The 144,179-nt window shown below is 39.9% G+C and overlaps 2 protein-coding genes across 2 annotated transcripts in view; both read left to right on the forward strand.

Annotated features, from left to right (window-relative positions):
• Positions 1–21,467: 21,467 nt before the first annotated feature.
• On the forward strand, positions 21,468–84,453 carry SLC27A6 (solute carrier family 27 member 6). Its single transcript, XM_036279624.1, has 10 exons — positions 21,468–22,131; positions 26,460–26,663; positions 37,981–38,139; positions 39,691–39,815; positions 58,719–58,913; positions 73,112–73,202; positions 75,817–76,015; positions 77,288–77,385; positions 79,017–79,147; positions 84,263–84,453. Exons 1-10 carry the CDS (start codon positions 21,600–21,602, stop codon positions 84,437–84,439), a joined length of 1,911 nt encoding a protein of 636 aa, XP_036135517.1. The 5' UTR covers positions 21,468–21,599; the 3' UTR covers positions 84,440–84,453.
• Positions 84,454–126,145: 41,692 nt separating this feature from the next.
• The window catches only part of ISOC1 (isochorismatase domain containing 1), an 18,412-nt gene continuing 378 nt past the window's right edge, over positions 126,146–144,179 (forward strand). Inside the window, exons 1-5 of the mRNA XM_036279441.1 lie at positions 126,146–126,465; positions 136,143–136,262; positions 136,381–136,584; positions 138,190–138,306; positions 143,433–144,179. The exon at positions 143,433–144,179 is cut by the window's right edge and continues 378 nt beyond it. Of these exons, the coding sequence (XP_036135334.1) occupies positions 126,157–126,465; positions 136,143–136,262; positions 136,381–136,584; positions 138,190–138,306; positions 143,433–143,579 (897 nt within the window). The 5' untranslated portion in view covers positions 126,146–126,156 and the 3' untranslated portion in view covers positions 143,580–144,179. The remainder of the gene's footprint in view (positions 126,466–136,142; positions 136,263–136,380; positions 136,585–138,189; positions 138,307–143,432) is intronic.

Raw genomic sequence — 144,179 nt, forward strand, 5'->3', positions numbered from 1 at the left:
AAAACAAAAAAACAACTTGAAACTAACAAACACAGGAAAACTCACAACATTTCAAGTCCTCTCAAAAATGTCACTGTACTGGACATTTGGTTTAGTTTAGCTGTTTAGCTGTTGAAGTTCCTTGCTATGTTTGGAAAATTCTCCACCACATACTTGGGGAGGCAGGACTCATCTCCTACTACAAAACCTCCACTGTCTAAACACCCTCTTTCTCCATCCCATTGAATTGAGGGGGTGAGTACAACTTTCCAGGCCCTGGCCTGGGATAAGAATTCATCTGACAGCATGAATTACTGTTGGCCGTAATCACCATGGTGCAACAGTGTACACTGTTCTGGGCCAAGTGGACTGGGATGCCAGGTGCTGCACCCAGTAGCAATGTCTGCATCCACATGGTGTTAGTAGTGTGGTTTAGTCACAGTCATTGCACCCAGCCTCCTTTTATTTTTTTAATTAATTTACTTTTGTTACAGATATTTCTCTTTTTTCCCCATTGACACCCTCCTCCTCACCCCCCGCCCCAGCATTGTTGTCTGTGTCCATTGGTGATGCTTATATGCATATAATTTATTTGGTTTATCTCCCCCCCACCCCCACCCGCCTTCTCTGAGGCTTGTCAGTCTGATCCCTACTTCTGTCTCTGGGTCTATTTTGTTCATTATGTGCCACAAATAAGTGAGATCATGTGATATTTGCCTTTCTCTGATAGGCTTATTTTGCTTACCTCCAGGTCCCTCCATGTCATCTCAAAGGACAAAAGCTCTTTCTTTCTTACAGCTGCATAGTACTCCATTGAGTATATATACCACAGCTTTTTTTTTCTTTATTGATATTTAGAGAGAGAGGAAGGGAGAGGAAGAGAGAGATAGAAGCATCGATGAGAGAGAACATTGATTGGACGCCTCCTGCATGCCCCCCACTGGAGATTGGGCCTACAACCTGGGCATGTACCCTGACCAGAAATCAAACCAGTGACATCCTGGTGCATGGGTCAATGCTCAACCACTGAGCCACACCGACTGGGCTGTACCACAGCTTTTTTATCCACTCATCTACTGATGGAAACATGGCACACAGCCTTCTTGTATTCTTGCTTTGCCTGTGTCTGATGATCTAGCCTTTCTGGTAATCCCCCTTTTGTTTCAATCTGCACAGTGTAAGCTACTTTCTGTTGTTTGCAGTCAGTTGCAATCAATTTCCCTGTGGTTTAATTAAACATTAGGATTTTATGTCTGCTTTATGCACAAGAAGACTATCTAGGCCGTTTCTTGCAAAAATGCATTAGAATTCCAGTGAAGAGAAGGATGGGGGCCTCGGAGAGGTGAAAGTGTGATTGGAAGGTGGAGAATGTGGCTTGCTTGTGAGACAGTATGTAGAAGGCGAACCCATCTTGGAGTTTTTCCACTTCCCTTTGTCAACTAGCTTCCTCATTATTTTTCTCTTGCAGTCTAAAACTCTGGGGTGGGGGTGGGGGTACCAAAAACAAGATTCTGTGTGGGGAAAAGGAAAGCAGTCATCAGCAATGAAAAGGAAGGAAGCCCTAGTTGCAGCATTGGGCAATAAAATGCAAGCCATTATGGTCACTCCACGAGGTAGCCTTTGTCAACAAAAGAATATTCAGCCTAAGAAAAAGTGACTATGCACCATGACTTGTTTTTCATTAGGAAGTTTTATGTTCAGACCATCCTTTGTGATCACTTTTGTTCCCTGAGTTTACAGGACCTGCCCTGCAGGCCTCTCTGAGCTTGTCAAGTTTAATATGTGGTCCCTTTTTATTTATTTATTTATTTATTTATTTATTTAATTTATTTATTTAAAAACATGTTTTTTCTTTATTGATTTTAGAGAGAGAGGAAGGGAGAAGGAGAGAGAGCTAGAAATATTAATGTGAGAGAATATTGATTGGCCACCTCTTGCATGCCCCCCCCTGGGGATTTGGCCCACAACCTGGGCATGTGCCCTGACCAGGAATTGAACCGGTGACCTCTTGGTGTGTGGGTTGATGCTCAACCACTGAGCCATACTGGCTGGGCTATGGCCCCTTTTTAAATCATACCTTTCACATGCAATGCAAGAGGCCAATCCTGGAGGATATATGTGAATGGAGAACCATATGTGAAGCTAAAATTTATCTACTACTTGTGAGCGGTCATTCAAATATATATACATATTTGTTAATAGACTCTGAGATCTACTTTATTTTTTCCCCAGTCAAAAAAAAAGCTAGATGGCCAGTATAAATTCTCCAGGTTGATTCATTCAGATGGCACCTCAATTTCAGGACAGTTTCTAGTCAACAGGATTGGAACAAGGCATACCTAAGAACAAAGAGGCAGGAGCTAACAGTCATTAAACTCCATCATTGCTTTCCCCTTTGAAACATTGTGTTTTGATATTTCAACCATTCTCATTGCACAAGAGACTTCAGACTAAATGTTTTGTGTACAAATGTAGTACAGATTTTTTAAAACTTTTTAATTCATACCCAAAATGTCACCAGCTTACCAAATCTGCACTGGATTAATACACATGTGTAAATATGATGAATATTTATACCTGTTTTTAAGCTAAGTGAACACAATGTGTGGAGTGACAGGAAAGAGGAATTTTTAAGTGAGCATAATTTTGGAATGATGCATATATTATTTATCTTGATTGTGGTGATGTGATGATTTCATAGGTATATACATATGCCAAAACATTAAATTGTGTATTTTAAATATGTTCAATTATTATGGTATATATTATATTAATCCTCAATAAAATTGTTTAAAAACAAGATATTCATAAGAAACTCATTTAGTCACATTAAGAACACTTAAATTAGATGAATAATATCTTACTAGATACTAGAGAGTGAAAGAAGATACATACATGCAGACATACATGTATACATGAGCTAATTCTGAGTTATTTACCTTGTTGTTGAGGGGGAACAAACTTTCCTCTACTGTCAAGGTTCTTCTGGCTGATCTAATAATCAAATAGACATGAGAGAGATCAGCAAGATAAAATAACCAAATTTAACACATACATATGTATGGAAGCCCCACACATATGAGAGAGTCACAGATCCCACGTGCTGGAGAAGTTCAGAGATAGAAAGGGAATATGGGTAAATGAGACACCTGGAGCCAAAGATGAGGTGAGGTGTCTTGGGGACTTCAAAGGGTCATTGCAGGGTGATAAGAAGAGCAGACCTTTAGTAAATAGAAGTTTTCCCTGCCCTATAGAGAGGTCGAAAGAAGTTAACTCTGGCCCTGGCCAGTTTGGCTCAGTGGTTAGAGTGTCGGCCTGTGGTCTGGAGAGACCAGGGTTCAGTTCCCCCTAAGGGCATGTCTCTCGGTTGCAGTTTGTCCCTGGCCCTGGTTGGGTCGTGTGGGCAGCGACCACTCCATGTGTCCCTTTAACGTCAATGTTTCTTTCTCTTTCTCTCCCTTCCACTCTATCTGAGCAAAATATCAAAAAATGACCTCGAGTGAGGATTAAAACAAACAAACAAACAAACAAAAAAAGAAGTTAACGCTGATAATCTCTTATGGAATCTTATGGAATCTCTAATTCTAATTCTTCTAGGTAGTTCAGGGAGGTGGGATGGGGCAGAATTTTTCTTGATCTTGTGGCTAAAGTTGTCTTTAGCTCAAAACAATTTGTATACCAGAGGCATATCTTGGGGTGACTCGTTCTGGACCCCTGAATTGTGAAGGAAAAACAAACGTAAAGAACCCATATACTACTATGAATGCCTCAGTAGTAAATGTTTCTGTATATGCATGTTGTTGAGTTTCTCTTTTCCATCCAGTGAACAAACATGCTTATTTTCCCCCCAAAACTAAGCCTGTCCAGAAGCCAAACAGTTCATGAGAGCACATTAGAACAGAAGCTGAAGCAGACGAGCTCTGAAACAAGTGGTGTGGTAAATAGGTGGGTTGGCCTTAGCCTGGTGCTTTAAATAAATCATAATTCTTAGCAATAAAATATAAAGAATTAATGTATGTATTCTAATCCTTTTATTCTATTTTCTACACTCTGTTGAACCCATCTCAAATGCACTTTCGAATGAGTGAGAGGTTTGAAGGGGAAAAAAATCCTTATTATGATGTTAGTCCCTTTCTCTTCCTAGCTCCATGATGAATCTCCAGTAATCTTCAGGTTTACTCCACCTTTCTCCTAATGCAGTGTGAGGAAATATACCAAGCATTATGCTGAGAAAGAAGAGTGTTGCACTCTTTGGAAAGTTCCCATTTTACTAAATGAGGTCCCTGCCTCCTCCTACATGTTCCCACTCCACCACCTACACCTGACCTGGTTCTGACCTTCCTATCTTATATGCAGAGGTGGAATGGAAGGACCCTCAACCCATGTGCAAAAGAAATGTCACTGCTGGGGTTGAAACTTTATAGATTGAAACTTAAACACCTTGCAGCTCAGTTCCACCCTACTTCTTCAGTTGAGTCTGCCCTTTCCCCGCCTCCAGTAGCAGCAATGCCAAATTGACTGTTTTACACATTTTCCAATATTTGTATGATGGCCTCTGGAAGGTACAAGGGCAAGCCTAAGGCGTTGGTACCAATAGAGTAAGATGAAAAAACACAAACAAGGAGGGAAAAAAAAGACAGTGCAGTGAATGGAAACTACACAGACCGTCTCCTAGGACCAAACTAGAATTACAACTAAAATAAAGACAAATCATTGGGAAAAAAAACAACTGAAAAGCAGCTGGAGAGAACCCTTATAACCAGGGACAGAAAGAGGACAACAAATCGAGCCTGGTAGGAACTGCGGAGGTGTGAGAGGGTGGACTGGGAGGCCACAGACAGTAGCTGAGGGCTGTTTTAGCTGTAAGCAGTTCCCTCTGAGAAGTTGGGGGTTAAAACTCCAAGCTGGCTCCATAGCAGAGTGGCGAGACAGGGAAAGGCGCCTGAATAACACCTGGCTGAGATCACCAGAGCTGAGGCTTTGTCCAGCAAAGAGAGGCCCAGGGGAAAAAAAGCGGTTTCCTAAGGGGTTAGAGCACTAAATCAGCTACAGCCACTCACCTTGGGCTGCCGCAGAGGGAGGGTGGACTAGACTGAAACTGTGTAAAGAGAGTCCATGACTCCTGGTTCAAGAGAGCTGAAAAGGAGGACACTGGGAGTTTTATGCTGAATCACTCCCTCATAGGACAGTAGCCATATTACTCAAAGAGCCCTTTCCCAGAGCCCCAGGGAGAAGAAACTGCCCCTCCCTCAAAAATCTAACACCACCTGGCCAGGCCAGAGAAATGCAAATTGAGGTTAATTAACAGCTAGACACAGCCAGAAAGCAATTGCCCCACCCAATAGAAATCCTTTTACCCTGTACACCTGAGGGATTTTTCAATCAGCTCAGGGCTACAGCCTGAGGCTCATCAAGTAACTGAGACTAATAGCCTGCAGGCAAAATCTAGAGGATAACTGAACCTTTGCTTGCCCTGCATATCTACCCAGAAAAGTAAGACTTGACATTGGTGTTTAACATGGATCTTCCCACACTCATCCAAACCCAGTAGAGGGAGCCACAATCAGCAGAACATCAACACCCACAGGGAAAATTTGGCAGGCTCCAAAACCCACTGAGACAAAAAAACAAATTCCCAAAGGAAAGAACAAGAGAATTCTACAGAAGAAGAGATAAATAAAATGGAATCGAGCAAGTATCAGAAGCAGAGTTCAGAGAAATGATTATAAGGAAGCTCAACAGCATGAGTAAAGATATACAAACATTGAAAATCAACCAACTGCAAATGAAAAACCACCAAGTGGAAATGAAGAATGACATGTCAGAAATAAAGAACACATTGGAAGGAAAAGCCAGCAGAGTAGAGAAAGCCAAGGATTGGATCAATGAATTAGAAGACAGGGCAGAGGAAATCACCCAATCAGAGAGCCAAAAAGAAAAACAAAAACAAAAACAGGAAAACAGCTTAAGAGATCTATGGGACAATATGAAATGTAACAACATTCTCATCATAGGAGTTCCAGAAGAAGAAGAAAATGAGCAAGCGTTAGAGAATATATTTGAAGAAATAGTGACAGAAAACTTCCCTAACTTGGTGAAAGAAAAAGGCATTCAGGTTCAAGAAGCACAGAGAGACCAAAATACGAAGAACCCAAAGAGGCCCACATCAAGACACATCGTAATTAAAATGCCAAAAATTAAAGATGAAGAATCCTAAAGAGAGCATGACAAGAGGTAAGCAACAGGTTACATACAAAAGAACACCCATAAGGCTATCATCTGACTTCTCAACAGAAACACTACAGGCCAGAAGGGAATGGCGTGAAGTAATCAAGGTAATGAAAAACAAGGATCTGAGTCCAAGACTACTCTATCCAGCAAGGCTATCATTCAAAATAGACGAGGAAATAAAGAGCTTCCCAGATAATAAAGGCTAAGAACATATTAACACCAAACCAGCACTACAAGAAATGTTAAAAGGACTGCTATAATAAGCAGAAATAGGAAGAGAACCATAACCAAAATAAACAAAATTGGCAGTAAATAAGTACATATCAAAAATAACCTTAGCTCTGGCCTGTTTGGCTCAGCGGTAGAGTGTCGGCCCTCGGACCAAAGAGTATTGGGTTTGATTCCAGTCAACGGCATGTACCTTTGTTGTGGGTTGTCCCCAGCCCTGGTCTGGGTCGTGAAGAAGGCAATCAGTCAATGTGTCCCTCACACATCAATGTTTCTCTCTCTCTTCCTTTCTCTCCCACTCTCTCTGTCCCATTCTATCTGAAGATAAATAGAAAAATATCCTCAGGTGAGGATTAAAAATAAATTAATTAAAAATAATAATAATCTTAAATGTAAATGGATTAAATGCTCAGATCAAAAGACACGGAGTAGCTGAATGGATAAGAAAGCATGACTCATATATATTTTCTTTACAAGTGACCCACCTCACAACAAAACATTCACATCGGTTGAAAGTGAAAGGATGGAAAAAATCTTCCAAGCAAAAGTAAAGAAAAAAAAAAAAAGCTGGGGTAGCAATGCTCATCTGATAAAATAGACTTCAAAATGAAGGCCATATGCTAAGGGCACGTACCTCAGTTGCAGTTTGTCCCCGGCCCTGGTTGGGTTGTGCGGGCGGCAACTACTCGATGTGTCCCTTTCACGTCGATGTTTCTCTCTCTCTCTCTCTCTCTCTCTCTCTCTCTCTCTCTCTCTCTTTCCCTCCCACTCTATCTGAACAAAATATTAAAAAAAAAAATGTCCTCGGTGAGGATAAAAAAAAAAGAAGGCCATAACTGGAGACAAAGAGGCCACTACATAATATTGAAAGTATCTATTCAACAGGAAGATATAACCTTGGTAAACCTATATGCACCCAATATAGGAGCACCACCAGGAAGATATAACCTTGGTAAACCTATATACACCCAATATAGGAGCACCAAAACACATTTAAAAACTTCTGGAAGAAATCAACAGCAATACAATCATAGCAGGGGACTTTAACACCCCACTGACATCATTGGATAGATCTTCCAGACAAAAAAAAATCAATAAGGAAACAAAGACTCTAAATGAAGCACTAGACAAAATGAATTTAATAGATATCTACAGAGAATTACACCTCAAAACTACAGAATTCACATTCTTCTCAAGTGCACATGGGACATTCTCAAAGATAGACCACATGATAGGACACAAAGCAAGTCTCTACAAGTTCAAGAAGATTGAAATCATATCAAGCATCTTCTCAGATCACAGTGGCATGAAACTAGAAATCATTTGCAACAAGAACATGCAAAGATATTTGAACACATGGAGGCTAAATAGCATGTTATTAAACAAGGAATGGGTTACCAAGGAAATCAAGGAAGAAATTTAAAACTTCCTGGAAACCAATGTAAATGAACACACAACAACACAAAATCTATGGGACGCAGCAAAAGCAGTCCTGAGAAGGAAGTTCATAAATTCATAGCACTACAGGCCTACTTCAAGAAACAAGAAAAATTCCTAATTGACTATCTACCCCTACAACCTAAAGAACTAGAAAGTAAACCAAAAGAAAAACCCAGAGCAAGTAGAAGGAAAGAAATAGTAAAGGTCAGAGCAGAAATAAAGTGTCCGATGGCCTGGGGACTGGCGCCAGGCAAAGTGCTCAACCATTGTCACCTTGCTCAGCCTTGTCTCCCACCCTGAACGGCCTGCCTCGAGCTTATAGATTAACTCCCATCTTGCTCTTATCTATTCACATTCCAGAGGCTCCATGCATAACCCCCGCAGGGCCAAACCCTAAGGGACAAATTCCAGATACAACCGGCAGATATAAAAGACACAAGCCCCTACATTGAGCGCGGCTTCTAGGACTCGACCCCCGGAGTCTGTGAACCCGCCCGGAGTGTACCCAATAAAGCCTGATCTCTGTTTTATTCGGCGGCGCCCCCGATTCCTTATATCAAGGACATAGAGACAAAAAATAATTCAAAGATCAATGAAACAAAGAGCTGATTCTTTAAAAAGATAAACAAGATTGATGAACCCTTAGCCAGACTCACCAAGAAACAAAGACAGAGGACCCAAATATATAAAATCAGAAATGGAAGAGGAGAAGTAACAGTTGACACCACACAAATACAAAGGATCATTAATAAATACTATGAACAATTATACACTAACAAATTGGACAATCTAGGCAAAATGGACAAATTTCTAGAATCACAGTCTCCCAAAACTGAACCAGGAAGAGAGAGAGGACTTGAACAGACCAATAACAACTGAGGAAATTAAAGATGTAATCAAGAATCTCCAAGCAAACAAAAGTCCAGGCCTGAAGGCTTCACAGGGGAGTTTTACTGAACATTCAAAGTAGATCTAATACCCATTCTCCTCAAACTATTCCAAAAAGTCTAAGAAGATGGAAGACTTCCAAACTCATTTTATGAGGCCAGCATAATCCTAATTCAAAACTGGATAAAGACACTACAAACAAAGAAAATTACAGGCCAATATCCCTGATGAACACAGATGCCAAAATCTTGAACACGATATTAGCAGATTGGATCCAGCAATACATTAAAAATTATTCACCATGACCAAGTCAGACTCATCCTAGGGATGCAAGGCTGGTACAATATTCCCAAATCAATAAATGTGATACACCACATAAACAAAATGAAAGATAAAAACCATATAATCTTATCAATAGATTCTGAAAAAGCATTTGACAAAATCCAGCACCCATTTCTGATAAAAACATTCAGCAATGTGGGAATAGAGGGATCATATCTTGACATAATAAAGGCCATATGACAAACCCACAGCCAATATCATACTCAATGGGCAAAAAATAAAAGCATTTCCCTTAAGAACAGGAACAAGACAAGGATGCCCACTTTTGCCACTCTTATTTAACATAATACTGGAAGTCTTTTCCACAGCAATTAGACCTGAAGAAAAAAGAAAAGGGATCCATATTGGAAAGGAGGAAGTAAAACTGTCATTATTTGCAGATGACATGATACTGTACATAGAAAACTGACCCGTCCCGCAGGTCGAGCAACGAGGACTCTAGAGGGGGAGTGAGGATGAGGAGGGACAAGAGACACGAAAAATGGAGACAAGACAGGGCTCTGATCAAGTCTGGTTTATTCTGGGGAGATCCACAGTATATATAGGGCAAGAAGCAGAAAAACAAGAACATTTGTTGCCAAGCGATAAGTTTGTGGTAACCACCCTGAAGCAATTTCAGGTAAATATCCGGGATGGAACAAAAGACAAACAGAGCATAACTGGCTGAGTAAATGGTTACTTAAAGGAATGCAGAAACATTGTATGCAGAGGTATCCTGCCTTGGGGCAGGAGATGGCAGAGCAGATTTTAGCAAAATGGATGCCATGCAAACAGTCTCCCACAGAAAACCCTAAAGATTCCATCAAAAACTACTAGATTTAATAAATGAATTTGGCAAAGTAGCATGATACAAAATTAACATCAAGAAATCAACGGCATTCTTTTTTCTTTTTTTTTTTATCCTCACCCAAGGACACTTTTCAATTTTTGTTTAGATAGAGTGGGAGGGGGAGAGAGAGAGAGAGACATCAACGTGTAAGGGACACATCGAGTGGCTGCCTCCCGCACAACCCCAACCAGGGCCATAGACAAATCACAACTGAGGTACATGCCCTTGACCAGAATCAAACCCATGACTCATTGGTCATCAGGCTGATGCCCTAACTGCTGAGCCAAATTGGCCAGGGCTCAATGGCATTCTTATACATCAATAATGAACTCACAGAAAGAGAAACTAAAAAAATAATCTCATTTACCATTGCAGCAAAGAAATTAAGATACCTAGGATTAAACTTAACCAAAGAAGTAAAGTACCTGTTCACAGAAAACTACAGGGCATTGAAAAAGAAAGAGAGGAAGAAGTAAAAAAGTAGAAACATATACCATGTTCATGGATTTGAACAATCAACATCATTAAAATGTCCATATTACCCAAAGAAATCTAGAGATTCAGTGCAATCCCCATTAAAATACCAATGACATATATCACAGGACTAGAATAAATACGTACTCCAAAAGTTTATATGGAACCAAAAAAGACTCCAAATAGTCACAGCAATTTGAAAAAGAGGAACAAACTAGGAGAGATCACAATACCGAAAATCAGGTTATAGTGCAAAGCCATTGTAATTAAAACTGCCTGGTACTGGCACAAGAACAGGCATGTAGATCAATGGAACAAAATAGAGAACCCAGAAATTGACCTAAGACATTATGCTCAATTAATATTTGACAAAGATGGCAATAGCTTACAGTGGAGTCAAGACAGCCTCTTTAATAAATGGTGTTGGAAAAATTGGACAGCTACAAGCAAAAAAAAATGAAGCTAGACCACCAGTTTACACCATACATAAGAATAAACTCGAAATGGATAAAAGACTTAAATGTGACACATGAATCCATAAAAATTCTAGAAGAAAATGTAGGCAACAAAATTTCAGACATCACACGCAGCAAAATTTTCATTGATACAACGCCTAAGGCAAGAGAAACAAAGGAAATGATTAATAAATGGGACTACATCAATTTAAAAAGCTTCTGCACAGCAAAAGAAACAAGCATCAAAATGGAAAGGGGCCCTGGCTGGTTTGGCTCAGCAGTTAGAGCGTCGGCCCACGGACCAGAGAGTCCCAGGTTTGGTTCCTGCTAAGGGCACATACTTCAGTTGCGGTTTGGCCCCGGCCCCGGTTGAGGTCATGTGGGTGGCAGCCACTCGATGTGTCTTTCTCATATCGATGTTTCTCTCTCTCTTTCTCCCTCTCTGCCTCCTGCTCTATCTGGGTTTTTTGTTGTTGTTGTTCGGGTAGAGTGGGAGGGAGAGAGGAACAGAGAGAGAGAGAGAGAAACATCGACATGAAAGGGCACATCGAGTGGCTGCCACCCGCACAACCAACCAGGGCCGGGGACAAACTGCAACCGAGGTACGTGCCCTTAGCGGGAACCGAACCCGGGTCTCTCTGGACTGCCGGCCGATGCTCTAACCGCTGAGTCAAACCGGCCAGGGCCCTCCTGCTCTATCTGAAGATAAATGCAAAAAAAATGTCCTCGAGTGAGGATTAAAAAAAAAAAAAGGAAAAGGAACCCACTATATGGGAGAGCATAATTGCCAATGATGCATCAGATAAGGGGTTAATTTCCAAAATATATAGAGACTCATACAAGTCAATAAAAGGAAGACAAAGAATCCCATTAAAAAATGGGCAGAAGTGCTCTGGCCGGTTTGGCTCAGCGGTTAGAGTGTCGGCCCACGGACCAGAGAGTCCTGGGTTTGGTTCCTGCTAAGGGCATGTACCTTGGTTGCAGTTTGTTCCCAGCCCCGGTTGGGGTCGTGTGGGTGGCAACCACTCAATGTGTCTCTCACACATCAGTGTTTCTCTCTTTTCCTCCTACTCTCCCTCCTGCTCTATCTGAAGATACATGCAAAAATGTCCTCAGTTGAGGATAAAAAAAAAAAAAAAATGGGCAGAGGACTTAAATAGACAACTCCCCAAACAGAACATACAGATGGCCAAGAGACATGAAAAAATGCTCAACATTACTGATCATCAGAGAGATGCAAATTAAAACGACTGTGAGGTATCACCTCACACCTGCCAGAATGGCCGCCATCAACAAATCATCAAAAAAAAGTGCTGGTGAGGGTGTGGAGAAAAGGGGACTCTAGTACACTGCTGGTGGGAATGCAGTCTGGTGCGGCCACTATGGAAAACAATATGGTGTTTCTTCAAAAAATTAAAAATTGATATGCCATTTGACCCAGTGATCCCACTTCTAGGAATATATCCTAAGAAGCCTGAAACACCAATCAGAAAGAATATATGTACCCTATTTTCATAGCAGCAGTATTTACAATAGCTAAGATCTGGAAACAGCCCAAGTGCCCATCAACAGATGAGTGGATAAAAAAAGCTGTGGTACATATACACAATGGAATACTGTGCAACTGTAAGAAAAAAAGATCTTTTATCCTTTGAGATGACACAGGGGGACATTGAGAGTATTATGCTAAGCAAAATAAGCCAATCAGAGAAAGAATACTACATGATCTCACTTATTTGTGGAATATAATGAACAAGGTGGGCTGATGAACGAAATAGACCCAGAGACATAAAAAGGAGTATGGTTCAGACTGACAAACCTCAGAACAGAGGGTGTAGGGGGGATGGATGAGATGAACCAAAGAACTTATATGTATGCATAACCAATGGATATAGACAACAATGCTGGGGGGGTGGGGAGGCGGGATGGGGAGGAGGGTGTCTAGGGGGGGAAAAGGAGAAATATCTGTAACAAAAATAAATTAATAAAAATTGAAAAACACACACACACATACACACAAAAGTAAGGACCTACAACTAAGATTACTCTAGCCAGCAAAGCTATTATTTAGAATTGAAGGACAAATAATAAGAGCTTTCCAGACAAGAAAATACTAGAGTTCATCACCACCAGGCCAGTAAATCAAAATAAAGCAAAAAAACAAAAATAGTGACATATAAAATGTGTGTTGTTTTAAGCTGCTAATTTTGTGGTAATAAATATCTATTGCAGCAATAAATAACAAAACACTTCAGTTTTTCATTTTAGCTTTCTCATTAAAATTGACAGTCGACTGATAGACATTTATTAAATGTGCCTTATTATCATTTAAAATGTTTATAAGGCACTGAAAAAGATAATCATGCTCCTGTACAGAAATATACCACAACCGTGAAAACAAAAACATTCTTGCCCTACTGATTTGGCTCAGTGGACTGAACGTCATTCATGGACTAAGAGGTTCTGGTTTGATTCCCGGTCAGGGCACATGCCTGGGTTGTGGGCTCAGTCCCCTCTAGGGGCATGCAGGAGGCAGCCAATCGATGTTTCTCTCTCATATTAATGTTTCTAACTCTCTCCCTTTCTAAAAATCAATAAAAACATATTTAAAAAAAAAAGATAGTGTGGAGATCTGAGAATGATTCCTATAAAGGGGTTGAATTGGGCAACTTTGGCTAATGTGAGTATGAAGACCGATAGCGCCAGCAATATTAAACATACAGAATCTGGGCTTCAGGGTCATCTGGTGAAGCTTACCTGACAGAATGACCCACATGAACCAGGGTGGCTAAGCATCAAAAGCAGGTACAGGAAACTCTTCGGTTCACGTGGGTCATTCTGTCAGGCGAACTTCACCTTGCATGACTGAAATTTAGTACTGCACAATCACAAAGCAGATGTGGATTTTAAATTATATAGTTTCATATAAAAGAAAAGAAAAATGTACATTTACCAGGCATGAAACACTTCAATAATGGTGTTAGAACACAGAACCAAACCTTTACAATATATGACATAAATTTTTTTTTGATCCTCACCCCAGGCAGGACATTTTTGCATTTATCTTCAGATAGAGGGGAGGGAGAAAGGGAGGAAGAGAGAGATAGAAACATTGATGTGAGAGAGACACATCAACTGGCTGCCACTCACACGACCCCAACCGGGGCCGGGGACAAACTGCAACCAAGGTATGTGCCCTTAGCGGGAACCGAACCTGGTTCTCTCTGGTCTGCAGGCCAATGTTTTAACTGCTGAGCCAAACCAGCCAGGGCTATATAACAAATTAACATGTACATGTCTGTGGGAACATTCTATATAGTTCTAGTATTTCCAATTTAGTGCAAGTATTCTTATTAGAGACTTCTTTTGCACTTCCCAAATACTCTCAACATGGAGCAGGCATGCCAGTGAGCCAATGATACAACTGATATGGAGGGGAAATTGGCAATAGCCAGAAAAGTCACAGATATGTTTACTTTTTAACTCAGCAATTCCATTTCTAGGAAGCTATTCTAAAGTCACACTGGCAAAGGTTTATACCATGTGTACAAATTCATTCATTTTAATATTATTTGTAATGGCAAAAGATTGAAAACAAGCCCATCATTAGACATGAGTTAAGTTACATCACACAATGAAATATATGCAACCTTTAAAAAAATGAGGAGGCTCTCTGCCTAATGATAAATTGTGATTACCAGGACATATTAGGTGAGAAAAGCAAGATGCAGATCAGTGTACACAGCGAAATACGTTTTATCATCAATAGTGTTGATTAGTGATATATAGTGAAATTAGTTGTCTAATGCACAACAAATAGATATTATGTTTATCTTGATGTAATACACATAAAGTACATACCATCACCTAGAAAGTATTCTTGCCAAAAATGTTTAATCTAAGTCTCATCAAGTCTCAGGTCTAATTACCAGTTTATATGAAATAAAGGGGGAAAATGAATATGTTCATGGTGTAAAAGAACAAAATTCAGCCGAGTAAATTTAAAGATCTAATTGGCTTTATTAAGCAGTTCATAAATGGGGTGGCATCCCAGCTAGTAACCAGAAGGGCACTCAGGTGACTTGCACAAAAGAGCAGGTTTTTAATTTTAATTTTCTTTATTGATTTCAGGGAGAGGGAGATAGAAACATCAATGAGAGAGAACATTGATTGGCCACCTCCTGCATGCCCCTACTGGGGATTTGGCTCATAACCTGGGCATGTGATCTGACTGGGAATCGAACTGTGACCTCTTGGTTGACGCTCAACCAGTGAGCCACGCAGGCCAGGCAAAATGAAAGGTTTTTATAGATAGAAAGACTGTGGAATTAAGAAGTTAGAAGAGTGGAGTGTTTCATGCAAGGACCGCTCCCATTAGGGGAAGGTAGGAAGTACTATCAGGCAGATTACTAGTGTTGATAAGAAAATTCCAGACTGATTGGTTTACTAGTGTTGACAAGAAAATTCCTGGGAAAGGCTGTGACTGCAATTAGGATATTATTACATTTTGATTTGGTGATATAGCTTAGAAAAAGTGACTCCATTTGAGCCCTGGAGCAGTTTGGCTCAGCAGTAGAGCGTTGGCCCTCGGATCAATGAGTCACGGATTCGATTCTGGCCAACGGCATGTACCTCGGTTGCAGTCCCTCCCGGCCCTGGTCAGGGTCCTGCAGGAGGCAACAGTCCATGTGTCCCTCTCACATCAATGTTTCTCTCTCCCTCTCTCTTCCTCCACTCTATCTGAAGATAAATAGAAAAATATCCTTGGGTGAGGATTAAAAAAAAAAAAATGACCCCATTTGGGCCTGTTGTCTTTTTAACAAAGGAGAACATAGGGAAGCAATCGGACCAATGCAGAAGGTGGGGCAGTCTACAGAATCACTGACCTGTTATCTTTAACAAGGAATGTTTGGGAAAAGATAAAGAGGTTGTAATAAGGACAAGTCTGTATTAAAAGATAATTTGGACTTTAGAAGTTGAATTGATTCTGGTTTTAGACCAGCCAATTCCACAATACATTGTGGGAAGAATTAGATGTGGTAAGTATTGGATGGAATTAAATAATTATTGTTAATTTTACCAGATGTGACCATGATATGGTAATTAGGTAGGACAACGTTCTTTTTTCAGAGATGTACCCAAAGGTATTTAAAGTAGAAATGCCATGTTGTATGTAATTAAAATACTTCAGAAAAAAAATAATTGAAACAAATCGGGCAGAATGTTAATCATGAAATCTAGCTGATGAATGGAGGGTGTCATTTTTATTATAATTTTATGTACGTCTGAAACTGTTCATGTAATGAAAAGCTAAACAACAAAACTGAAACAAATACCAATTGACTTGACTTCCCTGGTGCCCCAGTTCACCCTCCTGATGACTCGTGTGGGGAAAGAGCTGAAGCAGCTGCCCGGACTGCGTAAGTAGAAGCCTCAGGTTGACCTTGGAAGAGTCATGTCAGCCCTGCCCCTACCAGCATCCGGCTATCCACCCACCAAGGGAGAAATAATCATTGTAATAAAGCCATTGGGGAAAAATTAACTTTAAGTGTTATAAATTTGCACGATATGTCAGGAAATAAGACATACCACTCTGAATGTCAAAAGCCCCACTCTCCCCTCTCAACCCTTTGAGACTAAATCTTAGACCTCATGGGACATGCACAAGGAGGGGCTCATGGAACAATTCACCGCCATATTCGGAATAGTGTTAATGCCTAATAAAAGTTACCTGTAGGTGGCTTATAAAACAGAAAGGAAGCTGCCCTGAGAACTCAGAGTCAATGATAACATTTTACATAAATATATTTTCCAAATAGTACATTTCACCAGCACCAAGGAAGGGGACTTTTCATAAACAGAAGTATCTGGAGATAAGCAAGCTGTTTTTAAAACCATGAATAAAATATATATGTAAAATGCTTCTTGTCAGGATTCTGATTTACAAGAATTTCTGGACATAGTTTGTAGTCTGTGGCAAAAATGATAGTTAAATATTTAATTTGTTTGAGAATTGTTCCCAAGACTATTATTATAATATCACTAATTAGACACTATAAAATTTTTATATTTCAAGAAGTGTTTGATGTGTCTAAGACAGGTAGTAATGTTAATGCCTCCCAACCCTCCAACAGCAGCCCTCGTCTTTAATGTTGAGTTTGCTTCATGAGTCCTTGTGAGGAATAATATTCTGGGCAATGATTGCTCATTAATGCAAACAGATTGTAGGAAGAGTAAGCTTCCCATCAAAAAGCAAGCTATGATCAGAGACTAAAACAGTGATTAAAACCTGAACATGACTCTGTTCCTGGACAGAAGTGTAAAGTAGATGAGCCTTACATTCAGCATCTGACCCTCATGTTTAGAGCTATTCATTCCCTCACACATCCACTCCACCCCTATGTTCTTCCCCAGATGCCAGCTGCAGCCCAGGTACTCAGACAGAGCTTCTTGGCCCATTGCACACACCCGTCATCACGTTTTGATACCAACATAGCATCATTTGGATCCTTTCGGAATATCTTCCTTCTCACCCAAACCTCCAATAATACAAAATGTAACCACTGTAGAATTTCATCAGAATTCTTCTGGACACAAGTAATACATTTGCACAAATGTACTCATCTGCATTCATCTTCAGATAGAGCGAGAGGGAGAGACGGAGGAAGAGAGAGAGAGAAACATCAATTTGAGAGGGACACATTGACTGGCTGCCACTCACACAACCCAGGGCTGGGGAAAAACTGCAACCGAAGTACGTGCCCTTAGCAGGAACTGAACCTGGGTCTCTCTGGACTGGGGCTGACGCTCTAACTGCTGAGCCAAACCAGCCAGGGCACAATATTTATTTTCAGATAACATTAAAGAAAAACATAAAGTCTGTCCAGTGTGGCTCAGTGGTTGAGCAGAGACCCATGCACCAAGAGGCTGCCTGTTCAATTCCCAGTCAGGACACATGCCCAGGTTGTGGGCCCGATCCCCAGTGGGGGGCATGCAGGAGGCAGCCAATAGATGTTCTCTCTCATCAATGTTTCTATCTCTCTCTCCCTCTCCCTTCGTCTCTCTCTAAACCAATAAAGGAAAAAAGAGAAAAACATAAAATTTCTATATTTTCTAAAGAGGAACCTAAGAACTACTGCACTGTCCCTGATCAAATGTCTAGACTATTTTCATATTTTTATTTATCTTTATTTGTGTTAAATGATGAATTTACTCACTTGCAACTGACTTATTGTTTTTCTCCCATTTTGCAATAATTGAAAATTATAATTAATAATTATACCTATTTACTCAGTTGTCTTTGGCACTGTTTGAAAATGAATACAAAATTTCTGGAAAAGATAGGAACAGACACATGGGTAGATGTTGGAATACACACAATGCACACATCCCAAGATTTTCATATTTCTTCTTTCATGGTAAGATTTCAGACACAAATTGGTCTTGGTAAATATAAATTTTGGCAACATATGCTTGTAGTTCTCCCAATAAGTTAAGCTGTCTCACATTTATGGTGCCAAATATATTCTCAAGTCACATCGGTAGTTGCTGAAAATTTAGTTCCATGCCTTGGGGTGGTGTTAGCAGGTTCATGATCAGAAAAGTAAATGCAACACAATGAGTTTTTCATGAAGTTAATTTTATTTATTTTGAAATATAGCCCTTTATTATGGTAATACTCCCTTCCTTCTTTTTAATGTTGAAATAAATCCTCCCTTTATGAAACAATGGTTACAGTAGATGGTAATTGTTTTAATGTGTGCTTAGTGTTTCTAATTTAACTAAATAAAAAGATGGAACTCTTGTTTCTTTGCTCATTTCCTTCCACTAGAGGAGGTCAGATGAACTTGGATTACAAAGCTAAAGTCTGAGACCAGCTGCTCCATATTCTGTTCTCTGCTTCAAACGTTTTCTAGGAGGTGACCGAATCAAACTGTTGGTGGCGAGGACAGTACCGGGTATTAGACAGGTGGGTCAGACCGGACCTGGGTTTAGCAACCTCAGTACTTGAATTCTGGTTAGGAAGGAATCAGAGCCAAGACTCAAACTATAAGAGAAAGTTTATTTAGATTAGAAAGTCACAGAGGTAGAAGTGAGCATAGAAGAAATGGATTCAAGAAACAAATTACAGAGGCAAAAGAAGGGCCCTTGGAGCTCAGGAGAGAGGAGGCTCAAGGTAAGGGCCTTGGAGGGAAAGATGAGAGGGACGACTGGAAAGGCATAGGCAAACTCCCCCGAGAGAGAGCAGCGGGTCCTTCATCCTAGGGGCTTTTAAGAGTGGGGATTTTAGGGGAGGCGGGGGGGGGGGGGGGGGGGGGGGGGGGATCTCAGTAGAATGTTCATCAGCTTTTCAGGTATGTCCTTTCAGGTCCTGGTATCCACTGATTGGTTGGCGATAGGGGAGGGGATCATTAGTCAATGGTCCTGAGGTCAGCCCTGGTATCACCTGTCGTGTTTTGCTGCTTTTCTGGTACTGGAGCTGAAATACAACTGAGGCCTAGATGTATTTATTTGATGCAGGTCAGAACCTCATTGTCCTGGGAGCTTAATACTTAAGGGCTATTCTCTGGCCCCCTTGTTCCCCCTCTAAGGAGGTCTACCACATGACTAGTGACATGCCAGGGCGGGAAAGGTCAGGGGAAGGTCGGAACCACATGACCATTGATATGCTAGGGGAGGAACAGTTAACCCTGGGACGAGCTCCTTATTTTCCGTTTTGCCCATGGCTAAGCTCCTGGGGCTGTTCACCTGGTGACCTTCTGCACCTGGCCTGTGGTCCTTGCCCCAAGACTAGAGTGAAAAGGAGAGAATTTCAAAAACGCTTTTGAAATTGTAAATCGATTTCCCCAGTTTTAAACTACTTGATACTAATCCTTTTTCTTTTAATAAAATATGTTTCTGAATTGAAAAGACCAGCGCTTCTGAGTAAATCTAGGAAGTATTTCTTCATCTACATAAGAGGATTTAAAGAGTGTGTCTTCTGGGTTCTTCACTGTGACTACAAGTAATCATTTGCAGACATCTGTCCATGGAGTTCTCAGTTTTTTTCTTTATTAGAAAAATCTGAGGTTAGCTAGAACCCAGTTGCAAAACATAAGACAGAAGAAACAGAAGCCTGATAATGTGAGGCAATGCTTAATCATGTCAGCGCACACAATTAAGCGTTTATATCCACTTCTTCAAAACAGAGAGCCGAGATTAGTATCGGCAAGGGAAAAAAAACGTAATTAAATGCCCCTCAGTGTTTCTGTCTTTAGTAACATTTGATCAGTGCATAAAATTTTATTATTCGTTTAATTCCCTGCTCCCTCTCCACTTCCTTCTCCCTCCTTTAGAACCCTTAGTTTGGAGTCAGAACTTTTTAAATGATCTAACTGTAGAGTGTTTTCTAATTTTTAAGGACTGAGAATAGTTAGCATTTTATACGTTTTAAAAAAAATATGGATGTAGATATGAACTTAAGCTCCTGCATCAATCAATATTTTTGGAAATTTTGTGAAAAGCACTGTGGAGACACTCTAAGCACTGAATTTCAATATAGATGTCAATACCAACCTATTAGTATGATCTTTCAAGAATACTTTTTGTAGAACAAACCAATTTTGTGGTGTTTTATGAATTCAAATATTCCTTGACTGTCCAATACCTCTCTCCTCTCTCCCTCCCTCTCCCTCCCCCCCTCTCCTCCTTCCCTCCCTCTCCCTCTCTTTCTGCAGTTTTGTTTTCTGTGATTGTCCCCCTCTCCTCTCCAGCCTCTAGCTTACTTCCCTTAATTCTTTATTGATTTAATTAAATGAACAGCCCCGACCCAATTCCAGCAGCCTGGTTCTCCGCCCGTTGCCATGTCCTCTGGCTTCCCCTCCACGGGACTGTCCGGTTCCCGCCAGCCGGGTGGCAGGAGGAGCGCAGAGGGAGGAGCTGACGAGGGGGAACCCGAGCGCTCCCAGCCCCGAGGAGTCAGAGCTGGGTTGGCCGGGAAGCGGGAGGTAGGCGGACGACACCCCCGCCGCAGGCCAGAAAGGCGATAAACCAGCCCCCGAGGCACTGGGAGGGGAGCCGCGACCCGAACAGGAGGCACTGCCTTACGGCGGGCGCGGTGCTCACCTGGCAGCCGGTCACCCAGACCCGGTGTGCCCGAGGGGAGCTCGGAGCGCTGCGAGGGGGGCGCTCCAGAGCCGGGATACAACACGCCTTGGGGACACACATCCGACGGTGGAGTGGCCCCGAAACCCTCAGCGGATTCTGGCGTGTCAAGACCGAAGTCTGCGATTTCTCAGCGGTCGCCACTAGTTTCTCCAGGTTCCAATTCAGCCTCCAAGTCGCAGTCCCTGGACAAACTACTCCGAGGAGAGCAGCTGCCCGGACTTGCTTCTGAGGTGGTGGGCTTGCTTAGGGCCCAGGGGCGCCGGGGACGGGCGCAGCCCGCCCGAGGAGAGGGCGGGACAGTGCGGAGAGCCCGCCGTCGGGGCTGCCGCGGCGAGGGCGTGGCGCGGGGCTCCCGGACTCCCACGCCCCTGCGGCTCCAGCGTTGATTTCGCCCGAATTCCCTGCTCTCTACGCAGCCACTAGGTGTCTCAAGACTTTTTCCAGGCATCCCCTCCTCTGGACAAGCCTCTCTTTGCAAACTTCGGATTTTGTTTAGCAAGCCACCGCACCTTCGCCTGCCCCGAAGGCCGGCAAGAACCGCAGGTGCCGCTAATACTCCAGAGCGCTGAGGACCAGCCTGGAAGAGAATGACACTGGCAGGGCTGGGATCAGCGTGGCCTTCGGGACCTGTGGCCCCCAAGCTCCTGTCGTGGATATCAGGACTAGGGGCTGGAATAGTCCTACTGCACTTTGTGCAGAGACTCCTGTTCCCGTACTTCTGGGCCGACTTCTGGTTCCTGCTGAAGGTGGTATGCTGTGGGGTTCAGATGGAGCTGTACAGTCGGAAAGGGAAGCTGGTCACTGTCCTGGATAAATTTCTGGTACATGCCAAGAAGCAGCCCCAGAAACCGTTCATCATCTATGAGGGAGACATCTACACCTATGAGGATGTGGACAAAAGGAGCAGCAGAGTGGCCCATGTCTTCCTGAACCATTCCACACTGAAAACGGGGGACACTGTGGCTTTGCTCATGAGCAATGAGCCGGACTTTGTTCACGTGTGGTTTGGCCTGGCGAAGCTGGGCTGCGTGGTGGCCTTCCTCAACTCCAACATTCGCTCCAACTCGCTCCTGCACTGCATCCGCAGCTGTGAGCCTAGGGCCCTCGTGGTGGGCGCAGGTAGAGTATGGGGGTTCTCTGCCACAGAATGTCAGCCCTGCCTGTTCTCCACACACCACCCTCTTTTTGTTAGAACAGTGCACAAGTAATATGTTGGGTGTGTGATGAAGTGTGCATGTTACAAAATGATTTACAATCCCACCACTGGTGGTTTAATATTCCCTCTCTCACTCGGATCACTTACTCTGTTGTAGATTAGTAAATATCAAGACCATTTAGGAAAACTTAGAAATCTCTGCTTCTAACTATTTTGGGAAGAGGACAATTTTACTGCTGTCTATTATAGCTTCATTGAGTGCAAGAACACAGAGACTTAGAACTCGCTCAGTTCTAGATTTTGTCATATCTGACAAAAGTATTTGATGAGAAGGAAAGTTGTCTTGATTTCATTGTGGAATACCTACCTGCCTTGAATAGTAACACTATCAAGGTAGACTACATTCACAAGACAAATATTTTTCATCTTAAGTGCATGAATTCCTATCTTCAAGTCTACTCCTATTTTGCCCTGCCTGCAAGCTAGGATTTGCCTGGGAGGTTGGACACCACCCCCCACACAGTGGGTGGTTCTTGGCAGTCTCTAGGCGTCTTTCTTTCTCTTCCCCTGCCCCCATCTGCACATCATTTCTTTTTTTCTTTTTTTTTTTTAGAAAAATGGCAAGCACAGTTTATTTTTAACTTTTTCTTTTTTATTGAATTTATTGGGGTGACATTGGTTAACAAAAGTATATAAGTTTCGGGTGTACAATTCTATAATACATCATCTGTATATTGTATTGTGTGTTCACCCCCCCAAGTCAAGTCTCCTTCCATCACCATTTATCCTCCCTTTGCCCTTTTCTACCTCCCCCACCCCCCTTTCCCTCTGGTAATCACCCACCCTACTGTTGTCTGTGTCCATGAGTTTTGGGGTTTTTGTTTGTCTGTTTGTTTTTGCTTAATCCCTTAACCTTTTTCACCCAGCCCCACAACTCCCCTCCCCTCTGACAGCTGTCAGTCTGTTCTCTATCTACAAGTCTGTTTCTATTTTGTTTGTTCCTTTATTTTGTTTATTAGATTCCACATATGCATGAAATCATATGATACCTGTCGTTCTCTGACTGGTTTATTTCCCTCAGCATATTAATCACCAGGTCCATCCATGTAGTCTCAAAGAGTAAGATTTCCTAATTTCTTACAACTAAATAGTATTTCATTGTGTAAATGTACCACAGCTTTCTTTCTTTCAGTAAGTTCTAACCTTCTTTCTTCTCTCCTTGGATTCGGGCTTTGGATATGCATGTTGACACTGAACTAAGAAGAAAAGCCTTTGGTTGAGTGCCTCATCACCAAAGAACCTAGGAAGATGGATTGCATTACAAAGTAAAATTGGAGCCCATGAAAAAATGATACTTATTTTCTGAACTGTAGCAATAAGTAGGATAAATGAGTCACACAATTTTGATAACATAGTGAAACAACATTTACCACTTGTGCAGGGGCAAGTGATAATGGGAATGAAGCAGGAAAAAAAAAATCACAGGTCATCTCTGGATATACTCTGATGTAGTCCATTTCCCATATTACTGATCATTCTAATCTAGATTGCAGTTTCTGGAGCAAATCCAAACCTCAAATTGAGCTAAAAGTTGATAAAGCCATAAATTCCCTTTAGAAAAGCAAACTAAGAGGGCCACAGTATCCCTGAAAAGATTTGAAGCCATGATGTCAAGGCCAACCTGAGAAACATCCTATAGACAGTCTTCTGAGGGCCTCTTAACATGCCTGGTTACCTCTCAAAACAGAGTATTCAAACTCTGCTGTTGACTGAGTTGTTGCTTAATTAAGACCAATTAATTTTGCTGTTTGACTTGTGCCTGCTTTTCCTTTGTTAGTAACTAATTTCATTGTTTCCTTGTTTTTGTTTTGAACACTAACAGTCACTATACACACACACACACACACACACACACATACACATACACATACACATACACATACACATACACATACACATACACATACACATACACATACATAAAAGCCTCTTTGGGATGTTGGAGTTTTAAGCCAGAACCATTTAGTCAATTTGTTCAGTAAGTGGGTAGCTGGAGAAATCAACCTTAAATCTAACTAATGGTCCTTTTTAGCATACTTCCAAAATATATAAACTACATATGTTTTTCAAAGATGGGACAATTCTATTTTGATTAATTACTTGATATTTTTTGTAAGACATAGCTTAGATTATAGTCACCTTTCTGTGTTTGAAGCTCTTTGCTCTGAAGTACTGTAATCTTGGCATCTTGAGTCTAATCAGTGAACAATATATACATATAGTTTTTAGAATATGTATCAAAGGTCTTAGATTCTCAATGGATATTTCTGATGGAGATGTACAGTTAAATCATTATATCCCCAGGGAGAGTAACTATATGGAGGTGGAAAAACCAAGCAAGTGGTTTAGACAGAGATAAGCCAGACAAACTTGGATTTCATTAATGGCCTGCCACTTCTTAGCTGTGTGAGCGAACATAAAATCAGCGGCCCTGGCCTCCTTGGCTAAGTTGTAAGATGATGATAATGCCATCTACTTCACAGTGTAATTCTGAAAATTAAATGACATAGTTTTTGTAAAGTGGCTAGCTGGGTACCTGGTATGTACTAACTAGATCCTTGGTGAATTGAAATAATTGCTGTTATTATTACGGAGTCACCCGGGGCTGTCAGACACAGGTGAGGAGCTAGATGGTCACCTCTTCTCTGGCCAAGAAGAGGAGGATTCTCCCATTCATAACCAAAAAGCATGTGGCAAATAGCCCTGTTGGGGTCTGAGTCTTACAAAAATCTCACCTTGGACTTGCCTTTTTAAAAATATATTATTATATACTGATTAGTTGAATTGTGACCTTGTTGTATTGGTTTCCTAGGGCTGCTGTAACAAAGTACCACAACTAGTTGGCTTAAATCAACAGTTCTGGGGGTTAGGAGTTCAGGCTGAAAGTGTCTGCAGGGCTATGCTCCTCACAAGGACCTAAGAAGGAATCTTCGCTTGCCCCTTCCGAGCTTCTTCTGGTGCTTGCTGGTATTCTTTGGCATTTCTCCTGTAACTCCAAAGCCCAGTGGCATCTCTAAATCAACTCACTTACCTCTGGGCTCTGAAATGGTCTCTAACTCATAATGATCACGTGATACCAGAGCGGGCAGGCGATTCTCCAAACATATTGCATTATGGTAAAACTGAACAGTGATAGGCAGATGGCTTTTTGGAATAATGAGCTACTGAGTTGTATTTCAAGGATACTGTTTAATGCATTGTCCTGAATTTAGATTTAAAGCAAAGTATAAAAATAATTTTATTATTGTCTGGCCGGTGTGGCTCAGTGGTTGAGCGTTGACCCTGCACCAAGAGGTCGCTGGTTCCATCCCCGGTCAAGGCACATGCCCAGGTTGTGGGCCAAATCCCCAGTGGAGGGCATGCAGGAGGCGGCCAATGTTCTCTTTCATCGATGTTTCTATGTCTCCTTCCTTCCTCTCTCTCTCAAATCAATAAAGGAAAAAAAATGTTAAATAATAATAATTTTATTTAAAAATTGGAAAAAAAAAAACATAGTATGGATAATGGTGTCTCCAAAATTCAATTTGAATTTGACTATTTGTGTTCATTAAATTAAGTGATGACTAGATTTCCCTTTCAGTTGGTCCTTTTGAAACAGAGTCATAAAATGTCTGATATTATTTATCCAACAGGAAAATGAAATCAGCATTGTATTCACATTTTATCTCTGTTCCAACTCACCAAAGATAACACAAGGTGAATGGTTTAAGGTTTATGTTTTTTTGTTTGTTTGTTTATTTATTTTATCCTCGCCCAAGGATATTTTTCTGTTTATCTTCAGGTAAAGAGAGAGAGAGAGAGACAGGGAAAGAGACAGAAACATCGACCTGAAAGGGACACATCAACTGGTTGCCTCCTGCAGGACTCCGACCAGGGCCGAGGATGAACCACAACCTAGGCACATGCCCTTGGCCAGAATCGAACCCGGGACGCATTGGTCCACAGGCTGATGCTCTACCGCTGAGCCAAACCAGCCAGGGCTTTTTTTCCTTTATTGATTTTAGAGAGAAAGGAAGGGAGAGGGAGAGAGAGATAGAAACATCAATGGGAGAGAGCATCGATTGGCCGCCTCTGCATGCTCCCCACTGGGGATCGGGCCCACAACCTGGGCATGTGTTCTGGAATCGAACCGGCGACCTCTTGGTTCATAGGTCGATGCTCAACCACTAAGCCACACGGGCCAGGCGAGGTTTATGTTTTGTTTACCTATTCCTAATCCTTTGGTTTTTAGATTTGCTTGAAGCTATAGAAGAAATCCTTCCCGGCCTCCCAGAAGATATCAGTGTGTGGGGGTTAAAAGATTCAGTTCCACAAGGTGTCATTTCACTCAAAGGAAAACTGAGCACAGCATCTGACAAGCCGGTGCCAAGCAGCCACCACGTTGCCTCAAACCTCAAGTCTCCTTATCTTTATATCTTTACCTCTGGAACCACAGGTATGATTCATTTTTAAGACCTAAAAAGAAAGCAAGTGTTGGGCCTATTTCTGCCATGAGCAAGGGCATTGACTTTAACTTGGGAAGTCACCGCTTTCACTTACTCAGCCAACTGTCTACGAGTTTAATAGAGCAAAGGACAGTCTAGACTTGGCCAGCTTCTTTGGCAAGATCTTTGCTAGCTTCTCTGTTCCTTAGATTCCTGATATATAAAATGAAGAGATTAGTTTAAATAGTTTCTAATTATTCCCTGGCCAGTTTGGCTCAGCGGTTAGAGCGTCGGCCTGCGGTCTGGAGAGACCCGGGTTCAGTTCCCGCTAAGGGCACGTATCTCAGTTGCAGTTTGTCCCCGGCCCTGGTTGGTCGTGCGGGTGGCAGCCACTCGATGTGTCCCTTCACGTCGGTGTTTCTCTCTCTCTCCCTCCCACTCTATCTGTACAAAAAATGGAAAATTATCCTCGGGTGAGGATAAAAAAAAAAAAAAGTTTCTAATTATCTTGCTGGATTGACAAAAAAAAACATTAGTGTATTTTAAAACAGTTTTTTATATTTTATGCAAAAAGTTAAATCCTAAACACAATTCAGCTATAGCTGCAATTTAAGCTCCTGTAGCTGGTTCTTCTGACTTTCCTTACAGTCATTGGAACATGTGACAAACAAGAAGTCTTGAAGTCATTGCAGGTTTGGCAGAAAATATAAAATAGAATCAAGCAACTAAACTTTCCCATTTTTAGGTAAACAGTAACAACATACACACATCAAAAATATAATGAAACTGCCTAAGAATTCAAAAGAAATGTTAAATTTAATTGATTCTTAGGAAAAATGGAATGGTATTTCGAAGGCCAAAGAGACTTTTGTAGTTAGTTTGAAGGTGAATGAGTGTTCGAATGAGATATTAAAAATACTCTGTTACTGATTTCTTGTGCACAGGTAGTATTGTAAGCAAAGCTACTGTTGCATAAGTAAAGATTTGTTACATTTTTCTTTTTTTTTTCCTTTTCTCTTTCCCTCCCTTCTCTTCTTCCTTCCTTTCTTCCTTTCCTTTTTTATTTCTATATTTTTATTTGGAGCCTAACAATGATCTCTTTGAAACTAGGGAGCAGACTATATTGTTTACTATGTTTACAACAGCTTATCAATTCTAGAAATGATAAAGTTTGAAACATTTCAGCAGAAGGTAATTAACCAGTTTATCTTTATGACTCTTCTCTTGTGAAAAATAGAAAGTGACTCTGGTCTTTAACACAATCTTCATCACTCGCCTCCTTGACAGCCTCCTCCCAGCCTGAAGAGTACAGGCTGGAGCAGACGACTGCCAGCTTTTGCTCTTTAAGATGAAAGCCAGGGTGTTTTATACATTTGCACAACAGGCTGAAAGCAAAAGCACTACTATTTTTTTCATTTGATATTTATTTGTATTGAAATTATACCGCACAGAGGTGAAAAACTCTAATCATTTTAGAAGTTTTCAAGAAAAGCATCCTGCTTATGTCTCCTTCCCCAAACCAACTACATTTAGTACTTTGGGATCACCTCCACATGTCTAAATAGAGTCGGTATCTTACTAGACACCTAACAGATACATACTAAAAAGTATCTACTGATTTCCACATAGGAAGATGAGGATTTCGTCTTCTTTTATCATCACTCTGTTCTTCCACTCATTTCTTTCTTGTGTAGGCACCTTCTCTCCCCAGCATCTCACTAATATTGTTTCGTCGTAAATGTTGACTTGATTGGTATCAGTATCATAACTTAGTAAATACTATTTCTAGCTGAGCTCTACATTGTAACAAAAGTATATTTATTTTCTTTCACATAAAACTCCCTCCAACCTGGAATTAATCAATGTTTTTGTTTGCTTAGTTTCCCCTACACTTCTAACTAGTTAGTACTCAACTCTTTGTCAAAAAGGTAACTCATCCTTGCAATGGAAAAGTTAGCCTATATTTTTTCAAGCCCATGTGTTTGGGCTCTTTCTCAGAGCCTCCTTCTCTCTATTTCAGTCTTTACCAGTTACTCTCTTATAGTCCTGAGTTCATTCTTCCCCATCTTCCTGGGAATTCCCTTAGACTCTTTTCTTTTCTCTGATCCCCTACTTCCTAGATTCTGGTGCTTATTCCTAGATCCTAAGTTTGTTTTCTGGTTTACTTTTCCTTTTATCATTGCCCCGCTTTGAGTAGCTGTCTGATAAAGAGCATTTAGGAGGTAAGTTCAAGTCCTCACATGTTTGAAGATGTCTTTTTTTCCCCCACCCTTACACTTATTTGCTTAGAATTTTACGTTAGAAATGATTTTTGTGCAGGAGTTTGAAGATGTGCTCTATTATTTTCTGACTTTCAGTATACAGATTGAGAAGCCTTTCTGGTTCTTTATTCTTTATATGCAAACTAGTAATCTTTTTTTTTTTAATCCTCACCTGAGGACATTTTTTGCATTTATCTTCAGAAGGAGTGGGAGGGAGAGATGGGGGGTGGGGGAAGAGAGAGAGAGAAACATCGATGTGAGAGAGACACATCGATTGGTTGCCACCCACACAAACCCAACAGGGCCGGGGACAAACCGTAACCAAGGTACATGCCCTTAGCAGGAACCGAACCCAGGACCCTCCGGTCCACAGGCCGACACTCTAACCGCTGAGCCAAACCAGCCAGGGCCAAACTAGTATTCTTTATCTTTCTTTTGGAGGATTGTTAGAATCTTTTATGAGTTTTCATTAGTCTGTAACATCATGATGACTTATACTGGGACTGGTGTTATTCATCCATTGTGCTGGGAAATGTGTAGGCCTTCCTTTTTTTTTAAATTTATCTTTATTGTTGAATGTATTACAGATGTTCCTCATTTTTCCTGAAGGCCTTCTTAGTCGAAACTCATGTCTTGCAATGCTAGTTACTTAAAAAAAAAATTTTTTTATTCTATATTCCTTTCCCTTTCTTTTTTTATGTCTCCTCATTCCCTTTCTCTGTTACATTCTCTTGTTTGTTTATCCTTTTATCTTTGAACTCTAATTTTTTGAAGATTGGCCTTCCTGGACTGAGTTATTTTCTATTTTTTTCTGTCCCATTTTCCTTCTCTTATCTTTTGATTTACTTTTTCAGAGATTTATCTTCCAACCCTTTTGCTCTCTGAATATTCCTCTATTTGTTATATTTGTATTATTGATATTTTATAGTCTCATATCACTCGGAATATTAACTATAATAATTTTTTGAAGATTTCTCCTTTCTACTTTGTCTTTATTTTTTCAGCATCCTTTTGTTTTTGGTTTGTTTTGATCTCTAACCTTCACCTTAGAGGATTTCCTCAAATATCTGATGACTTTTGGCTGACAGTTAATATTTAAATACAGTACCAAAACCTACGCACACACACACAAACACAGCACATCCTGACTGGATGAGCTGTGTGTGCCTGAGTGAGACTTGTGGACTGGTTGGTCTCATTGTCCAGGACACTTTGTCGGGGGATTCATGACTGTCAGTGTCTTTCAGTTTTTACTTGTGAGTTATTCAGATTCTGCAGACGAGGGTCTGGAAGGGTAAAGCTAGTCAAGTGTTCAAAGGGAGCTGGAGGAGTGTGCAGACTTTCCCTGGTCCCCCTGTCTGTCCAGCTCTCTTCCTCCTGCTGTATCCAGAGTCATCTTTTCCAGGAATAAATTTCAGATCTACCAGTGTAGAAGAAGCAATCTGGAGCTGTAGTTTTGTTTTATATTTTTTGCATTTTAAAACAAGTATCAAAAGCATGTATTGACATATTTGCAGAATTAGTTTGTGAATGATCTTATTATACAGAGAAAGTTATACAAATATCTTCTTTTAGTTTAAAGTCCTGAGCCCCAGGAGGTCTTGTTGAGAGCAGAAAAGAGCAACATACAGAATTAGGCATGCAGACAGTGCCATGCTTTATGGATACAAAGCTGTCAACGAGTGTAATAAAATCCCGTTGAGCCTCAGTAAGGATTCAATTAACAATTTTTATAAAAAGCATTTTTCTCTTTCTCTCTCTCTAATATAAACTGATATTTGCAACTCAAAACCCAGAGCTGAATTAAGTAATTGTAATGGCAATAAAATTTATATTAGTGTGCTATTTAATATAGTAATAATCACTTGATTTTTGTAAGCAAAATTTTTTTTATAACATTGATAATGAAGAAGGTGTTAGTGCAAGTTAGGAAGTGATACAGTGAAGTGAAACTTTGAAAAGTTTCATGATGGGAGTAGAACCTGCTCATAGGCCCTTTCGGCAGGTTATAAGGGAGCCCTTTGGATGATATTGAATATTTTCTAGCCACCCTTACTACTGCCAAGTTCTGTTTGCCCAAGGTCTCAAAAATATTATATTCTGGGACCCAGGAAAAAATTCAGAGTGTCTCTGAATAAGAAAGGAATTGAGGTCAGTTTTCATATATTTATGTCTGTTTGACCTACAAGATTGTGTGATGTCTTAATGATCGAGGAGTGAGAGTTATATAGATTACCTTCTCTATGTCAATGTAAATTTCATCATAAACAGAACTTCTATAAAGCTCCCGGTTTGTAGTTCCATAATTATCTTCTATTCTATGAGGCACCTGGTAAGCAACTTTCTGAGCCTTTGAAGGGCTCTTTGGGGGCAATTCAGCTTTCTTCAAGGCTTCATCTTCGTTCTCAGCTTTTTGTTGTTGTTGTGACAGATATTTCTCCTTTTTTACCCCATTGACACCCTCCTCCCCACGCCCCCCCCACCCAGTCCCCAGCTTTGTTGTCCATGTCCATTGGTTATGCATACATACATATAAGTTCTGTGGTTTATCTCTTCCCTCCCCCCACCACCCCCACTTCTGAGGGTTGTCAGACTGTACCCTACTTCCACGTCTCTGGGTTTACCCTATTCCTAAGACTGTTATGTTCATTATATTACACAAATAAGTGAGATCATGTGGTATTAGTCTGTTTCTGCTTGGATTGTTTTGCTTAGGATAATGCTTTCTAGGTCCCTCTATGTCGTTTCAAAGGATAAGAGATCTTTCTTTCTTACAGCTGCATAGTACTCCATTGTGTATATGTACCACAGCTTTTTTATCCATTCGTCTACTGATGGACACTTGGGATGTTTCCAGATCTTAGCTATTGTAAATTTTGCTGCTATGAACATGGGGGTACATATATTCTTTCTGATTGGTGTTTCAGGCTTCTTAGGGTGTATTCCTAGAAGTGGGATCACTGGGTCAAATGGCAGTTCAATTTTTAATTTTTTGAGGAAACACTATACTGTTTTCCATAGTGGCTGCACCAGTGCATTCCCACCAGCAGTGCACTAGAGTTCCTTTTTCTCTACACCCTAGCCAACACTTGTTGTTTGATGACTTGTTCATGGTGGCCATTCTGACAGGTGTGAGGTGATACCTCATTGTGGTTTTAATTTGCAACTCTTAGATGATTAGTGATGTTGAGCATTTCTTCATATGTCTCTTGGCCATTTGTATGTCCTGTTTGAAGAGGTGTCTATTCAGATCCTCTGCCCATTTTTTAATTGGGTTCTTTGTCTTCCTTTTGCTGAGTTGTACAAGTACTCTGTATATTTTGGAAATTAACCCCTTGTCTGATGTATCATTGACAATGATGCTCTCCCATACAGTGGGTTGCCTTTCCATTTTGATGGTGGTTTCTTTTGCTGTGCAGAAGCTTTTGAGTTTGATGTAATCCCATGTGTTCATTTTTTCCTTTGTTTCTGTTGCCTTAGGTGATGTATTAGTGAAAATTCTGTTGCGTATGATATCTGAAATTTTGTTGCCTACATTTTCTTCTAGGATTTGTATGGATTCTCGGGTCACATTTAAGTCTTTTATCCATATTAAGTTTATTTTTGTGTATGGTGTAAGTTGATGATCTAGTTTCATTTTTTTGCATGTAGCTGTCCAATTTTCCCAACACCATTTATTAAAGAGGCTGTCTTTACTCCACTGTATGCTCTTGTCACCTTTGTCAAATATTAATTGAGCATAATATCTTGAGTCCATTTCTGGGTTCACTGTTCTCTTCCACTGGTCTATATGCCTGTTCTTGTGCCAGTACCAGGCTGTTTTGATTACAGTAGCTTTGTAGTATAACCTGATATCTGGTATTGTGATCCCATCTACTTTGTCCTTCTTTTTCAAGATTGCTGTGGCTATTCGGGGTCATTTTTGTTTCCATATGAACTTTTGAAGTATTTGTTCTAGTTCTGTGAAGTATGTCGTTGGTATTTTGATGGAGATTGCACTGAATCTATAGATTGCTTTGGGTACTATGCACATTTTAATGATGTTAATTCTTCTAATCCATGAACAAGGTATGTGCTTCTACTTTTCAATATTTTCCTCTATTTCTTTTTTTAATGTCCTGTAGTTATCTGCAAATAGGTCCTTTACTTTTTTGGCTAAGTTTATTCCTAGGTATCTTAATTTTTTTGCTGCAATGGTAAATGGCATTGTTTTTTCAGTGTCTCTTTCTGTGTGTTCATCATTGGTGTATAAGAATGCCGTCGATTTCTTGACGTTAATTTTGTATCCTGCTACTTTGCCAAATTCATTTATTAAGTCTAGTAGATTTCTGATGGAATCTTTAGGGTTTTCTATGTATAATATCATGTCATCTGCAAATAATGAGTTTCACTTCCTCTTTTCCAATTTGGATCCCTTTTATTTTTTCTTCATGACTGATTTCTGTGGCTAAGACTTCCAGTACTGTGTTAAATAAGAGTGGCAAAAGTGGGCATCCCTGTCCTGTTCCTGTTCTTAAGGGAAATGCTTTTAGTTTCTGCCCATTGAATATGATGTTGGTTGTAGTTCTTTCATATATGGCCTTTATTATGTCGAGATATGATCCCTCTATTCCCAGATTGCTAAGCGTTTTTATCAGAAATGGATGCTAGATTTTGTCAAATGCTTTTCAGCATCTATTGATATGATCATGTGGTTTTTATTCTTCACTTTATTTATGTGGTGTATCACATTTATTGGTTTGGGAATATTGTACCAGCCTTGCATCCCTGGGATGAATCCCACTTGGTCATGGTGAATAATTTTTTTGATGTATTGCTGGATCCAATTTGCTAGTATTTTGTTCAGGATTTTTGCGTCTATGTTCATCAGAGATACTGGCCTGTAGTTTTCTTTCTTTGCAGTGTCTTTTTCTGGTTTTGGAATTAGAATTATGCTGGCCTCATAGAACGTGTTTGGAAGTCTTCCTTCATCTTGAATTTTTTGAAATAGTTTGAGGAGAATGGGTGTTAGTTCTTTTTTATTATTATTTTTTTTTATTTTATTTTTTTATCCTCACCCAAGGATATTTTTCCATTTTTTGTACAGATAGAGTGGGAGGGAGAGAGAGGAAGGAGAGAGAGAGAGAAACATCGACGTGAAGGGACACATCGAGTGGCTGCCACCCGCACGACCAACCAGGGCCAGGGACAAACTGCAACCGAAGTACGTGCCCTTAGCGGGAACCGAACCCGGGTCTCTCTGGACCGCAGGCCGACACTCTAACCGCTGAGCCAAACTGGCCAGGGCTGTTAGTTCTTTTTTAAATGTTCGGTAAAACTCCCCCGTGAAGCCAACTGAGCCTGGGCTTTTGTTTTCTGGAAGTCTTGATCACCTCTTCAATTTCCTTTGTTGTTATTGGGCTGTTCAAGTTTTCTATCTCTTCCCGGTCCAGTTGTGGAAAGCTGTGTGTTTCTAGAAATTTGTCCATTTCGCTTAGATTGTCGAATTTGTTGCCATATAATTGTTCATAGTAGTTGGTAATGATCCTTTTTATTACTGTGGTGTCAGTTGTTATTTCTCCTCTTTCATTTCTGATTTTGTGTATTTGGGTTCTCTCTCTTTGTTTCTTGGTGAGTCTAGCTAAGGGGCCATCAATCTTTCTTTCCGAAAAACCAACTCTTTGTTTCATTGATCCTTTGAATTGTTTTTTTGGACTCTATGTCATTTATTTCTGCTCGGATCTTTAATATTTCCTTCCTTCTACTTGCTCTGGGGTTTTCTTTTTGTTTGCTTTCTAGTTCTTTAAGTTGTGAGGTTAGATAGTCTATTAGAGATTTTTCTTGTCTCTTGAGGTAAGCCTGTAGTGCTATGTACTTCCCTCTCAGAACTTCTTTTGCTGCATCCCATAGATGTTGTATTGTATTGTGTTTATTTTCATTGGTTTCCAGGAATTTTTTTTTTTTTTTTTTGGTACATGCCCCTAGTGGGAACTGATCCCGGGACTCTCTGTTTTGCAGGCCGACTCTCAGCTGCTAAGTCAAACTGGCCAGGGCTCCAGGAACTTTTTAATTTCTTCCTTGATCGCCTCGGTAACCCATTCATTGTTTAATAACATGCTATTTAGCCTCCATGTGTACCAATGTCATTGCATGTTCTTGTTGCAATTGATATCTAGTTTCATGCCATTGTGATCTGAGAAGATGCTTGATATCATTTCAATCTTCTTGAACTTGTAGAGATTTAGTTTATGTCCTAACATGTGGTCTATCTTTGAGAATGTCCCAAGTGCACCTGAGAAGAATGTGAATTCTGTAGTTTTGGGTTGTAATTCTGTAGATATCTATTAAATCCATTTGGTCTAGTGCTTCATTTAGAGTCTCTGTTTCCTTGCTAATTTTTTGCCTAGAGGATCTATCCAGTGCTGTCAATGGGGTGTTGAGGTCCCCTGCTATGATTGTATTGCTGTTGATTTCTCCTTTGAAGTCCTCCAGAAGATTTTTAATATATTTTGGTGCTCCTATATTGGGTGCATATATGTTTATCAAGGTTATATCTTCCTGTTGGATAGATGCTTTCAATATTATGTAGTGGCCTTCGTTGTATCTAGTTATGGACTTCATTTTGAAATCTATTTTTTCAGATATGAGTATTGGTACCCCAGCTTTTTTTCTTTTCCGTTTGGTTGGAAGGTTTTTTTCCATCCCTTCACTTTCTTTTCTTTTTTTTTTTTATCCTCACCTGAGGACATTTTTCCATTTTTTGTACAGATAGAGTGGGAGGGAGAGAGAGAGAGAGAAACATCGACGTGAAAGGGACACATCGAGTGGCTGCCACCCGCACGACCAACCAGGGCCGGGGACAAACTGCAATCGAAGTACGTGCCCTTAGCGGGAACCGAACCCGGGTCTCTCCGTACCGCAGGCCGACGCTCTAACCGCTGAGCCAAACCGGCCAGGGCTCCATCCCTTCACTTTCAATCTATGTGAGTCTTTTGTTGTGAGGTGGATCTCTTGTAAACAACATATAGATGAGTCATGCTTTCTTATCGAATCAGCTACTCTGTGTCTTTTTATCAGAGCATTCAATCCATTTACATTTAAGGTGATTATTGATATGTACTTATTTATTGCCATTTTTGTTTAGTGTGGTTCTATTTTTCTTCCTATTTCTTCTACTAATTACAGCAGTCCTTTTAACATTTCTTGTAGTGCTGGTTTGGTGCTAATGTATTCTCTTAGCCTTCTTTTTTGTCTGGGAAGCTCTTTATTTGACCTTCTATTTTGAATGATAGCCTTGCTGGGTAGAGTAGTCTTGGATTTAGATCCTTGTTTTTCATGACCTTGATTACTTTGTGCCTTTCCCTTCTGGCCTATAGTGTTTCGGTTGAGAAGTCAGCTGAGAACCTTATGGGGGCTCCTTTGTAGGTAACCTGTTGCATATCTCTTGGTGCTTTTAGAATTCTCTCTTTGTCTTTAATTTGTGGGATTTTAATTACTATGTGTCTTGGTGTGGGCCTATTTGGGTTCTTCTTACTTGTGACTCTCTGTGCTTCTTGAACTTGAATGCCTTCTTCCTTCCCCAAATTAGGGAAGTTTTCTGTCACTATTTCTTCAAATATTTTCTCTAACCCTTGCTCATTTTCTTCTTCTTCAAGGACTCCTATAATGCGAATGTTATTACGTTTTCAGTTGTCCCACAGTTCTCTTAAGCTGTCTTCCTGTTTTTTAATTGTTTTTTCCTTTTGGTTTTCTGATTGATTGATTTTTTTTTTACCCTGTCTTCTAATTCACTGATCCAGTCCTCAGCTTCCTCTACTCTGCTGTTTAGACCTTCCAATGTATTCTTTATTTCTGATATGTCATTCTTCATTTCTTCTTGATGGTTTTTAATTTCCCGTTGGTTGATTTTCAACATTTCTATGTCTTTACTCATGGTGTTGATGTCCTTATTCATACCGTTGAGCTTCCTCAAGATCATGGCTCTGAATTCTAGCTCTGTTAACTTGCTTAACTGCTCGTCATTTATGTCATCTTCGGTAGAGGCCTCTTGTTCTTTCATTTGACATTTGTGTGTCTTTGTTTCACCATTTTAGCTATCACAGTGGACTTTGGAGCCTACCAAATTTTCCTTGTGGGTTTTGGTGTTCTGCTGTTTGTGGCTCCCTCTACTGGATTTGGATGAGCCAGGGAGGACCCACGTTAAACACCACTGTCAAGTCTTATTTTCTTGGTTAGAGTTGCTAGCCCAGGAATGTTTCAGGTATCCTCTTGCTTTTTTCCTGGAGGCTGTTAGTTGCAGTTACTTGAAGAGCCTTGGTTTCTGAGTTGAATGGTAAACTCCCACAGGTGCTCAGAGTAAGGGGTTTCCTGAGTGTAGGGCAGATGCAGGTTGTTAATGAGCCTCAATATGCATTTCAATGGCCCACAGGGTGGGGTTGAATCTCCGAGGGAGGGGCCACTGCCTCTCCCCAGAGCTCTGGGAAGGAGCAAGATGGCCGCTGTCCTATGTGGCTGCAACTCAGCAAGAGCTCTGAGCACTCTCCAAATCCCGAGTGTCCCCACACAGTTCCAGTCCAGTCAGCCCTCCCTCTGGTGCAGCCCAAGGTGAGTGTGGCTGTGGCTATTTTAGCGTCTGTCCTGGCTCTGCATGTGGAGCCACTTGGGAGTGTAACCCTGAGGGCACTGCTTACAGCTAAGGCTGCTGCCCACCGTGGGCTCCTCTCGCACCTCCGCAATCCTACCAGGATCGAGTCAGTCTCCCTGGTTATATGGTCCTCGCAAGCTGCTTTTCTGATGCTTTTTCCCTGATGATTTGTCTTTGTTTTCGTTGTAATTCCAGTTTGGTCCTGGGAGATGGTCTGTGTAGCTTCCAGTCACCACACAGCCATTTTGGAATTCTTCTTTTCAGCTTCTTGAGTGGATGTTGTCAGTGGTCCATCTGATTTTCTAAATTTTGTTGCTGTCATCTCTAATTCCACTTTTTTTTGCCTTGAGGGTCTTTGTTGGCCTTGGTTAGGTAGCCTCAAAGATGTCCAGGAATGACTAGACTTGATTTCTATTACATATGTATTTTTTTATTTTCTTCCAGGTCTACCTAAAGCAGCTGTGATTACTCAGCTGCAGGCTGTAAAGGGTTCTGCTGGACTGTGGGCTTTTGGTTGTACTTCTGATGACATCATTTATATAACCCTTCCTCTGTATCATAGCTCAGGATCTCTCCTGGGAATTGGTGGATGTATTGAGTTAGGTAAGTTTTTATTTTCTGTATGAAAAGTTTTCAAAATGCCTAGTAATTAGAACTTGCGTTTAAAGTTTAAAACTCTACCAGTAGAATTCAGAGTGATTGTGTGCATTTTATGTCATTATATCATTTACTAAATTATACAGTTTATTGAAAGTACACAAGTTCCTGACATACTCAGTGTATTCCTAAAGTGGAAGGAGTGGTGCTCTGGGAATTTGGCTGTTGACTGAGCTTTCTTCTCCTTGTGGCCACTTGTCCATTAGTAGTCTGCCCTGCCTCCTTAAGTGCTGGTAGGAACCAGATAGTGAATGTGGAAGCTGCATAGCTCTTTTTTTTTTTTTTAATCCTCATCCGAGGACATTCCTGCATTTATTTATCTTCAGATAGAGTGAGAGGGAGAGACAGAGGAAGAGAAAGAGAGAAACATCATGCAAGAGAGACACATTGAGTGGTTGCCACCCACACGACCCCAATCAGGGCCGGGGACAAACTGCAGCTGAGGTACGTGCCCTCTTAGTGGGAACCAAACCTGCAGGCCAATGCTCTAACCACTGAGCAAACCAGCCAGGGTGAAGCTGCATAGCTCTTAAGGCTTATCCTTGGAAGTCACATAGATCATTTCACCTGCATATTTTGTTGATCAAAACAAGTCACAATCCAATCCAGTTTCAGAATTTGAGGAGTTGGGAAATAGATCTCATCTCTTGAAGTGAGGAGTGGCAAATTCACATTGCAAAAGTAAGTGCATAATAAGAATCGCTGAGCCCTGGCCGGTTTGGCTCAGTGGTTAGAGCGTCGGCCTGCGGTCCTGAGAGACCTGGGTTCGGTTCCCGCTAAGGGCACGTACTTCGGTTGCAGTTTGTCCCCGGCCCTGGTTGGTCGTGCGGGTGGCAACCATTCGATGTGTCCCTTCACATCGATGTTTCTCTCTCTCTCTCTTCCTCTCTCTCCCTCCCACTCTGTCTGAACAAAAAATGCAAAAATGTTCTCGGGTGAGGATAAAATAAAAAAAATTAAAAAAAAAGAATCGCTGAGGCTATGTTTACACACAATGTATTCAGACACCCAACAAGTCAGTTGGTAGTGCTTATGACATGGTGGATTCGTAAACTTGCTGAGATTATGTGTCCATTACTAACTAGTCCTAAAATAATATATAAATAGAGATCATTTACTACTATTTATATGTCTAAAATACCACAAAGTAATTTTATAGAGTAGCATATCAGTGTCCACAGTAAGTAAAGATGAAGGTCAAATCATTAGGGGTTTTCCGTTGGACATATCTGTGTGGCTCACAATGTTGCTAAATTTAGGTGCTGCAGTCATTAATGGACTTTTCGTTGGCACTATTTTACTAACTACCTTACTCTCAACCTCAGGATATGGACTGTAAGATTAATGTTTTCAAATGAGCTCCATATAAATGGCCACTGATGGATTTTAAAAGCTTTGAAAGTGATTAAGTGTTCTAGACAGAGCAGCATCATGTGTGTTTTATGTTAATTTGGCTCCTGAATTTTTTACCTAGTGCCTCTTTGCCTTTTCTCATAGGAGCTACTTGTGTGTTAAAGAAGAAATTTTCAGCAAGCCAATTTTGGAATGATTGCAAAAAGTATAATGTGACCGTGTTTCAATATATTGGAGAAATTTGTCGCTACCTTTGCAAACAACCGAAGGTAAGAGTAACAATTCTCTTGGAGGAAAAGTAATTCCAGAAAGAAAAAGTATTGAGAGAGAATAATTTTTGTTTGTTATACTCCATCTTCTTCCAGAACATAGTTTAGCTGACTTACACAGATAAAATGATTTACCCCAAGATAAAATGAATATAAAACAAATCAGAGAAAATAAAAGGAGAGCTGTCCAGGAATGTGCTAATAATGTGCTTTGTGTTGTGAAAAAGACCTGAAATCCAGTTCACTTCATGTTTAGACTGATTAAACTTTCTGTATACATAGCATGGATCTGGTTGTGAGATTAGATGCATGCTGTTTACAGAAAACAATTAAATAATCTTTTTAAATGTCGTTTAAAAAAACACGCTGATTATACTTGTTTTTCTGTTTTTTTCTTTTGAATAAGTGATTATATTAGAATATCTTCTTTGTTTGTTTTTGCTTTAAATATACAAAGAAATTTTGCTTTGATTTACACTTGTCTTCCCACTTAAAGCAATCATTTCCATTTAGTTTTGATAAATTGCCCCCTTCTGAAAATAAACAGGCAAAGAGAGTTGCAATAGCCTGAAGTTTGTCTTTATTAGTTTGCTTGCTTTTGTGCTCTCAATAGTATTTTTATTTTCCTGGTCTCATTTTTTATTTCAAGATGCTTATTTTTAAACTGTCTGATTTTCTTAACATTCTTGAGGATACGAAGAAGTGACTCAGTAATCAAATCAATACCAACTCCTTGAAGAATGCTGATAAAGAATGCTTCCCTATAGAGACTGCCTGCCCTTGGCCTCGGAGAAACACCTCTCCTAGGCTAGGGCATCTCTCACTCATCACCTTTGCCATCATCACACCAGCTTAAGGCATGGAAGGTGGGCTGCGATGGGGGGCTGGAATATCGTCTCTGGTTGGCTAAAATAAGGAATCCTTCCTTTACCCACAGCACCGCTGAAACTAGACTGGAGGCATTTAAATAAAACATTAATAAAGATATGGGGTTATGCAAGGAAAATAAACACAGAAAGGAATGTGATACTGGATAATCTTATTTACAAAATGCTTTTATTTATTTTAAGCTTGGAGTGTACCAGGGAGAGACCTCCTGTCTAGCTCCTTCTAGCAGAAGCCATCCTTATTCTTTTTGTCTAGTCAGGAGTGCTTCAAATAGCTATTGATGTCCTAGATCCATGGCCAAGACAGGAAATCCCGGAGAAATGCTTTAGGTTATTTTTATCTTTATTCCTTTCAGGGAGACTTTACCAATGTCAGGATTGTGATTTTACCTGAAGAATGATAATGCCACAACCTGACATATTTTCTCTTCTGGTTTTCATTGTATTCTTTGGTAATATGGTAGCTGGACTAAGTTAATTTAAGGAATCAGTGTCCTCCAGTGAGATAAAAGCCATAGTGCATAGTAGGCACTATCTAATGAACTCCATGTCCTTTCTAACTGTTTCCCAGCCATTCCTATTTTCTCTCAGCCTTTAATACAGTGGTTCTCAACCTGTGGGTCGCGACCCCTTTGGGAGGTCAAACGACCCTTTTACAGAGGTCACCTAAGACCATCGAAAAACACATATTTCCGATGGTGATTCATGACAGTAATAAAATTATAGCTATGAAGTAGCAACGAAAATAATTCCATGGCTGGGGGTCACCACAACATGAGGAACTGTATTAAAGGGTCGCGGCATTAGGAAGGTTGAGAACCACTGCTTTAATAGAAACATTAGCTTTTGCAAGGTCCTTTGCTCACTAAGTAATCATTAAATGGTTGAATACATGCATTTATTATCGTCCTAAAGTTTCACCCTCTTAAATAATGCCACAATTAGTATCTTCATGTAATACAGCCCGTCCAAAGGTCTCAGAAGTGAAGGTAGTCAGTGGACGTGAATAGTTTGGTGATTTTTATAGAATATTTCCAGATTGCGTTTCAAAGTGGTTGACATGATTTAGAATCTCGGCATTGCAAAAATATGCCTGTTACATCGTCTTTAATCATTTAAAAATAGGGTGCTGGGGAATGAGACGCTCCCTCAAGCTTCCTCAGAAGTCCCTGATGGAAGGAGAGCAAGGGAAATAGTCCTCATGGCCCACTTTTTCACATAGGGGGCATGCAACCCAATTTGCCTGGGTTTCTTAATAATATTTTGTTTTAATAAAGAATGCCTTGGGGTTTTATTTAAGAATGGGGAAAAGATTGTTTAACTTTATTTATAATTTTATAGGCTAGAAATAAGCACATTTTAAATTTATTTATTAGGATTACTGGCAAGGTGAGATAGTGTTATGTATTTCTCCTTTATTTTTTTTTTAATCCTCACCCGAGAATATTTTTCTATTTATCTTCAAATAGAGTGGGAGGGAGTGAGAGAGAGAGAGGAACATCGATGTGAGAGGGACACATTGACTGGTTGCCTCCCCCACGACCGAAGCACAACTGAGGTACGTGCCCTCGACTGGAATGGAACCTGCCACTCTATAGTCCACCAGCCAATGCTCCAAACCAGTGAGCCAAACTAGCCACGGCTGTGTTTCCCTTTTTTTTTTTTTTTTTTTTTTTTTATCCTCACCCGAGGATATTTTTTCCATTTTTGGTACAGATAGAATGGGAGGGAGAGAGAGTGAGAAACATCGACCACCGGGGACAAACTGCAACCAAGGTACATGCCCTTAGCGGGAACCGAACCCGGGTCTCTCCGGACCGCAGGCCGATGCTCTAACCGCTGAGCCAAACTGGCCAGGGCTGTGTTTCCCTTTTAAAATGTCTCTTCTGAGTCTATCTCTCTGGTACATAATGTTTTATCGTATCCATTGGAGACGTTATTTCATTTAATAAAGGTATTAATAGTTTGTCATATTTTCTTTTTTTTTTTATTCTTACTTGAGGATATTTTTCCATTTTTTCTTCAGACAGAGTGGGAGGGAGAGAGAGGAAGAGAGAGAGAGAGAGACATCAACGTGAAAGGGACACATCAAGTGGCTGCCTCCTGCACGACCAACCAGGGCCAGGGACAAACTGCAACCGAGATACATGCCCTTAGCGGGAACCAAACCCGGGTCTCTCTGGACCGCAGGCCGACACTCTAACCGCTGAGCCAAACCGGCCAGGGTTGTCATATTTTCTACAAATCTTTTCTCAAGGTGTTTTCCTTTGAAATTTTTTATGAAATGAAATATCTTTTTCACGTCTTTGAAATTGAAATGCACAAATTTTGGGGAAATGAGATAATTTGAGAGACTGAGAATTGAAAAAGAGTTCCTTATTGCTTTAGTTGATTAAATATTTTAATTCTTAGCTAAAGTTCTTTGAAGGAAGGCAGTGTTTGTGAAATAATCTCTTAGTACTTTTAGGGAAATTGGGGAGGAGCAAGGGAAATAAATATAGCTTTGCTCAAAAGAAAATTTAATCATATTTTGGAGCAGAGATATATGTGTTACCTAATCCCCTTTGTCACAGAGCATGGGTACAAGCAGTTCTTGGCATTAAAGGTTGGGAAAAGGAGAGTCATTCTGTTATAACATCTTATCCCTTCAAGATCTTTCTTTCTGTGTCTAATATTCATTCCTTTCGATGAACTTCCAGGAAAAGGAGTAGTTTTTGCTGAACAAAAGTGGATTTGGGCAGGGCCAGAGAGTGAACAAGTGGTGTGGCCCACACCCTCAAAGAATTAAAATTGAATGTCTTATAAGCCATGGTGTAAAGCCCCATAGACATTTATTTAGAATAAATGGTTAAGTAAAAGAAAGCGAAACCACACATTCTCTAAATATATCCAGATTTGTTGTCTATCTCCCGGTAGGTAATATATTCCAAAGGAGACTTGCCTGCAAGCAGAGTCACAGTCTGAGTTGAGTGTTTAAATGTAGTTGCATAAAAACACCCTAGGATTGGCTGCCCCTGGTGAAAAGTCTTTATCCAGCCTTACCCAATCCCAACTTGTTCCTTTCTTTTTTTTTTTTTTAATCCTCACCCGAGGATATTTTTTATTTATCCTCAGATAGAGTGTGTGTGTGTGTTTGAGAGAGAGAGAGAGAGAAACATTGAGACTCCCTGGTCCGCAGGCCAGTGCTCCAACCACTGAGCCAAAACAGCCAGATCTTTTTCTGTTTTTCAAAGCTCCAGTTGCAAAAGTTCCTTTGGCATAAACATTGGATGTTACTTAAACTGCTGGCAGCAGCACTATCCTAACAAAAGCCAAGTAATGGCTCCTCTTAGTCATGGTGCAATGAGGTACTTATTCTCTTCTCCTGAGACTCGGAGAGCAGCTCTTCCCAACTTTTCAGTCTTCCAAGTTTTCTGTGTTACTGAAGCCATACCATACAATATCTGACTGAATCTAGTTTTATATTTTTTTAATTTTTTTTTATTCTCACCCGAGGACATTTTTCCATTTTTTGTTCAGATAGAGTGGGAGGGAGAGAGAGGAAGAGAGAGAGAGAGAGAGAGAGAGAGAGAGAAACATCGACATGAAAGGGACACATTGAGTGGCTGCATGACCAACCAGGGCCGGGGACAAACACCGAACCCGGGTCTCTCGGGACTGTAGGCCAATGCTCTAACCACTGAGCCAAACCGGCCAGGGCTGACTCTAGTTTTATATTTTTTAATATTAATGTTGCAATAAATATGGTAAGTGAGGAAAATGGTGAACTCTAGGCATCAGTGATCTTCTGGGATCACTTCTAAGGCAGTCGACAGTTAGCCATACCTAGGGATACATCTAGGGTCATATATGTCAGTCAGTCATTCATTCAAGTAATACTGTTGGTTTGAGTGTACAGGGGCACACAAGACAAATAAGACCCCTTTTCTCATGGAACTGACACTCTAGTTTAGGGAGAGAAAATAAACTAACAAAGACACGAAGAAAAGTAATTACAGACCATGACAAGTATTATGAAGAAATAAAACATGTTGAGATGATAGAGAATGCTGAGTGGTGGGAGTGGGACATTGCTAATTAGATTGAGTGGTCAGGGAAGGCTTCCCTGAAATGGTGACTTACGAGATGAGGGAGATGAGGAGCTCATATGACAAATGGGATCCAGCCATGGGAAAGTTGGGGGCGGCAGTCATGACAGAATGAACTGAAAATGAAGAAGCCCACAGAGGACACAGCCTGAATGTTTGAAGAGGAGAAAGTAGCTGGGCCGTCCATGGACCAGATCTTATAGGCCTTGGTAGACCAAAGAGAGACATTTGGTTTGTATTTCCATCAGAGCATTTGCAAAAAGATAAAAGCAAATTGTAAAAAGCTTTACCAATTTGAGATCTATTTTGAAGGAACAATAGCAAGACATGTTAGTTCAGGGATAGAGAGTAACAGAATGGATAAAATCAGAAATAGATCCCACATTTTTGGTTCAAACATATAGGTAAATTGTGAACAATTCAAAGAAATAAGGAAAATTGAGATTTGAGGAATGAAATTAAGTTTCTTTTGGACCTACCTGTTCAGTTTGGTATGTGAATTAGGTACCCAAGTGAAGAAGTAAAATAGGCAGTTGGATATACAAATCTGGAGCCCAAATAGTACAAAGAACAGGGCCTAATTAACGAGATGATGCATGTGTGATGCCTACTTTTCAAGTTAATAGCATACTTTATCATTCAGGCTATATATTTTGTCTATAGCTTTTAAGGTGGAACACTTACATTTTGGCATTCTAAAGGCATAGCCTATACCTCTTAATATATCTATTTTAGTATATATTTTTTCTGTAAATTATATCCTTTTCCTTTATTCTGTTTTCTTGAAAGCTAAGAGATTCACTGGGAGTCAGAAAGTACCCTTATGATTCTGAATACTTTCATTAAGGTGTATTGAAACTTTGACAAAATGGATTAATTACACTCAACTTCCATTATGGAAAGAGAAACATTTTATTATTTTTTTTTTTATCCTCACCTGAGGACATTTTTCCATTTTTGTTCAGATAGAGTTGGGGGGGAGAGAGAGAGACAGAGAGAGAGAGAGAGAGAGAGAGAGAGAGAAACATCGATGTGAAAGAGACACATCAAGTGGCTGCCTCCCACACAACCCCAACCAGAGCCGGGGACGAATCTCAGCCGAGGTACATGCCCTCAGTGGGAACCGAACCCACGACTCATTGGTCCTCCGGCAGATGCTCTAACTGCGGAGCCTAACTGGCCAGGGTGAAAGAGAGACATTTTAAAGTGCCTGGATATTTGATAAATATTTATTAAATATTGTTTGTTAGAAATCATAAAAATTGGACTAAATTTTTCACTAGTAATGTTTACACAACCCTTCAGTGAACCCTTAAGTGTTTGCTGGGTTTGACAGTACTGTGAGATATTTTTAAGGCTTCATTTTGAAAAAACATCTTTACTTTGTTTTCTCCAATAAAAGCCAACCGTTTCTTTCAAGATTTAAATAAAAGTTTTCCTTGTTATATTTTTTCCTTGTCATATTTAGATGAGATGTGGGGATGAAGAAGGTGTTATCAGTACCAGAGAATAATTCCAATGATGTTGATTTGACCTAGATCTCTTGAACGTGTTTGTTTATTTGTTTGACCAGTTATGTTTTATTTTTAAGTTTTTTTCTTTTAATTTAATTTATTGAGGTGAAAATTGTTAACAAAATTATACAGGTTTCAGGTGCACAATTCCACAATACATCATTTGTATACTGTATTATGTGTTCATCACCCCAAGTCAAGTCTCCTTTTATCACCATTTATCCCCCTCGATACCCTCCTCCACCGCCTCCCATCTCTGCCTGCCCCCAGCAGTCACCACACTGTTGTCCCTGTCCATGTTTTTTTCCCCTTTTTTTCATTCTTTGGTCAATCCCTCCAGACCCTTAGCCCCTCAGTTCCCATCCCTGACAGCTGTCAGCCTTCTCTCTCTCTCTCTCTCTCTCTCTCTTTATTTTGCTTGTTAGCTCATTTTGTTCATTAGGTTCCACATATGAGTGAAATCATAAGATACTTGTCTTTCTCTGACTGGTTTATTTTATTTAGCAAAATTCTCTCCAGGCCCTGGCCAGTTTGGCTTAGTGGTTAGAGTATCAGCCCTTGGACCAAAGGGTGTTGGGTTTGATTCCTGTTCAAGGACACATACCTGGGTTGCAGGCTCGATCCCCGGCCCTGCTTGGGGTCATGCAGGAGGCAACCAATCGATGTATCTCACAATGATGTTTCTCTCTCTCTCTGTCCCTCCCTCCCTTCCAGTCTATCTAAAAATCTATGGAAAAATATCCTTGGGTGAGGATTTTTTTTAAAAAAATGCTCTCTAGACCCATCCATGCTGTCACAAAGGGTAAACTTTTCTTTTTTGTTTTTTTACAGCTGAGTAGTATTCCATTGTGTAAATGTACCACAGCATTTTTATCCATTCATCTACTGATGGACAATTGGGCAGCTTTCAAATCTTGGCTATTGTAAATAACACTGCAGTGAACGTAGGGGTGCCTATATTCTTCTGAATTAATGTTTCGGTTTCTTCAGATAAATTCCCAGAAGTAGAACTGCTGGGTCATAAGGCAGTTCCATTTTTTTAATTTGCTGAGGTAATGACATTCTACTTTCCACAGTGTACCCATCTGCATTCCCACCAGCAGTGCACAAGAATTCCCTTTTCTCCACATCCTCGAAAACACTTGTTTGTTGATTTATTGATGATGGCCATTCTGACAGGTGTGAGGTGATACCTCATTGTGGTTTTAATTTACATTTCTTTGACGATTAGTGATGTTGAGCATCTTTTCTTATGTCCGTTGGCCATCTGTATGTCCTCTGTGGAGAAGTGTTTATTCAGTTGTTTTGCTAGTTTTTTAAATTGGATTGTTTGTGGTTTTGTTGGTGTTGAGTTTTTTGTTTGTTTGTTTGTTTGTTTGGTACATGCCCCTAGTGGGAACTGAACCCAGGACTCTCTGGTCCACAGGCCAGGGCGGTATTGAGTTTTATAAGTTCTTTATAAAGTTTGGATATTAACCCCTTATCAGATCTATCATTGGTGACTATGTTCTCCTATTCAGTGAGTTGTATTTTAATTTTGTTGATGGTTTCCTCTGTTGTGCAAAAACTTTTTTCTTTAACGTAGTCCCATTTGTTTATTTTTTCCTTTGTTTCCTTGCACGAGGAAATATATCAGAAAAAAATACTGCTACAAGAAATGCCTGAAATTTTACTACCTATGTTTTCTTCTAGAGTTTTTATGGTTTTGAGTCTAACATTTAAGTCTTTAATCCACTTTTAGTTTATTCTTGTGTATGGTGTAAGAAGGTGGTCTAATTTCATTTTTTTGCATATATCTGTCTGATTTTCCCAACACCATTTATTGAATAGACTCTCTTTGCCACATTGTATGTGTTTGCCTCTTTTGTCAAATATTGACTATAAAGATGTGGGTTTATTTCTGGGCTCTCTAGTCTGTTCCATTGATCTATATGTCTGCTTTTATGCCAGTACCATGCTGTTCTGATTACTACGGCCTACTATGGCCTTGCAATATAGTGTGATACCTCAGGTAGCCTGATTCCTTCAACTTTGTTCTTTTAATTTATTTCAGAGAGAGAGAGAGACATCAATTTGTTGTTTCACTTATTGTGCATTCATTGGTTGCTTTTTATGGGTGCACTCACCAGAGATGGAACATTTGCCATGTGATCTTTCAGTCCTCCCCTGAGGATATGATTTTATTGATTTTAGAGAGATGGGAAGAGAGCGCAAGAAAGAGAGAAACATCCATGTGAAAGAGAAACATCAATAGGTTACCTCCTGTATGTGTCCTGACCAGGGATAGAACCCACAACCTTTTAGTATACTGGACAATGCTCCAACCAACTGAGCCACCTGGCCAGGACAAGAATGACATTTTTTATTTAATATAAATTTTAATTGCTATTAAGATGTGCTGATTTAGTTTCATAACCATTTTCTTCTCTGCAACACTCAAAACAATGAATTCATCTCCAAGACCTACTTGTGTTAAGATATTTATACATATTTTATTACTTCTTTTCCCTAAATATTTGAAACCTATTATTATGTGTTGAGAAAAATTACCTCTTTTTTAAAACCCAGTTTTCTTTAAATAAATCAAAGATGTGTTTAATATTCTCATGCTAGATATGAAAGCATTCAGAAAAGTTGGCAAGGTACCAGAACCTTTTGTTTTTCTGCTAAAAAGCTACAAATATAGAAATATAAGGGACTAAGATAAGAAATAGCTATTAGCAATGTAAATCCTATTAGAATTAGAAGGGAATTAATAAATATGTTGGGAGGTTTTAGAATGATATCTATATTAAAGTGCTAATTTTAATGTTTGATAGTTCATGGGTAAAGTACATATAAAATACACGTGTCTTTTTCTGTCTACCTGCTTATATAGTTCATGCTGTCATTTCCACTAAGAATACACATGTCCCTTATTTGTTAAGTTTCTCAACAAAAGTAGCGTTGTGTAACCTTTATTAGAAAATCATCAGATAGTACATTGGCTATGGAATCAAAAGACACAGGTTCAATTTCAAACTCTTGTTGTTGTGTGACTTTCTGTTTCTCACTTTTCCCTTTGAGCCATAGTTCCTGTCTTTTTACAAAACAGGTAACAGTACTTACTTCTCCTAATTTGATGCTGATTCCACCAATCCAGTCACAAGGTACATGGGGGGAATAATATAAACTGGGAAGCCCAATAGAAGTGGAATGATTTTAGATTTAAACTGAATGTAGTAGTATTTTTCATAAATGTCATTATAAAATTAGAGTAATTTTTGTAGGTGTTGAAAAAGAATTGACCTTTGACTAATAAAAAATAATCATACAATATTGATCGCAGAAGTCCATTTAAATGGATCATGATAATTTTAAAATAAAACTTCAATAATATTAAAATACTAACAATTTAATGATATTATACTTGTCATTGTCACAAATAAAAACACTAGAAATAAGAATATAAAATGAGAAGCCCTAAAAATGTTATGCCTGTTTCCTCTTGGGCCATATATTGTTGTTACTACAAATGGGGTGTGTTCGATTTCCCTATATTCCAAATTGATTTAACATTTTAATATTTACATCTAAGATTATTTTATTGTTTATTTGCTATGTTTCACATGGCCTTTTCCTTTAATAGTTCGTTCCTGGCGTCCTTGCTATGAATACACAAAATCAAGGTCATAAATGGTCACTATTTGCCCGACAGTAAGGACTTAACAGCAAATATAAGAATCCTCAGCAAATGATTAATGACTGGATTTTCCAGTAGATCATTTTGTTCCCAATGGGGAAAAAAATAGCAATTAATTTAGATTTTAAAAGATCAAGGATCTAATTCCAGCTTTTTTATTAATTCACCATCAGGCAAGTCATTTTATCTTTGTCCCTTAGAGTTGGGGAGCTTGAAATGCAAACCTAAATTCCATGTCTTGAGCAAATTATCTTGCTTTTCTGAGCAACCCTGTCCCCAGTTTTCAATCTACAAAATGAATGTAATAACAATTACATCCAGAGTTGATATAAGGATTAATGATTTAACTTCGTATAGAAATTCACATGGAAACAGACTGACCACAATGGGAGGGACTCTCTGGAAGAGGAGATGTTGCTTTCTCCCCAGAGGCTGCACAAGATGGTTTCATCTTAGTGAATAGGCTACAATTGAAGATAGTCCTCAGCCTGACAGGTTCACAACCTCACCTAGTCAGTACATGTGTTTAGATTTGACTTACATAAACCAGGCTCAGAAATGCCTGTGTATAGCTTTAAATTGTCTCCATTGCTGGGTCTTCCTCAGTCTTTCTGATCTCTAAATGTTAGAATGCCTAGGACTCTCAACCAGACCTTTTCTGTTTTCTCTCTCCTTTCCTTCCCTGAACATGTTCCTGGCTGCAAATACCTTCCACAACTTAACTCTCAAATTTATATCTCCAGTCCTGTCTTCTCCCATGATTTCAAGTCTTATGTCTAGATTCCTACTTGATATCACCACTTAGAAATCTGATTGACATCTTAAGTCAAAAATGGCCAGAGCTTAACTTTTTACCACCTCCTTCATCAAAATGTGTTCCTTGCCATTTGGCCTTATCAGTTAATGACAACGCCTTCCTTTGGAGTATTCAGGCACAAAAACTCTGGAATCTCCCTTGGAATTTCTTTTTCTCAAACCCCCTGTCTAATCTGTGAGCAAGGTTTATAGATTCTGCTTTCAAATATATGCACAGTCAAACCTCAGCTTACCACCTACCTGCTACTTTTAAGTCAGCACTACTTCCTGCCTAACATTTTAGCAATAGCTTCTTCTTAACTCCACTTTGCCCCCTTAAATTCTCTGGAATAGCAGTTGATATGATTTCATTAAAGTGTAAGTCAGAATATGTTACTGCATTACTCAGATCCCTCAGATAGCCTACTTGGAAGAAAATCCAAATTCCTGTGGCATGGACAACATAGCTCTGAGCAGTCTGCTCCCCTGCTGGGCTCCCTTGACCCTCCATCCCCTACCACACACTTCCTGTTCACTCTGCTGCAGCCACACCGACCTCCTTGCTTTTCCTTCAATGTGCCAGGACTTTCAGTTTCCCCCACTGAATGTTCCCCCAGATACTGCGTGGCTCACTCCCTACTCATTCCCATTCCCTCCGCGCAAGGGCCTTCTCTGGCCACAATCCTTACTGACATCTGGTATGGTCACCTAACCAACCCAGATGGACTCCATACCCTAAGTTTTGTTCTCTTGTGATGCCACCAGGAGAATATGAATGGGTTTATTACTCACATAACAAGGGCTTTCTGGGTAAAGCAGGGCAGGGTTCCAACCATGTCCAAAAATAGCCTGAAAGAGCGGGAAAGAGACTGGTTTAGCTTTTATTGTGGTAAGTAGGCAGCACTGGGGTGCGGAGTCTTGTGCATACAGAACTGCTTTTGCGCTTTGTGGTGCCAAAGGAAGGAGCACTGGGCTTTCTCATTTGCTTTTCAGATGTGAGGCAGGAGGGGGAAGGGGACAGGTGGCGCTTGAAAGTCGTCAGTAGTCAAACATCAAGAATGGAGTCAGGCCCTGGCCAGTGTGGCTCAGTTGATTGGAGCCTCATCCTGTGCACCAAAAGGTTGCTGTTTCGATTCCTGCCCAGGTTGCAGGTGGAGGCAGTCAATCGATATTCCACTATCACGTCGATGGTTCTCTCCCTCTCTCTGTCTCTGTCTCTCTCTCTCTCTCAAAAGCAATTTAAAAATCTTAAATTAAAAAAAGGAATCGGCCCTGGCTGGTTTGGCTCAGCGCTTAGAGCATCGGCCCGCGGTCCAGAGAGACCTGGGTTTAGTTCCCGCTAAGGGCACGTACCTCGGTTACAGTTTGTCCCTGGCCCCTGTTGGGGTTGTGCAGGAGGCAGCCACTCGATGTGTCCCTTTCATGTCGATGTTCTCTCTCTCTCTCTCTCTCTTCCTCTTTATCCCTTCCATTCTATCTGAACAAAAATGGAAAAATGTCCTCGGGTGAGGATGAAAAATAAAAAAGGAATCAAATCAGACTTTTTAGTACAATGTTTGTCTTTTTGTCTTTGTTCGCTGCTTTATTTTTCTTCATATAACTTATTCGCCCATTGCATATTCCCCTTACATTACCCACACACACTGTAAGTTCCAGGAAAGCAGGGAGTTAATGTTTTTTTTATCCATAATTATATCCTCAGTACCTACAATGGTGTCTGACACAAAGTAGGTGCTCAATGAAAATTTGTAGAATTGTTTATTAAAAATCAAGTAATAAATATAACAAGCCCAGTTGCTGGAAGACTTATATACTCATAACCAGCCCAGTCTTTCCCTAATCCTAGATCTGCCAGGGAAGCTCAGTTATAATCAGAAAGTCAGAGTTCCTGGGGAGGACAGAGCCCAAAGAGGGAGTTTAGATAAAGCAAAGATTTGCATCATTGTATGGAGGGAGTTGGGCCATTGCTGCATCCAGCTCACAGCAGAAATTATCTTGCTAACAGAAATATGCACTTTCAGAACATTAATGAGTCATGGTAGTTGTGCCTTAGATGACCCTTTTCCCTGGTGTCCAGGGAAGAGCAACCTCCCTGTAAGGAATCGGGGGCGCCGCCGAATAAAACAGAGAAGAGACTGGAGAGCCAATCAGCCGAATAAACAGGGATCAGGCTTTATTGGGTGCACTCCGGGCGGGTTCACAGACTCCGGGGGTCGAGTCCTAGAAGCCGCGCTCAATGTAGGGGCTCCTGTCTTTTATATCTGCCGGTTGTATCTGGAATTTGTCCCTTAGGGTTTGGCCCGGCGGGGGTTATGCATGGAGCCTCTGGAATGTGAATAGATAAGAGCAAGATGGGAGTTAATCTATAGCCTAGAGGCAGGCCGTTCAGGGTGGGAGGCAAGGCTGAGCAAGGAGACAATGGTCGAGCACTTTGCCTGGTGCCAGTCCCCAGGCTATCGGACACTCCCTTTAAGTCTATACAGCCTTTTTTTTTCCTTTATTGATTTGAGGGAGAGAGGGGGAGAGAGAGAAACATCGATGAGAGATAACATTGATTGGCCGCCTCCTGCATGCCCCCCCACTGGGGATCAAGCCCACAACCTGGGCATGTGCCCTGACTGGGAATTGAACTGTCAACCTCTTGGCGCATGGGTCGACGCTCAACCACTGAGCCACACTGGCCAGGCATACACAGCCTTTTCTTTAGGTGAGTTAGCACAGTCATTCAGGTTAGAGGCAAATCTTGCAGACTCTTGGAGCTGCACTTTCTTTCCAAGGCAACTTTGAAATGTCTCTCGTCTAAAGCACTGTTTTCCTTCCGCTTTCGTTTCCCCCCAGTGCTACCAGGATGGAAAGCACCTATTCAGGTCTGTAAATGGCAATCCCCATTACTAGAAAATGAGTTTGAAATAAGCCTGCAATGTGGTTGCTGTTTGCTGTAACACTTGAGATCACAGAGGTCTTTTCAAACTACTATTTATGCCTCAGGATGGTTTGTGAATTGATGGCTGTCATCTCTGAAACCATGCCCCGCCCAGATCCAGGCTGGAGAGGCAACATGACAAAGACTTTTAGGGGACAGCTGGAGCCCTTAGTCTTAGCCTGGCAGGCGTTTCATTTTATGCACCCTCCCATCCTCTCTCAAAAGAGGCCCCCACCCTTTCTCACTATCATCCCTTTGCTGCTTCAGTATGGCTATTTTATGCCTGAGGGTAGGGGTGCTCCAGGATTCTCTGATACTCTGTATTTAGTGTTATTTTGTACCTGTTCTGTAATACCTACTTGACTTTCTATCAATGTTTTCCATGTATATTCTTTTCTGTGAAGGCAGCAAACTGTCGGAATGTTTAGTTATTGTCATGGGGTATGTTGTGTGACACGTGTGTGTGTGATTATCAGTGAGTTTTAAGAAAAAGATCTTATATTCAATCTAATAAAGATGGAAGACTTATAATCCCTAATATGTGCTATATATATTTTAGATGATCCTTTAGGAATTAAACCATACTTTTGTTTGGGGCATTAAGCAGCTAGTTTTCCAGGGATGACAGCAGAGATGATTGCCCCTTTGTTTTCATTATGAATTTATGTTTCTTGTCTGTCTCTCCATCTGTTAACAAACAGTGCAGTCTTTGTTTACTGAGAAATCAAAGTTGATACAAAATTACCTGTATTTACACAGAATTTATGGAGTTTCAACTTTTCTTAGGCATATAAAGAGGCCATTCAGCTTGGATGTGTTATAGATTCTCTGAGTAGGATTAAGCACATGTTCTGGAAGAAAGAGACTTTGTTTCTAGGAGGGCATTGTTAGAGGCCTGATATCTCTGGCAACTGAATAAATAAATCTGTGATGGGGTAGGAGGTAACTATAGTTCAATCACTGCCTCACATATAGTGGATCAACAGACACTGTTGGAAATACAGGTCCCCAAGAAGGTTTTGAAGAAACAAGAGCCTTAATTCAAATTGACATGACCCTTTTACTGGTACCTGATGCATGACACTGAATGCCAGAAGGAAGCTGGTGGTCTGAGATGCAAGCAAGACCTGGGGGCAATATTAAAAGCTCTGACCCATTCAGCAAATTATCTTTCAAATTCCAAGTGGAATTTTAAATGGCCGAGTATAAAATGAGTACTTTCTATGTATTGTAAAATGGCGTATTCTGTATGTGTGTGGGAGTGAAAGCTTAGTGAGCCAATATTTATAGCACCAATGTATTGTCCAATTAACCAGATGGTGCTTGACTTGTGTTAACATTAAGAATTGTTGCTTTTTTTTTTTTTTTTTTACTTTATTTATAGTTTAGGACAAGGGTCAGCAAGCTTTCTGTGTAAAGCTCCAGATTAGTAAATACTTTAGGTTTTGTGGCTCATACTACCTCTGTCACAATTACTTAATTCTGCCTTGGTATTGCAAAAGCAGTAATAAACAATTCATATAAATGGGTATGACTGTGTTCTAATAAAACTTTATTTATAAAAATAGGAGGTAGTCTAGATTTGGCGCCTGCCTGTAATTTGCTTGATTTGGATTTTATGATAACATCTTATTGTATATAACTTTTAGGTGAAAGTTCCATTCCTGTGTAAACTATTTTGTTGTTGTTTTGTTTTGTTTTATTTAATCCTCACCCAAGGATATTTTTCCATTTATCGTCAGATAGAGTAAGAGGAAGTAACAGAGGGAGAGAGAGAGAGAGAGAGAAATAACAATGTGAGAGAGACACATCGACTGGCTGCCTCCTACACGACCCCGACCAGGGCTGGGACCGAGCTACAACCAAGTTGCATGCCCTTGACCAGAATCGAACCTGCAGCTCTGTTCTATAGGCCAACGCTTTAACCACTGAGCAAAACCAGCCAGGACTGTTTTGGGTTTGTTTTTTTAACTTCTGGGGTTTTATATACATGAGTGAGTGAGTTTGTGTGTGTGTGTGTGTACCAAAAATATTATTTACAGTTGTTCCTCACCACTTCATGCTTCGACGTTTGTGGCTTCACTCTACAGTGTTTTTTTCAAATATGGTACAGTAGTATAGTATTTGAAAAAAACGCCATAGAATGAAGCCCCAAACGTCAAAGCACAAAGTGGCGAGGGATGACTCTATAGTAAATAAAGAATCCTACTTTGCAGAAATTCATTTATCACAGTAGAATCTGGAACTGATTAACCACGATAAATGAGGGACGACTGTATATTTATATATATTTTTTTTCTTTATTGATTTTAGGAGAGAGAGAGAGAGAGAGAGAAACATTGATAAGAGAGAACATGGATCAGCCACCTCCTGCATGCCCCCCACTGGGGATCAGACCCACAACCTGGGCATGTGCCCTGACCGGGAATCAAACCAGTGACCTCTTGGTGCATGGGTCGATGCTCAACCACTGAACCACACTGGCCAGACAGGATGTTCTTTTTATACAATAACTGTATTTAACAAAACTATAAAAATATTTACAATTATTGGCTTCTTCCAGGAATCTATCTATCCTAATGAGATGCAAAGGTTTATAAACAAGATACTCACTTAGTATTATTTATAAGGGTGAATATTTATAAACAGTGTGGCTATCCAAAAATAGGTGATAGTAAATAAATTCTGATATAATTATATGAAAATGATATAATCATGTTTTCAAGGATAAGAGCTAATAGTTTAGAACAATACCTAGAATGTAGTATTACATTAATAAAGTAGAATAGTATATAGTTCTATGAATAATGTGGTTATAACTTTATATACATATGGATATATAAAAATAATAATGTTGGTGTGGCAGGATTACAGCTTATTTTTATTTTTATTACTTTGTACGTTCCAAATGTTCTATCATTTGCATATATTTCAACATAGAGGAGACATAAATTCTCTTTTTCCTCACAGCACTAAATAATGAATCAGTCCATCTTTTCTCACACTCCTTAAAGTATGAGCTTCTGGGTTTTCTTTTAAAGGAGAGGAAAATAGAATAAAAATAATTTGAGAGTTAAATAAATGAATTTTATAGTTCTTGACAAAAGCCTTGTCTTAGTTTTGATAATTTTATTTTCTAAACCAATTAAATCATTTTGGATGAATGTTTACTCTTCTTTAGTAAGCTTGTGTAACTGTAGCCCACACAGGTTAAAGTCTATGGGATTTGGTTTATAAGCCACCTTCTAATTGGTCTCTAGATATGCCAACACATTTTTTGATAAATAATACTTGCTAAAACTCATCTCTGACCTGAAAAGCTTCCCACAGTTATGCCATATTACAGAGTGTTCTCTGTTCAAGCAGAATGAGTCCTAAGATGTGTAACACCAGTATTTTATCTAGGAAAAGGGTAGTGGAAAGTCCAAGCTAGTGCCTGCCAGGTAGGACCATATCTGACATGCCCATAGGTGGGAACCAGGGCAGACTGCTCGGTTATGTTTAGTGTTAGAAAAGTACGCTCTGTATTGGAAGGAACTGCTGTTGTCTGAATACGTTTTTTCCTCTCTCTGCAGAATATTTCAGTTAAACCCCGTTGATGTGGGCCTAAGCCCACAACAGCACGTCAGACTGTTATTTCCAATGTATCCACAGTCTTAGCTGTCTCTTATTTTATTTTTTAATTTAATTTAATTTTAATTTTATCCAATTAGTTTTTAGCATTTAAAACAAAACCCAGTAGTACTCTCAAGATAAACAGTACCTACCTGCTATCGATACTTTGTCTCTGCAGTGAACAAGGGGGTATATATGTCTTTTCAAATGAGTGTTTTCATTTTCTCAGATGAATACCCAGAAGTAGAATTGCTGGATCATTTGGCAGTTCTGTATTTAAATTTTTTTTGAGGAAACCACACTGTTTTCCATAGTGCTTGCAACCCACTATGGCAATCCCACCAGCAGTGTACAAGGGTTCCCTTTTCTTCGTGTCCTCTCTAACACTTGTTATTTCTTGTCTTTTGTCATTCTAACAGGTCTGAGTTTATGATTTTTGACCAGTGCGTAATTTATATTAACATAGTATCTATTGAATATAGAATAAAATATAGTTCTAGTTTTTCTTTTAATTCCAAAATATGATCTAGAAGTAAAAATATGAGAACATTGCGAATTCAAAAATGTAATAGTTGCCCTGGCTGGTTTGGCTCAGTGGTTAGAGTGTTGGCCCACAGACCAATAAATTGTGGGTTTATTTCCAGTTTAGGGCACATACCTCGGTTGTGGTTCGTCCGTCCCCAGCCCTGGTTGGGTCGTGTGGGAGACAACCAATCGGTGTGTCCCTCTCATGTCAATGTTCCTCTCTCTTTCTTCCTCTGTCTCCCTCCCTCGCACTCTATCTGATGATAACTAGAAAAAAAATATCCTCAGGTGAAGATTCAAAAAAAAAGTAATAATTACAAGTAGAAGTCATAGTATTTGCAAGCCAAATACTACAGTGGTTAGGACCTCAGTTTACTGTTTACCTTTTTAGACACTGGGCTTACCTGTACAATGTAGTATATAGGTGAGATAGGTACTATCAGTTTTTGCGGATGAATAAACTGAGAATCAGAATAGTATTTAACCTTTTGTTCCAAGTTATATACACAAAAAATAATAGAGCTAAGAGTACAAACAAGTATATTTTATAATTTTTTAAAGTAATACTTTTTTCCCATGAAATATGCGTGCTTCCTTACCTGATCTCTACCAAAATAAGGCTTCAATAAGCTGGAATTTAGAAAGATCTTATACCACATATGGGGAAATAAAGCTGTATTACTCTGGGCCAGGTTAGTTTCATTAGCTGTTGGACACGGTTCTGCAGCAGACTTACATGATTTTTTTTGTTTTACTTTCCTTCCATGATTGCACATATATAACTTCTAGATAATTACCATTTAAGTAAAGTAGTGAAAGAAAGAATTGGGAACTAGAATTAATAAATTACAAGCAAAATATTTTCTTCTGACAGAGAGAAGGAGAAAAGGACCATCAGGTGCGTTTGGCAGTTGGAAATGGTGTTCGGAGTGATGTATGGAGAGAATTTTTAGACAGATTTGGAAATATTAAGATGTGTGAGTTTTATGGAGCCACCGAAGGAAACATTTGTTTTATGAATCACACTGGGAAAATTGGAGCCGTGGGGAGAACAAATTTCTTTTACAAAGTAAGTACCATATTTTCTTCATGAAAGAAATACTTTGAGACCTGCTGACCTCTCCTCTAACTTTGTGCTTGTACATTATGGTAAATATTACTATGTGTGTTTGGTTTTTGTTTATTTTTCTTAAGGGTCACAACATTTATTTATTTTATTTTCTCTTTATTTTTTATTTTTTAAATTATTTTAAAAAGTATAACAGATGTCCCTGTTTGTGTTGTTTTTTTAAGTTGAGAACGTCTATAAATAAAATAGTGGCCTCTAGGTGAAGTAAGTACTTACTATAGGTTATGAAAACCTCAACCTCCCATGTTTTCCTTCTATCATAAGGGAATAATAATACCTAATTCTTCTGTGCAGTTTTCAAATTTAAAGATGTAAGTATAAAATGCAAATATAGATCCTGATATATATCAATTTGACTCTATTTTTTTCAGTATTTTCAATTCACTATTTCTATTTACCTTCTGTTTTATATCATTCAAAACTTATGTATAGGCTTCTAATACATGGTTTCGTTAAAAATTATATTAAGATACCACTAAAATCTTAAAAGTAACCAAAAATCACCTTCTTTGGGTCTACCCAATTCTTCAGACTGTTATGTTCATTATATTCCACAAATAAGTGAGATCATGTGATATTTGTCTTTCTCTGCCTGGCTTGTTTTGCTAAGGATAATACTTTCCAGGTTTCTCCATGACGTCTCAAAGGATAAGAGATCTTTCTTTCTTACAGCTGCATAGTAGTACTCCATTGTGTATATGTACCACAGGTTTTTATCCATTCATCTAATGATGGACACTTGGGCTGCTTCCACATCCTAGCTATTGTAAATAGTGCTGCTATGACATGGGGGTTCATACATTCTTTTAGATTGGTGTTTCAGGCTTTTTAGGATATATTCCTCGAAGTGGGATCACTGGATCAAATGGAACATCAATTTTAATTTTTTGAGGTAACACCATAGTGTTTTCCATAGTGGCTGCACCAGTCTGCATTCCCACCAGCAGTGTACTAGAGTCCCCTTTTCTCCACACCCTCGCCAACACTTCTTGTTTGATGATTTGTTGATGGCGGCCATTCTGACAGGTGAGAGGTGATACCTCATTGTTGTTTTAATTTGCATCTCTCTGATGATTAGTGATGTTGAGCATTTCTTCATATGTCTCTTGGCCATTTGTATGTCCTGTCTGGAGAGGTGTCCATTCAGCTCCTCTGCCCATTTTTAATTGGGTTCTTTGTCTTCCTTTTGTTGCGTTGTATGAGCACTCTATATATATTGGAAATTAACCCCTTATCTGATATATCATTGGCAATGATGTTCTCCTATACAGTGGGTTGCCTTTCCATTTTGATGGTTGTTTCTTTTGCTGTGCAGAAGCGTTTGAGTTAGATGTAATCCCATGTTTTTATTTTTTCCTTTGTTTCTGTTGCTTTAGGTGATGTATCAGTGAAAATTCTACTGCATATGATGTCTGAAATTTTGTTGCCTACATTTTCTTCCAGAATTTTTATGGATTCACGGGTCACATTTAAGTCTTTTATCCATTTTGAGTTTATTGTTGTGTATGGTTTAAGTTGATGGTCTAGTTTAATTTTTTGCATGTAGCTGTCCAATTTTCCTAACACCATTTATTAAAGAGGCTGTCTTTACTCCACTGAATGCTCTTACCACCTTTGTCAAATATTAATTGAGCATAGTGTCTTGGGTCCATTTCTGGGTTCTCTGTTCTGTTCCACTGGTCTATATGCCTGTTCTTGTGCCTGTAACACCAGGCTGTTTTGATTACAGTAGCTTTGTAGTATAACCTGATATCTGGTATTGTGATTCCACCTACTTTGTCCTTCTTTTTCAAAATTGCTGTGGCTATTCAGGGACATTTTTGGTTCCATATGAACTTTTGAAGTATTCGTTCTAGTTCTATGAAATATGTCATTGGTATTTTGATGGGGGTTGCATTGAATCTATACATTGCTTTGGGTAATATGGACATTTTAATGATGTTAATTCTTCCAATCCATGAACAAGGTATGTGCTTCCACTTTTTTATATCTTCCCCTATTTCTTTTTCAACGTCCTGTAGTTTTCTGCAAATAGGTCCTTTATTCTTTGGTTAAGTTTATTCCTAGGTATCTTAATTTTTTTGCCATGATGGTAAATGGGATTGTTTTTTTCACTTTCTCATTGTATGAGTTCATCATTGGTGTATAAGAATGCCGTTATTTCTTGACATTAATTTTGTATCCTGCTACTTTGCCAAATTCATTTAGTAAGTCTAGTAGATTTTTGATGGAGTCTTTAGGGTTTTCTCTGTATAATATCATGTCATCTGCAAATAATGACAGTTTCACTTCCACCTTTCCAATTTGGATCCCTTTTATTTTTTCCTCATGTCTGATTGCTGTGGCTAAGACTTCCAGTATTATGTTAAATAAGAGCGGTGAAAATGGACATCCGTGTCTTGTTCTTGTTCTTAATGAAAATGATTTTAGTTTCTGCCCATTGAGTATGATGTTGGCTGTAGGTCTTTCATATATGGCCTTTATTATGTCGAGATATGATCCCTCTATTCCCACATTACTGAGTGTTTTTATCAGAAATGGATGCTGGATTTTGTCAAACGCTTTTTCAGCATCTATTGATATGATCATCTGGTTTTTATTCTTCATTTTAGTTATGTGGCGTATCACATTTATTGGTTTGGTCATATTGTACCAGCCTTGCATCCCTGGAATGAATCCCACTTGGTCATAGTGAATAATTTTTTGATGTATTGCTGGATCCAATTTCTAGTATTTTGTTCAGGATTTTGGCATCTATGTTTATCAGGGATATTGGCCTGTAGATTTCTTACTTTGTGGTGTCTTTTTCTGGTTTTGGAATTAGAATTATGCTGGCCTCATAAAACGAGTTTGGAAGTCTTCCTTCATCTTGAATTTTTTGAAATAGTTTGAGGAGAATGGGTGTTAGTCCTTTTTTGAATGTTTGGTAAAACTCCCCTGTGAAGCCATCTGGGCCTGGGCTTTTGTTTTCTGGGAGTCTTGATTACCTCTTCAATTTCCTTAGTTGTTATTGGTCTGTTCAAGTTTTCTATCTCTTCCCAGTCCAGTTGTGGGAGACTATGTGTTTCTAGAAATTTGTCCATTTCACTTAGATTGTCGAATTTGTTGCCATATAATTGTTCATAGAAGTTGTTAACGATCCTTTGTATTTCTGTGGTGTCAGTTGTTACTTCTCCTCTTTAGTTTCTGATTTTCTGTATTTGAGTTCTCTGTGAGTCTAGATAAGTGTCCATTAATCTTGTTCATCTTTTCAAAAAACCAGACCTTTGTTTCATTGATCCTTTTAATTGTTTTTTTGGTTTCTATGTCATTTATTTAGGCTATTTCCTTCCTCTACTTGCTCTGGGGATTTCTTTTTGTTTGCTTTCTAGTTCTTTAAGTTGTGAGGTTAGATAGTCTATGAGAGACTTTTCTGGTTTCTTGAAGTAGAACTGTAGTGCAATGTACTTGCCTCTCAGAACTGCTTTTCCTGCATCCCATAGATTTTTGTGTTGTTGTATGTTCATTTTCATTGCCAGGAAGTTTTTAATTTCTTTTTTGATCTCCTCGGTAACCCATTGTTTGATAACATGCTATTTAGCCTCCATGTGTTCAAATGTCTTTGCATGTTCTTGTTGCAATTGATTTCTAGTTTCATGACATTGTAATCTGAGAAGATGCTTGATATGATTTCAGTCTTCTTCAACTTGTAGGGGCTTGCTTTGTGTCCTAACATGTGGTCTATCTTTGAGAATGTCCCATGTACACTTGAGAAGAATGTGAATTCTGTCGTTTTGGAGTGTAATTCTCTATAGATACCTATTAAATCCATTTGGTCTGGTGCTTCATTTAGAGTCTCTGTTTCCTTGTTAATTTTTTGTCTAAAATATCTATCCAGTAATGTAAGTAGGGTGTTGAAGTCCCCTGCTATGATTGTATTGCTGTCGATTTCTCCTTGGAAGTCCTCCAGAAGATTTTTAATATATTTTGGTGCTCCTATATTGGGTGCATATATGTTTACCAAGGTTATATCTTCCTGTTGGATAGATCCTTTCAATATTAAGTAGTGGCCTTCTTTATCTCTAGTTATGGCCTTCATTTTTAAATCTAATCAATCATATGTGAGTATTGCTACCCCAGCTTTTTTTTCCTTTCATTTTGCCTGGAAGACTTTTTTCCATCCCTTCACTTTCAACCTTTGTGAGTCTTTTGGCTGTGAGGTGGGTCTCTTGTAAACAACATATAGATGAGTCATGTTTTCTTATCCAATCAGCTACTCTGTGTCTTTTTATCACAGCATTCAGTTCATTTACATTTAAGGTGATTATTGATATGTACTTATTTATTGCCATTTTTTTATTTAGTTGGTTGTATTTTTCTTCCTATTTTTTCTAATAATTATAGCAGTCCTTTTAACATTTCTTGCAGTGCTGGTTTGGTGCTAATGTATTCCCTTAGCCTGATTTTTTGTTGTTGTTGTTTTGGGGAAGCTCTTTATTTGATCTTCTATTTTGAATGATAGCCTTGCTGGGTAGTCTTGGATTGAGATCCTTGTTTTTCATGGCCTTAATTACCTCATGCCATTCCCTTCTGGCCTGTAGTGTTTCTGTTGAGAAGTCAGCTGAGAGCCTTATGGGGGTTCCTTTGTAGGTAACCTCTTGCTTATCTCTTGCTGCCTTTAGGATTGTCTCTTTATCTTTAATCTTTGACATTTTAATTACTATGTGTCTTGGCGTGGGCCTGTTTGGATTCTTCGTACTTGGGGCTCTCCATGCTTCTTGAACTTGCATGCCTTCTTCCTTCACCAAATTAGGGAAGTTTTCTGTCACTATTTCTTCAAATATATTTTCTAACCTTCCTCATTTTCTTCTTCAGGGACTCCTATGATGCAAATATTATTACATTTCCAATTGTCCCAGAGTTCTCTTAAGCTGTCTTCCTGTTTTTGAATTGTTTTTTCCTGTTGGTTTTCTGATTGGTTGAATTTTTTCTACCCTGATTTCTAATCCACTGATCTGGTCTTCAGCTTCCTCTGCTCTGCTGGTTAGTTTTTCCAATGTGTTCTTTATTTTTGATAGGTCATTCTTCATTTCTTCTTGGTGGTTTTTAATTTCCAATTGGTTGATTTTCAATGTTTCCATGTCTTTACTCATGGCGCTTATTTCCTTACATATGCTGTTGAGCTTCCTCAAGATCATGACTCTGAATTCTAGCTCTGTTAACTTGCTTAACTGCTTTTCATTTATCTCATCCTCGGTAGAGGTCTCTTTTTCTTTATTTTGGCATTTCTTTCTTTGTTTCACCATTTTGGCTATCTCAGTGGGTTTTGGAGCCTGCCACATTTCTCCTGTGGATATTGGTGTTCTGCTGTTTGTGGCTCCCTCTACTGAGTTTGGATGAGTGAGTGAGGACCCACGTTAAACACCAGTGTCAAGTCTTACTTTCCTGGGTAGAGTTGCAAGCCCAGGAATGGTTCAGTTATCCTCTAGCTTTTTGCCTGGAGGCTATTAGTTGTGGTTACATGAAGAGCCTTGTTTTCTCAGTTGAATGAAAAACTACCTCAGGGATTCCAAAATGGCGGCAGAGTGAACGGAAGCTACACAGACCATCTCCCAGAACCAAACTGGAATTACAACTATTACACAGACAAATCAACGGTAAAAAGCAACAGAAAAGCAGCTTGCAAGGACCATATAACCAGGGACACTGACTCAATCCTGGTAGGATTGCGAAGGCGCGAGATGGGGGCTAGGAGCCCATAGACAGCAGCGGCCTAAGCTGGGAGCAGTGCCCTCGGGTTACACTCCCAAGCGGCTCCACAGCGCAGAGCCAGGACAGAGGCTAAAAAAGCCACAGCCACTCACCTTGGCCTCCAGCAGAGGGAAGGCAGACTGGACCAGAACTGTGTGGGTACACTCGGGATTTGGAGGGCACTCAGAGCTTTTGCTGAGTTGCTGACACGCAGGACGGTGACCATATTGCTCCTTTCCAGGGCCCTGGGGAAAGGCAGCAGCCCCTCCCTCAGAGATTCAACCCCACCCTCTGGGACATTGAAATGCTAATTGAGGCTCATTAACATCTAGCATCTGCCCCACCCTCGGGAAATCCCCTTATGATGAGCACCTGAGGGAGGTTTTCAATCAACTGACAACCCAAATTCTTCAAGTAACCTCAACTGCTAGCCTCCAGGCAAAAAGCTGGAAGATAACAGTAACTTTTTTTGGGCTAGCAACTTTAACTACGAAAGTAAGACTTGACAGTGATGTTTATCGTGAGTTCTCCCTTGCTCATCTAAACCCAGGAGAGGGAGCCTCAAACAGCAGAACACCAACACCCACAGTAAAACTTGACAGGCTCCAAAGTCCACTGTGATAGCCAAAATGGTGAAACACAGAAACAGAAGCCAAATGAAAGAACAAGAGACCTCCACCGAAGATGAGATCAATGTGGAGCAGTTAGGCAAGTTAACAGAGCTAGAATTAAGAGCCATGATCTTGAGGAAGCTGAACAGCATGAGTAAGGACATAGAGATGCTGAAAATAAACCAACTGGAAATTAAAAACCACCAATAAGAGATAAAAAAAAATCACATATCAGAAATGAAAAACACATTGGAAGGTCTAAAAAGCAGAGTAGAGGAAGCTGAGGACCGGATCGGTGAATTAGAAGACAGGGTAGAAAAAATCAACCAATCAGAAAACCAAAGGAAAAAACGATTAAACAACAGGAAGACAGCTTAAGAGAACTCTGGGACAACTGGAAACGTAATAATATTCACATCATAGGAGTCCCCAAAGAAGAAGAAAATGAGTAAGGGTTATAGAATATATTCAAAAAAACAGTGTCAGAAAACTTCCCTAATTTGGTGAAGGAAGAAGGCATTCAAGTTCAAGAAGCACAGAGAGCCCCAAGTAAGAACCCAAATAGGCCCACACCAAGACACATAGTAATTAAAATGTCAAAGATTAAAGACAGAGAGAATCCTAAAAGCACCAAGAGATATGCAACAGGTTACCTACAAAGGAACCCCCATAAGGCTCTCAGCTGACTTCTCAACAGAAACACTATAGGCCAGAAGGGATAGGCATGAGGTAATCAAGGCCATGAAAAACAAGGATCTGAATCCAAGACTACTCTACCCAGCAAGGCTATCATTCAAAATAGGTCAAATAAAGAGCTTCCCAGACAAAAAAAAAAGGCTAAGGGAATACATTAGCACCAAACCAGCACTGCAAGAAATGTTAAAAGGACTGCTGTAATTAGAAGAAGAAATAGGAAGAAAAATAGAACCACATAAAACAAAAATGGCAATGAACAAGTACATATCAATAATCACCTTAAATGTAAAGGGACTGAATGCTCTCATAAAAAGACACAGAGTAGCTGATTGGTAAGAAAGCATGACTCATCTATATGTTGTTTATAAGAGACCCACCTCACAGCAAAAGATTCACAAAGGTTGAAAGTGAAGGGATGGAAAAAATTTTTCCAAGCAAACGAAAGCAAAAAAAAAGCTGGGGTAGCAATACTCATAGATGATAAAATAGATTTCAAAAATGAAGGCCATACTAGAGACAAAGAAGGCCACTACATAATATTGAAAGGATCTATCCAACAGGAGGATATAACCTTGGTAAACATATATGCACCCAATGTAGGAGCACCAAAATATATTAAAAATTGTCTGGAGGACTTCCAAGGAGAAATCGACAGCAATACAATAATAGCAGGGGACTTCAACACCCTACTCACATCACTGGATAGATCCTCTAGACAAAAAATTAGCAAGGAAACAAAGACTCTAAATGAAACACTAGACCAAATGGATTTAAAAGATATTTACAATTACACACCAAAACTACAGAATTCACATTCTTCTCAGGTGCACATGGGACATTCTCAAAGATAGACCACATGATAGGACACAAACTAAATCTCTACAAGTTCAAGAAGATTGAAATCATATCAAGCATCTTCTCAGATCACAATGGCTTGAAACTAGAAATCAATTGCAACAAGAACATGCAAAGACATTTGAACACATGGAGGCTACATAGCATGTTATTCCACAATCAATGGGTTACCAAGGAAATCAAGAAAGAAATTAAAAACTTCCTGGAAACCAAATAAAATGAACACACAACAACACAAAATCTATGGAATGCAGCAAAAGCAGTTCTGAGAGGGAAGTTCATAGCACTACAGGCCTATATCAAGAAACAAGAAAAACTTCTAATTGACTGTCTAACTTCACAACTTAAAGAATTAGAAAACAAACAAAAAGAAAACCCTAGAGCAAGTAGAGGAAGGAAATAGTAAAGATCAGAGCCGAAATAAATGACATAGAGACCAAAAAAAAAAACAAAAGGATCAATGAAACAAAGATCTGGTTTTTTGAAAAGATAAACAAGATTGATGGACCCTTAGCTAGACTCACCAAGAAATAAAGAGATAGAACCAAAATACACAAAATCAGAAATGAAAGAGGAGAAGTAACAACCAACACCACAGAAATACAAAAGATCGTTAACAGCTACTATGAACAACTATATGGCAACAAATTCGAAAATCTAAGCGAAATGGACAAATTTCTAGAAACAACAGTATCCCAAAACAGGACCGGGAAGATATAGAAAACTTGAACAGACCAATAACAACTAAGGTGATCAAGACTCTCCCATCAAACAAAAGTCCAGGCACAGATCGCTTCATGGGGGAGTTTTACTGAACATTCAAAAAAGGACTAACACCCATTCTCCTCAAACTATTTCAAAAAATTCAAGAAGAAGAAAGACTTCCATAATCGTTCTATGAGGCCAGCATAATTCTGATTCCAAAATCAGAAAAAGACACCACAAAGAAAGAAAACTACAGGCCAATATCCCTGATGAACATAGATGCAAAAATCCTGAACAAAATACTAGCAAATGGATTGAGCACAACATCAAAAAAATTATTCACCATGACCAAGTGGGATTCATTCCAGGGATGCAAGGCTGGTACAATATGCCCAAACCAATAAATGTGATACACCACATAAACAAAATGAAGAATAAAAACCGCATGATCATATCAATAGATGCGGAAAAAGCATTTGACAAAATCCAGCATCCATTTCTAATAAAAACGCTCAGTAATGTGGGAATAGAGGGATCATATCTCGACATAATAAAGGCCATATATGAAAGACCTACAGCCAACATCATACTCAATGGGCAGAAACTAAAATCATTTTCATTAAAAACAGGAACAAGACACGGATGTCCACTTTCGCCACTCTTATTTAACATAATACTGGAAGTCTTAGCCACAGCAATCAGACATGAGGAAAAAATAAAAGGGATCCAAATTGGAAAGGAGGAAGTGAAACTGTTATTATTTGCAGATGACATGATATTATACATAGAAAACCCTAAAGAATCCATCAAAAATTCACTAGACTTAATAAATGAATTTGGCAAAGTAGCAGGATACAAAATTAATGTCAAGAAATAACGGCATTCGCCCTGGCCAGTTTGGCTCAGCGGTTAGAGCGTCGGCCTGCGGTCTGGAGAGACCCGGGTTCGGTTCCCTCTAAGGGCACGTACTTCGGTTGCAGTTTGTCCCCGGCCCTGGTTGGTCGTGCGGGTGGCAGCCACTCGATGTGTCCCTTCACGTCGATGTTTCTCAGTCTCTCTCCCTTCCTCTCTCTCCCTCTCACTCTGTGCAAAAAATGGAAAAATATCCTCAGGTGAGGATAAAAAAAAAAAAAAAAAAGAAATAACGGCATTCATATACACCAATGATGAACTCACAGAAAGAGACACTGAAAAAACAATCCCATTTACCATCACGGCAAAAAAATTAAGATACCTAGGATTAAACTTAACCAAAGAATAAAGGACCTATTTGCAGAAAACTACAGGACATTGAAAAAGAAATAGAGGAAGATATAAAAAAGTGGAAGCACATACCTTGTTCATGGATTGGAAGAATTAACATCATTAAAATGTTCATATTACCCAAAGCAATCTATAGATTCAATGCAATCCCCATCAAAATACCAATAGCATATTTCACAGAACTAGAACGAATACTTCAAAAGTTCATATGGAACCAAAAATGTCCCTGAATAGCCACAGCAATTTTGAAAAAGAAGGACAAAGTAGGTGGGATCACAATACCAGATATGAAGTTATACTACAAAGCTATTGTAATCAAAACAGCCTGGTACTGGCACAAGAACAGGCATATAGACCAGTGGAACAGAATTGAGAACCCAGAAATGGACCCAAGACACTATGCTCAATTAATATTTGACAAAGGTGGTAAGAGCATTCAGTGGAGTAAAGACAGCCTCTTTAATAAATGGTGGTGGGAAAATTGGACAGGTACATGCCAAAAAATGTACAGTGATACCTCGGTTCTCGAACATAATTCGTTCCAGGAGGACGGTCAAGAACCGAATTGTTCGAGAACCGAAGCAATGAAACCAATAGAAAAGCGTGACTCCACAAAGCGTGATCTCTCTCTGCACTCACACTGATGACGCAAGCAAGGCGCGCTGGGCCGAATGAACGCCATTCGGCTCATCTCGGAAGTTCGAGTTCCAAATATTTGTTCGGATTCCAAGACAAAAGTTTCTCGAATCTCCATTTGGTCGAAAACCGAGGCGTTCGAGAACCGAGGTATCACTGTATCTAGACCATCAACTTAAACCATACACAACAATAAACTCAAAATGGATATATGACTGAAATGTGACCTGTGAATTCATCAAAATTCTAGAAGAAAATGTAGGCAACAAAATTTCAGACATCATACGGAGCAGAATTTTCACTGATACATCACCTAAGGCAACAGAAACAAAGAAAAAAATGAACACATGGGACTACATCAAAATAAAAAGCTTCTGCACAGCAAAAGAAACAACCATCAAAATGGAAAGGCAACACACAGTATGTGAGAACATCTTTGCCAATGATATATCAGATAAGGGGTTAATTTCCAATATATATAAAGTGCTCATACAACTGAACAAAAGGAAGACAAAGAACCCAATTAAAAAAACGGGCAGAGGAGCTGAAAGGACACCTCTCCAGACAGGACATACAAATGGCCAAGAGACATATGAAGAAATGCTCAACATCACTAATCATCAGAGAGATGCAAATTAAAACAACAATGAGGTATCACCTCACACCTGTCAGAATGGCCGCCATCAACAAATCATCAAACAACTAGTGTTAGCGAGTGTGTGGAGAAAAGGGGAGTCTAGTACACTGCTGTTGGGAATGCAGACTGGTGCAGCCACTATGGAAAACAATATGATGTTACCTCAAAACATTAAAAATTGAACTTCCATTTGACCCAGTGATTCCACTTCTAGGAATATACCATAAGAAGCCTGAAACACCAATCAGGAAGAATATATGTACCCCCATGTTCATAGCAGCACTATTTACAATAGCTAAGATCTGGAAACAGCCCAAGTGTCCATCAGTAGACGAATGTATAAAAAAGCATTGATACATATACACAATGAAGTACTATGTAGCTGTAAGAAAGAAAGATCTCTTATCCTTTGAGACGACATGGAGGGACCTGGAAAATATTATCCTAAGTGAAATAAGCCAAGCAGAAAAAGACAAATACCACATGATCTCACTTATATACGGAATATAATGAACATAACAGTCTGAGGAATACAATAGACCCAGAAACATGGAAGTAGGGCACAGACTGACATCCCTCAGAAGAGGGGGTGTGGGGTGGGAAGAGATAAACCACAGAACTTATATGCATGTATGCATAACCAATGTACATGGACAACAAAGCCGGGGACTGGGTGGGGGGATGGGGAGGGGGAGTGCCAATGGGGTTAAAAAGGAGAAACATCTGTAACAAAAAAAAATTAAAAATTAAGAAAAAGAAAAACTACCTCAGGTGTTCAGGGTAAAGGGATTTCCCAAGGGTGGAGCAGATGCTGGTTGTTAATGAGCCTCAGTTAGCACTTCAATGGCCCACAGGGTGGGGTTGGATCTCCGAGGGAGGGGCTGCTGCCTCTCCCCAGAGCCCTGGGAAGGAGTAAGATGGCCACCGTCCTGCATGGCAGCACTCAGCAAAAGCTTTGAGCACCCTCCAAATCCCTAGTGTCCCCACACAGCTCCAGTCCAGTCCGCCCTCCCTCTGCCGGAGCCCAAGGTGAGTGGCTGTGGCTATTCCAGCATCTGTCCCAGCTCTGTGCTGTGGAGCAGGCGTGGGAGTTTAACCCCAAGGGCGCTGCTCACTGCTAAGGCTGCTGCCCACCGTGGGCTCCCAGCCCCCCTCTCGCACCTCTGCAGTCCTACCAGGACCGAATCAGTGTCCCTGGTTATATGGTCCTCCAAGCTGCTTTTCTCTTGCTTTTTCCTGACAATTTGTCTGTATTTTAGTTGTAATTCCAGTTTGGTCCTGGGAGATAATCTGAGTAGCTTTCATTCACTGTGCTGCCATTTTGGAATCCCCAAAAATCACCTTCTTAAGAGTAAAAGACTTAAAGCTGATTTCACAATAGCAACCATGGAAGGCAAAAGATAGACAATTATCTTCAACAGACTTGGAGGAAATAATTGTCAAAATAGAATTTGTGCTCAACATATTTTTATTTTTTTCCAGTTTTTATTAATTTATTTTTGTTACAGACTTTTCTCCTTTTTCCCCCCATACACATTCCTCCCCATCCTGCCCCCCCACCCATTAGCATTGTTGTCTATGTGCATTGGTTATGCATACATGCATATGTATTTAGGTTCATCTCAACAATATTTTTTAAAGAATAAAATTTAAAAAAAAATAGTCTCAAAATTTTATATATCATCAAGGGAAAATACATTCAGAATCATAGCAGCATATTTTATTTATAGGTTTTTCAACATTTGACTTTTTAAAAACTTCAATGATATAGAAAAGAGAGCACATTGTATTCCAGATAGAAAATATATGATACAGAATGATCATCTGAAAAATGTATCCTGGTGAAATTATCGAACGTAAATTAAAGAACCATAAGGAGATGCCGAGGTAGAAAAAGCAAAAGATGTACACAGTGTAGAATGAAGATGTGTATGTGCATATATGTTCAGGAGGTAAAGTGTGGCTCCTATTTTTTGGTTATAACAGCCATTTTTGGTAACGTTGGACCTCTTAACAGAAAAAAAAATACAGAAATCCGTCAGGCTGAGATGTAATGCTGTGATCCTGGACACTTCCAGAAGATGCTGTGACACATTTAAATTGCATTAGTATCATGAAATTACCCAGTTTCTGACCATCAAATCCCCTGTATCTGATAATAGGCACACTAAACAGTGAGTGATTTGGTGTTGGGTGAATTAATGGTGGTTGCCAAATTAATTGAAAAGAAAGAACACTAAAGCTGATAACACCAGTTGCTGGGCAAATTTTTCAAAATGTAAAGCATTTTAAAACAGGAGAGAAAAGATTGGGTAATGAACAGAGCTCTGTTCTTGTCTAGTCAAATTGATAAATGCAGTTCTGGGACTTCTGGAACTTTCTTTTCACCAGTCATTAGGCAGGTGGCCAGTATCCTGTTACCCAGTTACAGACCAAGACCAAAAAGCTGCAAGCTTGCATTTTAATAAAGAATCTTTATGTATAAGAATAACAGTATGTTTTGCTTTGCAACCTCTTTCATTGGACCTCATCTTAAAATAATATAATACTGCCCAGCCAGTGTGGCTCCGTGGATTGAGCGTGGTCCCATGGACGGAGAGGCCCTGGTTCAATTCCCAGTCAGGACACATGCCCGGGTTGTGGGCTCAATCCCCAGTAGGGGCCATGCAGGAGGCACGGAAGTGGTCTTCTTCTGTACAGTTAGTAGGCTGTGTGGTTGAGCACTGGGATTGCTTACATTCTTTCATTCAGGATGAAAGTTAGTAATGTTTTGCTAAGGTAACGTGCAACAAAAAGGAAATGGAAGTGAATGCCAGTACATGAGTGCTGTTTACTAATACCTTTAGTTTGGATGTCCAAATATTTAATTTTGTATCAGTAAAGGCTCCTTGTTTTAATACATCCATATTCTAATGCTTTATTTCATATGAGTGTAAAATCTACTACCAGTAGATGTCACTGCACAAATAACTACATCTTGTTTTCCATTGATTTGATTTTTGCAGCTTTTTTTCATTTTTGACTTGATCAAGTATGACTTTGAGAAAGATGAACCCATTAGAAATGAACAGGGCTGGTGTAGTCGTGTGAAAAAAGGTAAGATTCTTGTATGTGAAGATGTCGCTTCAGGCAAGGTTTCTGAATGTCCTTTTAAATTACTACTAAATTTAGAAAAGAAAGAATGATTATTTCTAGTATGTAATATGACTTGGAATGTCAATGTGGGTAGAATAGTTTAATTATTAGATATTAGGGGCCCCAAGTAAGTCTCTCAGATGGTAAATTATTAACATTTAAAAGTGATTGCTGTTGGGCTCATATTTTTCTTAATCCACCACTTCTGCTTTGTGACAGTGGCATATGTCCAATGTCACTAAAATACAACATTAAAATGAATGACTTAATCTAACATTCTAGGAGTAGTGGAAAGCCAGGAGGATTTGAATTTACATCTGGGCTTTCACACTTAGAAATGTACTGAGTCTCATTTTCTTCATATGTAGAGTAGAGGTGACAACATTTACACTATGTGCTTATTGGTGACAATTATATGAGATGACTTATGCCTGCAGAGGGCCCAGCATGTGGCTTGTCACCCCCTCCTCAACCCAAGTAGACTTTCTTAAAAATTTTAATGAAAGCAAGTTCCCCAATTAACTTGCCACTGCATATCATCAATATAGAAAATTAAATGTAGAGATTGCACTTAGAATTGTTTAGAGATCCAGTCTGAATGAATAAAGCAGGCCAAAATTACTTTTTACTGCCTCAAAATACATGTAAACTACAGTTCCAAGATGATTTCCTGAGAAAGGTTGCAAACCTGCTTTTCGTATCCTTTTGTTTTTTTCTGGCAGCTGAAAGGCTGGAAAAAATATAAACCTTGTTTATTAAAAAAAAGATTTCCCAAGTCCCTGAATTTCAAGCCTAAGGGTATTTATCAAAAGTATCTTTCCCTAAGTGAACTCCATAGATAGTGTTCAAGAGAAAAGCCATCTCTAAAGAGATTACAGGGAACTTCATTTAAATACACTTTGCTAGCGTGTTTTGTTTTGTTTTTTACAATTACAGTAATAGCTGGTATTGGAACTTGAATCCCAGAACTACCTATTACTATTTTGCAGTTCTCATTGAGGATTACTAAATATTTTATTTTCCCTTTAAAGCATTGTCTTGCATAAATTATGCCTGCAAAGGATATATAAGGATACAATATGCCCTTTCCAAGCATTTGCAATAATTGATTTCCCAGGGAAGAAACTATCACGTGTGTCCTGAAAAAGAAAAACAACATAAAATTTAAGGGAAATATGAGGCTTGAAAATTCTGACCACAGGGAATGCAGACTGGTGGACTATGCGGTGAGGAGAGCCTCCGGAGTCAGGTGGACCTGGGTCAAGAGCAGTTCCAACCCCAACAATTGACTGCGTGTGACATGGGGCAAATTAGACTTCCTTCCTTGGTTTTTTAACTGTAAAGTAAAGAGTGTATGAGTGCCTGCCTTACAGATTTGTGATAATGATCAGATAAGACACATATGTAAAGTGCTCACAATAGTGACTGTTACTCGGAAAGTGCTCAATAAGTGTAACAATGAACATGATGATGGTGGTGGTGGTGGTGGTGGTGGTGGTAATTACAGTGACCATGAAGGGCCTCTGCCGTAGCAAAGCAGGCTTGTTTTGGCCATTGGCATGTGTGCTGTTGGAAACTAGAATGTCCAGGAGGAGTGGGAGTAATTGGCGGTTGAATAGAAAGTATTAAAAAAGAAAAGAAAAAAAAAGCTGGAATTTAAAACATTTAACTCATCATGAAGATGTTAACTCTCTTCCTCTCTTCACAAGGGGCAAAGCAAGTCAACAATGACCTTGAAATCTTCTGGGGCAGTGACTGCTGCTCTGCTTTGTCATTTACGCTTCTCTTAGAAGTAGTTTTTCACCTTGCAGATTGCTGACCAAAATCTTGATTCATTTGACTAAATGTGATTGAAAAATTCATTTAGATAAATTTCATATTCCATCTCTTGAGCATCGAGGATTTCCAGACTAACGTCCCAAAGGAATAAAACATTTTCCTAAGCTTCCAATAACATATTAATTAGACCAGAGATAGATTTATACAAAAACCTCATTGCAAAATCATAGAGACTTGAAGTATAGGTTCATTCCTGTTGGACTTTGGTAAGTGACTTTACCCTTTTGGGCCCTAGTTTCTTCCCTGTGAAATTATCCATTTCAAAGCATTTCTATGAACAATAGACAAAATGTTGCAAAAGACATATGGGGCTGTCTACACAGTGCATGCCCAATAAATATTGCTACTATCATAACCTTATTAAAATTATTATTATTATGATTGTTATTTTTATAATTGCCATTATTATCAATGGTAAATCTACATAATCCAAAAGAAAAGTGGCCATTATTTTATCCACCCAGGATGTAAAATAAATTTAATGTACTTTTCTTCACATTCAATTTCCTTTTTGTTAGTTTTTCCAAAGTAATTTGCATTTGTGGCAGTCTGTGAAAGGATGTGCTGGTTGTACTCCCAGCACCCAGAGCAAATGATGTCAACTATAGTAAAGGTAAGTTCAGAGGAAAGGAAGGCAGGCAACACTAGGTGTGCTGGTCAGAAATAAATTAGGTATATGCATGGTGTGTATGTAGCAGTTTTAATCAGATCACTGAAGAATGCCTTTCTCTGGCAGGAGAACCTGGGCTTCTCATTTCTCGAGTGAATGAAAAGAATCCTTTCTTTGGTTATGCTGGGAACAAGAAGCACACCGAAAAGAAATTGCTATGTGATGTTTTTAAGAAGGGAGATGTTTACTTTAATACAGGAGATTTAATGGTCCAAGATCATGAGAATTTCCTTTATTTTTGGGACCGTATTGGAGACACCTTCAGGTATGAGATGTCAGTGGTCGCACTGCCTATTCTGTGACTGTGAATTGTGCTTAGAGCAGGACCCTACGGAAACATAATAGACCACATGCTCTTTACCTTCAGGGTAGACACAATCCTTTTATCTTAGTCATGTTTCCCCATTTAAAAATCTATCAGACATCTGTTTCTGGATTGAAACATAAGTTAAATTTTGATGCCAATTTTTATCATTATTTTAATGAATCCATCTGGTCCAAATTAGTAAATTCCTTTTTTTTAGAATATCAAACAGGTAGACAGACATGAAGTCTAAATGGTAGGGTTAAAACAAAAAACCAGTTTGGTCAAATATGGTCTAATTCTTGACCTAGTGATAAATATAATGAAACAGCAAAATTTTCTTTTCTATGATTTTATTTTTTTAATTACTTAAGGTTATTTTAGGCTAATGAAACTATTTTACTACTAGTCAATGACTATAGGACAGTGAAGGACAGACAATAGACCTTCACAAAATGCTTGAATGAATAAATGATTTATACTTTCTACTTCCTCTCCTTCTTGTACCCTGTTAGGAGCCCACATTCTGTAAAATTATTTTAATTAAAAAAAATATATCCAGCCCGGCTGGTGTGGCTCAGTGGTTGAGTGTTGACCCATGCACCAAGAGGCTGCAGGTTTGATTCCCAGTCAGGGCACATGCCCAGGTTGTAGGCCAAATCCCCAATGGGGGATATGCAGGAGGCGGCTAATCGATGTTCACACTCGTCGATGTTTCTGTCTTTCTCTCCTTCTCCCTTCCTCTGTCTCGAAAATCAATAAAGAAAAAAAAAATTTTTAGCAAAAAAAATAAAATATCCATTCATATACACTAAAGTAGCCAAAGGGATTAATCCCTAGAAATTAAAGGGGTTCAGTACAGTGAAAAGCAGCTAACTACATAGCTTTCCTTTCATTTTTTTCTAGCTCTGCCATTAGAGGTAGGGGACATTTTCTACTTAACTTTTATTATATTACCAAATAAAGGGGGATAATAATTATCTTATTTTATGACATATTATAAACATTTTAGAGTAAGCCAATTATACCAATGAGAGACAGATAAAGTAATTTTAACTAAAAACAGATACTGGTTTTGTTGAGTTATCAACAGTGTTTTCTTAGTTTGAAAACTGCCATTATTTTGGGTTACTAGGTGCTTTGCACAGAGCCAAATGCAAGGCACTGAAACTAAAACTGGGTACCTAGTTCTTCAAATATAAGTGTACTAACTGGAACTTGTTTTTTATTTAGATGGAAAGGGGAAAACATTGCAACCACAGAGGTTGCTGATGTTATTGGAATGTTAGATTTCATACAAGAATCAAACGTCTATGGTGTGGCTGTGCCAGGTATGCATATATTTCAAGTTTGGGAAGGATTCTCAGAGAGATTGTGCCAACTTTTCTTCAGTTTTGCACTGATCTTACTAATTCAATTTTTGTTGTTGTTGTTGTTAATCCTCACCCTAGAATATTTTTCCATTGATTTTTTTTTAGATAGAGTGGAAAGGAGGGAGGGAGAGAGAGAAACATCAATTGGTTGCCTCCTGCATGACCCCAAGCAGGGCCAGAGATCGAACCTGCAATCCAGGTACATGCCCTTGACCGGGAATCAAACCCTTAACCCTTTGGTCCGAGGGCCAGTGCTCTAACCACTGAAAAAACCAGCCAGGGCAACATTTTGGATTTTTTATATATTCGATAGTTATCTCAGCCTTGTCATGGCAAATAATGCCCTAAACCAAGCTGCCCAACTTCAAGTTCACATCAGGGGAAAGGTACCCATTGAATTCTTTTTGATGATTTTTGTTTTTTTATTTTAGTATAGGTTGATTTTTTTCCCCATTGAATTTCAATATTGCGTTTATTTTTAAGCAGAGCTTAAAAACTCTGATCGGTGACTCACTGCCTGACAGTAGTTACAGCTTTTCAATCGTCTATTATTTTTCTCTGTGACTGGAGTTTATACAAGCCACTAAACAGAAACATGTTCTTGTTTAAATGTTTAATAACACTGACTATTGGTTAAGTTGAACTTTTAAAAATCATTTTTAAATTGTTCGGCCTCGTTTATCTCTATAAATATGCATGTGGGGATTGTATTACAATGGTGGAAATGACAAATAAAAGTGACCAACCTGTGGCTCACTGGTTGAGCAGCAACCCATGCACCAAGAGGTTGCCAGTTCAATTCCCGGTCAGGGCACATGCCCAGGTTGTGGGCACAATCCCCAGTGGGAGGCATGTAGGCAGTGGCCAGTCAATGTTCTCTCTCATTGATGTTTCTATCTCTCTCTCTCCCTCTCCGTTCCTCTCTCTCTCAAATCAATAAAGAAAAAAAATTTTTTTTTAAGTGACCAACCTGAAATCAGAGGATTCCTCTTCACTCTTATTATTTTTACTAATGACAATATTTTCCAACTAATGTTTGCAAGTGCATGGGGACATGGGGGTGGGTGGGTGAGAGTGTAGATAGGAGAGCAGAGGAATGGGATGTTTACTATAATAGCCAGCCACTGGGTGCTGCAGGAGACGGCAGTAAGCGATCTGTGGACTTAGTTATGACAATACCAGCCCCTAGTTTCTTACCTTAAAAATATGCCCTTTACTTTTTTCATCGATGTGTATTATGGACATTTCTCTGGAATATATTTGTCTTCAAATAAATATTTCCTCTTAATATATTAATTGTGATAAGATGCAAATTATGGGTTGCTTATGGTATTTTCCATTCCATCTATTTCATTCTTGTAGTGTAGACAGTTAGGAATAGACTCTGGCCTTCCTTGTTTCTAAATTATTTCTAGGGAGTAAATCATATGCTCGGGGAAGGACTCACTCATTTATGCTACTGTCGCATTGTGATTACTGAAATAGATTTAATGTCTCCCTTTACAACAATTAGTATGCAATTAACAGGACTATTTTAACAGCTCACCTAGGACTTGTAAGATGAACTCTATTTCAAACATTTTTTTCAGATTGTGAAGGAAAAACAGGAATGGCCTCTATTATTTTAAAACCAAATAAGTCTTTAGACTTGGAAAAAGTTTATGAACAAGTTGTAACATTCTTACCAGCTTATGCCTGCCCACGATTTTTAAGAATTCAGGTAAGTTTGCTATTTGAATTTTAAGAATTAAGATTATTTTACTTACCCATCAAATTTAAAACCAGGAATTCAGGAGATGGTTTGATTACAAAATAAGATTTTATCCTTTAGCTAATATGTTCATTTTATTTACATTAGAGAATTTCAAGAGCAATGAAAAGCCTTGGGCTGCTAATTTATACCATATTTGAAACCTAATTATAGAAGGGGGAGCATGATGAAATGCTAGGATGTCTTTGTCTTTGTCCTAATTATAGAATTGCTCTCTTCCTGTTCAATCAAGACCTCAGCAAAAGTGATGGTCCCAGAGACAGTGACAAGCCAAAACCACGTCTTACACATGCATTGTGAAGACATTTATTGTTGTGAGCCTAAAATTGGGTTCTACCAAGCTGACATCAAGATGTCTGTAGGATGTGTACAGAACCTAAAGGCAATTAATTGGCCTTAAGCAATTTTGCTTTTAATTTTGTCCTCATTTTGCCCAACTCCCTCTGGGATTTTAAATTTTGGAGAAATTCTGAATTTATTTGTTTGGAGAGGTAGGCTCTCTCTCTTGTTAGGTTACTAGACTAAAACACAGTAAAAATAAAAACAAATTTGCCCAGCTACTGGGGAACCTTGCTTGCTCATTTCTTCAGCCATTCATTTATTTAACATTGTGCTTCAAATCTAATTTCCCAAAGCTAGTATTCATCATCTCTTATCATCCAGTCACATAGAATTTTTCCGGGTACATTTTTTATATTGCTATTAGGTCTCTAATAGAGCAATGGATGGTGCCATATTTATTTTTAAAGTATTTGCTGAGCAATCCTCATGGCCAAGTCTTTGCTTGGCCAATAGGACACATCATCTGAACTGACATAAATACATATTTCATTTACATAATATTTTTATTTTAAGAGTTTTTATATACATCGTCTCAGATTATTTTTATAGCAATCCTCTGAAATACTAAAGGTAAGTAAATATGAAGTAGAAGTAACACATTTTTAATTGAAAATAAATATTTTCACTTAAAATAATTGTAGATTCACATGCAGTTGTAAGAAATAATACAGAGAGATCCTGTGTACCCTTTACTTGGTTTCCTCCAATGGTAACATTTTTCAAAACTGATATTGACATGATACAATTTGCTGATCTTTTTAAACTTTTCTCTGTTTTACTTGTACTGGTTGTGTGTGTGTGTGTGTGTGTGTGTGTGTGCGTGTGTATATTGTGGAGGAGGAAGAAATTTTCCTCTATCCTAGGTTCTTCCAGCTGGTCTAATAATTAAATTGGCATGAGAGAGATTACCAAGAGAAACTAACCAAATGTAATTACGTACGAACATATGGGAACCCCACATACCTGAGAGAGTCAGAGACCCCCCCCTTACATGAGAGCTTTAGAGACAGGAAGTTAAAATGCGGTATGTATGGCATTCTGAGCTAAGGATGAGGTAAGGTGCGTTGGGACTTCACAGAGGAGGAAGATCATTTACAGGACAATAAGAAGAGCAGATGTTTGGTAATTCGAAGTTTGCCCTGCCATATATGTAGGTCGTAAAATGTTATTTCTTTGGGGCTTCACAGAGAAGGAAGATCATTTACAGGACAATAAGAAGAGCAGATGTTCAGTAATTAGAAGTTTCCCCTGCCATATAGATATAGGTTGTAAAATGTTATTTCTGGTGATAACTTATTATGGGCAAGACCCCTAACTTAAATTCTTGAAGGCAGAGGTAGAAGTTTCTCATGAGCCCTCAGGGTCTCATTTGCCTTCAGAATAATTCCATGTCTATCTTGGGGAGGCCTGTTCTTAACCCCTTCAGTATTAAGTTCTGTACACTTTTATTAGCTGTATAGCCTTATGCATCAATGACCACAGTCAGGATATGAACAATTTCAACACCACAAGGACCCTTCATGTTGTCCTTTTATAACTACACCTAGCTTTTTCTTGCCCCTCCTGTCCCACCCTACAAACAATGTATTTTAATGGAGTAGGAAGTTGAGAAATCAAAGTATTATTTTAAACATTTTCCCCTAAGACTATTTAAAATTCACTGTTTTGTTTTGCTTTTTAATATTTTTTCTTCATTTATTTCAGAGAGAGAGGAAGGGAGAGAGAGATAGAAACATGAATGAGAGAGAACATCAGTTGGCCGCCTCCTGCATGCCCCCCACTGGGGATTCGGCCCACAACTTGGGCACGTGCCCTGACTGGGAATTTAACCAGCGACCTCTTGGTGCATGGGTCGACACTCAACCACTGAGCCACGTGGGCTGGGCAAAATTCATTGTTATTAAGCAGAAGTATTTTGGCATAGGACCACTCTAGAAGACTAAATCAGTCTTATACAAATTTAGAAAGTGTTTTAGCCTCCATAAACACCTAAACACACTTGGGCCATGACTGTTGTGTTTATTGCAATATTTGTTATAGTTAGAATAATGCATGACACTTAGTTGGCAGTCAAAATATTTAATAAATGAGTTATGGTCTGATATAAGCAAAACAATAAATTACTTCTGACAAAATGAATAAAACAATTATTCTATTAAAACTCTGTTCAGCACAAATTTTAAAAGGATTCTCTAACAATAAATTTACCAAAAAAATGTAAATGTTTTATTACTCAGTATGGCTGGGAAGCAATGAAATTGGTCCTAGCATTCTGAAACACAAATTGTCATAATCTCTCTAGGAAACATTTTGGTAAATATGTGATCACTCTTAGAATCTGCATATATTTTGACTTAGTAATTTTATTCCCAGAAATTTACCCTTAGGAAAGAGTCAAAGATGTGCAAATGTTATGTAGAAAGATGTTCTTAAATGTATTATTTATAGTTGTAAATTTTTTTCATGTTCTCTCTAAGTTCAAGAAGAAGAGGTTAATTAAAACATTATAATTAGTACTGGCCGGTGTTGCTCAGTGGTAGGAGCATCAGCCCATGCACCAAAAGGTCTCAGGTTCAATTCCTGTTCAAGGGCATGTGCCTGGGTTGCAGGTTTGATACCCAGCCCCAATGTACAGGAGGCAACCAATTGATGTGTCTCTCTCACATCAATGCTCCCCTCCCCCCGCTCCCTCCCTTCCACTCTTTCTAAAAGTCAATGGAAAAAATATCCTCAGATGAGGATTAACAAACAAACAAAGAAAATTATAATTAGGTGAGATGTTATGACACCATTAAAAAGTGCTGTTTTAATGAAAATTACCTAATGAAATATACCTGGCATAGTAATTTTTTTTAAGGCAGAACATCAAATTGTATTAAGTAGAGTGAGCTTCTGATTTTCTAAAAAGAGAAAAAGAATATGTTTCACTTAGCATAATACCCTCTAGGTCCTTCCATGCTGCTGCAAACGGTAAGATTTCATTTTTTTACAGCTGAGTTGTATTTCATTGTATGTATGTACCACACAGCTTTTTTATGCATTCATCTATTGATGTGCACTTGGGTTGCTTCCATTTCTTGGCTGTTATAAATAGCACTGCAATGAACATAAGAGAAATAAGTCAGATAGAGAAAGGCAAATACCATATGATTCCACTTACATGTGGAATCTAAAGAGCAAAATAAGCAAACAAAATAGAAACAGACTTGTGGATGGAGAGATCAGACTGATGGTTGCAGAGGAGAGGGTGGTTAGGGGGCTGGGTGAAAAAGGTGAAGGGGTTAAGAAGTACAAATTGGTAGTTGCAAAACAGTCCCGGAGATGTAACGTACAGCATAGGGAACATAGTCAATAATATTGTAATAACTATGTATGGTGCCAGGTGGGTACTGGAAATATCGGGGGTCCACTTTGTTAAGTGTCTGGTTGTCTAACCTCTATGCTGTACACCTGAAACTAATACAAAATAATACTGAATGTAAACTGTAAAAGAAAGATAAAAACAAAGAATATGTGTTTCTACACGGTCACATCTAATTCTACGATGACAGTGTTGGGTAGGAGGGGGGAGAGAAGGGTGAGATCAGGGGAGGAGGTTCAAAGTGAAATTGACTCCACAATTAGTTGAGGATAAGTCAAAACGACCGAGTCACTCATAGAACTTTACATAGACCTCTGCATGTCATCTGCGTTAAAACAGTTGCATCTCCATGCAATGACATCCACTCTTACCTTCTTTAAATCCCTTAAAGCAGAGATTCTTAAACTTTCTAGATTCATGGCATCTTTAGTGTCTCAGTAATTATTTTATGACATTCTTGGGCCAAAACAAACACCTAAATATTTGTTTATTCAGTGGTTAGGCCAGAACAAATTAGTAAGTATTTAGGTCTAACAAATTAGTTGCTATTTGAAAAATAATAATACATATAAATTGAAAGGAAAAAATACTTTTATTTCATTTTCAAATAACCACAAATAACAATGTGTAAGTTGGGTATTACACAACTCTTCAAACTTTGAACTTAGATTGAACTGACCAGGGCCAGCATAATTCCATGTTACACATTGATTTGGGGCTGGATTTGTTTTTTATCACAGCTCCACTGAAAACTGTTTCCCAAAGATCTAACATCACTGAAAAGAATGTAACACAAACTAATATTGAGCTAGTAGTTTGCAAGTGGTGACTGACAGACATTACTGGGTATATCTTGAAAATTTAAAATATTCTGTGGAGACCCTGGAAATTCACTGAGGTACCACTTGTACTTCAGTGTATTGCTTGGAAACTCAAGTTTTAGATCATTCTTTACTCCCTCTGGTTCTTACAGTATTCTGCCTTATGGAATTGGTTACTGTTTTTCACATCTTTTATCTGTTGATGTCTAATAGCGTACTCTGTACATAATACATTGACATTGAATTGAAGAAATAAACTGATGTTTCTTAGACATATTTATATCAGGTATAATCAATTATTGACTGTGTTCATAATTTTTATACGTTGAATAAAGTTCACAGGTAAATCAAGCTAAAGATTTAAATGTTCTAGAGGGCAGTCTTTTTATTTATAATGTTAAATTATTAGTAGTAAATAGAGATGGCCATTGGGTGTGAAAGTGTTATAACTCAATATTATAGTCTATATTGTTAAATATAATACTTATGTATTATATATAATATTAAATGATTCCACTAATCCTAATAATTGCTTTATAGGAAAAGATGGAAATGACAGGGACATTCAAACCAAAGAAGTTTCAGATGGTGCAAGAAGGATTTAGTCCATTAAAAATTTCTGATCCACTTTACTTCCTGGATAACTTGAAAAAAGCTTATGTTCCCTTGACCAAAGAACTTTATGATCAAATCATGTTAGGTGAGATCAAACTTTAAGATTTTTTTATATATGGCATTTTCAAACGCTTTCTTGGGAGAGGCGAGAGGAGTCTGTCATTCTTCCATACAAAGGGGTGGAAAGAAGCTGACATTCATTAAGCGTGTGCTCTGTTTCCTTATTATGCAACAGATTTTCTTTTTTTTCTTTTTTCTGGTACGTGCCCCAAGCGGGAACCGAACCCAGGACTCTCTGGTCCGCAGGCTGACTCTCCAACTGCTGAGCCAAACTGGCCAGGGTGCAACAGCTTTTCTAATGAAGAACTTTAATTTGCTTTAATAACAAACTTTAGTTGATTATGTTTTTTACCTGTATGGGGCTTCAATGCATAACTAAATATTTGCCTTAATCACCAAGTTTTTAAATAATAAAATGGGTAATGTCTAGATACTTAACTAAAAATGTACTTTTACATTTAAAGTTTCTAGTTTTGAATAAATGGTTAAACTTTATTCAAATATTCAATTTTTGTGCTCGCTGTCCTGTAATTCAATAAAATGATCTTCATTAATATGTTTTGAGATTCTGTTCTGATGTTTTTAACTGAAAATTTCCAGTCAAAGGAACCTGATTGACTCCGATCTCCCTCATCTTCAACTCACATTAAAATGGTAGAGGAAATATAAAAATATGAAACTACAAAGCAGGAAAACTGGTAAGCCCAAAGGATTTAGGAATTTTTGAAGATATGTAAATGGGGTCAAATTCATAGTAAAAACCTGTAGAGTTGTAGAAACCACTAATAAAACATGGAAAGAATAGACTAGCCTTGGCCGGTTAGGCTCAGCCGTTAGAGTGTCGGCAGGGGGACCAATGAGTCATGGCTTCAATTCCGGTCAAGGTCACAAACCTTAGTTACGATTTGTCCCTGGCTCTGGTTGGGGTCATGTGGGAGGCAGCCACTCTATGTGTCCCTGTCACATCAGTGTTTCTCTCTTCCTCCCACTCTATCTGAACAAAAATGGAAAAATGTCCTCTTGTGAGGGTAAAAAAAGAAAGAATAGACTAGAATAGCAGGTATTAACACCAAGACCAGAGGCAGAAAGGGATTTGAGTGGGACGGTTTGTGAGCAGTTAACTGGGAGATGTAGTACAGTGTGAGGAGCACAGCAGGACTTCTCTCAGTCTGGAAGCACCAGGCTCCAGGGCTAGCTTCACACTGGAACCATGCGAATGACTCTTCTAACAAAGTGAGCTATCTTCTGTAGGAGGGGATTATGTATTATTTATTCATTAACAGATATGTATCACACATCTGAAAAGTATATGCAGAGGCCCTAGCATGGGAAGGAAGCTGGCAGGTTGGATAAACAGAAAGGAGGCCAGTACTCCAGGTGGCTGGAGCATAGAACATGCAGAGGAGAAAACTCGACTGGAAGATGAATCTGTAGGCAAAGTGTTTGGATTTTATTTCAAGTGCAATGAGAAGCAATGGAAATAGTTGAATCATGGAAGAAACACTATTAGAAGGATTGTGCCAACTGTTGTGTGGTAATCAGATGGGGAAATGAGGCAAACATGGAAATAAGAAACTAATTAGAACTACTTGTTTTGGTGAGTTTTGTGTGTCAACTTGGGTAGGCTGTGGTGTGTCTAGTTCAGGGGTGGGGAACCTTTTTGCTGCCAAGGGCCATTTGGATATGTATAACATCATTCGCAGGCCATACACAAATATCAACTTAAAATTTAGTCTGCTATATTTGGTCAAACATTTAATTAATCCACCCCTAATGTGAGGGCTGGAACTGCTTCTCTTTGGTGAGGCGTGTGATGTTAGCTGGTGGTGAGGATGTTGCTACTCACAACTGCTTTTCCAGGTTTGCCTTGGTCAGTCTGGAGCACAGTAGACACTATGCAATGGTAAGTTGTTTCGAACACAGATGCACCTTTCAATGCATGTCTCCTCAAAGTGGGAAATGCATCATTGCTTATGTAACGTTTATAGCAGTGGGAGGTGGTTGTACCTAGCTTTCAGCTCATCATCGCTTTGCAGCTGAATTATCTCCTGTTGTAGGTTATCAGGCATATCAGCTGGTTCCACATAGAACAGTTGCAGCAAAGATGTTCAATTCCATTTGTTTACTTTTCGCGTCCTTGTATCTTTCATCAAATGCCTCGATTAGTTTCCCACATTCACCAGCATATTCAAGTGTCATAGTTCTTCCAGAGTGGGGAAATGCACTGTGTTACCTTTCGAGTTGCACTCCCCACAGCCTTAATTTAGCTTCCAGTGATTTCACGTTTGAAAGCAGGGAGCTGAGATGCTGGTTGAGGCCCTGCAGCTTGACATTCAGCTCTGAGAGGTACTTGGTAACGTCCACCATGAACACCAAGTCACACAGCCACTTGCTATCACTGAGTTCCTGGCAGGTTTTCCCTTCATCTCCATGAACTACTTGAGTTTGTCCTGCAGTTCGTAAAACCTCATGAGCATGTTCCCAGGACTCAACCACCGCACTTCACAGTGATAAACAAGATCACTGTACTCAGAGTCAAGATCATTCAGTAACTTCATAAACTGGTGGCTGTTAAAACCTCTGCTTTTGACAAAATTTATGCATGGCACTACAGTTGACATCACATTGTTGAACCACAATGACTGTGGATGGAGACTTTCTTAGTGTAGGATACAGTGGCATACAATTAAATCACTTGGATCAAGACTGAGAGACAACTCAGTTGTTTCTTGACAAATGCAATGAACCCCTTTTTGCGAGCCCACCATGGCTGGAGCTCCATCTGTAGGAAGGACACTTCACTTTTCAAATGTTAGCTCAAGTTTTTTCATTGATAAAACAAGTCTCTCAAACAAGTCACCTCCTGTAGTGCCATGCATGGCTTCCAGTGACAGCAGTTCCTCTTGTGGGTCAAACTCCACAGTTATCCCACGAATGAAAACGGCAGGTTGGACAGTATTTGTTATGTCTGTTGTCTCGTCAGAAGCCAGAGAGAAAAATTGGAAATCTGCAGAACCCTTCAGTGTTTTTTCAATATCTTGTGCTAAATCAGTAATCCGATCTGAGACGATTCTCCGAGACAAACACCCTGAAACAATTTTACCTTGTCTGGTGCTAACAACTCCACAGCAACCACTGCATAACTCGTCTGAATAACGTCTCTGTTACAACGAGGCCTAGTGAAAGTGGCTTGTTGTGACTCCAAACTCCTCGGAAGAGCATTGATTTTATCCAGATGCATTTGGCCTTCCAGTTCATTGCGTTTAGCATGTTTTGAGCTGAAATGACACTCCAGGCTGGCTTTTCTCATTACTGCTAACACATCGCCACAAAGTAGGCACACAGGTTTGCCTTTGAGCTCAACAACAACAAAAATCATTTTTCCATTTACCTTGGAAGGATTGAGCCGCTGCATCAACTTTTCTTTTCTTTGCAGGCATCTTTTGTAGAATGTCACCACTTAAGTTTTAATAACTACCCAGTGTGTGTGTTGCCAGCGACACGATTATTTTGCTTTGATCGCTGTTCTAATCCTGCATCTTGGATTTGGAACATATCCAGTGTTCTATCATCAACCCTTGAGGCTTTTCCGATGTACTGTAATTTTCTTAATCTTCATCTGAGATTCAGTTTTTGTACTTTCAGTGTGTGTTTCTCTTATGAATAAAGTTGGACATTTTTATAAACTTGAGTTATTTTCTCTGAACTGTTTGTGCTTATTTCCATTGTCATTTTTTACTGTATTACTTACGTTTTCTAAGAGATCTTTAAGAGATTACCCCTTATCTGTGATGTGAGTTACAGATATTTCCTCCCCCACTTTTTCATTTATCATTTGATTTTGTAGTTTTTTTCCCCCAAGCAGAATTTTTTTCTCTCGTCTCTTCTCTCTCATTTCTCCCCTCCTTCTCTCCATCTGCTTTCTGTCTCCACTCTCTTTCTCTTCCTTCCTTTCTTCCTTCCTTTTTTCCTTCCTCTCCGTTCCCTCTTTTTTTGTAGTCAAATATTTTTCTCTTTCCTCTTTGGTTTGTAAATTTTGAGTTAAGCTGGAAAGGCTTTAGCCTCTTCGATATTATAAAGAACTTGGTTTACATTTTTGTGTGTGTGTGTTTTTATGTGTTGTTGTTGTTGTTTTTTCACAATAAAGTATTGCAGGTATTTGTAGGTTATCCTCATATGTAGTGTGTGGTAGTAATTTAACTTTATCTTTTCCAGGGGGTAATTTTGTTATCTTGAGACCATTTATTTAAAATGTTATCTTTGTCCTAATGATGTCACTTTTATTGTATACTAAATTCTCATCTTTGTTTTAACCTTTTGATCATTTTCCCTTGGTTTATCTGTCTATCGATGAACCAGTAATATGACTTTAATTGCTAAGGGTTTATAGTATGTTTTAACCTCATGGCTTGTCCTTTTTCAAACTTATCTTAGATATTTTTGCCTTTTTATTTTTCCACACAAACTTTAAAATCACCTTGTCTAGTTCTATAAAAGATAAATATTTTTAAGTATGTAAAATAATATAGCATATTTACATGCTGAGGAAAATAATCAAGTAGAGAGGAGAGGTTAAATGCAAAAGAGAAAAAGGAATAATCAGGAATGATTCCTAAAAAGTGTAAAGGACATGAGTCCCAGAACAAAGATAATAAGAATGGCCTTTGATCCTTAAAGGGACTTTCATTCCATGGCAGGAAAAATGGAGATAATTGGCATGTACACATACATTGTTTGAGTACTGTGAAAATGACAGTGATCCCATCTGATGACTTATATATTCTTTTTTTCAATTTTTATTAATTTATTTTTGTTACAGATGTTTCTCCTGCCCCCCCACCCCCAATTTATATATTCTGAAGTAAGTATGAGGAGAGCCATCTGCTGAATGTAGGGGGAGTGGGTGAGGAACGGAAGATTGGAAAGGCATGGAAAAGTTATAATGTAGTGCAGAAAAACTGAGAAATCAGTTAGAGACTGGTGTTGACGAATGATGAACTGGAAAGAGAAGAAAGCCATAAGCCCCTGGAAATCTTCAGAGCTCCAGGTGGAAGGACCAAGATATGAGGATGTTAAAGCAAGATCACAGGATGAGGAAGCATAACAAGGAAGGGACCATGAGGCACAGGAGCACAACCTCTTGACCACAGTATTTGGGGTTTATGAGAGTTTACAGCCTCCGCTTTAGTGGGCCAAGGGGAAATGGCTTCCTCTGGGGAGAGCCAGGTTTCCAATAAGGCACATATTGGAAGGATGGGTTTGGTAAGACATTTAGGGTTTATAAGGAATTTGGTATGCACATATCTGAGTTCCAAGAGAGCCCAGGGGGAAGTCTGGGCAACAGGGACAGTTAAAGAATGGGAATAAAAACACAAGATATAACACATAGGCAGAGTTCAGACTCCTAGGAGAGTTGTTGAAAATGCAAGTTCCCAGGTCCTACATCCAGAGCTTGATTCAGTGGAGCTGGCTAGCACCTGAGAATCTGAATATTCAAAGCTGCACAAATGATTGCTATGCACCCTGGCCTCGAGAACCATTTGTCTCTTGTTGGAGGCGGGGGCTAAGGTAATAACAGCTTCCTACAGTGACTTGAGGGGGAGGAGAAGCATCACTGTTCACAGACTCAGGTGTCTGACCAGGGGCCCCATTCACTCTCAACCCTTTCACCTCACCACTGAAATGGGACAGAGCACACAGTGGTAGTCATTCAGCTATGACATACAGCTATCTCTAGAAGGATTTGAGTCAAATAGTGTACATAGATTACATGTTAGATTAAATCAAGAAACAAAATTCTGAATAAGGAAAAGACAGTAAAAGAAATTTCACTACCAGATTTGAGAAAGGAAATCAGTAACTCTCATTTGCTATCTTTTTCACCGAAGCTCATTTTTGTCCTGTTTCTTTCTTTTTTGATAATTTATTTTTTTAATTTATTTTTTTGTTACAGATATTTCACCTTTTTTACCCCATTGGCACCCCCCTCCCCACCCCACCCCCGCCTCATCCCCAGCTTAGTTGTCCATGTTCATTGGTCATGCATACATGCATATAAGTTCTGTGGTTTATCTCTTCCCACCCCCCACTCCCTCTTCTGAGGGATGTCAGTCTGTGCCCTACTTCCATGTTTCTGGGTCTACCGTATACCTCAGACTGTTATGTTCATTATATTCCGTATATAAGTGAGATCATGTGGTATTTGTCTTTTTCTGCTTGGCTTATTTCAATTAGGATAATACTTTCCAGGTCCCTCCATGTCGTCTCAAAGGATAAGAGATCTTTCTTTCTTACAGCTGCATAGTACTCCATTGTGTATATGTACCACTGCTTTTTTATCCATTCATCTACTGATGGACACTTGGGCTGTTTCCAGATCTTAGCTATTATAAATAGTGCTGCTATGAACATGGGGGTACATATATTCTTCCTGATTGGCGTTTCAGGCTTCTTAGGGTATATTCCTAGAAGTGGGATCACTGGGTCAAATAGCACATCAATTTTTAATTTTTTGAGGTAACACCATATTGTTTTCCACAGCGCCTGCACCAGTCTGCATTCCCACCAGCAGTGTATTAGAGTCCCCTTTTCTCCACACCCTCGCCAACACTTGTTGTTTGATGATTTGTTGATGGCGGCCATTCTGACAGGTGTGAGGTGATACCTCATTGTTGTTTTAATTTGCATCTCTCTGATGATTAGTGATGTTGAGCATTTCTTCATATGTCTCTTGGCCATTTGTATGTCCTGTTTGGAGAGGTGTCCTTTCAGCTCCTCTGCCCATTTTTTAATTGGGTTCTTTGTCTTCCTTTTGTGGAGTTGTATGAGCACTCTATATATATTGGAAATTAACCCGTTATCTGATACCTCATTGGCAATGATGTTCTCCCATACAGTGGGTTGCCTTTCCATTTTGATGATTGTTTCTTTTGCTGTGCAGAAGCTTTTTATTTTGATCTAGTCCCATGTGTTCATTTTCTCCTTTATTTCTGTTGCCTTAGGTGATATATCAGTGAAAATTCTGCTCCGTATGATGTCTGAAATTTTGTTGCCTACATTTTCTTCTAGAATTTTTATGGATTCACGGGTCACATTTAAGTCTTTTATCCATTTTGAGTTTTTTTGTGTGTATGGTGTAAGTTGATGGTCTAGTTTCATTTTTTTGCATGTAGCTGTCCAATTTTCCCAACACCATTTATTAAAGAGGCTGTCTTTACTCCACTGTATGCTCTTGTCACCTTTGTCAAATATTAATTGAGCGTATTGCCTTGGGTCCATTTCTGGGTTTTCAGTTCTGTTCCGCTGGTCTATATGCCTGTTCTTGTGCCAGTACCAGGCTGTTTTGGTTACAGTCGCTTTGTAGTATAACCTGATATCTGGTATTGTGATCCCACCTACTTTGTTCTTTTTTTTCAAGATTGCTGTGGCTATTCGGGGTCTTTTTTGGTTCCATATGAACTTTTGAAGTATTTGTTCTAGTTCTATGAAATATGTCGTTGGTATTTTGATGGGGATTGCATTGAATCTATAGATTGCTTTGGGTAGTATGGACATTTTAATGATGTTAATTCTTCCAATCCATGAACAGGGTATGTGCTTCCACTTTTTTATATCTTCCTCTATTTCTTTTTTCAATGACCTGTAGTTTTCTGCAAATAGGTCCTTTACTTCTTTGGTTAAGTTTATTCCTAGGTATCTTAAATTTTTGGCATGATGCTAAATGGGATTGTTTTTTCAGTTTCTCTTTCTGAGTTCATCATTGGTGTACAAGAATGCCGTCGATTTCTTGACGTTAATTTTGTATCCTGCTACTTTGCCAAATTCATTTATTAAGTCTAGTAGATTTTTGATGGAGTCTTTAGGGTTTTCTATGTATAATATCATGTCATCTGCAAATAATGACAGTTTCACTTCCTCCTTTCCAATTTGGATCCCTTTTATTTTTCCCTCATGTCTGATTGCTGTGGCTAAGACTTCCAGTACAATGTTAAATAACAGTGGCGAAAGTGGACATCCCTGTCTTGTTCCTATTCTTAATGGAAATGTTTTTAGTTTCTGTCCATTGAGTATGATGTTGGCTGTAGGTCTTTCATATATGGCCTTTATTATGTCGAGATATGATCCCTCTATTCCCACATTGCTAAGCGTTTTTATCAGAAATGGATGCTGGATTTTGACAAACGCTTTTTTCGCATCTATTGATATGATCATGTAGTTTTTATTCTTCATTTTGTTTATGTGGTGTATCACATTTATTGGTTTGGGCATATTGTACCAGCCTTGCATCCCTGGAATGAATCCCACTTGGTCATGGTGAATAATTTTTTTGATGTATTTCTGGATCCAATTTGCTAATATTTTGTTCAGGATTTTGGTGTCTATGTTCATCAGGGATATTGGCCTGTAGTTTTCTTTCTTCGTAGTGTCTTTTTCTGGTTTTGGAATTAGAATTATGCTGGCCTCATAGAACGTGTTTGGAAGTCTTCCTTCATCTAGAATTTTTTGAAATAGTTTGAGGAGAATGGGTGTTAATTCTTTTTTGAATGTTCGGTAAAACTCCCCCGTGAAGCCATCTGGGCCTGGGTTTTTGTTTGCTGGGAGAGTCTTGATTACCTCTTCAATTTCCTTAGTTGTTATTGGTCTGTTCAAGTTTGCTATCTCTTCCAGGTCCAGTTTTGGGAGACTGTGTGTTTCTAGAAATTTGTCCATTTCGCTTAGATTGTCGAATTTGTTGCCATATAGTTGTTCATAGTAGTTGTTAACGATCTTTTGTATTTCCGTGGTGTTGGTTGTTACTTCTCCTCTTTCATTTCTGATTTTGTGTATTTGGGTTCTCTCTCTTTGTTTCTTGGTGAGTCTAGCTAAGGGTCCATCAATCTTGTTGATCTTTTCGAAAACCAGCTCTTTGTTTCATTGATCCTTTGAATTGTTTTTTTGGTCTCTATGTCATTTATTTCTGCTCTGATCTTTACTATTTCCTTCCTTCTACTTGCTTGGGGTTTTCTTTTTGTTTGCTTTCTAATTCTTTAAGTTGTGAGGTTAGACAGTCAATTAGAAATTTTTCTTGTTTTTTGAGGTAGGCCTGTAGTGCTATGAACTTCCCTCTCAGAACTGCTTTCGCTGCATCCCATAGATTTTGTGTTGTTGAGTGTTCATTTTCATTGGTTTCCAGAAGTTTTTAATTTCTTCCTTGATCTCCTCAGTGACCCATTCATTGTTTAATAACATGTTATTTAGCCTCCATGTGTTGAAATGTCTTTGCATGTTCTTGTTGCAATTGATTTCTAGTTTCAAGCCATTGTGATCTGAGAAGATGCTTGATATGATTTCAATCTTCTTGAACTTGTAGAGATTTAGTTTGTATCCTATCATGTGGTCTGTCTTTGAGAATGTCCCATGTGACTTGAGAAGAATGTGTATTCTGTAGTTTTGAGGTGTAATTCTCTGTAGATATCTATTAAATCCATTTGGTCTAGTGCTTCATTTAGAGTCTCTGTTTCCTTGCTAATTTTTTGCCTAGAGGATCTATCCAGTGCTGTCAACGGGGTGTTGAAGTCCCCTGCTATGATTGTATTGTCGATTTCTCCTTGGAAGTCTTCCAGAAGATTTTTAATATATTTTGGTGCTCCTATATTGGGTGCATATATGTTTATCAAGGTTATATCTTCCTGTTGGATAGATCCTTTCAATATTATGTAGTGGCCTTCTTAGTCTCTAGTTATGGTCTTCATTTTGAAATCTATTTTATCAGATATGAGAATTGCTACCCCAGCTTTTTTTTTGCTTTCCATTTGCTTGGAAAATTTTTTTCCATCCCTTCACTTTCAACCTATATGAGTCTTTTGTTGTGAGGTGGGTCTCTTGTCAACAACATATAGATGAGTCATGCTTTCTTATCCAATCAGCTACTCTGTGTCTTTTTATGGGAGTATTCAATCCATTTACATTTAAGGTGATTATTGATATGTACTTATTTATTGCTATTTTTGTTTAGTGTGGTTCTATTTTTCTTCTCATTTCTACTGCTAATTACAGCAGTCCTTTTAACATTTCTTGTAGTGCTGGTTTGGTGCTAATGTATTCCCTTAGCCTTTTTTTGTCTGGGAAGCTCTTTATTTGACCTTCTATTTTGAATGATAGCCTTGCTGGGTAGAGTAGTCTTGGATTCAGATTCTTGTTTTTCATGACTTTGATTACTTCCTGCCATTCCCTTCTGGCTTGTAGTGTTTCTGATGAGAAGTCAGCTGAGAGCTTTATGGGGTTTCCTTTGTAGGTAACCTGTTGCTTATCTCTTGCTGCTTTTAGGATTCTCTCTTTGTCTTTAATTTGTGGCATTTTAATTACTATGTGTCTTGGTGTGGGCCTGTTTGGGTTCTTCTTACTTGGGACTCTCTGTGCTTCTTGAACTTGAATGCCTTCTTCCTTCACCAAATTAGGGAAGTTTTATGTCATTATTTTTTTGAATATATTCTCTATCCCTTGCTCATTTTCTTCTTCTTCGGGGACTCCTATGATGCGAATATTATTACGTTTCCAGTTGTCCCACAGTTCTCTTAAGCTGTCTTCCTGTTTTTTAATAGTTTTTTCCTTTTGTTTTTCTGATTGGTTGATTTTTTTCTACCCTGTCTTCTAATTCACCGATCCGGTCCTCAGCTTCCTCTACTCTGCTTTTTAGACCTTCCAATGTGTTTTTCATTTCTGATATGTCATTTTTTATCTCTTCTTGATGGTTTTTAATTTCCAGTTGGCTTATTTTCAGTGTCTCTATGTCCTTACTCATGCTGTTGAGCTTTCTCAAGATCAATGCTCTGAATTCTAGCTCTGTTAACATGCCTAATTGCTCCACATTGATCTCATCTTCGGTGGATGTCTCTTGCTCTTTCATTTGGCTTCTGTTTCTGTGTTTCACCATTTTGGCTATCACTGTGGGCTTTGGAGCCTGTCAAGTTTTTCCTGTGGGTGTTGGTGTTCTGCTGTTTGTGGCTCCCTCTCCTGTGTTTAGATGAGCAAGGGAGGACCCACGTTAAACACCACTGTCAAGTCTTACTTTCCTGGTTAAAGTTGCTAGCCCAGAAAGGTACTGTTATCCTCTAGCTTTTTGCCTGGAGGCTAGCAGTTGAGGTTACTTGATGAGTTTTGGGTTGTCAGTTGATTGAAAAACTCCCTCAGGTGCTCAGCACAAGGGGATTTCACGAGGGTGGGGCAGATGCTGGTTGTTAATGAGCTTCAATTAGCACTTCAATGGCCCACAGGGTGGGGTTGAATCTCCGAGGGAGGGGCTGCTGCCTCTCCTCAGAGCCCTGGGAAGGAGCAATATAGCAAACGTCCTGCGTGGCTGCCACTCAGCAAAAGCTCTGAGTGCCCTCCAGATCCCGAGTGTCCCCACACAGCTCCAGTCCAGTCTGCCCTCCCTCCGCCGGAGCCCAAGGTGAGTGGCTGTGGTTGTTTCAGCCTCTGTCCTGGCTGCGCTGTGGAGCCGCCTGGGAGTGTGACCCGAGGGGCCGCTCCCAGCTGAGGCCGCTGCCGAGCTGCCCACCGTGGGCTCCCAGCCCCCGTCTGGCCCCTTCGCAAGCCTACCGGGATGGAGTCAGTTTCCTTCATTGTATGGTCCTCACAAGCTGCTTTTCTGTTGCTTTTTCCCATCAGTTTCTCTGTGTTATAGTCGTAATTCCAGTTTGGTTCTGGGAGACGGTCTGTGTAGCTTCCGTTCACTCCGCCGCCATTTTTCTCTCCTTTGTCCAATTTCTTGAACATAGTTTTATCTTAAGTGGACATCTGAGTCCCAAAATGCAATTTTTTGTTTTACAAATTGTCAACGATATAATGGAAAATTAAAGCAAATGCTGCATATATTAAAAGCTGCAATATTGAGACCATATATTATATTCTCATGCAAACAAACTGAAATACTGAAGATGACACCAGAAAGCTTATGCCAAAAGAGCAATAACATAATGAACAAATTTCTGTCAGACTGAGTTTACAAACAAAAAGCATTTCCTTTTTATGTTGCCAAGAAAACCAATAAGGGAGAAATAGGAACTAATTGATTTATATTGAGCCTGGTCGGTGTGGCTCAATGGTTGAGCATTGACCCATGCACCAAGAGGTCACCAGTTCAATTCCCGGTCCCAGGTTGTGGGCCCGATCCCCAGTGGGGGGATGCAGGAGGCAGCCAATTGATATTCTCTCTCATAAATGTTTCTATCTCTCTCTCCCTCTCCCTTCCTCTCTCCCTAAAATCAATAAAGAATTGTACACTTGAAATCTATCTCATATTATTAACCAATGTCACCCCAATAAATTCAATAAAAATTTTTAAATGAATACCTCCATTAAAAAAAAATTTTTTTTTTAAGTCCTGTAAATCCTGCATTACTCAAATATTTTGGTGATTGATAAGCCAAACAAACTGTTATTTTTTTTTAAGTCCATTGTTTATGATCTGCATTACAATAACTTCTTACTCTCTTTAAATCCAAAAAGAGAACATAGTTGAAGCTATTGATGACCTAATTGTGTGCTGTAGGAACATGAAAAGACTTTTAGATCAAATGGAGTTTTGTAGTAAAATGAATCATTTTCTAGCAAAAACACAAGTATTTACTTTGTAACAATATAAAATATCAGCTTAAGAAAAAGAGAGAAAGAAGACTCCCTTTGGTGCTGTTTGGCAGCATCTGAGGTTCACAACAGAAAGTCTGCCAGAAGAGGGCGTGGTGGGGGAGAGATAAATCACAGAATTTATATGCATGTGTGCGTGAACAGTGGACATGGACAACAAAGCTGGGGACAGGGCGGGGAGGGAGAGGGAGAGGAAACTGGGGGGAAAAGGAGAAACATCTGTAACAAAAATAAATGAATTAATTAATTAATAAAAAATAAAATTTAAAAAAAAGAAAGTCTTGCATAAGGAGGAGAGAGGTTGATCCTTATCAAACCTGGTCTGTGGTTTTTTTGTTTTTACTTTTTCCTGAAGTAAAATTTTGCAAGCACCGTGTGACTGGAAGAAAACAGGCAGTAAAAATGTGAGTGAATTATGTTCTTCTCCAGAACATTTCACCCCTCATAGCATTTTTAAAAAATCTAAACTTGAACTTATATCAAGAAAATGACAATAAATAAAATTACACATACATTAAAAGCTGGTTAATTAACTGGCACTTGTTGTCTCTCTCGCCTGAGTTTCTCTTCTAACCTGAATTTAACTCTTTAGTGCTATTCCTTTCCAGTAGAGCCCTTTTCACCCCACAAATCATCCGAGGTCAAGAATGCCACATAATCGAAGAGCTTCCCCTCCAAATATTCACTCTTATATTTGTCCCTTTCCTTGTCCTTATGAGTTGAGACTAAGACTACATTGTATGGACCTGCTGGTTCTCTCAGTAACCACGAATTCACCCTCTCCCTTTCCCTCCTCACGACCTTCTCAACCAGCTAGGGCAGGCGGCATCCATTGCCTCAGAGTTGGCCTGTTAATTACAGCAGAACACAGAACAAAGAAGTCGGTACTCGGCTTCTGAACTTCAGAAGTATACACTGCATCAGTCAAAGCCACTGTTTATTCTTCCTGAAGACAATATTCTGGTTTTCCACACTGGAAAGTGGGTGTGGGGCAGATACAAAAGGGTTAGTATTGGCTGATGTCTGAGACCAAAATACCAGGAAAGAGAAGAACAAGAGGAACTCTAATAGAAACCCAGTGGGAGGCCTGAACCCCATTTCAAGTAAAGCCCTGAGAGGCAGCAAGAGTTCAAGCACCCTTTTACCCAACATGCTGTGGTGTGTGTAGGAACTTCCTGTTGCATGTCTAGGCAAAATGGGTCTGAGCTCACCTGAAGGAATTCTTCTTGTGTCATCAGGGCTTGGGAGCACAGCCAAGCATTTTCCCACACAGAACAAATGCCCCTTGCATCCCTGTAATGAAAGAACTGGAACAAAAAGCTTTGACAACGGGGAGGAGGAAGTCTCAGCTGCCACTGAGTCTGCAGACCACATGGGCTAGTGGGATGACGGGCAAGTCCGCAGATGCCAGCGCAAAGTGATCAAGTGACTGAGGACTCTTGAGTCATTTCCGTACACCTGCCTTTGTGGCCTGATACCATTCACCAGTGGCCAATCGTGTTTTCCCACCTTCTTCAATGTTTACTTTCCTGAAGGAGAGGAATGAATTATTTCTTTGTCATGAAACTTTTAACACAAGTAGCATCTGCCTACATATGTGTCAATTCAGGATTTTAATAATAGGTGTATCTGAAATAGAATAATGAAATAGGGATTTGAGTCTGTGGGAAAGGTTGAGGCAATTTAGGGTATTATCTACCTAATTATTTGTTTTAAAAATCTTTTATAATACCTCCTATATTATTGTACTTTAAAATGGCAATATATTAAAAGGTCAGTTAAAAATAATAATATAATGTAAATCCTATACCTGATTATAATTCATGAGGAATGTTCAGGAGGAATATAAGCAAAATTAAAAGAAAAAATAAACAATTTTCTAAAGTTGCAGAAGGTGATGTTTGAACATTTTGAAAAGTAGCTGGTTTAAAACCTCATTATGCATGACCCATATGATAATGAGTAATTTTAAGTGTTTTTGTTTGTTTTTGCTAATAAATCTGTGTGATCAGATATATTAATTCAGAAAAAAAAAAAGTTATAGAAAGATTTCATTGAGTTTAAAGGTTAGGCCTTTTTTTCTATAACGGTAATGTCATTTTTTATCCAGGTTATATGAACCTAATTTTTTAAAAGTGAGGACATAGGCCCTGGCCGGTTTGGCTCAGCGGTTAGAGTGTCGGCCTGCGGTCCGGAGAGACCCGGGTTCTGTTCCGCTAAGGGCATGTACCTTGGTTGCAGTTTGTCCCCGGCCCTGGTCGGTTGTGCGGGTGGCAACCACTCGATGTGTCCCTTCACATCGATGTTTCTCTCTCTCATTCTGTTCCTCTCTCTCCCTCCCACTCTACCTGAACAAAAAAATGGAAAAATGTCCTCGGGTGAGGATAAAAAATAAAAATAAAAAATGAAAAAAAAAGTGAGGACATAGTAACAGTACAAAGTGGAAAGTATCTCCATGGTCTAGCACAGTACTGGCCAGATAGATACTTTAAAAACAATCTGTTGTGAATGAATGAATATTATACTGCTATTAATTCAGCTTAAAATTGCATTATCTTAACAACTCGTATTGAACATGGAGTCAACTGAAAAATCATAACACTTTATTTTTGACAATATTTCTGTGAAGTCATGTCTTTCTATTGCTTTTAAGGTGAATTAATTTGTTACTTTTCTATCTTGCTCATTGGATAATGTTTCCATAGGGTGCAAATTTTATATTAGAGGACTGGATGCAACATTATTACTGTGTGGGTATAAATATCCAATTTTTTTTACAATTCGTGGAGCAGCTATTAGAGTCCTACCAGGTGTTAGGAGTAAGTTTAAGGTGCTTAACTGACAGCCACAGTTATTAATTTTATTTGATGTCAAAATGAAGGATCATCAGCCAAGAGCTAGAGTGTGTTAGAGAGATAATAATAAAACAGGCATTGTGGTAAGCAGAATAATGTCTCCCACACACACCCTGTCTGTGTCCTAATTCCCAGGTTCTGAGACTATGTTCCCATAAATACAAAAGGGACTTTACCAATATAATTAAGTTAAAGAGACTGAGACGGGAGGTAATCATAGAGTATCCAGGTGGACCCAGTGAAGTAACAGGAGCCCTTAGGAAGGAAAGAAGAAAGCAGCAGACTCGGAATGAAAGGCAGTTATGGAGAGGAAAGCAGAGAACAGTGAAGAAGCTGGGCTGCTGGCTTGAGGACGGAGGCAGGTGCCACGGGCCAAGAAGGCAAGTGGCCGTAGACGCTGGAAAGGGCAAGAAAGCAGTGTCTCACCTGGGCCTCCGGAGGGAACGCAGCTCTGCTGACACTGAGCTTGGGGCCTCTGGCCTCCAGCGCTGCGGAGAGTACGTGTGTGCTGTTTCAAGTCACGAAGTGTGTGGTACTTTGTCACAACAGCTAAAACTAATACAGAGCCAAATTCGAGGACAGACGAAGGTTGAGATAAAGACAGAGACGATGTCAGGTCAACAGCAGCCTCCCGGTTCCTGACTCTGAAATCCTCCTGGAAGAAGCCCTGCGTAGGACAGAATCGTGAAGCTGCTCTCTGGTCAGGAAGGAGTCAACCTGAGCACTTAGAGCAAGAGGCGCTGAGTGTGGAGAATATCGATCCCTTGCAAGATCTCTGACTCCTCCCCCAACAAATCCTATGCATCTCTCTGGGAAAAGTGTCCAGGACCTGAAAAATGTAAGAACTACTGAATAGAACAATGGTTTATTGTTTGTGTATTATTATTTGTGTAATTTTGTCAAGTACTCTGTAAAATTGCCAATGGTCCTTAAAATTGCAGTTGTATGACAATATGAAAGAAATGATGCTTCCGTGACTGCAGATGAGTTCTTTCTGGCCCCCTCAGGGGTCCAGGTTGAGCACACGTCACAATTGGGGGGTTCTCTCATGTTCGCTTATTCATCTGGCTCCCATAGGCATTGTGTTGGTAACCAGTGGACTTCTGGGTTTTCAATCAGGCACATTTCTTTTTTTGTTGATCCTCAGCCAAGGATATTTATTTTTTCCATTGATTTTTAGAGAAAGTGGAAGGGAGAGGGAGAGAGAGACAGAGAGAGACATAAGTTGCCTCTTGCATGCACCCCAACTGGGCTGTGTTCGAACCTGCAACCCAGGTATGTGCCCTTGACCAGAAATTGAACCCATGACCCTTCAGTGTGAGGGCCGACACTCTAACCATTGAGCAACACCAGCCAGGGCTCAGTCAGGCACCTTAGGACCATGTAACTTAGTATGTTCTCACTTAATTCTCACAAGAACCCCCTGGGAGTCAGAAAGAGTCTATCTTTTTTTTTATCCTCACCCAAGTACTTTTTTTTTGCATTTATTTTTTAGATAGAGCAGGAAAGAGAGATGGGGGAAGAGAGGGAGAGAAACACTGATGTGAGAGAGACACATTGACTGGTTGCCACCCACACAACCCCAATCCGGGCCGGGGGCAAACTGCAACCGAGATACATGCCCCTTAGCAGGAACCGAACCCGGGACTCTCTGGTCCGCGGGCTGATGTTCTCGCCACTGACCCAAACTGGCCAAAGTCTCTTGAAGCACATGATTGATCAGGAGTGATCTGGGATTTTAGTGCAGGTTTGAATTTTCTTTGGTTGGGGGAAGCAGTGTGGTGGCTGGGAGAATGAATCGGGGCTTCTCAGATACCACACAAGGAAGATGGTGTTTTGAACAACTACCTGTAGCAAGGCAGTGGTTGTCCGGCGTGGTGCTGGACCAGCAGCATCAGCATCGTCTGGAAATTTGTTAGAAGTGCAATTCTCCAGCTCCACTCCGGGCCCCCTGAAACTGACTCTCATGGCAGAGCCCAGCCATCCGTGTTAACAAGCCCTCCAGGAGTTTCTCCTGCCAAAGTCTGAGAATCATTGGGCAAAGTATAAAATCCAATCTGGCTAAAGAGCACTTTGCATTGATTTTATATTCAAGAAACAATATTCAAAATATAAGTTAGTTTTACAGTAGGGGAGAAAGGAAGGGGGAGGAGGAAGGAAAGTAGAGTGAACTAACAGGAAAAGGAGAAATTAATGACTTTTTCCCTTTTCTCTCCTTTAAAAAAATGCTAATAGAATCTTTCCTGATCACTTGTGGCTGCAAATAGCTTCTTTCCAGAGCACTGGCTCTTCTCCTAGGGACCACTAGGAGGCGATGAGAATGTACACAGGGGTTTATGAGCCTCTTCTGCAGTTCTCCCGTAATTGGGTTTTTATCATCGGGTCAAGAGTTCTCCCTTAGCTAATTTCCTCTAGTCTGAACAGCTAAGCTTATCGTATCAAGCATATCAAGGTCAAATTAGATTAAAGCAAAATGCATTGGCTGCAAGTGGTTTAGGGCAAACACCAATGGACACGGCAATCCGATTGAAAAAAAAATTTAGCTGTCCTCACTTGACATATTCACTCAACCCCAGGATGACCTTTCTCAGTTGTAATGTTCACCGGGTGTGCCTAAATCTAGGATTACTGTATGACAAACACTGAACAGGAAATGGGTTGTGACAGCAAATATAAACCCAGCAAATGAGGATGTGTGGGTGCTAACTAAATCCCAAAGGCTAATATGAATAGATTACCAGGTACAATGAGTTGTTGTGAATACTTCAAAACCCTTCTCTCAGCTCTTTTTTATTTTTTTAAAGATTTTTTATTGGTTTTTAGAAGGAGAGGAAGAGAGAGAGAGAAACATTGATGTGGCAGCAAAACATTGATCTGGGGCCACCTGTACTCCCCCTACTGGGGATCGAGCCCAAAACCCAGGCATGTGCCCTGACCAGGAATCAAACTGGCAATGCTTTGGTGCACAGGATGACACCCAACAAACTGAGTCACACTGGCCAGGGCTCTGCTCTTATTTTGCATCATATCTGTAGGCATGTTTTCCTCTTTGACTTCTGCCATCTCAAATATTCACCTTATCCTGGCCCTGGAATTGCCTTTGGCTGATGGACTGGATGTTCTTAAGTCAAAGGGTAGACTTACTGAGGAGATTATAGCCTTTGTGGAACATCAGCAACTCCCTTCCAGCCCATAATCGTCATTCAAACTCAGTCTTGCTACAAGATTCTTTTAAAATCTTCTCATTGGATTTGTTTGCAATACAGTTTCTGATTTGAATCTTCATTATGTGGATGATTATTACAAATCCTCTTTTTAAAAATAATAACATATGTATTAAAATCAACTTCAAATGAGTTTTGAAAGTGCAACTAATCAATATATCTTGCAGAGTTCAGGGTCTGATAATAAATCATCTGCACAGCTAACCTCTACAAACATATTCACATCTACATCTTCATTAAGCAACTTTGCCAACCCTCAGATGTTAAAAATGTCTTTGTTTTATGGCCAACCACCTCCTATCACTTTCCATCAAGACTTCTCTTTCTCACTTGGTATTTTTTCCATCAATTACATACTTTTTCTGCTATATTTATCCTACTAGTCCTCTGGGTCTTTCTCAGTCTCTAAGTTTACTCCTTCAGGGGGGAAAAAATTTGCCTCAACTTTGCATCCCTTTATAGCCACCACCCCATTTCACAATAGCCAAGATTCTTGCAAGTCTGCTGTGCCCTTGTTATTTCCACTTCCTTTGCATCTTAACTCACTTAAATCTTATTTTTATTTATTTATTATTGTTATTATTTTTATCCTCACCCGAGGATGTGTGTGTGTGTGTGTGTGTGTGTGTTTATCTTCAGATAGAGTGGAAGGGAGAGAGGGAGGAAGAGAGAGAGAGACATTGATGTGAGAGAGACACATCGACTGGTTGCCACCCACATGACTCCAACCAGGGCCGAGGACAAGTTGCAACTGAGGTAGGTGCCCTTAGCGGGAACCGAATCCGGGACTCTGGTCCATGGGCCAACGCTCTAACCGCTGAGCCAAACCGGCCGTGGCTTATATCTTATTTTTGATGCCATCGTAATGTCTCTAAAAGTCCTTAATTATCAGCATATTGTTAAATCCAATGGCTTTTCAGCATTTTCTGTTTAGATTCACAGGCTTTATTTGACCTCTTTGGGAATTTATTTATTCTTAGAACTCTCAAATCATTTGACTTATAGGATGTGATTTTCTCTGGGTTCTCTTCTAAAAGTGCTTTGCTCCTCTTTTTCAACTAATTTCTTAAATATTGACATATCTCAGGATTTCAACCTACCGTATGTCTTCTGGTCATAGACTGCACAATTATCCATTTATTCTGACTAAAGTCAGAAACTTTTGTCTGATTAGAGGCAGAAATTACTCCTTAGTTTCTCACATGATAATATCGTAAAACATATCTTTTAAATATCTCCCTGCATTGATTACCCTTGCCCCATTCCCTTCTCTACCTTGCTAATTCATATTCATTCTTCAACAGTCATCAGAGACTTGGTCTTTACCAGGAAATGTTTCCCTACTCCATAAGCAGTTTCTGAACAGAATTGCATTAAGCGAAGCTTGAAGTATTAAAATAAAGTAACTTAGTCCATCTCTTGCCAACTGACTACACATTTCCCATGCACACTAAGAAAAGTAACTGAAAGCCCTTGAGTTATTTAAGACCAACTCCCGTTTAAGTTCTGGTGGCCGTCACTTAGAGCCTGTTAACTGGCCATGCCATCTGGCCTTGTTTCCATCATTAAGAATAACCAAGCAGCCCTGGCCAGTTTGGCTCAGCGGTTAGAGTGTCGGCCTGCGGTCCGGAGAGACCCGGGTTCGGTTCCCGCTAAGGGCACGTACTTCGGTTGCAGTTTGTCCCCGGCCCTGGTTGGTCGTGCAGGTGGCAGCCAATCGATGTGTCTCTTCACGTCGATGTTTCTCTCTCTCTCCCTTCCTCTCTCTCCCTCCCACTCTATCTGTACAAAAAATAGAAAAATATCCTCGGGTGAGGATTAAAAAAAGAAAGAATAACCAAGCATAAAGCTATGAAACTGAGATGGGAGAAACAGTCACATGAGCCCCCAACTCAACATAAATGCATGCTAGGAGAAATGTAAGCTATTCTAGAACAGCTTCAGAGAGCCATGGCAGATCCTAGGAAAATTGAAAGGGAAATTAATCTTCTGTACATATCTACCTTTATTTCTGCCTTTCTTTCAGCTTCATCGTCCTCCTCTTTCTCTGTGTCTTCCTGGTTATAGATATGTGGAATCCACTTGCTCCTTATCCCTAGATTATATCTGTAATTACTACATTTTTCCTTAGAATCAGCTAAATTAAAGAAAGTTGATGTTAAACATGCTTGCATAAAATGTATGCCCATTTGAATATTGATAGAATTGGGCATTGGGACAATGTATGCAATAAATCCATTAAAACCTTGGCTTTCAAATAATAAATATAATACTGATGATTGAGCCCTGGCCGGTTTGGCTCAGGGGTGAGAGTGTCAGCCCACGGTACAGAGAGTCCTGGGTTCGGTTCCCGCTAAGGGCACATACCTCGGTTACAGTTCGTCCTCGCCCCAGTTGGGATCATGTAGGTGGCACCCACTCAATGTGTCTCTCTCACATTGATGTTTCTCTCTCTCTCTCCCTCCCTCTCTCCCTCCCTCCGGCTCTATCTGAAGATAAATGCAAAAATGTCCTTGGGCGAGGATAAAAAATATATATATATATATATATATATATATATATATATATATATATAATTGAATTCAGAGAGTATCTGACTCTTAATGTGATTTGTATGCTGTTTTTATTAAGACCCTTATATTTAGTTTAATAAGCTTAAAAAATCAAAATAAAACATTTTAACTAGATTAGAAGGTGAAATGATAGCCCTTATGCATGTAAACAATAATAATAAGAGGAGAATTACCTTTACTGGTGGTGGCAAACTAGTTATTAAGACCCCTCTTCCCACTGAGAACAAGAAAACCTGCATAAAATATGTTATAAAAAAACTTATTTGATCAGGATCCTAACTTAGTAAAGAATTATTGAATAAGAAGACAGACATGCAGAAAACCAAGTGTTGACAGAAATGCAGAGAAATGAATATTCCTTTGGGGCTGTTTTGGCCCAGAGATTTTGGTCAACCCAGAGAGGTAGCAGGGAAGCTGAGCAACACTACTGAAAGAATTTTGGGGATATGAGAACAAAAGGTGCACTCCAGAGCCCACCGATGGTGGGAACCCTTAGAAAGGGCTCAGAAAATTGCTTTCCAGGAGTTAGGGTAAACTGGAACTGATCAACTCTTGCAGAGATAGCAAAATAGTTTGAAGGCATCTGAGAAGTTCTGAAAAATCCCAGTCCTAGCACTTAGCACATTTACATTTAATGTAACTAGTAACAATAGTATTTGTGTTAAAACCTATAACCTTGCCCAGCTGGTGTAGCTCAGTGGATTGAGCGCCATCTCATGGTCTTAGAGGTCTAGGTTTGATTCCCAATCGGGGCACATGCTGGGGTTGTGGGCTCCATCCCCAGTAGAGGGCGTGCAGAAGGCAGTGGATTGATGGTTCTCTCTCACATCAATGTTTCTATCTCTCTCTCCCTTCCTCTCTCTCTAAAAAAATCAACAAAAAATTTAAAAACCCTATAATCTTGCTACTTGCTTTCTATATATTCTGCCTATTTGTTGTCCCTTTTTCTAATTTTGTGACTTCTTTAACCATCTTCCCATTTATTTGCCTCTAAATTAAATTTTCACCAGTTTTGGGAAATTCTTAGCTATTATCTCTTCAAATATTTCTTTGGTCCATTTCCCCCCTTCTAGGACTTCAGTTAAACATATGTTAGAATTTCAGAAAAATGCAACTTACTTAAACTGATCCAGAAGGAAATGATAAATCTGAATATTCTATTAAATGAATACATTTTGAAGTTAAAATTTTATTATATAGCTAAAATAATTAAGATATTTTCTTCATGTCACAATGATAAGAAATAAAACAAGAACAAGCCTAGGGAAGCCAGAAACACACCTGTATAGGTATATTTTATTTATGAAAAAAGTAGCACTGGAGAGTGGTGGGGAAATGACATTGAATTTAAAATATTATGTTGTGGACATTAGATATCCATGTGGGAAAATAATGAAGCTTGTTTCAACACCAGGCGACAAATAAAAATCAATTACAGATTGATTATCAATATAAATGTGAAAGTAAAAACAAAGTTTTTAGTTGAGAGAATATGAACTCAAGATATGAAAATTTGTTAAAAGAACTAAAACACTAGCTATAAGAAAAGTAGTATTTCTAATCCATGTTTCTTTAAATTTTTTTTTTATCCTCACCCAAGGTCATTTTTGCATTTATCTTCAGGTAGAGCAGGAGGAGAGAGGGAGGAAGAGAGAGAAACATCGATGTGAGAGAGACACATTGAGTGGTTGCCACCCACACAACCCCAAAAGGGGCCAAGGATGAACTGCAACCGAGGTATGTGCCCTTAGCAGGAACCAACCTAGGACTCTCTGGTCCACAGGCAGACATTCTAACCACTGAGCCAAACCAGCCAGGGCAAAGTCCATGTTTTTTAAAATTTATCATTAAGAAGATGAAAACTCAAACCACAGAGTATGAGAAAACATTTGTATGTGTGTGTGTAGCTTTCAGATTAAAAAATGTGTGATGAGTTTAGTGAAATGAAAATTTCTCTGAGTTAAAGCCTTAATGTTTAAATTAAATTTACCTCATATTATTTAGAAATAGAAGAGTAAGTCCATAATCATAAAATAACATAGACATTAAACATATATGATTATAAATTATGAAGAATATTTTTAACTACAAGATGAAAATTTCATTTATTAATTTAACATTCCAGAAGAACATGAACATGAAACCCATAGCATTCAAGCTGTAACTTGATTCTTGTCTGAAATTCATTATAGCATACTACTGTAATTAACCTTAATAAAAATATTTAAGCCTCAAAGGTACTAGACATAATGTAAGATTATGGTCAGGGGAACTAGATTTCTATTCCAAATTCTGCCACTTAGTAGTTTTGTTATCTTGGATATACTTAACTTCTCTGTGTCAAAGTAGTCTTTATTATATAAAGACATTTAGATGAGAATGGTTACATTTTTTCTTTATATTACATTTTAGATATTTGTATACATGTATAGGAAGGTGTAAATACATAAATGGTAAGACATTCCTCAATCATTTTTGCAAATTTTATATTTACTGTTTTGCCAACCAGATAAATTTTACCTCACCAATAATCTATACAGCAAAATACATGTCTTCAGTGCAAATGGGGCAGTTTTATTTTAATAATAATTGGTCACTGATAACCAGCTAATTGTCAGACACTGTTAGGTACTGCTTTCTTAATGCAAAAACATATGAACAAATCTATTTTTCTGTAACTTTTAATAATTACGATCTAGGTGAGTGCGACATTAACACATGCCTGGATCACCAGATGATGTGGTTAAAATGCAGACCTGGATTCCGTAAAGTTCAGGACCCAAGATTCTGCATTTTTAACAAATTCCCAGATGAGACCCAGCTGCTGGTGCACAGATCCTGTTTTGACAGCAAAGGTGAGCCTCCTGGACTGACTTCTGTTTAAAAGTTCCCCAGGCTTTGCTGTTTTCAGGGCTTATTCCCTTTGGTGTTTGGCATTCTTCCCAGGTCATTTCACTGTTTTCTGGCCTTATTCTTCTTGAAGTACAATCTACATATTAAAAGTTACCCCAATACTCTTTCATTTATAATTTATTTCTCAGCCAATTGTGCCATCAAGCACTGATAACAGTTGTGATAGGAAAGTCTTTCATTATTATAAAAAAAAAAAAAAATGTCTCTTTTTATAGCTTTACCTTCTGTAAGGGGAAGACTCACTTGGGACCAAACAAAGTAGAAGCCAGAAGCACAGATACTAGATTTCGGTCCAAATGAGCTTGGGGGTTGCAGACCCACCGGCAGGGCGAAAATGAGGTGGAAAGAGAAGAGAAATGCATTTGCTGAAGGAGCCCTGCAGTTTAAATTTAGCCTGCTCACAGGGGAATTTTACTTTGCAGATCTAGAAACTGGCAGAGATGCCCGGGATAAAAGTACACTGTGTCATATTCTAGTGCCTATCTATCTTTATATATGCTACTAGGGTTTTAACTTCATCAGGTTAATTTGGCAAAGGACTGAGTGCTGGAAGCTTCTTGGGGCTGTCTTTTCCAGGCATCACCCTACCCCAGTTTAAGGTGAATGAAATGGCAGGCAGCCTCCTGATCCTGTATATTGTAAGATTCACAGGAAAATCACTGCATGACCCTGGCCAGTGTGGCTCAGTGACTGGAGCGAGGACCTGAGCACCGAGGGGTCTCGGGTTCAATCCCCTGTCAAGGGCACATAACTGGGTTTTGGGTTTGATCCTCAGCCCAGTTGGGGGGCATGCAAGAAGCAACAAAGGGATGTGTCTCTCTCACATTGATGTTTCTCCCCCCACCCCTTCCCCTTCACCTTTTTGAAAAATCAGTGGAAAAAATATCCTCGGCTGAGGATTAACAACAACAACAAAAAATCCCCCACTGTACTAGCAGTTTTCAGCCGTTCTTACCTTCCTGAACTAACTTCCTCCTGTTTCCAGCCTTATCATGTTTACTGTTTCTGTTACACAAATGTATGGGGTATGTGTGTGTTGGATGTTGTTAACTTGTCTTTTTAGTTGCCAAGTCTCCGTTCCAAAAGTAGTCCCACCCACCTGGGAGGTAGAAACTGATGAATGTAAGGCAGAGGTCTAAGATACTGAGCTTAGCGTCATGACTGAGTGGAGTTCTTGGGCTGTCTTCTTTATAATAGGGGTAGATGTGTTCTGTTTGTGGGGTAGAGAATGAACTAATTGAACCAACACTGGAAAATCATAATTGGTGGGTTTTGGTAGTCACTATGTTATTTACCAAATATTTCCAGTTCACCCGTTTCCAGGCCTATCCATAGGAGCTACGTCGGTTTCTTGGAAGTTATAAGTGGCCATGGGATTTGCTATGGACACCAAGTGTGATCAGAAATGATGTATAACAGTTTCGGGAGGAAGCTCTGATGATCACAGAAGCTTCTTTCTACCTCCTGAGTAACTACATCAGGCAGACCCCTGTCTGACCTATGCTGAACATGTACTGTGAGCAAGAAAACATTGTATTGGGTTAAGCCATTATGATGAGGGATTATTGGTTATACAGCACAACCTAGCATCTATTCTAACTAATGGAGACTTTAATTTGCTCAATCTCTGTCCTCCTAGTCTTTTCTTACTCTTTTCCTCTCTTCTCTCCCCTCCCTCCCTCAGCCGCTGATGTCTACTCTTAAGGTCAACCCTGGCAGATGCATACTACTCAAATATAATTCCTACTGACAATATAAATGATCTCTATAGCATCTGGAAATGACTCACATTAGCTAATGACTGGCCTTCCAACTACTGGCCATATGTTTTTGCAGTAAATACTATTAACTGGTGGACTGCAGCCATTATCTAAATTAGCGGATATTTAAGCCTGGACGAGCAGTGTGAACATCCTTGCAGTTGGCAGCACATTTCAGTTCTGTTGTCTTCAGCTGCAGGGAAGAGGGACTGGGAGCGGTGCAGTGGCTCGTCTTTCTCTGATCTGGGTGGAATGTACATTTGTGCCCAGAAATCCCTTTAGGGAACCACATGTATTAATCACAATGAAACAACTTGAAAATGATTATAGTTCCCCACCAGAGTTACCAAATATTGATTTGATTTTTAAGTTTCTTTGTTAAACATGATATCAGGCCACAAAATAGGCAAGGACATTTGGGATGCTGGTATTTTTAAATGAATTAGTTTTGAGAATATACATACAGAACCCTGCAAATCAACAAGTAAAAGATAAACACAAATGGCAAATACTTAAAATAATAATTCTGCATTATGAGAAGATGAAATGTAAATGTCCAACAAAAATCTGAAAAATGTTTAACCTCATAATTAATCCATGAAAGGAAAATTAAAACCACCGAGAGATATCAATTAACACCATAAGATTGGCAAAAAGAGAAAGCCAGTAAAAGAATAAGCAAAAAGGGATAGAAAATTGAACCACACATATTTCTAGTAGAATGTAAAGGAAATAAGAGGCCAATTTGGCAATGTTGAATAAACCTCAGTTTAATTTCACTTCTGATAATATACTCTAGATGTTGCCTACTTAGGAATTTGACAAGTTCGATATCGTAGGATGTTCAGTCTAGAAAACTCTCTCCTGGGGTCTAGGGATTGCAGAAGAAACTGTAACTAGGCTAAGGTATCGAGGATACAGGAGCCTGGCAAATTGTTCTAGAAGGGTTTGTATTAAAAATTAGGAAATGATAAGGTGTATCTAGCTTTTTACTGCTTACCGCCAACTCAAACATGGTGTTCCTTTGATGGATTGGCCAAAAGTCCATTAGTTCAGCAATACCTCAACTGCACACAGTTTATTTTATACAGCACACTTTTCTCACATTACTCTAAAAGCCCTGCACTTAAAGTGACTGTGTATGTATAAGATGATAGAGCACATGATGGAACAGGGAGACCTGCCAGAGATGGAAAAGGGGACATTCCATAACCTAGGAGCACTGCCTACTGCCTTTAAAGGAGAAACCCCTTTCCATCCGACTTCCGTCTTGGCGCGTTAGGTCTGGGAAATTCTTCTATAGGATTTTTTTTCTTTTCTTTTTTTTTGCATTTACTTACAGTAGAAGCTAGTTTTAAAGGTCACAAATTTCTTGGGTTCAAGTCCAGATACCACCATTTAATAATTGTATTATCTTGGGTAAGTTGCATAATCTTTCTACCTCAGTTTTTCAATAGTAAATGGGGATAATAACAACATTTCTTTTCACAGCTGTGTGATTTAGTTCTACATGTAAACTACTGTAGTAGGCTGGATCATGGCTCCCATAGATACCAGGTCCAAATCCCCGGAATGTGTGGATGTTACCTTAAATGATAAAAAGTGTCTTTGCAGCCCTGGCCAGTTTGGCTCAGTTGGCCTGCGGACCAAAGAGTCATGGGTTCAATTCTGGTCAAGGGCATGTACAAGGTGGCGGTTCAGTCCCCGGCCCTGGTTGGGGTCGTGCAGGAGGCAACCAATTGATGAGTCTCTCTCACATCCATGTTTCTCTCTCTCTCTCTCTCCCCTCCCACTCTATCTGAAGATAAAAATATATATATATATCCTCTGGTGAGGATTTTTAAAAAAAGTGTCTTTGCAGATGTGATTCAGCTAAGGGTCTTGAGATGGGGAGATCATCCACGTGGACCCTAAATGCAACCATATGCATCCATGTGAGGGAGACTGAGGGCGATTTGACCGCAGACAGACAACATGAATTTGGAGGCAGAAATTGGAATGATGTGACCACAAGCCAAGGAATGCCAACCGCCACCAGAGGCTGGAAGAGACAAGGAACACAGTCTCCTCCAGAGTCTCCAGAGGGAGCATGGCCCTGCCAACCTCTTCGTTCTAGCCCAGTGATTTCAGATTTCTGGCATCCAGAACTGTGAGAGAATAAACTTCTGTTGGTTTAAGTCCCCAAGTACATGCACTCAGACCCGTGCTTGTGAAATTCTAAGCATTATAAAAGTGTTTGTTATTGTGTTCTAAGAAAATGGCCACATGTTCACACTCTGAAGTACTGAGAATTGGAGAGCTCAAGGACCATTGACTATGTATTTTTTGGGAATTTGTTTGTGTCTGAGTATAGAAGGTGGTTCAAGACAGAAGCGTATTCTGTCAAGGGACATGAACAGAAGGACATGCTGTGTGCAGTCCAGCTCCACCAACAGACCTTTCCATCAGATGTAACAAGGGGAAGCGATCCCTGCAGCCTTAGCAGCGGCCACACTCCAAAGCCTTTCCCTTCTGCTTCATTAAGACCATGTCTATCTCTATCCTGGGCAGCAAAGTCACCTGGAAGGGTATGTAAGGTATTTGTCAAAGCCTTGAAAACGGTGGCTCTGAACAGTATCTGGAGCTAAAATCTGTTTCCCAAAGAATAATAAACTCATGCAAGAGAAGGTGGTCTACTCTAGTGATTAAGAGCCTGTGGAGTCAGATACACAGATCTCTACTGGTCCCTGCTCTGCAGTTTACAAATACATGACCCCAGGCAGCCATTTCATCTCTCTGGGCCTCACCTTTCTTGGTAAACTGTGGGGTGTGGGAGGAGGAGGGGAGGAGAAAACATTGCCTCTTTGGAATATTGTATAAATCAAATTAAATAAAACATGTATAGTGCTTAGTCTGGGACCTGATGGGCAGTAAATATTCAATAAATAGTATCAAAAGAAGGTGAGGCCAAAGCACTAATTCATTCAAAGACATGAAGGAGTAAGTAGACAATTAATTTAAATAAAGCTAAGGAAAAGGCAAAAGTTTGTGCACAAAATGTCCCATTAGGCCCTGGAAAGTTTGGCTCAGCGGTTAGGGTGTCAGACTGCAGACCGAAGTGGGTAGAAGGGTTGATTCCTGGTCAAGGGCACATACCAGGGCGTGTGGGAGGCAACAAATCCATGTGTCTCTCTCACACTGATGTTTCTCTCTCTCCCTCTCTCTCTCTCTCTCTCTCTTTCTCTCTCTTCACTCACCCCTCCTTCCCTCCTTCCCTTCTACTCTAAAAAAGTCGCTGGAGTAGTATCCTTGGGTTAGGATTAGCAACAACAAAATCCCATTATTACGTTTTGTGTTTATTTGTATTAGCCCCAGATATTTTCTTTAATCTGTAAAGATTAAAAATCCAGTAACACAATGTTTGGGGTATCATATTTGGAGGTTTTCCTGAAAAGAAAAGTAATAGGAGATAGTACAATTTTTTAAAATAAACTTAAATTGGAGGAAAATCCTGCTTATGAAAGTAGAAGCTGGCATCAAAGCAACCGTAATTATAGAAACCTTCTTTTTGCCAAGTTTTAGCTCCAGAAAGGAGGCTATGAGAAATCACTTAAGCTCTTCATAGCTAGATTTTAAAATGTAATGAGATGAAAGAAGTGGCAATATAAAGTGGCCACAGCAGAGACCCTGTAGAAAAGCCAGACATGTATTCCCTGAATGGAGTACTCCAAGCCCTCCACCTGCTTTGGTCATGATGCTCAGGTGTTGAACAACACCCCAAGACTGCGCGTAGAGTAACAGAGCAGAAACGGGGGCAGTTGCCATCTGCTGCCTTCACTAAGCAAAGCCCAGGACGGAAGATGAGCTTGGCTAGCCCTGCGATAGTTTATAGCCCTCATTCCCATCTTCCTTGCTACTAAAATATGTACTTTTATGATGATGATGATGATTTTGTTGTTGTTAATCCTCATCTGAGTATATTTTTTTCCACTGAGTTTTAGAGAGCATGGAAGGGGGTGGGGGAGAGAGAACGAGATGGATGTAAGAGAGATACATCAACTGGTCGCTTCCTGCACACCCTGACCGGGGACAGGGATGGAACCTGCAACCCAGGTATGTGCCCTTGATCGGGAATCGAACCCACAACCCTTAGGTGTGCAGGCCGATGCTCTAACTACTTGGCCACACCTACCAGGGCTAAAATACCTACTATTAAGTGGAAAAGTGGGCATGTGACCCACTCTGGCCAATGATGTGCCAGGAGAAGTTTGCTCAGGGAGTTCTGGGAAAGATATTTTTTTCTTCACTGATGGCAAAGGACACAGAGGAAACATCTCTCCCTTGTGCTGTCCTTGCTTCCAGCTGCTGAAGACAGTTGTGTGGTGCTTGGAATCCCAGGGCCTATCACAGGACCACGAGAGAAATGGTGGGAGAACTAGAAAGACACCAACCTTAAACTATGACTTTGTTGAGTTACTGTCCCAGCTGCAGCCACTACCCTCCTCTGGACTTGCCCTGACTCGCAAATGTGAACTGTTTGGCAGGCATTCTGTTTCTTGGGAGTAAAAATATCTGTAATTGATACAATATATACAAATATATTCAGGTTGTCCATGACTTGGGTTCAGGGACCTTGGAGCACACTGAGATGTAACTATAGTCGGCCCTCCGTATCCATGGATTCCACATTAGTGAATTCAAAGAACTGTGAATCAAAAATATTTGAAAAAATGTTAGTTGTTGCTTATTTGTACTACATAATTAGGCCTATACTGATGTCGTTATTCCCTAAACAATACAGTATAATGACTGTTTACATAGTATTTACATGGGACCCACTCTGGCCAATGATGTGCCAGGAGAAATTTGCTCAGGGAGTTCTGGGAAAGATGTTTTTTTCTTCACTAATGGCAAAGGACACAGAGGAAATGTCTCTCCCTTGTGCTCTCCTTGCTTCCAGCTGCTGTATGTAGTATCATAACTAATCTAGAGATGATTTGAAGTATATGCGAAGTGTGTAGGTTATGTGCCCATACTATGCATTTTATAGATGGGACTTCAGTTTCCATGGCTTTTGGTATCTGCAGAGGTCCTGAAACCAATCTCCACGGATACTGAAGAACAACTGTATACTACTACATCTTTGAGGACGGAGTAGGAAATGACTTCAAATTACTCAGAGACTTTTAAAATGTTAAGGAGAAAGATAAATCAAACTTAGTAATTCATTGATTTGTTCAAGTATTTACTTATTTTTCCTCACCTGAGGATATGCTTTTTATTGATTTTGAGACAAAGGGAGAGAGAGAGAGAGAGAGAGAGAGAGAGAGAGAGGCTTCGATCGATGCCCACACGCACCCTGACCAGGAACCGAACCTGCTGCCACCTTTTGGTGCACAGGATGATGCTCCAACCAACTGAGCCACCAGACTGACCAGCCAGAGCTGTTCAAGTATGTACTGAGTTTATATTATTTGACAAGCACTGTGCTTTTGGGAATACTTTGATGAAAGAGGTGGACAAAGTCTCTGCCTTCGTGCAGTGTGTACATTTCATAAACTTATGAAAAAGATGAATACTGAATGGCCACATAAACTTTGGAGACAACGGCAGTTCTGGTTTGGGGAACAGTTTACAGTTTTGCGTTTTCCTTTCAACTCCAGCAGTCTCTTTATTGAAAAATGAACCAGACGCAGCATTGGACAGAAAAATTCTGAAATACAAAATATAATAAATTATTATCACCTTTCTATCTACAAAAGATGGTCAGGGCAAGGTGAATGTACTAACATAGTAATGTTGCTCTGAAAATATGTTTTTTTAAAAGAAAATAATTAAAGACAGTTAGGAATACCATACCAGGCTAAAATTATGACTGCCTTTTATATAGTAATATACATATATAGTAATACATAAAAACATTTATATTGAGGATTACATATAATAAACATTTAAGAATGGCATACAGTTATATACAATAGAAAAGAAAAGAAAATTAGCTCCCTCATTTTTTTTTTTTTTAAAGTCATTAATCTGCCTGTATGTTTACCCAAATTCTCTGCCTTTCATTCTCAATAGATCAAGTGTTCCTGATCCTACAAGAAGCCCAAACCCCCTTCTGGGCTCTGGATTCCATCCTTTTGAAAGTCTGTACTCCTTCAGTTATCCTCTCTCCACCGAACCATAAATCTGTCCCTTTCTTCGGGTTAATTCTCACCAATGTATAACATTTCTAGCCTTTTTCTTTCTTTAAAAAATTCTTCTAAACCCAGTCCTTCTTAATCTAAAGAACTGACTCATTTCTCACTACCAATTTTCTCTGTGATCTCAAGAAAACCTGACTTTTATCCCACCTATTCCCCTGGACTGCCCTTGTCAGTCAGCAAGAGCCTGTATGTCACCATGTCCTCTACGCCCATGCTCATTATACTTGATCTCTGTATTTGACATACTCAGCTGTATTTGACATAGCTGGCTGTTCTTTCTATGAGGTTGAACTATATGATATTGCTGGTTTTCTAGGTCTAAAGTGACTTAGGCAATTTCATTTGGCTCAGTATCATAGTGATGCTTTTTTTTTATCCTCACCTGAGGACATTTTTCCATTTTATGTTCAGATAGAGTGGGAGGGAAGGAGGGAGGGAGGAGAGAGAGAGAGAAAGAGAGAGAGAGAGAGAGAGAGAGAGAGAGAGAGAGAGAGAGATCGACATGAAAGGGACACATTGAGTGGTTGCCACCCTCACAACCCAACCAGGGCTGGGGACAAACTGCAACCAAGGTACATACCCTTAGTGGGAACTGAACCCAGGTCTCTCCGGACCGCAGGCCAACGCTCTAACTGGCCAGGGCCATAGTGATACGTTTTTTGTTAACTTCCATGATTCCAGAGTCCGGGGTCCTATTCCTATCTCAGTACCTATTCCTTATCAATCCCATTCCTACCTTCATCATCTTTGCTTAACTCTGTCATAAGCCCTATTTTTTTAAAATCATTATTATTGAAAGTATTACAGATGTCTCCCCCTTTTTCCCCCATTTACCCCCCCACCTCACCCCCAACCCATCCCTAGACCTTTACTGCACTATTTTCTGTGTCCATGGACTATGCATATACGCATGTAAATTTTTTGGTTGATCTCTTCTCACCCCCACCCTTCCCCAGTTCTTTCTGAGATTCAAATAAGCCTTATATTCTACTCTATCATCTCCCTCCAGATTATCTCATTTGTCCCCAAGGTTTAAATACTTTCTTTGTGCAGGTGTCTCTTATATTTATATCATGGTTTTCCTCCTCTATCAAATCTAGATACATATATGCAACTAGCTACTCACCATCTACTTTTTAAAAAAATCTTTATTGTTGAATGTAGAATGTGTTACAGATGTTCTTCATTTTTCCCCCATTGACCCCTTCCTTCCCACTCCCACCCACCTCCCGCCTTTTCCCACACTATTGTCTGTGTCCATTGGTTATGCATATAAGTTCTTTGGTTTATTTCTTCCCACCCCCCAACCCCTTTCCCTTTGAGGTTTGTCAGTCTAGCAATGAATTTGTACTTCTTAATCCCTTCACCTTTTTCACCCATTCCCTCAACCCCCTCCCATCTGGCAACCAACAAAATGTTCTCCGTATCTATGAGAATGTTTCTGTTGTACCTGTTCATTTTGTTTGTAGATTTCATTGTTGATAGATATGTATTCATTGCCATTTTGTGTGTTCATATATTTTATCTTTTTCTTCAAAAAGACCCTTCATCATTTCATATACTAACAGTTTGGTGATGATGAACTCCTTTAACTTCTTCTTGTCTGGGAAACTCTTTATATGGCCATCGATTCTAAATGACAGCTTTGCAGGATAGAGTAATCTTGGTTGTAGGTTCTTGCTTTTCATCACTCTGAATATTTCTTGCCACTCCCTTCTGGCCTGCAAAGTTTCTTTTGAGAAATCAGCAGACAGCCTAATGGGAACTCCCTTGTAGGTAACTAGCTGCCTTTCTCTTGCTGCTTTTAAGATTCTCTCTTTGTCTTGAACCTTTTGCATTTTGATGATGATGTGTCTTGGTGTGGGCCTCTTGGGGTTCATCTTATTTGGGACTCTCTATGCTTCCTGGATTTGTATGTCTGTTTCCTTCACCAAGTTAGGAAAGTTTTCTGCCATTATTGTTTCAAACAGGTTTTCAATTTCTTGTTCTCACTCTTCTCCTTCTGGCACCCCCAAGATGCGAATGTTGGCACACTTGAAGTTGTCCCAGAGGCTCCTTACACTATCCTCATTTTTTTGGATTCTTTTTTCTTTTGCTGTTCTGATTGGATGTTTTTTGCTTCCTTATATTGCAAATCGATGGTTTGCTTCTTGGATTTACGTACTCTATTATTGAATCTGTGTAAATTATTCTTTATTTCAGTTAATGCCTCCTTCAATTCTGACTGTGCATCCATCATTTCTGACTGGTCCTTTTTTATGCTCTTGAGGCCCTCACTAAGTTCACTGAGGTTCTCACTAAGTTCATTGAGCATCCTTATAAGCAGTATTTTGAACTCAGCATCTGTTAGGTTGCTTATCTCCATTTCACTTAGTTCTTTTCTTGGGTTTTTGTTCTGTTCTTTCATTTGGGACCTGTTTCTTTGTCTCCTCATTTTGGCTGCCTCCCTGAGTTTGTTTCTGTGTATTACTTCACAAGCAGTATGGGGCTAGCTGAGACCAGATGCTGCTTGTTTGAAAGAATTTAGGAAAAACCTGAAGCAGGATCCAAGACAGGCCAATCCTATGGTTAAGCAAGTGGCAACAGCTTGGGTGGGGCGGGGCCTCAGGGAGTCACCAGGGTGGGGCTACCAGTGTGAGCCAGGTTGCTGGAGTCCCAGATATGGCGACTGTCTGCCGCCCCAGGGAAAGGCTCACCAACGGAACAAAGGCCTCTGACAGCACGTTTGTCCCAGAGAAAGCCCCCTCTCCAGCCCTCGCTCCAGTGCTACACAGCTCAGTTCTTCCCTGTATGTCTCTGGTGCCCCTGGAGCTGCCTCCCCTCCAAGCTTAGAGGGAGTAAGGCCAATAAGTCCGTGCACAGGCCCTTTAAGGAGCTGCCTGGGTCTCCAGCCGCGTCAGCTTCCCTGAGCCTCAGTTCCCGCTGGTTTTTCCAGCCAGAAGTTATGGGGATTCTCTTCCTGGCACTGGAACCCTGAGCGGGGCATCTGGTGTGGGACAGGGATCCTTCAGTCCTCAGGGAGGACCTTCCCAGCCAAGGTATCCTCCTGATTGTTATATGCTACACGTGGGTGTGGGACCAGCCCGTTGCACCACCGCCCCTCCTACCAGTCTGGATGTGGCTGCTGCTTTAATTCCGTAGTTGTAGGACTTCCATTCAGCTTGATTTCAGGTGGTTTTGAATGATGGTTGTTCTGTTGTTTAGTTGTAATTTTGATGTGGTTGTGGGAGGACGCGATACCGCGTTTACCTACGCCACCATCTTGACCGGAAGTCCTCACCATCTACTTTTGATGCCTAATAAGCATCTCAAACTTCACATGGCCAAAGTAGAATCCTTGGTTTTAACCCCTGACACGCTCTCGTAGTTGTCTTTATCACAGTAACGGCTCCATGGCATTGCCTGGTACTCAAGCACAAAGACTAGGAGCCATTCTGGTTCCTGCCTTTTCCTAGCTCCCACATCTAATCTATGAACAGTTTTCTCGCTTTTACCTCCAAAATAATAGCACATATATCCACTCACTTCCATTCACATAACCAATAGCCTAGAACAGGGTTCCTCAAGGTTGGCACTATTGACATTTGAGGCTGAATCTTTCTTCATTGTGGGGGGCTGTCCTCTGCATTGTTGGGTGCGTAGGAGTACCCTTGGCCTTTACCTATTAGGTCCAGTAGCATCCCAGTTCCCAATTGTGACATCCAAACATGTCTCCAGGCATTACAAATATGCCCCAAGGCAAAACACCCCTGGATGAGAACCACTTTCCCAAGCAATCTGCCACCACCTCTTACCTGGATAACTGCAAGCAGGTCTCCTTGCTTCTACTTTTGACCTCCTACCTGCAATTATCCACATGCCAGTAAGATGGGTTTTTTAAAAATCATAAATAAGTTCATGTATTTTCCCTGATTAAAGCATTTTACTCAAAATAAAAGCAAATGTTTTATGTGGTTATAGCCATTGCTTGCATCTCTGACTTCATCTCATATAATTCAATATATCCCAACACCACCATTCCTCAAATGTACAAGGCTTGTTACATTCTAAGAGCTTTTGAACTTGTTCTTCCTTCTGTCTGGAATACTTTTCTTACCAACTCAGATTACAGCTTAAATGTTTCCTCCTAAGAAAGTAGATCACAGACAATTAATTTAAAAGATTCTGCATCCTACCACACCCAGCGGTGCTCTATTACATTTTCTTCATAGCCTTTCATCAGCTGAGGTTATCTCATTTGTTTATTTGTTTGCATGTTTATTGTCTGCATATCCCCAGTAGACTGTAATCTCCATAAAAGCAATGAGCTCTATGAGATCAGTATCTTTCTTGTTCACCACAGAACTCTTAGTGTGTATTATTTGTTGAGCACATGACTAGACGAAAAATTCAAACAATCCGATTTTATATTAATGTGAGTTTGAATCACATTGTGAGTGGTAGTCACAGCTGGAGGTGCCAGCAATCAACTATAAGATCTTTGGCAGTGTTATAATAAAATAATAAATCCTAGCAATAATTTTCTGCTATATGTCTCTAATAGATAATCTTCTGGTTCTAAAATTTATCTGGTAGCTCCTCAGATCATTTGATTGTACCACATTCCATCTATGTATAAAATAACATCTTAACACCCTTCCTTTCTTTTGCAGAAAATTGTCAGAATTGCCCATGGTAAAGGGTATAAGTTTTTCTGATAACTCTTTCTTTGCTTTCTGTATCACAAAGTTTCCAGAAAACAAATGAAGTCCAAAAGTCTTCTGGAGAGGCTGGCTGGTTTGGCTCAGCAGTTGGAGTGTTGGCCTGCAGACCAATGAGTCTCGAGTTCAGTTCTGGTTAAGGGCACTGTACCTTGGTTGCGGTTCATCCCCAGCCCTGGTCAGGGTCATGCGGGAGGCAACAAGTCAATGTGTCCCTCTCGTCTGGATATTTCTCTCTCTCTCCCTCTCTTTGTCTCTCCCTCCCTCACATTCTATCTGAAGATAAATAGAAAAATATCCTTGGGTGAGGATTTAAAAAAAAGTCTCATATGGAGTCTTCTGAGAAATCCAATAATCCTCTAATAATAGCTATCCCAGGGTTAATTTACAATGTCGATGAAGAATTTGCCAAAAAAAAAAAAAAAAAAACATCACCTTTGATTAAATATACCTTTGATTTTTCAGTACTGTAAGCCTGAAGATATATTTACGATAACAACTCTCCACCAAATATTTTAGAGAGCCTACTATGTGCCAGGAAGTGTTCCGGTGGTTCTGATAATTTCACTAATCATTTTTTCTGCAACTGTAACATGATGTTTAGACTATTCAGTGAATTTTTTATTCCAGATATTTTATTTTTCCATTTTAAAACTTGCATTTGTTTATTTTTGTCATTTTCATCTCTCTACTGATATTCTCCATTTGTTCATCCTTATGACCATGCTTTCTATTCTTAAATGTACTTACAATAACTGCTATAAAGGTCTTTTCTTTTCATTCCAACATCTGGATTTTCTTGAGTTCTGTTTCTATGTACTGGAGAATTTTGAACAGAAAAGTGATGTATTCTGAAAAAAAATTTTTTTTTTAAGGTACTCCTCTTATTGTCATGTGGTAAATTAATCTTAGGGGTATCAAATTCAAAGAATAGGCACCATTTATGAGGATATTGCTATAGTCGAGTAAGGGATGATGATGGTTTGGTCTTGAGTGGTAGGTAGCACTAGAGTGGATGAGAGGATTCTGACTATAGCTCTTAATAGACTGGAATAAACACTTTTTTTTTTCCTTTCTTTTTTTTTTAATCCTCACCCGAAGACATTTTTTTCCCTATTTTGTTCAGATAGAGTGGAAGAGAGAGAGAGAAACATCGACGTGAAAGGGACACATCGAGTGGCTGCCACCTGCACTACCCAACCAGGGCCGGGGACAAACTGCAACTGAGGCACGTGCCCCTAGCGGGACCCGAACCCGGGTCTCTCTGGACCACAGGCCGACGCTCTAACCACTGAGCCAAACCGGCCAGGGCAACACTTTTAAAATTAGTCAATGCAGTAAGATACCTTTTGTAATCAGCCTAAAGGAAGTACATTTCTCTTATTAGCATAGATTTGCACATAGGGAAGACCTTGCAATGGAGCGATATCCGAAAAAATGTCATTTTGGGTGTGATGGGTTCAGAGTTTTATTATTATTATTATTGTCTATGAAAAGTTGCTCAGTCTCATTTAAAATAATGCAAATCTACAGTGAAAATATTTTAAACTAATTTGATTGTCAAAGATTAATTATAAACGTGAAGAAACAGAAATTTGTATACTGTTGGTAGGAGAATACAATGGTGCAACCTTTTGGAATGACAGCTTGACAGTACATATTCATATCCTTTGATGTGGTATTCGTTGCAAATGTACTCACACAAATTATCGATATATATTAAAAGACATATATATGTGCAAATTCATTGCAATGCTATTTTTTTTTTTTTTTATCCTCACCCGAGGATATTGTTTTCCATTTTTGTACAGATAGAGCGGGAGGGAGAGAGAGGAAGGGAGAGAGAGAGAAACATCGACGTGAAGGGACACATCGAGTGGCTGCCACCCGCTCGACCAATCAGGGCCGGGGCCAAACTGCAACCAAAGTACGTGCCCTTAGCGGGAACCGAACCCGGGTCTCTCCGGACCGCAGGCCGACGCTCCAACCGCCGAGCCAAACCGGCCAGGGCGCAATGTTATTTTTGATATTAGTAAAAATCAACAGGGAACAAATCTAAACAATTATCAGTGAGAAACTGAATAAATACATTATGCCATAGCCAGTTAATGCAATATAAAATAGCAGGCATAAAAATATCATCTGTATATCCACTATGTGTTATTAAATGATAAAAAACAGGTGGCATAGCAGGTATAATATAACTGTAAAAAAAAGTGGGAGGTTAGATGTGTCTGGAAGAATATACACTTAGTCCACTTTCAGTAATGTATTCTTGATTTCATTTGTCACTGCTATCTCCAGGGTCCCTGTTTCAGCCCTTTAGAGTTCATCTTCAGGGGGGGAAATTATCTGAGTAGTGTAGGGAGGGCATCTCCTTTCCCTTTTAGACCCTGTAATTTAATGCTTTAAAATAGTCCAACTGCTTTAATTTTATGTAGAGTTTTAGAAGCTAGCTGAGTTAAAAGCATATCTTTAGTCTACTAGGTCTAAACTGAAGTCCTCTAACCACTGACTTAAAAATTATTGAGATACTTTGTAATATTCATACATACAGGTGCACAAATCATAAATATATAGCTTGCACCCCTGAAAAGCCATATGTATATCCAAGAAAAGACAGGAAATAATTTATCTACTGGTACCAGTTCCCCTTCACTTTAGGAATGTGAATTTGTGGGTGCAGAGGATATGGTGTTCAGTTTTGTGGTTAACAGGAAAGTCTCAAATGAGGAAGTAAGAGGATGAGAGGTGGACAGGAGTCCAGAGGCACAAGGTGTTGCTAAGGCTACTCAGGGCAAAAGACAAATGTGACGACTTGAAGGTGAACATTGGAATGAGTTGGGAGGGCACATACTAAATCTGGTACAGTCAGACAACAGAATTTTAAATGGAATCTCTGAGAGATACAAATTAAAACAACTATGAGGTATCACCTCACACCTGCCAGAATGGCTGCCATCAACAAATCATCAAACAAGTGCTGGTGAGGGTGTGGAGAAAAGGGGACTCTAGTACAGTGCTGGTGGGAATGCAGACTGGTGCAGCCACTATGGAAAACAATATGGTGTTTCCTCAAAAAATTAAAAAGTGAACTGCCATTTGACCCAGTGATTCCACTCCTAGGAATATATCCTAAGAAGCCTGAAGCACCAATCAGAAAAACACATGTACCCCTACGTTCATAGCAGCACTATTTATAATTGCTAAGATCTAGAAACAGCCCAGGTGTCCATCAATAGATGAGTGAATAAAAAAGCTGTGGTACATATACACAATGGAACACTATGCAGCTGTAAGAAAGAAAGATCTCTTATCATTTGAGATGACATGGAGGGACCTGGAGAGTATTATGCTAAGCGAAATAAGCCAATCGGGGAAAGGCAAATATCACATGATCTCACTTATTTGTGGAATATAATGAACAAAATGAACTGATGAACAAAATGGAGCCGAAGACATAGATGTGGGATACAGACTGAGGAACCTCAGAAGAGGGGGATGGGCAGCAGGGAAGAGATAGACCACAGAACTTACATGCATGTATGTGTAACCAATGGTCATAGACAACAATGCAGGGGAGAGGGGGTTTGGATTGGGAGGTGGGTGTCAATAGGGGGAAAAGGAGAAACATCTGAACAAAAATAAATTAATAAAAATTAATTAATTAATATGCAATTTTGTTAGTGACAACTAATAAGTGAATAAATAAACGGAATCTCTGAAAGTTTGATAATAAGCCAGAAAACAGAGCATTTTCAGTAGCTTGGGTACAAATGAGCAAAAAAGGCCCAAGGATGGTCATAGCATTACTTTAAAACAGTGCTTCTCAACTGCAGGCAAATTTGCCCCCTGGGGGATATTTGTCATTATCTGGCAACTTTTTTCACTGTCAAGACTAGGGAGGAGTGGGGTGCTACTGTCATCTAGTGGATAGAGGTCAGGGATGCTGCAAAACATTCTATACACACACAAGACAGGTCCACTCCAAATGTCAGCAATGCCTGCTGAGAAACCCAGCCTTAAGAGTTATTACTTTATAGGAACACATAACTCCTAATACCTAATATCTAATTTTATGTTTAGACTCATGAGCCTATCTTCCCATGGCCTGATGTTAAGGAAACTTTGTTCATTGTGTATGCTTTTCTGATCCCTATAAATTAGATTGCCTTGCAGAGTTAATAAGGCAGAGAATTATTTTATTTGAAAGTGGTCGCTTTGACACGCTTAAAAACAAACCGTGTTTCGATATAAAGTCCTAATTTTTTACTCTTAAACGTGTTTATGTTTTGCAATTTCCAATCCACGTCCTCCCAGAAAGACGGTTGAGATAAAGGGAGGTCAAGATCTCAAGTCGAGATACTGTGTTCCATGGAACTGAAAAAACCTGAAATTCTGAGCCTTGGATGGCCCCACATTGGCATTTTAAACCCCGCTGCTCCTAGAGTGTCAGCCTAGCCTCCAGGTTTTAGGATCACTGCTGCTGTCTTCCAGGACCGCACGCCTCTGCACCAGGCCAACAGGTAACGCAGCAGGTTCAGCCGGCAGCCCTTGCCCCCAAGCACCTCTCTCAAGTCTCCGGAAATATCGCTCATTGGAAAGTGGGCGGAGCGGGGTGGAAGGGGCGCCCCAAATCTCTTTCCCCAAGCTGCGACCGCGCAGCCACGGGGACTTGGAGGGGGCGGTCCGGGCGGCGGGCGCAGGCGCTCGTTCCCGCGCGCACCCCAACCCCGGCGCCCAGCCCTCCGCCGCGGTCCGCCCTACAGCGCGGCTGGGAGGAGGGCGGCCCGCCGCGGCCGCCAGGACCCGCCCCCTCGCCCTGCCGAGCGGGCCGGCGAGCGGGCGGCGCGGAGAGGCGGGGCCGCGGCGGCCGGCAGTGTCTGCGCCTCGGTGGCCTCGGAGCTGGCAGACGCTGGGGGAACATGGCGGCGGCGGAGGCGGCGGTCCCGGCGCTCCCCAACAGCGGCGGCGTGGGCGCGGGGGCGCCGTCGGGCACGGTCCCAGTGCTCTTCTGCTTCTCCGTCTTCGCGCGGCCCTCGTCCGTGCCCCACGGCGCCGGCTACGAGCTGCTCATCCAGAAGTTCCTCAGCCTGTACGGCGACCAGCTCGACATGCACCGCAAATTCGTGGTGCAGCTCTTCGCCGAGGAGTGGGGCCAGTACGTGGACCTGCCCAAGGGCTTCGCGGTGAGCGAGCGCTGCAAGGTGCGCCTCGTGCCGCTGCAGATCCAGGTGGGTCCTGCGGGAGGGCCGCGCGCCCCGCCGCCGCTCCCGGTCCCCGCGCGTCCCGGTCCCCGCGCGTCCCGGTCCCCCGCGCTCCTCAGGTGCCCCGCGCCGCTTGGGAGCCGGGCCCTGCGCGCCTCGCCGGCTTGGAGGGCCGCTCGCTGTCGCCAGCGTCGGGGACGGCCCAGAGAACGTTCCTGTCCAAAGGTGACGGTCACCAGCTGTCCTCGATCGGGCGGGGGCGTGGGCCTCCCAGCTGGTGGCGGCGCACGCGATCGCCCCCACGTGTGTGGTCCCCAGCCGCCTGCATCCGCTTTGTGTGCCCTGAGCAAGTCCCAGCCTCCTCCAGAACCAGAGGGCTGGGCAGTAGAGGCTGTGCTATTGGGGGTGATGCGAAACCGGGGGGAAAGAGATTGTGGGGAGTATTGGCCTTAGGGTTTGTTCCCGGGAGTTGAGTCCACCAGTTGAGGAAACACAAAACTTCCGGAGTCAGACCCTTTCCCCCTCCTCTTCCCCAGCTTTCTTGACCTTACGCCTCCCCTAACCTTAAGTGAAATAACCATTTGCTTCACTTCTTCCTAGTAGCTGTCAACTGAATCTGCTGATCACACATTCGTGGCCTCCACTGAAAAAGTCGTTTGACTCCAGGGCGGCAATACTTAACAACACTTAGCAATACTAGCTTAATCAACTTTAGCTACACCATGATTTCCTGGCCGTGCTGACAGAGAGAGTTACTGTGTTTGAGGATTATTTTATAGCTTTTTAATATTTTTTAAAAAGCTACGCTCTCTTACAACAGCGGGTCAGTCTCCTGTCCTTTTTTTTTTCTTTTACACTCAGAGGATTCACTGGAGGATTTATATTTTTGAAAAGAAAAAATATAAGGTATACTTTAGTACTACACCCTCAACATTTTTTCTTTAGTGGGGAAACTGGTAAGCTGTTTCTTCCGAAGACCAAACTGAAATGTGGGATTCCAGGTTAGAAGGCATTTTAATATTCAAGAGTCGTTTTCTGAGGCTCATTCTCTAGTTGGTTTTTGGTTTTTCTTTTTTCATTTGTAGGCTGTGGAATTGGTCTTCTTTCCCATCACCCCAGCACCTATGCCAGAAGCTTCTAGACAGGTTCTTTAATCTGGATAAAGTCCTTGTGCTCAGAGGACAAAGGCTTTGAGGGCCCACTGCCCACCCCTGCAGAGGTTGGAGGGAGGCATATGGTCTCTGAGGCGGTGCTGTCCATATGGAGAATTGGGGGGATTGTCATTGTAGTTGTTTACTCCCCATTATGTCAGGAGTTTCCATGGCAGTTAGAAAAATAGTCAGGAGGATGTCTAATCACTATGCTGTACCCTTGAAATTAATCCTATAATATGGTATGTCACAACTACAATTGAAAAATAAATTTTAAAAAATTAAAATACAAAATTTTTTTAAAAAGTTTTCATGGCTGACACCTCTCTGCAGCCTTCCTTGTCAGTCTGTTTAGATTATTGGTGCCAAAATACCTAAGAAGTTGGGTGCTCCTTTGACAAATCCATTAATAAGAGTGAGAATCCAAATACTGAGAGGTCTGGAGCTGTTCTGGGGATGCAGACTTCTTTGTGATGATTTTCTATAGTGATTGGGAGGGATGGTGGGCTGTTACCTAATGAGATGTTATACCAAACTAGTGACCACCCCCATGTGTAAGATTCCTCCTGCCCAAGATAGGATTTTCTTATTTTGAAAAATTCAGGGCCTGGGTCTGACAACTCTTTAATTAAACATTCTCATGTGTGTATACTTGAAATGTCTCGTACTTTATCAAAAGACATTGTGTAATTCAGGTCATTGTGGCTTTGGAAATATTTTGCTTAGTATAGGAGATAACATATAGTTAATTTTTTGTGGTCATGTTTAAAATATTAATATTAACACTACTTTGTTTTATCCTTTTTTTTTTTTTTAATCTTCACCCGAGGACATTTTTGCATTTATCTTCAGATAGAGCGGGAGGGAGAGAGGGGGGAAGAGAGAGAGAAACATCAACGTGAAAGAGACACATCGACTGGTTGCCACCCACACGACCCCAACCAGGGCCATGGACGAGCAACCGAGGTACGTGCCCTTAGCAGGAACTGAACCCGGGACTCTCTGGTCCGTGGGCCGACGCTCTAACTGCTGAGCCAAACCAACCAGGGTTCTTTTATACTTTTAAAAATAATTTTTTTCACTACATAGACTAAGAATTCTTAAGTTATATAATACTTCATATCTTTTTTAAAAGTTAAAAATGTATGTTATCTTCTTTTAATAATCATGATATTTTAACTTCTTCAGCCAGGTGCCTTGAAAATAGAGAATGTGGAGAGATATACACATGTATATACGTACACACACACTTCCCACATATATTCATGTACCTATTCTGATACTTATTTCTACCTATATAAGAAGACACACACACACACACACACACACATACTCTCAGAAGAAAAAGTGAAGATACTTCTTTTCATAACCATTTTATATATACTTTTTGGAACACAGCTGTATAATCCTAAAGACATGGACATGTTATGGCTCGATGAGACCATAGAGTTCATTCCACAAACCTGCGAGTGGCAGCTGTAACTACCTGCCGCAGTGAATACAGACATGAATAAGACCCAATTCTTGTTCTTTACCTAATCTCTCTTCATTTTGCCGAAGAGCAGAACATACAGGGAGTGGCTTAAGGTTCATGGTAATGGCGGGGATAGCAAAGCATGTGAAAGTTCTCCTTTATAGCTGACCCTATATAGAGTTCTTGTTCTCCTTTTATGCTTAATGAAAATGTCAGGCAGAATGGAAAACAAGCCACAAACTTGAGCTTGTAATATCAGTTGTTTTGATGCTGTTAATTGTTCTTTGGAATAAATGCCTGTCACTTGGGAAGAGTCAAGGTGCCCATGCTACTGGGATGGTAGGCCCCTTCCTTCTCCCAGAGACAGGGACAAAGAGCATAGGTTTGGCTATATGTAGGTCACTGTTTAAATAATGTGCTTTGTTATTTCTCCAGATGCAGGCCTTAGAGCCTCTGTGGCCCGGCTCACGTACTGTATATTCTAGAGTGGATTCTCCATGTACACAGGGGTCTGAGTCTGATTTCCTGCTTGTTCTGACTGCCATTGCTAGTGACCTTGTAAAGCAGTGGTTGCTTGCGCCGTACTGCCTGCACCCATTGGTTAGCGGTTTTATGGGGACTGATCTTTAAGACCCCATTGCCAATACTAGGCTGTAGTAACTTTTTAGTGTCATCTTTTCTGAAATATTCTGTCCCAGGTAGCTGAAGACAACTGTTTCAAGCATAGTTGATGCGTCTTTAGCTTTGTCAGAATGCTTAATGTCTGAGGAATTTTGAGATGTGTGGGAAGAAATATAAATGAGAGAGGGTTATGCAGTGGGAATTTAGGATATCTTTATGACTTACAAGTTTTAATTTCCCAAAAGGTATCTCCCAAGTTTTAACTAATAGAAACATGAGTCTCTGGAAACTCACATACATTTGATGCCATACCACCGCCAGTGTGTTTCCACCTGGGCCCCAGGGGAGGCAGAGCCCCGCTCGAGGAGAGGAAGTATGGACATTGTGAGAAGGGCACCGGGGAGAGGATTTTGCTTCTGCACTAGCAGGGAAGGCTCTGCAGCTTTGTGTGAGCAGAAGATAAGGGCTTCCCTGGGAAGGTTATTTTGACCTTTTCCTGAGATGGTTAATTGGAAAGGGATTCAGCTCTAGCTTTCACTTTCTTAAAAGTTTATTACTACTGTTGTTATTTTAAACAGGGGCATGGACATTTTATAGCTAGAAGAGACCCCGGAGTTCATGGTGGGAAGGCAGGTTTGTAAAGAGGAAAGGAATCTACTCTCCTTGGGCTTGCTAGTTTGAAGGTGGGATTTTTGATTAGGGAACATTTTCCATGGGAGCATGTAGGAGGAACAGTTAGAAATATTCTTTACAGCCTGTATTGAAAAGCCCAAAACCACCCTGGCCAGTTTTGCACAGTGGTTAGCACATGGGCCTGCAGACCAAAGAGTCACGGATTTGATTCTGCTAGAGCACGTACCTGGGTTGTGATTTGTCCCCAGCCCAGGTCGGGGTCATGCGGGAAGCAACCAGTCAATGTGTCTCTCTCATGTCCGTGTTTCTCTCTCTCTCCCCCCTACTCTTATCTGAAGATAAATGGAAAAATATCCTCGGGTGAGGATTTAAAAAAAAAAAAAGCCCAAAACCTGTTTAGCCAGGAACAGATCATGTAATGGTAAATCTTTTGGTGACATTGGGAAATCTACTTTATGAATCATTTTCTTAATTTTGCAGACTATGTTAACGTAACAAGTTAGGCAGTATTAGTGTGTGAGTGTGTGTGAGTGTGTGTGTGTGTGTTGTTCCTTAAGGGATCTTAGTAATAAATGGCATTTTTAACCTCGTTACAGAAAAAGGTTTTTAAACGTGCCGAACTTCAGAGTGTAGTGTATGTTTCCTGTATGAGGGATATCACAATAGCCTAATACATTTATTGATGGATTACATGAAGCTCATTTAATCCTTGAAATAGCCATATGAGGTAGGTACTATTTTTTCTTGCTTTGTTACAGATTAATAAACTGCCATTTGAAAATTGCAGTGGATTTGCCTAATTTCATGTAATTGAAATGAGTGAAATTGAGATCCGGACTCAGATTCTAATGTCCACAGGGTGTGCTGTGTAGGGAGCCTTATAACCCCAGGGAGTCGCACCACACAGGCTTCTATTTTAAGAGTCCGTGTGGGAGCAAAGTCTTACTGTGGCTGTGGTAGTCCGATGTCCTTAGAAGCACTGCTGAGTGAAATGATGCCCCGTGACCTCTTCCGGACTCTCACCCAAGCAGATCATGCCGATTTTGTGATTATAAAAGACTACCAGGGTTTGTAAACATCACATTTTCAATCCAGACTTGACTCATTCCTAAAGATACAAATTGTACTCCCTGTAGTTCACTAGGGGGCTGCTGTAACAAAGTACCACAGACTTAGTAGCTTAGACAGCAGAACTTTATTTCTTGCAGTTCTGGAGGCTAGAGATCAGGGGTGGTTCTTCTGAGGGCTTTGAAGGAAAATCTGTTCCATGCCTCTCTCCTGGATTTTAGTGATTTGTTGGCAGTCTTTGGCATTGCTTGGCTTATGGACACATCACCCTGATCTCTGCTTTCAGGTTTATACGGCTTCTCTGTCCGAATTTCCCCCTTTTTATAAGGACACTAGTCATGTTGTACTAGGCCCCCACCCTACTCCATCCAGTATGACCTCATCTTAACTAAATATATTTTCAATACAAATAAAGTCATTTTCTGAAGTATTGAGGATTAGGAATTCAATATATGAACTTGGGGGGACACAATTCAACATATAACATTCACCATGTAGTACTTTTATGGAGAGAACGGAACTGGTGCACAGTTCATCACTGAGCGAGGCCAGTCACCCTGTATGTGCCTGTCCTGAGTAACCAGGGGGACCCAGCAAGGGAGGGGCAGATTCCTTGCCCTTGTGGAAGCCATTGGTGGAAAATAGAACACATGTAGTCTTGAAGGAGGCTAAATACTGTCGTGAGAATGGACAGTATTTAGAATAATGGGACTTGGGGATGTAAAAGCCTTTTGAATATGAAATCACTGGTCATATCCTAGCTATGACAGTTCTTAAGAAAGTGGAAAAAAATTTATACTAGAAATCCATCTCTTAAACTCTAGCTTGAGGAAGCCATTGGCTGTGATCAGTCCTTTGTATTTAAATATGTGTATTGAACTACATATTATTTATGTATACATATGTTATAGGGATATATGTAGATATACAGTAGATATGTGAAGGTGTTTATATATACACACATACATATTTTTATATGTGATTTCTTCATGCTTCTTGAATATGCATTTATCTGTAATTGCTGCACTTTTATTGTGATGCCATTTGGTCAAGTACACTTTTATTTTGCTATCTTGTGGTTGCAACATATAAATGACTGTGAGCAGCACTTTAATGTCTACAAGGTTTTAAGAGAAATTCATGAGTCAAGTGTGTAATTTAACAACAGCTTTTGAAATTCATGTGAATTTGGGATGGGTGGATGGTTGGTTGGACATGGTTAGAGGTTTTCAGGGTTGGATTTTTGTTTTTTTGGTTTTTGTTTGTTGCCTCAAAGCCTCTTTCTTGGCTTATAAGGTTCAGAGATTATTCATCAAGTAGCATCTTCCCCCCTGACTACCATAGGGTAGGGAGACCATTTTTCAAAAAACAAACATTTTATTTTAGAATAGTGTTAGATTTACAGCAAAGATAGCATAGAATTTCTGCAGACCTGCATCTAGCTTCCCCCTATTCTGTGGCACATTTGTCCCAGCCGAGGAACTGATACTAGTACATTACTAGTAACTGAACTCCATACTTATTCAGATTTCACTAGCTTTTCCCTAATGCCCTTGTTCTGTTCCAGGATCCAGTCCAGGACACTAATTACGTTGAGCTGTCATGTCTCCTTAGGCTCCTCTGGGCTCTGACAGTTCCCAGTCATTCATTGTTTTTATGTCCTTGATAGTTTTGAGGAGTCCTGGACTGATATTTTAGTAGCATGTACCTCAAGTTTGGTTCATCTGATTTTTTTTCTCATTCTTATACTGAAGTTGTGAGATTTTGAAAGGAAGATGTTGAAGGTCATTCTCACATTAATCAAGGCTACAGTCCTGACCAGTTTGGCTCAGCGGTTAGAGCATTGGCCCGCGGACCAGAGAGTCCAGGGTTTGGTTCCTGCTAGGGGCACATACCTCGGTTGCAGTTCGTCCCGCCCCAGTTGGGGTCATGTGGGTGGCAACCAGTCCCTGTGTCTCTCTCACATCCATGTTTCTCTCTCTCTCTTCCTCCCTCCCTCCCTCCTACTCTATCTGAAGATAAATGCAAAAATGTCCTTGGGTAAGGATTTAAAAAAAATCAGGGCTACATACTATCAACATGACATCATTGATCACCTTTGTCTTAATCTGGTTGAGGCAGTGTTTGCCAGGTTTTTCCACTATAAAATTACCTTCCTCCCTCTATGCTCTACTATGAGAAAGCAAATTACTAAGTGCAGGCCACATTCAAGGGGATTTTGGCAGTTCAAACTCCTTGAGAGGAGACTAGTTATTTTTGGTTCACTAAATGATAACGCGCCATCTCTGCATGAAAGTGTGCCTTGCACCTTATCTCTGTGGGTTCTTTCTTTGTTTACTGAAGGTTTATAGATGATGAGTTCCAAGGCTAGGAAGGTTTGCAGGGTGGTGAGGATTTTAAGGCCTCATTTTCTGACCTCACCCTGTGTCTAATATGACATACATCTGATGTGGGCCCCTGCCCAGAACAGGGTACCTCACCACTGAAATGAAGTGCAGGGAAGCATCAGGTAACAGAAACCTCAGGACATCACAATTCTGAATATATAGGATTTCTGAGTAGGTAAAGTTTAATTTCTTCAAGTATCCAAAATATTTTTTACTATTTTAACCATTTTATATTATAGTCCCGAAATGTTATATAATTTAACATTTTCTTAACGGGTATGCTAAAATGATATTGTCCCAATTTATAAGTTTTATACAGCTTGTTACTTTTTTACTAGAGGTCTAGATTGTAGGACAAGTTGAGTTTTGATCTGCTTTTATTGTATGTTGAAGCTTTTCTCTGTCGGCTGCCATTTCTTGCTGCTATCAGTTTGCCTATCTCCAGCAGTTTGCTTTCTCGTTTTCTGTTTATAACCCTCTGTAAATTTAGAATCCAGACAACCAAACGTGAGTTAGTCAATACAATCTGAGATCCAAGAGCTGGAAATCTACGCAGGTATAAGCTGTATGTCAGTGCCTGGCCACCCAACAACTATGCAGCTGCCCAGGAGTTTTATTTTGCATGCTTGTTGGTTTTCCCGTCACACAGTGGTGAGCTGGGCTGAGTTGCATTACTCTCATTTGAAACAGGGCAGTTGCAGGTAAACTGCTTTTCACAGTGTGCCCTAAATGCATTGCAAATGACCGGGGACCCAGGGTTCAAATGTGTAAGAAGAAAATATATACATTTTGAGCCTTTATAACCCAGCTTTAGTGTTTGCTGAACATTTAAAATACATAGAAATAAAGAGGGATTCTTTTTAAAATGAATTACTCATATACATAAGGTATTCACTGCTTTTGAAAAAATGACCAAAATGAAGACATAATACTTTCATTAAAAATTTAAGGAAGCAATCAAAGATAAAATATATAATTTAAGATGCTTGAATATTTATTTTAATTAGAAGTAGGGAAAACTATAGATAGTGTTCAATCCCATAGAATATATAATTTAAGATGCTTGCATATTTATTTTAATTATACTTTATTGGCAAAGTAAGAAAACCCTATACATAGCGTTCGAATTACAGGTGGCTCTCGCTCTGACGTGAACTTGGTGTTGGATTGCACATGGCTAATCAGTGCACATCTGTGGAGTTAATACCAGAGGGTGATTAAAGTGCCTGAGTCCCTCAGACCAGGACTAGATGAATAAAGTGAAAACTGATTAGCACAGTCATACAATTAAGGATAAAAGATTCCTTCTGGTGATTCACTTTCTTTTCGGTAGTAATTGTTTCCTGAGGGTATGCCCTGTGCAGAGGCCCTGAGGTAGTTTAGGGCCAGGCTGGTGGGGAAGCCACCGCCATGTAATTAGGACATGGGTTCCCACAGAAAATTATTAGTAATTATCATCTGCAGGTGGTTTTAGAAAGAGCAAAACAGGTTAGAGGGGAGGTTTTGGGGTGGCTATAAGAGTTTGGTGTGGGTTCATTCAGGAGCAGACCGCATCCTTTACAGAGCTCTGTAATTTGAGAAGGTGGAAGGAAAAGCACCATGGACTTAAGAATCCAGTAAGGCTAAATTCTTATATTCAGTCGTGATTTTCACTTTTTGGTAGGTTTATATGGGGCCCAAGTTGTTGGAGAAGACCAACGACAGCAATGTAAAGCCTGATGACCTAACATCCAGCTTTCGTCTTAAGTCAGTGACTTCCCTGATTTTGATAAATATGTTTTAAAATGCAGACATCAAGTTTAGGCCTGTCCGTTTAACAATGCTTGGCATCATTTCATTGTCTTTTTATGAACTCTTAAGTTAGTCTTAATAATGTCATAATATTTCTGTCTTGATGATTGGCAGTCATTCTGGATTTGTTTCTATCCGCTTTTTTAGTTTTATGTTCCATGGTCTCTTACAAGCCTTGCTTCTACTTTTTATTCATATTTTAACATTATTGAAACACTATTGAACTGCACTCAGTTTTTAAAATTAGCAGAGTACAAAGTTTTTGAAGACATACAAATGCTATTTTAATTGGCTGAAAAATGTTTTGTCATGTGAATATGTTAAAATTTGTGAATTCATTTTTATGTTGTTTGTCCTGGGTTTATTGCTTATTTTCACTATTAAAAGCAATTCAGTGGACATCTTTATTGATAATTTTTTTTTTCTGTAATTTAGACTATTTCTTTTGGATAATAGTTGCAAAAATTGACTTACTAGGTCAAACAGTGGGAACATTTTTCTTCCTTTATTGACCTCTACTGAAAATAAATGTCTTTGTATAATGAGTGCTAAATCATTCTTTTTTTCTTTTTTCCCCAGCTCACTACCCTGGGAAATCTTATACCTTCAAGCACCGTGTTTTTCTGCTGTGATATGCAGGAAAGGTTCAGACCAGCCATCAAGTATTTTGGGGATATTATTAGTGTGGGACAGAGATTGGTATGTTTGTTTATTTTTTCCAATTTACTGAAGCATGATGATACTATATGTACACACATATATGTATTACTAATTATCTTTGTGGGTATTTTTGTTTGTGTTGTGTGTGTTTTTTCAGTTACAAGGGGCCCGAATTTTAGGAATTCCAGTTATTGTAACAGAACAGTACCCTAAAGGTCTTGGAAGCACTGTTCAAGAAATTGATTTAACAGGTGTCAAGCTGGTACTTCCAAAGACCAAGTTTTCCATGGTATTACCAGAAGTAGAAGCGGCATTAGCAGAAATTCCTGGAGTCAGGAGTGTTGTGTTATTTGGAGTAGAAGTAAGTACCTTTTATTTTTGAACATAATATTATTTGTGGAAATAATTATTTGATTCCAGAATGTGTTTTTGTATACAGAATACCTATGTAGGTGGTAACCCTGATGAAAAATAGCCACTGTTTACTAAGTGTTGACTATTTGCATGGCACTGATCTAAAGACTTTATGTATGTATTAATTCATTAAACTCTCATAGCAACTCTCTGAGCTAAGTACTCTTGGTCTCCCCATATTATAGCACAGATGCTGTATAACTTGCCCAAGGTCATATGTCTAGTTAAGGGATGGAGCTGGACTTCAATCCAGGATGATGCATTCTTGGGCCTTTACTTTTAACTACTACTTTTGGAACACATTTTCACCAAAGGCATTATTTTTATTTATGTTGTAGGATTTCACCAGGGTCATATTTTTGTCCTGGAGAAACCTGGGAAGTCATGTAGTTCATTGTCCTTCACATTTTAATCATGTGCATACCTTTTTAAAGGGAACAAATACTCATGGATTCTTAATGCCTATTAAAATGATTTTATGTTTGATTTGGTTTTTTTGGACATGTACAAATAGAATATAACTGCTTACTCATAGCTTTTCAGCAACAGTTGAACTAAAAATTTTAAATTACTTTAAAAACTATAAAAACAATGAAACCCAAAAAATATTAATGTACTTAGGATGTTTTGATAGTAGGTTTTATAGCAGTAAGTTTTAACAGTAGAAAGATGTAGTCTCCGTTTTAGATGTACGTTTAAATATCTCAATAGTGACAATGTAAAGGAAGCCCGTGTGTGTGTAAATGTCACACCAAATGCTGTTGCTGACATTTGAACTTTTTTGCTCCTTCCTCATTATCAGACTTCATGCCGAATGCAGATGACCTTTGAGCGGTCCTCCAGTGCTAATTTTAATGAGCTGTCAGTTGATAATTCTCCAAAACTCTCTTGTCTTGTAAAGATAAGGTTGGCATCATGGCATTATTGAAATCTGCTTTTGTTTATCGTGTAATCGTTTCTATTGGATCATGTTATTATTTTTTGTTTTCTGCTAATGATTTGTTAACAAGTTAGTACTTAGAAAGATGGAATCTGTATAATACTTTCTGTGGTGATACATGCTGGGTATTTTTTGCCTGTGTCACGGTTATTTTTACGTTGACCTACCTTTACTCCTAGGTGCCTCATATAACTCAGTTCTCCCACTACTTTCTCAGTCCGCGGTACTGCAGACTCATTCTTTGTGTTGGGCACTTGGTGTGAATTCAGAAATAAACCCAACTGTGAGTGTCATCAAACCTGAGTGGTAGCAGTCAGCTGTAGGAAGGTCATCCAGATGACACAGAGGAGAATCTTCTAACAAATTCTCTAAGAGTATCCCAGTATGAGGAATGTTGACATAATCCAATTCTTGACTTTACAAAGAGGAAACCAAAGCCAGAGATGCCATTTATGCTCAAGGTCACCTAGGAGGTTAGAGGCAAAACTAGGTGTAGGACATGGTTGTTAGTTAGATGTATTGTGCTCTTCCTGCTTCATCATGTGGTTGCATGTTTGTAAAATATTTGTCACTTACTGCATTATTGCGTATGATTTCTCACTTTCCTCCTAGACTCATGTGTGCATCCAACAAACAGCTCTGGAGCTAGTTGGCCGAGGTGTTGAGGTTCATATCGTTGCCGACGCCACCTCATCGAGAAGCATGATGGACAGGATGTTTGCTCTCGAGGTATTTGTCTTCCTGTAAAATAAATCATTTATCAAGTTTTCCAAATGAGTTTGAAGAGCATTGAATATTTAACAGCAATGAAAGATTTACCTCTTATATTTGAGCTTGGTCAGATAGAATCAGATTCATTGATCTCCAGAGTCTGCACAGTGCTCTGACCAACCTTTGAAGTCTCACCACCACATCCTATTTTATATCCATTGTTGCCTTAGATCTAGGTTACTGGTGATGCCAAGAGCTCCTTTATGTCTTTTGTCATAACTTCGCTATAATTTTATGCATGAACTAAGAGGAATTCCAGTAAGCTTAATCTGGACCATTTAGAGATTTGCAAATTGAAAACAGCTCACCTAGGTTTAATTCAACCAAGATCTAGTCAAACCTAGAGCATAGTGGGCCTAAGCCTGGTTTGATCTCATATACAGTTTCCCCAGACTTGAATTTCTGGGGCTGGGAGGTGTCACTGATTGTGGATACCACTCACCTGCACTGCTTCATGGATCTCAGACTAGGGTGTCAAGATGTGTATCGTAGAGTCAGGGAATCAATGGTTTTTTTGGTCAATATTACAGAACAATAGCTTTACTTCATTTCTAATTACAAGACTATTGAAAAGCAAATGACCACATAGTCCTTTGAAACATTCACTCCATTATTGTGAAGACATTCTCTCTCTCCCACCTCTCTAATTAATTAATTCTAATTCTTTAATAATTTTAGAGTAATGTACCTGTGGATTGGGTTGCCGAGTTCTTTAACTGACTATTTTTATTGAAAATGGGAAATACAGATTTTTTTTTTTTTTGGTACATGCCCCTAGTGGGAACTGAACCCGGGACTCTCTGGTCCGCAGGCCGACACTCCAATCGCTGAGCCAAACCGACCAGGGCCAGATTTTTTTTTTTTTGAGACCCTCCAGTGTTCCATTCACAAGCCGGCCTGTGAGCCACTTTCCCTGTAGGATTGCTGAGTCATCTTTTTAGCCTCCAGTGTTTGAGGGGTGGGGTGAAGCAGGGCAAATGAGAAAAAGTCGGAGGAGGAAAGGAGAGTCGGTGTGGAGGGCTGGCGTAGAAGCAGGCGGGGGCATTGTTTGTTTTAAGGCCCTAGTTGGCCATGCCTTCTCTATTTGATTCTTGTAGCAGTGAGTGCTGTTTTGGGATTACGGGTGGAAATCGTTTTATTAATTTTATTAAACTATTTTTAAGTCCATTTGGACTATTGGGGTCTCTGGTACTTAGGTACTAAGTGTTGCTTTTTTGCCATCTCAGCAAAGATCTTTAAGCTGTTTTTACAGCCATGAGTTAATCAACTTCCACATTTCAGATTTCCTCAGTAATGAGTTTAATCACTTCCACTGTCAGATCCTCACCATCTCAGCAAGCAGCTCTTTTCTCTGGGGATAATTTATCTTTCTGGTAGTGCTGAGGTCTAGAACTTGAAGTGTTTCCAAGGCAGTGAAAACTAAAAACATATGAGGAACACAAATCTTCCTTGCTTATAAAGACATTTCAAGGACGTTTGTTCTACGGTCATGTCTTTATTATGGCATTTATTACAGAAGATTTTTGTTGTTGGCAATTCTGTCTTCTCACGAGATTCAAAATAAAAACATAGCTATTTACCATCTGAACTGTGTTCCTTGGGCGGTAGCTTGTAACCTCAGTGATTAGGAGTCCAAACGATGGAGGGTTTATAGGGGTTTGAATGCAGGTTCTAGCATTTTGTGAATTTGTGTCCATGGACAGGTTATCTAATATCTGTCCTCAGTTGCTCATTGGTGAAATGGAAGTAATATTCACTACATGGGAGGATTTTTGTGGGAATTAGATGAAATCATGTATTGGTAGCACTTGGTACAGTGCCTGACACAGTAATCACAAATGTTAGCTGCTTTTATTGTTATTGTTGTGGTTATTTGTTATCTTCATGAGGTTAGTCTTATCATAAATGTATAAGTGTGTATTAGCTTGCAAGACCCAGAAGGGACTAGTCCTGAGAAGTTCTAAGGAGGGAAGGTCTAGAGTGGATTTGGAAGCACATGAAGCAACCCTTGGGTTAAAGTTTTGAGGCTACAGGGAAAAAAATTCAGGTCACGTGATGGGGAGATGTACCATATGTCAGAGTTTTCTTCTTATTCTGAATCCCATGTGGAGGTATTTTAGTTTGTCCCTAAATTATTGGGAGAAGTATTAACTTTTCTCTTTTATTTTATGACTATGAAAGTTAAATAGCAAGCAGTCTGCCCGCTCCCCTTTTTGTCTGCTCCTTTAGAACACAATGACTGAAGTTAATTCTTGAGACCACCCACATTGCCTGTTAAGATTATTATACTAATAAGACTTATAGCTACCATTACTGAAACTTCTGTGCCAGGGTCTATGCTGTGTGTTTTGTTCAACTAATAATTGTAGAGTAAATGCAGAATAAAACTCTCTCTTGATGTTGATGACCTTGTACTTCTGGGGAGTTGTTAGTGTTGCTTGGGAGTGTAAAGGGTTTGTCTGCCCTGTGCCCCCTCTGAGGCCGTCACGGCTTTGTGCTCTTGAATTTTTCGGTTTGGCCCAGTTGGACCGATATTGCAAGTGTAAGGGAAGAACTTGGGAAACCTATTACTATGTACCTGTTAAACAGCTGGGGTTTTAATTGCCCCTTTTGAAGGCAGGTCAGAAAATGGGTCTGGAACCAGTATTGTAGGTGTCCTCCTAGCTCAGGGTGGTGAGCAGGAACCTGCCAGAGTCCGGAAACGCTCCCGCCGATCCCTCCCTGCTCAGGCCCCCGTGCAGGTTGGGACCAGGCAGGCACTGTGGGAAGGTCAGCGAGCCTGCTCTAAACACTTTGCATTCTGCTGAGCCACCTTTCCCTACATGGTTCTTGGCTTGCTTATTTTTAATCCAATCAATTTTGGCCATATGTCAGTCTTGAAGCCAAGTAATATTAAAGTGTGCGTCTGTGCCTGGAGCCAGCCTCCCCTGCCTCTGTGACCTGCTCTCAGCATCACTGAGGGCTGTTGGCCTGGAGAGGACCAGGCTTGGTCAGCAGAGCACTGGGGAGAGCTGGCTTCTTCCTGCGTCATCACATTTCTTCCTCAGACCTGGGAACAGCTCTCTGTCCTTCCTGCCTCTCTAAGGAACTGGAAAGATTCGTGACAGCTGACTTTTGTTGGCATTTTGGAGTTTCTAAAGCACTTCCACTGACATCGAATGTGTGTGATTCAGATTCAGGCTGAATATTGAAGGTCCACTGATTCAACAGTGAGCAGTGAGGAAGGCAGGACAGCCAGCTGGTGAGGGCGAGAGCTGGGTTTGAATGACTGAACAGACACAGCGAGCTGCAGCTAGTCTTATGTCTGTTCACCATGCTTCTGTCTGACTTCTGAGGGTTCGATATAGTAGTCAGGAGTTCACTGAAAAGCAAGGAGGAAGAAATTCATTTCCAGAAGTGTTTAAAAACTCAGAGGTAACTCACCTTCTGGTATTTATCCCAAACTAAATAAAGGGCACCAGCAGCCTTGCTTTTTTTCTTCCTCTCTCCTGCGTTCATCTGGTCTGCACACCCTTCTGTACTGGGGGTCGAGGTCCAAGCTTGCTTTCTCACGAGTAGGCTGTGGCTTATGCTGCTGCTACATCCTTGGGGATGAAAAGCAAGGGTCTGCCTGTGGGAAGGCTGGGCCTGTGGATCTACAACCATCTGAAGGAGGATTTACTTTCACTCCACGGGGATGTCCTGTAGAGCAACTCCTTTCTGATAAGAGACTGACCTGGGTCTTTTCCTCTGACTTGCCTCGAGATTTTTCTTGCCTCACCTTCCATGGTTCTTATTTACATTGGATATTTTTTAGGATAACAGTCAGCCCATTTTGTTGTTGTTGTTTGTTTGTTTGCCTAGGGTTTCTGATAACAAAATACGTCCAAAGAATGAATCTCTACTTCAGAATTCTCTTCACACCTCTCTCCTCCCTTCCCCATCCGTTCCGTTTTCTCCACTTTCTCCTCTTTGCCTTCCTACCTCCTCCACTCTCTTCCCCGCCCCCCACTTTAATTTCTGTCCTTAGTTCTTTGCATGATTCACTGGAACAATTTGGCAAGAACATTCTTTTTTTTGTTCAGATAGGGAGGGAGGGAGGGAGGGAGAGAGAGAGAGAGAGAGAGAGAGAGAGAGAGAGAGAGAGAGAGAGAGAGAGAGAGAAACATCGACGTGAAGGGACACATCGAGTGGCTGCCACCCGCACGACCAACCAGGGCCGGGGACAAACTGCAACCGAAGTACGTGCCCTTAGCGGTAACCGAACCAGGGTCTCTCGGAACCGCAGGCCAACACTCCAACCACTGAGCCAAACTAGCCAGGGTGGCAAGGACATTCTTTGACCTGTCAGTGAAATCATACAACCTTAACCTTTTATTTCTTTTTCTAATCCTTACCCAAAGATATTTTTTCATTGATTTTCAGAGAGAGTGGGAGGAAGGGAGAGCTAGAGAGAGAGAGAGAAACATTGATGTAAGAGAGACACATTGATGTGTTGCCTCCCGCACAGCCCCTACCAGAGCCAGGGATTGAACCACAACCGAGGTACGTGCCCTTAACTGGAATCAAACCCGAGACTTTTTGGTCCACAGGCCAACATTCTAACTGCTGAGCCAAACCAGCCAGGGTTACAGCCTTAATTTTTACACTCTGGTTTAGTGGTGGCAGTTCCATTATCATCCAGGGCACAGTCTCAAATGGCACATGAGGCTCTTCTATCACCAGCCCTTTCTTACTTAGTGGAAAGACACACCTGCTATAGGTAACATGTCTGTGGACAGAAAAAAACCCCAAGAATCATTGTTTTTACTGCCATTAGCCTTGATTTTCCATCTGTCCCTGGTGCAAATAAGTCATACTATTGGCTGTTTTCTTTACTTCTTTCTAGCCCGTGGTACTAATGTTGAGAATTGTCAGTGTGGGTTTGTGGTGTGGTTTGTTTGAAGGCTGTCCCCGTCACTGAATTTGGTAGCATAGCTAAGGATAGTGGCTGTAATAGCAAACACTAATGACTGTGTCCCAGCATACTTCGTGCTGTTTTAACAGTGCTTATTCTCGTGCTTGCTTCTTGATTTGTCTTTTATCCTTTTTTTTTCTTTCTAAAGCGTCTTGCTCGAACTGGGATCATAGTGACTACCAGCGAGGCTGTTCTGCTACAGCTGGTGGCTGATAAAGACCATCCGAAATTCAAGGAAATCCAGAATCTGATTAAGGCGAGTGCTCCAGAGTCCGGTCTGCTTTCCAAAGTCTAGGACATTTGAAGGGCTGGTGATCTGCTCACCATCAGGTGACAAGACTATAACCAGACAAGCTCTTGTCTCTGCTAGAATTAAAATGTTAAGTAAAACATTGGCTCTTTTTTTGCGCCTCTTAGTAAAACTTAGTAAAAATGGTCCAACATTTGGGTACCGGCATTTAGTTAAAAATGTCAAAGGCTTCAGGTGCTGCTTACCTTCTTTTTTTCTTAATGTGCTCTTATTTATTAAAAAAAAAAACTATAATAGAGGTGCCTGTTTGTCTCTACTGTAAACATCGATCATAACTTTCAAAAGTGCACACTCGTGAAGTTTTCCTAAATTGTGCACTGTAAAAAATAAAGATGTATTGATAGTAGTTTGACTTTTGTATTATTGTAACACGTATGTTAAAACGTTAATGTGGATACAGTACTTTTACTTTCCAGGGTGACTGAAATAGGATGATTATATGAGGTTTGAAAACAGGACTCTGAGTCATGTTACCCTTTTCCTCACAATGCAGTCCACTTACTTCCGGAGGGAGTTGCGTTCATCTAACCAGATGAAATTAGGTTGAATAATTATGTATCTTTCTTGATTATGCTAATTTTCTTA

Source organism: Molossus molossus, unplaced genomic scaffold (assembly GCF_014108415.1).
Source record: "Molossus molossus isolate mMolMol1 unplaced genomic scaffold, mMolMol1.p scaffold_m16_p_3, whole genome shotgun sequence".
Classification (NCBI taxonomy): Eukaryota; Metazoa; Chordata; class Mammalia; order Chiroptera; family Molossidae; genus Molossus; species Molossus molossus.

Coding starts and splice junctions, on each gene's coding strand:
- SLC27A6 (XM_036279624.1), top strand. CDS start 21,600: ATGACACTGGCAGGGCTGGGATCAGCGTGGCCTTCGGGACCTGTGGCC. Junction 22,132..26,459: donor GGCCCTCGTGGTGGGCGCAG/GTAGAGTATGGG, acceptor TTTGGTTTTTAG/ATTTGCTTGAAGCTATAGAA. Junction 38,140..39,690: donor TGGTGGATGTATTGAGTTAG/GTAAGTTTTTAT, acceptor CTTTTCTCATAG/GAGCTACTTGTGTGTTAAAG.